The sequence below is a fragment of the Rhineura floridana genome, chromosome 9 (assembly GCF_030035675.1).
Source record: "Rhineura floridana isolate rRhiFlo1 chromosome 9, rRhiFlo1.hap2, whole genome shotgun sequence".
Lineage (NCBI taxonomy): Eukaryota > Metazoa > Chordata > Lepidosauria > Squamata > Rhineuridae > Rhineura > Rhineura floridana.
In genome coordinates this window covers 28,073,479-28,195,374 of record NC_084488.1, presented here as the reverse complement: position 1 = coordinate 28,195,374, position 121,896 = coordinate 28,073,479, and the positions used below count along the sequence as shown (strand labels likewise).

The window sequence follows — 121,896 nt, the reverse complement described above, 5'->3', positions numbered from 1 at the left end:
ATGATTTCTGAAGTGGGATGTTCCTGACCATTTGATTTGTCCCCAGAAAAAAAAGGTCACTATTAATCAAGTAGTAGAGAAAATATTATGTTCCAAGGAATGGGGCACTGCCTGATTCATTGGGCAGTAAGTGTGAGAGTTGAGTGTGCCAGGTTATTAAGATGTCAATTCAAACAAGAAAAGTCATGTCTTTTTATCAGTCTATACAATAATAATAAGGAAAAAAACTTTTCTTTGGATAAGAAGGTTTCAGGATATGTTAGCCCCATTATCTAATTTTCAGGGCCCAAAACATTGGTTCTGCATAAATATCTATCAAGAATGCATTTTCCTATGGCTGCTCTTATGGAAGTTGCTTGTTTTCCAGAATAAGCAAGGCTTCTCCATGCAACAATGATATGATAGGGAATGTGGTTTGGTATAGATTGGTAAAAGGTGAAATTTCTTAAGACAATATTATGGAAAAGTGGCTCACATTTCTCTCATTTGTTAACTCTGATTATGGGGACACCTGACTCTGGTTTCCAGAGTTCTGTTTTGGAGGGGATTCAGTCTCATAGTTAACTCTATCTGTATCCATTACTATGGGTGTATTTGTTAATGTGAGTTCCACCCTAGAGGGATCTTTGGGGAATGGCCTGGTTCACACATCACAGGAAGCTAAATTATGACTTATCAGGTCCATGAGAATGTGCAAACTCCCAGACAGGAGTTTGCACTCACTTTGTTCATCCATGGTCATTTTAGCTTAGTGTGGCATGGCAGCTAAGCCAAGGTTTGACTTAGTATGTCATTCAAATACAGGTTTGTGGTTAAGCTTTTTCTTCCTTAACCACAATCTGTAGCCAAAAGTTTAACCATGATCCTGCATTTGGATGACACACTATGCCAAACCTTGGCATAGGTGCTGTGCCATGATGACCTAAAAGAATTAGGGAGAAGCAAAGTGGCTACAATCTGCTCCCCGGGAGGAGCCACTGTGTCTGTGCTAAGCCATTATTTGTCTTTGCCTGATATACAAACAAGGCCACTGACTCTGTATTTTATTGTTGTTGTTACAAAGTATTGCCTTTTCTGGAAAAAAAGTTTACTTAAAAAAAGAGGAAGGAAGGAGGACCCTGGGAAAGCAATTTTGGGCACTCCAACATTAGATCCCACTGAATCCACAGACTCATACACATATCCTCTGCCACATGCTTGGGCCCCATCCTATGCCCCAGGAACCCCACAGTTACTTCCCAAACGCAATAATAAAGATGGCAGTAAACCCAGACAGAAGCCACCATTAGCGGATTGAGCACTTCCCCAGCATCACAAGGCTTCCCTTCATCATCTATTTATTTAAGAATTGTATACCCCTATGTTCACCATAAGTCTCAAAGTGGTTTACAGAAAAAATAAAAACATATGATATAGAAAATTGAAAACACAGATTAAAACATCAGAGTACAACATTAGAACAACATTCATGGCACAGAGGCCTCCTGTAATAAATCCAGACCTTGGAAAAGTTACTTTTTAAAACTACAACTCCCATCAGCCCCAGCCAGCATGGCCACTGGACTGGGCTGATGGGAGTTGTAGTTCAAAAATGTAACTTTTCCAAGCTCTGGTATCTGCCATATCTCCACACGAATGCTGCTCCACAGAACAGGGACAGCCACACTAAAAGTCCTGCCCTGTGAGGTGGGCTTATGATATCTTTGGAACTTGAAGGAGAAGCTTTACCGCAGACCACAGTGGCCTACTGACTATATAAGGGACAGAGCTTGGAAAAGTTACTTTTTTGAACTACAACTCCCATCAGCCCAATCCAATGGCCATGCTGGCTGGGGCTGATGGAAGTTGTAGCTTAAAAAAGTAACTTTTTCAAGCTCTGAATAAATCCTATGTAACCTGGAGTCTAAAACTTAGCAGAGACGGTCCCTGCTTGATTTCATCATGTTCTGCTCCTGAGGATGAAACTCTGGTAAATGCTGGTAAGGTCAGCATCTCCACTCATCACTCATCACACTACAGTAACAAGATGAATGAGGCTTCAAGGCATACAAGAAGACTCATCAGTTGTTCTTGCTGGTGCTGATGAAACATTTGTCCTGCCCAGCACCTCAGTCTTTGTCTGAGGTCTGTGTCCAATCTACCTCACGGACAACTCTCCCGTTGTTTCAGCAGTTGTCCCGGCTCCTGGCTCCACTCCTAGCTGTTCTAGCAGGACAGCTCTCCTGTCCTGCTTACAAGCCCATGTACCTCCCAGCTTCTGTGTTGGTAAGAACAGGACAAACTGGCAAATGGGTTTATCTTTCTTTCTCAATAAATAAGCAGAACTCCTGTATCTGGGTTTGGAAAGTTGTTTGCCTTTTTAATTTTTGGTGCATTTGGTATGATGCATATGGATATCTAGCCCATTTGAGGAGAAAATCCTGTTTAATTGCAGGAGGCTGAATTGGAATAGTTCAGGTTCCTTTTGCATAACCCTATAATATTATGATTCCAGCATTCCTAAACATCACTTTAAAACCGCTGATATATCAAGCACAGCGTAAATAGATTTTATTTCTTTAAAAATGTTTCTTGTACTGTACTGTAAATTTGGTCTTAGGGAAATTACATAGTATCTGTAGCTGCACAAATGTCTAAAGAATGTTTGTTTTTTACTATCATGTAAAGCATTTCACTGGCCTTTTGAAACATTCTTGAACAAATGAAGAGAAGGTAACTTTTTTGCTGCTGTTGTATCAAGATAAAAAATTCTACTGAATAATCAATATGTCTGCTATAAAAGAAATTATATAATGCTCTTATTTCCTACAGTTAAATATCATTCTAATTAAGATTTCATCACTGATACATTGATTAGCTGCTTTAATTGCTTACATTACTCATGAACATGATTATTAGCAGGGTGACTAGAGCAACACTTAAAAATTAAATGTAGGAACTAATTCTGGGCAGAGAAGAGTTTCTTTTCTTTTCATTTTGAAGAAGCACTTTGGGGAAAACTTTTAAGAACTGTGAATTATACCTTTCCGACTAGATCTGTGAACATGAGAACCAGAAACAAATTAGCTGTGTTCAGACAGATGTATCTTCCATCTTTAGAATTAATGTGTGGAGAATGGAGTTGGACCATATCTTCTGCCCCTGACAACACGCCCCATGCCAGCCGCACCCCCGCAACATCTGCACATTCAGTGTGGACATTTTGAAAGGGATGGCTATGGGTGAGCAATTGCTCACAAGTAATGGCCTGCAGACGTTCACTGTCAACAGAGAGATGGGAGGGGGAGAGGTCTGCAGGGGCATGACAATGGGAGTGGGACCAGGAGGTTTAGCCCTACTGCACCCTTCTTGTGTTAGCTCTTCCCATGTTAGAGGGTGTATGAACAGGAGTCTTAAATAAACATGGGAAAGAATACAATGTGTAAGATCAAAAGATAGCATTTTTACAATTGTAGGGAGGGAGAATGCAACCTCTTTGCAAGCTCCCTCTGGAGTCCTGATGGAGACTGCATGGAAGTGTCCCACTTATTTCAGTGTTTTCTGTCATAACTGCCCTCACGTACACTCCATTCAACATCTGAGACCCTGCCGCAACCAGACACTGTTGCCAAATAAAGCTCAGTGGGTATGTACCAGGAGCAAGGCTTCCCATTAATGACTCCTACCTAGTGGCTTCGCCAGAGAGGCCTACCAGATCCCAACACTAGTTGGCTCTTCCAAAAAGCTTGTAGGTGATATGGCTTGGTTCTTTTAAGCTTCACTGATATGTAACTGTAATGCTTTTGATCTATTGCAAACTCGTTATATGCTGCTGCTGAGTGATTCTATTTTTAATATTACATTTACCTTTGCTGTGTTATATCTTGTAATCTTAAATTTTGTATTTAGTGTTGGATGTTTTATTCATTTCATTATATTAGCAGGTTTGAGGTTTATTTTGATGAAGGAAAGTGGGATATAAATGATTAAAATTCCATCAAGCTGCAGCAGAGAGAGAGAGATGGGAAACAGGGTCACTTCAGTGGCTCTGCTGAGAGACCAGTTGCCTTTGGCTCCTTCTCTCCTTCAACTGTCACCTAAAGGCAGTGGTCCCATTAGGCTGCAGCAGACAGAGAAATGAGGAAATAGGGCCACTTCAATCAGATCTGTTGAGAAACCAATTCGTTTTGGCTTGTCCTCTCCCTGACCTGTTCCCATCCCAGCTGGATGTTATAAAAACTTGGTACTTTTATGAACTGATGCCCAAGTTTGCTTATTTCCTCCTCCCTTCCCATTCCCTTTTCCTTTTTTGTCCTGCCTTTTAGATTGTAAGCCTGAGGGCAAGAGCTGTCTTGTTTTTTATTGACATGTAAGCTGCTCTGGAAGCGTTTTGGCTGGAGAGTGGGGTAAAAATATTTTAAATAAATAGTGAAATGAATGTACAAATAACTAAATAATTTAGAGTATTATCATACCTGGGTCTGCGACTACAAACCACACAAAAACTAGTAAAAGTTATCCAGCCTGATGAAGAGGTCTAGAGAACTCAAATGTTTGCTCACTATTTTGAAACTTTTAAATTAGTAATGGTAATGCCTTGCTGTGGGTTTTGGAACTACAAAATCAGGAGCAGAATAGCATGCACAAATTACTTTGCCAAAAGCATGGAACATGTATTGCCAGAAGGATTATTCTCATTATTCCCAATGGAGATCTTCAACAGGCTGGAACATCAATAAACAAGGTTGTCATTTAGGATAAGTGGAGGGGGGAATCTCCCCCTGCTATATTTCAGACTACACATGATTTTTTCAGCAGGATAATCTCTCTCTCTGATTGTTCTTCAGCTGAATCTTTAATATGACCAAGAGCCAGCATTCAAACCTTGGTGTGAATCCTACCCAACCCTCACACCACTGAAATCTAAAATAAGTCCTGGCAATAAGACCATAGTACAATAGTGTGTGGGGAAAAATCTGCAAACTAAACAGAGGAAAGACCTGGATATCTATATAAGAAAAGAAAGTAAATAAATTTGAAGTATGGGATTAAGTCCATAACTCACATATTCTAGTATAGCCCTATTTTTAACAGGGCTACTTTGGATTCTAAACTATAATCACACCAGACATCATCTTGACTAGCATTGATTTAATGCACTTTTAAGCTTCAGGAGAACTCTGGATTTTTAACCAACTTTTAAAAAAGTTGTTGAAGACTGCATTTTGGCCCCTTTTGTGGCTCATCATCCAAACAACGTGGATTCTGACATATGTTTTGTCCTTGGTGCTGTGAAAAATGTTAAATCAAGATGCAAACTCCACCACCTGACAGTTGCATTCTGACAAAACATTTTACATATTTCTCCATAGAAGAAAAGCATTGTGTCATCATTTTAAAAATGGCATCCTCTCTGTGAAGTTCCAAGACAAATCTATATTGGGCAAACAGGTTTTCATGCCTGTCACTCGCAGGGATTCTGTTTCTTCTCTTATTTTTCTATTGCCACAAACAACAAATTTCTATTGCATCTGAAATTCAGCTCTGGCAGGCTGTTATTGAAGTTGTTTAACTTTCAATATTTTACATAACAGTAAGCGGCTGGGGGTGTGGGGCTTGAGACTGCCTAAGTAGCTAAGATAACTCTCCTATGCACAGACAACAAAGTTATTCAGGTATAGGAAACCATGTGAGACTTGCCTCTAGTTCTTCACCGTGATTTGTTGTTTTTGTTGTTATGTGCCTTCAAGTCAATCATGACTTATGGCGACCCTATGAATCAGTGACCTCCAGCAGCATCTGTCATGAACCACCTGGTTCAGATCTTGTAAGTTCAGGTCTGTGGCTTCCTTTATGCAATCAATCCATCTCTTGTTTGGCCTTCCTCTTTTTCTACTCCCTTCTGTTTTCCCCAGCGTTATTGTCTTTTCTAATAAATCATGTCTTTTCATTATATATCCAAAGTATGATAACCTCAGTTTCATCATTTTAGCATCTAGTGATAGTTCTGGTTTAATTTGTTCTAACACCCAATTATTTGTCTTTTTCGCAGTCCATGGTATCCGGAAAGCTCTCTTCCAGCACCACATTTCAAATGAGTTGATTTTTCTCTTATCCACTTTTTTCACTGTCCAGTTTTCACATCCATACAGAGATTAGGAATGCCATGGTCTGAACAATCCTGACTTTAGTGTTCAGTGATACATTTTTGCATTTGAGGACCTTTTCTAGTTATCTCATAGCTACCCTCTCCAGTCCTAGCCTTCTTCTTACCCCAAAGTAATTCCTGTTTAGCTCCATCCTATGCATGATTGGTAGAACTGTGGACTAAGGATGGAAAGATCTGTCAATTTTGCTTCTCATTTGTCCAATCTTAAATTCAGTTCTCCACATTTCTGCAGCAATTTGTATAAAAACCAAAAGTCCTCATGAAAATTCTTCAGCATTTTGGTGTGAATTTCTTCTACAAACCATGTCTTAAATGTAGATTTGACTAATATAGACTTTTTTTGCAAGCAATTTCTTCTAATATAAAGCATTTTTGTGCTCTTTTCACTAATATATTCATTTTTATTCACATTTCCCCCCAATACATACATTTTATAAACATTATTTGCTTGGAGAACTCCACTGCAAAATTTGAATAAGTGTGAATTTTGAAGGATAGCTGTGTTTTGTTCTCATATTGTTTTGGAAAATGTGAATTTGATAGATTCTGCTTTAGATGGGAACTGAATCTAATTTATCCCCCATCCTTACTTAACATTTCATAAATAAAGCTACATTTCTTTTGTTCCTGTCCTTCATAAACTTTGCACAGAAGTCCAAACTTCAGGAGTAGTTTAGACAAATTGAAGCACTTTTTAAAACCTAGCAAGTTTCAGGAGAGGAACAGAGCATTAGGTAACAGTTTAATGAATATATTGTTATGAGCATGGGGGTTGGGAGGGATGATTCCTGTGGGTCACCGTTCCAGCCTCTGATTTGGAATCCTGTGCCTTGGAATGAGGAACTCTCTGCTGGTCAAATGAGTCTTTTGTTAACCAAATAGCTTGGCCAGGTAAGATAATGGGCTGATCAGTTGCCTAGCAATGGTGAATGTGCTTGCAGTTTTAGTGTGTCTAAAGAATGGCTGGGGCTGCAGGCAGGCAGAGAGGCTGGCACTCTGCATCATGGCTATAGGATGTCCCTGCACCCAGATGGAAAAGCTGGTTATTAGACTGCTGATGTATTGAACCTCTCCATCCTTGAGCTCAGGTTGGAATGTGTGTAAATAAACAAACCATATTTCATAAATACACCGCAGCCTCTGCTGACCTTCTTCCCAAAGGAAACCAAACCTGGATGAGCTCACGGACCCCTTAAATCTCACCGCTTGGAGATTGGGGGAGGCGCGCAACATTATAATTATAGGGGCATAATTATTTGGATTAATGCAGAATCCAACAATGTGACCTTGTGCATCCATGTCTAACTGCAAGGGTGTAGAACATTTGCAGAATAAGAACACAAATGTAGGGTGTAGAAGTAACTGCAATAAACCCTAAGTAACTATTTACACATTTTTATTCCCCCTTTCCTATATCTCCCCATCCTCCATGAGGGCTAGAAAACTTTACAGAAAGCAGGGGGGGCAGAGAGAACCATTGTGTGTAGAGGAAGGAATGAGGCATGAAAACACAAATACTGGTTGCAGAATAACTTGGTTCAGAAAGATCCCTCCTTTCTTCCATTCTCCGGCACTGGCAAAGCAGATTCAAGGAAATTCGCCTGCCATCTTTCCTGAGAGGAGGCTTTTCTTGGTTTGGTTCCCCCCCCCATGAGTTTTGCTTGAGGGAGACAGGAAACATCCCCCCAACTTCTCACACGGGGCGGGTTACTAACCAACCCTCACCAATAAACCCCAAGTTCTTGACAACTGGCTATACACTTCCACTAAGGGCTTATCCAAACGGAGCGGGATAATCCACGGTTTCCATATTCGGTTTGTCATCTGATAGTCCTCACTTTGCCTTTTAGTTCGCTCTTTCCCAATTTAAAAAAATGCTTTTTTGCACCCGCACACGCAGCGGTAAGACCCCTACATTCTTTTCGCTTTTTCCAAACTCCGCCTCTAGAACCTCCCCCTATCAACCAGTTGGTCAGCAAAAAAATTACGTATGCTCCTCTCCCCCTTTGCAACGAAGCACAATATGGCTGTAAAGGAGTTCTCGCCTCTGAAGGAAAGGCTGCTGGTCGGTTTCACGCCTATCTTGTTTGTATTCTCCCTTTCCTTCCCTCAGAGAATGAAATTGACAAAGCTTTCCAGAGCAGGCTTGAAACCGACCAGAAGCCCTTTTCTTGTTTGCATTTGCGATATTACACTTAAACGAATATATGTTTTTCTGCCTTTATTGATATCTAAGGAGATACACACACTGGCAATTGCACTTATTTCTCCAAAAAAGCGAGAAATGTGTCACCCCCCCTCCTTCTCCCTTTCCTTCCCACAGAGAATGAAAGGACCAGAAGCCCTTTCCTTGTTTGCATTTGCGATATTACACTTAAAGGAATGTATGTTTTTCTGATTTGAAGCAAAACCCCCAGCAAGTACAATGAACTTGACAAAGCTTTCAGGAGGCAGGCTGAAACCGACCCCTCCCCTTTCTCGCTTGCTGTGCATTGCAGATCTCACCCAGAGCGGCCGCCCAGTTTGCAGGCTGGCAAAAAATAAAATGCATCTGCGCAGTAGCTGCAGATCCCCTCCCAACACCCCACCATTGCGATGATTGGTTCAATTTTCCCGGGCTTATTCTCGCACATGAGCAAAAGTGCAGATATGTGATTGGCTGGAATGAGGAGAAGGGGCAAGGGGAAACGCCCCAAAACCACCCATCAGCTGTAAAGTCTGCGGTATTGCATCCTAACTCCTGAAGGCACAGAGGATGATTCCGGATTTTAAACAGCAAATCGCATTTTTGCCGGTATTGCAAGGAGCGGATTTAACCTGCGAAAATGCATAACAGTGCAAGATGTCATTTGGACGACTGAAAAATAATGAACACACATAGCGGGCGTGTCACACATTTTGCAGTCGTCTGGATGAGCCCTAAGTCGAGCCAGGCCCTCTTCCGATAACAACCGCTCCTTCACCACTCTCTATGCAACAGCAGCCACTCTCACAACGCGCCAATTTTGTCTTTCCTCTTCTAACAAGAAGAGAGCTCCACCCCTCGTCCGGATTGATTCGTGGGCCCGATAATTTATGAAGGAGGCTGAGGCGCTGATTGGTCAGTCACGCCTTGACGGGTCCCCTTCCAAACCCGCTGCTACCTGTTCAACGAGAGGCTTCTCGCGTTCTCCTGAAGTGTTGCTGCTACTACAGCAGCAGCTGGAGGGCAGATGGGGATGGCGGCGCTGCTGCTTGCTGCTAGCTGCATTTGCGGAATAAAGACGGAAGTCCGCAGACAGGCACGCCACCGGCAAATAGAGCGAGAGCCCGTAACTCGCATGGAGTCGTGGCTGGGTCCCTGCTTCCCTTTGCTTCTATGGAGCCCCCGCAGCGGGGCGAGGCTCCTGCTGCTGCTCTTAACGGTGCGCTTGGCGAGCAGGTAAGTAGTGAAGGGCTCTACAAGGGCCCACTGCTGTGGCTTTCAGGCGCAGTTTATTTGCTTGATCCTGAGTTGAACTGCACTTATTGCATTTTGCAAATCTGGTAAGCGAAGGAAGCTCTCTCCTTTCCCGCCTTTCTCTCTTAGGGTCCGATGCTTTGGATGGCATGATCACTACTCTCCTTCTTTTCCTTTACTAAGCTGATTTAGGATCGATTGTGGGGGGTGCGGGGCAGCGGCAACTTGCCATCAAGACCAACATTGGCTGTTCCCGCTTATTATTGAGTGTGCCTCTTGTCTTGACGCGTTGAAAAGGAGAACCTCTCTGTGAAACAGCTTGAACGGCTTGATCCCGTCTAGGTTGACTCGGAAGAAAGCCCCCAGGGAGTTCAGTGAGGCGTATTCCTTGAAAGTAGAAGGACTTGGGGTTGTTGGAAGCTGTGCACCCCGATCCTAAGAGTGTCTATTTTGAAGTAAGCCACCCCAAGGAAGCCTGCCTAGGGTGGCGGACTTGAGCTGTTAAGACTCGGCGACATTTCCCGTTGAAGCCTCCCCCCCCCCCAAAAAAAGTAAGAAAGTTTTTGTCTTTTGGCATGGGGAGCATCCACAGGTTGAACGGCTAACGGATCAATCCCCTGTAGGGATCCTTTTAAGTAACCCCCACAATCTGCGATGCTAAGCATGCTTAAGGTTCTTCTGAGTAAGGGTGCTTAGGATGGTGCTGAATGGGAATTACTTTCGGGTAAAAATGCATGGCGGATCGCCGCTGAAACCCTAAGCACACTCACCTGGAAATAAGTGCCATTTAAAGCAGGGTCCTGTGCTTCTCAGTAAGCATGCCTGGAATTGAGGAGTAAGGCTGCATGCGCGTTGGGCAGTGTGTCACGTTGAATCTTATGGAACTTCCTTCTGAATAAACCTGTTTAATATTTGGCTGTGATCTTGAAGCTCTTGAAAGGAAGTTACACAGGGATCAGGTGGACTTGCTTCCAAGTAACTATGTTGTGGGCGGGAGAAATCGGGGAGTTTTCTGCAGTAAAGGATCTACTGGATTTAGTACTGAAGAGAGACTGCTTTTGTCTACCACTCTCAGATGTGCAATTAGGAATGGAAGTTTTATACTTCTGTAATATTGAGTCATTGAAAATTCTGCACTCCACGTCAGCACTTCTGGTTTAGAAGCAACTGGTTTTCTATGTGCACAAATTACCTTCAAAACTACAGAAAATGCTCTAAAAAAGTATTTCACTTGCAGAGTCCACTGCTGTGCAAAATCTTTGTTGTAGTAATGGGTTGGAAAACTAAGATTCCACCCTTAACTCTTGTCATTATTTAGCTTGGGTGTAAATTTTGAATAGGAATCATTGAAAAACTTGTGCCCTGTGAATACCCATGGAACACCTGGGGTGCTCTTTCAGAGATCTTTGAAGCCTGTTGGATTGGTAATGTAATAGGATTTCCAGGCTGACCCTAAATAAGCTGCTGTTCCGTTGATCAGTGCAAATATGCTGCTTGTAAGTGTCCATTAAAGATTTAAGAAGAAGGAAACCAGATCAATTGTCCCTTTTCAATGCCTTTAATAATTAATAGGTCATGGGCATTGTGCCAACAGTTTATATTTTTCATAAAGATATTAAATTGCAGTGCAAGTTGACAATGAAGTATTGTATTGTCTTTTTAAATTATGTAGACCAAATTGCAGTCCTGGGAGAAGGGAGGAGGATATAGCAGAAGTATAATATCCAGGATGGTTTAAAGAAAGGTTAAAATGTGTGTGAATTCCTCCTTCCTGAGCTATTGTTTATTTATCTGTGTGAAGCGTGCTGATCTGAAGTGTTTCTCAGCTTCAGGAGCCTGCTGTAGGAGTTCAGCTAGAAACATCACTGATTATCCTTTTTAAAAACAAAAAACACATGCTATAGTCCAAGTTCTCTCAAAGGGTGGGGTAAGAGGAGCTTCAGCAGATTACTGGAACATTTCAAAGGCATTGATGAAAATACCAACATAGCTAGTACTACTTGTAAATGAATCCTAATGAACTTGTTTCTCTGGTAGGGGGGAGAAGAATCTGTATGTGCTCATTTAGCTAGTTGACAGACTTTGAGGAAAAGGCAGGGAATGGGGAGGGAAAGTAGGTTAGAAATGAAGAGGAGAGGGAAATTAGCTGTTACTACACTATTTAGTAAAGATTAAAGATGACAAAGGTTAGAGGAATATTTTGTAATTGCACTAGGAATGTTGCAGTTTAGGTGCAATTGTCTTTAAATTTCAAAACAATTAAAAGGGGGGAATTGATTATAATTTTTATTCTGGGTATTACTTCCTCAGCTGAATGTTCAGTATGAACAGCAGCATCTGCATCAACTGGTTTTTCTTAAAGACATCTCTTCCCCACCCACCCCTGCCCAAGATAATGGATAAATAGTCATAACTTAAGTGGGAGCTTTTCCAGGCTAGGCACATGGCTTTGCCTCCTAGAATTTTTAAAGCGCTAGTACATTTGTTAACTGGGCAGCAACTCTAGGGGACATAGGTCAGCCATCATCAAGCTGGTGCCCTCCAGAAGTTTTGGACTACAACCAGGGCTGGATTAAGCTGAGGAGGGCCCCTAGGCTGATTGGTGTTTGGGGGGCCCTTCTCCCTACCTTTCTGCTTTTTTTGCGGCTGCGTGCACTGTGCTCGCAGGTTTGCCATCAGTCAAGATGGCGGCTGAGGTTTCCCTAAGGGGCTGAAGCCTCTGCCGCCATCTTGGTTGATGGCAGCAATACGCGCATGTAGCACGCATGCGTGCCATCAACCAAAATGGCGACAGAGGCTTCAGCCCCTTAGGGAAACCTCGGCCGCTATCTTGACTGATGACAAACTGCAAAAAACAGTGGAGAAAAAGGTAAGTGAAGTGGGGGGATGGCAGGCGGTTCAGAAGTTCTTGTCCCATGATAATTTTTTTTAGCTTATGCACGGGCCCCCAAGAGCTCCGGGCCCCTAGGCTTCAGCCTACTAAGCCTAACAGATAATCCGGCCCTGACTACAACTCCTATCAGCCCCAGGCACCTTGGTTATCCTAGTGGGGGCTGATGTGAGCTGTAGTCCAAAACACATGGAGGGCATCAGGCCAGGAAAGGCCAATGTAGAGAGCCACTGTTTTCAACGTCCTTTTATCAGCTGAAAAGGTTTAGAGTGGATTTTATTTTATCAACCATGGCAGAGACAGTTTTCTCCCTGAAGCTATACTTCAGATATACAGAGGTGTATCAAGAAGTGCACTAGGTATCTTCATATTAAAAAGTCAAGGAAAAGAAATCTCCAATAATTCTGGACTCACAATGGATAATTAAGAGGATGTATACTGGAGAATCTCTGTTAAACTTTCAAAAAAAATGTAGAACAATATATGTGCATGCAACCAGTGCTACAGTATGAATTTTGATCAACAAAATCCTTCATACTGATGTTTATTATTTTTAGGGAGGAGCTGACACAGTTTATTTCCCTCCCATTGGAATCAGTTGGAAGGAAACTTGAAAAAAAACATGGGGGGTAGAGAGAAATGTCTGCCACACACTCCTTCTGCTCTGTTGGTACAAGCCCCACTTGTTTATTTAATTTATATTGCACCCCTCCATCCAGAAGGAGCCCAGGCTGGCAAACAAAAACACTAAAACATCTTTAAAACAAAACATTCTTTAAAAACATCTTTAAAAATAAATCTTTAAAACTTTTTTTTACAAAACTAAAAGCAATTCCAACATAGATGCATACTGGGATAAGGCATCTCCTTAAAAGGCTTGTTGAAAGAGGATATGGTGGTTTGTCTGCCTTCAGCTCTCCTCCTTTCAGTACTGCTGTTTAAAGTGCTCAAAGAACAGTATTGCCACTTTCAGGGAACCCCTTTCTCATTAATATATGCTGAGGATCCACCATGCATCTCTTTTGGAACCGCTCTGCTAGGAATGAATGAATCTATCTCAGTCTGTCCCATCTTGTTTCTGTACTTGAATATCTTAAAGTACTTTCCACTCAATTTCTGTGCAGAGGTTTTGGAATATTTCCAGGAAAATCCTAAAAAGTCATAAATATTGAGGGGGGGGGGAATTAGGCAGTGGGGGTTGGTGGCTCCATGTCAGTGCGACAGTGGAATCTGCTCCATGTTTTAGTCTGAACTTTCAAGGAACTGTCCATGGTCTAAGTTTGAACTAAAACCTGGAGGAGATTCAGCTGCCCCACTGACATGGAGCCACCAGCTGCCACTGAATTTAGGAGTACTTACAAGGGGTATTGAGGGCTTGATCTCTTGCTCTTTTTCTTCCTTTAATACATTGTAAAGAAGCTTCAAAAGAACAGGACCTCTGATGCACTGGATACAAACACTTTTACAAATGGTGTAGGTGACAGTCACATTGTGGTTATACATACAAAGGCCATTATGTGTACAAAAAGATTACTGACCCCATGCTATACCCCCAAACAGCTTTTTGGTGTCAAAGAAAGGAGAGAGGGAGAGCAAGCCCTCAGTTCACCTCATAAGTACAATGGTCAAAGCAGTCTTCAGAAGTCTATAACTCTGAGGACTAAACTACAGATCTAGGATGCCCCTTTTGGCTTGGATCAAAATTCTCTCTGATATTCTTAGGTTGTGCATTGAAAAACATTTTATGACATAATTCACAGTGCACAGCCAGTTTACATAGAGGCCCAGTCAACTGGGCTTCATAGTTATCGATTGTAAACACCAGAACATTCGGAAAGCTAGCCTGAAGCTGTTTATTGCCAGGGGAATAGGCAGTTTGCTACAGCTGCCACCATTTGGAACACTATTTTCCAGTGCTACTGATCCTTCTCATTGAGGAACCCTAGATAAGTCTCCAAGGAGCCCCAAAGTTCCCTGGAACATGATTTGATACCCTGCTTTTGATAATTCAGCAGAGAACATCTGTAGAAAAATACTTATTTTTCAGTATCAAGTGAAACATTTTACATCAGTGCACAATTGATTTATAACTTTAGGAGTTAGTAGGATGGTAGGATAATACTGTTTAGTAATATGAACTGTTTTTTGTAACTTTTATAATGCTATTTTTGTTTTCAACCTGCATGTATCCTTATACTTTCTGAAAGAAGAACCTAGGTTTTAGAAATAAATTCTTTGTATAAAAGCATCAAGCAAAATATTGGGACCATGATGACATGAAGAATGAAAGTGATACCTGACTCCCAGGTGTCCTTCATTCTGAATCATGTCCTGCATTTGCTGATGCCTTGAGGCTATGCGGCATTACAGGATGATAGACCTGAGGTGTGAATTGAGGAGGGTCTGTCTCCACCAGAAGAAAACAGAGTCATGTATGGCCTGATGTCTGGCTCTTCAGGGCTGCATTTATATGGGTAAGAGAGACAAAAATAAGGCCCCAAGTGATCCAAAAGCCTTTGCATTTGTGGCATACACATTTAGTGGAACTCTTGATGCTCTTCAGTGAGGCCAGACTTGGAGTTCTAGATAGCCCCAGAGGCATTTTGTCCCAGATGCAACTTTCTTATACCAGTCACACTTAACCTTAGTCACATTCAAGACTGCACTTAGACTTTGTCCTCCTCTGTACTGATGGTGGCACCATCCTGTTTTAAGAGCGATGGTCTGCCGTGAGACAAACAGCTGCCATTGTTCTTGCCACAGTGTGGGCTCAGACATTGCCATGGAATCAGTAGTCATGCTCCTCTTCTGTCGAGACTAAATAGGTCAGTTCCATGTTTATGTTAAATTGTGTCAGTGCAGACGCAAATGAATGGTCTTGTATAAGATGGCAAAGCCAGTGAGATTCTCAAAGAGCTAGGTGGAAGGGGAAGCAAAGCAAGCTCGTCACTGAGCCAAGATTTTTTATTGTGTGTGTGCGTGTGCACATGCGCACATATTTTTAGGAACCAGTGATTGCTGGGTGCCTGTATTTTTGCACTCCTGGTCTTGTGTGAGTCCCAGTTCAGGCAATATTTCTCTCAGTCAGGTATAGTTCAGCAGATCTTGATATAAATAAAACAGACTGGATTTTTCTTGCCAAACCATGAAATTTTCTATCCATTTTGTTCAGTTAGGACCACAACTTCAATGGCCTAGACCAGCAGGGGGGAACTGTTATTTTTCCACCCAAGGGTCAGATTTCCTTGCAGGTAATTGGGAGGGGGTGCCTATGCTGGGAGTAGGTGGGGCCAGAGCCAAAACTGGGCAGGGACATTCTCTTTTATCTCTGCTCCCCTCCCCAATATGGGTTGTCAGGGGAGGGCCAGATTGCTCTAGCAAGAGGTCTGAACTAATTGCTTGCAGAGGGCTTTCAAAATTAGTCCGAGGGCTGCAGTTTGCCATAGACCAAAAGTCCCTGCAATACAACTTCCTGTGGAAAGCAGCACCATAGAATCCAATCGCCTTGAATTTCCTCCACATCACCAGAAGAGTCTGACTATACATTTAAGTATCTAGAAGCCAAAGCTTGGCTTCTTCCTGAATGAGCAGTAGATATTTTTTCTGCACCAGCCATACACTTGGCTTCTTTAATGGAAATATTGAATAAAAATAGTGTACTGTACACTTGATCAAAGATCTTTAAATGAATGAGGGCCTTCTCCTAACTCCAGGAAACCTGTCACTATGCTGTGTGAGCAACAATCTTCCATGAAAAGGATGAGAGAAGATGAATTTCAAGCAGCAGATGTTAGCCACATCACTTAATGCATTATTGGAAGGCACACAAATAATTATGGTAATGAAAAGCTTAGAAAAAAGTGGAATAGGTTGCAATGAAAGCAAATAAATCACTAAAAATGTTTAATAAAATGCCTTTAACACAGACCTTTGTATATTTTAGAGGGGTGTAATATTTCCCAGCATTTTGCTCAGTATCCATATATGACAGTTGTTCACATCCTCTGACAATGACTTTAGATGTTAAACTCCCAAATGGAAAGAACTATAGGAAGTGGTGTGAAATTATGCTATACATAGTTGTGCCATACCTAGTGAGTCTCGGACTGAGAGTCCACCCCAAAGAAATCCTACTTGTCCTATAATGTGACCAGATGCAGCTGAAATACCTGTACTGTCACTGGAATGGCAAATGGGTGGGAAATGGATCAAATTTCCAATCTGCCAGTGTGTTGTGAGTGGGGGAGAGATGCTGTGCTTTTATAGTTCATTCTAGAACCTGCTTCCCACACTGGTCAACTCCTGAACACTGCATGTTGTCTCCATACTCAGGGCTGACCCTACCATTAGGCAAAGTGATGTTATTATTTCAGGTAGCAGATGCTGGGGCAACTATTCCTCCTTAGTCCCCCACAGCATGGGGCACTGTTGCTGGAATGTCCCTGTCTTGGAAAGATTGCAGTTGGCATACCAGCCTAAGCTCCTTAGAAAGCACTCCATGCAACTCGGGATATCTGCACCTCAAGCAACAAAGCTGGCCCAAGTAGTACTCCCAAGCGGTTAATCTGAGCTTTCAGAGGCAATGCAACCTTTTTCAAAATGGTTTGAATCCACCTTCCCCTAATATGGAACTATCCCTCCAGAGTGCCTCCATTTTATCAGGGGTAAAGCAGCTAAAATAGCTAAGAGGGCTCAAAAGCATGATTTGAAAAGAAAAGTTTTACCTGCTGTCCTAGACATATGCAGTGAGGGAGCCATGAAGTTGACAGGGAATTTCTCTTTGAAAGAAAGATTGAGGGGAAAGATTAGAATTCCCTGTTATGGAGAAATACCTGAGAAGCTGAGAAGGAAACAAGAAGCTTCACCAACACTACCAAGGGGCAGAGCAATCCAATTTGTAGGAAGCCGGCAGAAGAGGAGCCGGTGGGAAGGTCCACGGCATTCAGTTGCCGTTCGAGAGCCTCTGGGCCGGCTGAATGCGGGCTTAGCCTGGAGCTGCATGCAAACATTGGACAGTAAAAGCCGGCTCTCATGAATTACCAGGGGGTAAGCACTCTCCATTGACTTGTAATTATTTTCTTAGACCGACCTTTTTCTCAGAGTAACTTTGGCCCAGATCAGGACCTGCAGGAGCTCTCTAAACACAAGAGGATGTGGTCTAAGGCCCCTCCTTCAAAATGCCCCCGGAACGCCCCTTTTTCGGGCCTTCTCTTCTACCAGTCTGGGCTTCCCTGGAAGACCCCCGGCTAAGCCAACAGGATCCCAGCTCCACCATGGCTGAGCTTGGATGAGGGGCTTCTGCCAGCTCAGCCGTGGGTCCACCATATCCAGTTCTCCTCAACCCAGTGTAAATAGCAGTTGGATTGCGCCTTACTCTTATTAGCATGAAGCTTATGCATTTTCCAGAGTCTTGTTTGTATTAATTTTACCTCACTGTCATTAGAAGGATAAATCCTAAAGACCACCATATTTCTTGTGCTGCACTTAAGCCCTGATATATAATATGCTGATACTTCATACTGAATTATCTATTATAGCATATACTCTTATTGATTACATGTTAAATATTGATACTTAACAGTCATTCTTTGATCAGTTTCTGAAGTCATTTTCTAGAAAAAGCTATACTTGTATCTTATTTTTAACAGATTAATGTTTATACTACTCTAAAATCAGATCATTTAAAAAAAAATCTAGGAACTAGCAGATTGATGGATATTTAGAGAAAATTAAATGTTTCAACTGATTGCCACCTTAGAGGTTCAATTCAGATACGATACCAAATTAGTAGGATGTCAAATTGAGAAATCATCATTTGCCAACAAGCCATAATGAGAAAGTCTGGTTTGTAGTGGGTTTGCAAAATATGACTTGTGCTAAATGACCAGATGGAAGATGAAAGCAGAGCAACTGTTCTGCGTTTCCACTGTAGGAATTTGCTGAATGATGGGGTAAGTTTTACATTAAGTCCCACTGTGTTCAGGGAGCTTTACTTCCAAGTAACTGTGCATGATCTTACTGCCTCTCTCCCCAGATATAAGGGTTTTTTGTTTTTGTCTTTCTATTTTTTAAAGGTTGCAATATCTTTTCACAGAGTTTTATAAGTGCATAATTGTGATAACTCTGTCAGACAAAAAGTTTCACTATCAAGTTAAACTTACTAGAATGAATTCCTGACATGCTTATTTTCTATGTTCAGGGAGTTCTCTCTCTCCCTTTAAAATGGGAAAGCATTCAGACATGTGATTTCTTCCTACCTGTTGCAATCTTAAATATCTTGGTCAGCAAAGATTTATTTAATTCACTAACAGGCAAACAAACCTTGCAGTTTAAGAAGGTACCTATAGCCAACAGATATTTCTATCAAACTTGAGAAAGCAGGGAAATTGAGCTGCTATAGTGAATACACCAGGGGAGCAGGAGACTTGACCTCCTATCTCAGATATTGTACTGCCCTGCAAATTTGTCAAAATGCAAATACCATTTGGGTTGGTCTTCCATAGTCCAATCCACTTCCTGTGTAGCTTGGAAGAATTTGGTAACATGTGCCTCTCAGCATATGGTGAGTGGTGGCAACACCTGCCATCTCCGATGGAGAATTACATTTTTGTATGTTTGTCTGTGTTCTTCTTACTTTGCTTCTTTCCTGTGTTACAAATGTTTCTGCAGAGAATCTAACCTAGAAAATTGTATTTCTCTCATTATTCATCCTAGAAATCTGTGTCAAATATATATTTTATTAATTTCAAAGCCTTTTTAATAGTCAATATCATATGATGGTGAAGATAGCCCTTTGTGTTTCAAACTAGAGGTTATGTTCTATTTCTATTTTGGGTGCATTAACAGTTGAATCTGAAACTGCAGTTTGATGTAAAATCAGACTGATTACAATATGTTGCTACTTCAGCAATGACTCTAGCTGTTGGAAAAAACAAACTTGGCCTGCCCACGATGCATGTTTTCAGCCTGCTATGCTTAAACCACTCCACTTAAGGAAGGGTGGGCATGGTCAATTAAAAACATAGAGCTCACCTAGAAATTTGCTACAATATATTTCACCTCCCACTGTTTTATATTGTGCAAACTGAGACACTCCACATGTCCATTGGAGACTATTGTGCAGATTAGTCAGTGCCATTATTCCACAATTGTTTTTGGAGGTTTTTTTAATGTAAATTTTGCAAAATTTACTGTACTTCACATATTCACAGAAACAGAAGCAAAAGAAAATGATTTCCTATAGGAAGCTACACTGAAATTGCAAAGTAAATCAAACATATTTAAAGTGACTATCTGAACTATATCAACTGTCTTAATGTTGCTTCCTCCCTGCTAAAACAAGATCAGCACAGCACATGTCATGTTTCTCTTATGTAGGCTGATTGCAGGTGTTGCCACTGCTCACCATAAGCTCAGAGGCACATGTTACCAAATTCTTCCAAGCTACACAGGAAGTAGATTGGACTGTGAAAGACCAACCCAAATTGTGTTTGCATTTTGACAAATGTGTAGGGCAGTACGATATCTGAGAGAGGAGGTCAGGTCTCCTGCTCCCCTGGTGCATTCACTATAGCTGCCCAATTCCCCTGCTTTTTAAAGTTTGATAGATATATGTTGGCTGTAGGTATGTACTTAAATTGCAAGTTTTTTGGCTATTAGTGAATTTCGCTGCATTTTAATCTGGGAGGTAAGAAAGGGAATTAGACAGGGGGAGTGTGTCCCTGTTGGTTCTCCTGGATCTCTCGGCGGCCTTTGATACCATCGACCATGGTATCCTTCTGGATCGCCTATCCAGGATGGGGCTTCAGGGTACTGTTTTATGTTGGCTCCACTCCTTCCTGGAGGGTCGAACCCCTTAGGTAATACTTGGAGACTCCTGCTCAGCCCCTGGCCTTTGACCTGCGGGGTTCCACAGGGTTCTATTTTGTCTCCTTTGTTATTTAACATCTATATGAAGCCGCTGGGTGAGGTCATCCGGAGGTTTGGAGTTCGTTACCATCAATATGCAGATGACACCCAGCTTTACTTCTCCTTTCCTCCTGATGCCAAGGAAGCCGTTTGACCCCTGAACCAGTGCCTGTCCTCAGTGATGGATTGGATGAAGGTGAACAAGTTGAAATTAAATCCAGACAAGACAGAAATGCTCTTTGTCAGTCATGGGGCCAAACTAGAAACGTGGAATGTACCTGTGTTAGACGGGGTTACACTCCTCCTGAAGACTCAAGTCCACAGCTTGGGTGTGCTTCTGGACTCGGCTTTGAACCTGGAAGCTCAGGTTTCTGCTGTGTCCAGGAGTGCTTTTGCCCAGTTAAGACTGGTTCGCCAGCTGCGCCCGTTTTTAGAGATGTCTGATCTGACGAAGGTAACTCACGCCCTAGTTACATCCCGGCTTGACTACTGCAACGCACTCTACGTGGGGCTGCCTTTGAAGACAGTTTGGAAGCTTAAATTGGTTCAACGTGCAGCAGTAAGAATGCTGACAGGGGCTGACATTTGTGCCCATACAACCCCCCTGTTGCAACAGCTCCACTGGTTGCCAATTTGCTTCCGGACTCAATTCAAGGTGCTGGTGTTGTCCTTTAAAGCCCTTCAGGGCTTGGGCCCTGTCTATCTGTCCGATCAGTTGTCTTCTTATGAACCCCCCCATTCTCTCAGGTCCTCCGATAATTCGCTCCTTAGGATACCCTCAACCTCACAAGTTCGTCTTTCAGGAACCAGAGATAGGGCGTTCTCTGTTATCACCCCTAGACTCTGGAATTCCCTGCCAATAGAGGTCCGGTCGGCCTCCTCGCTTCCAGCATTCCGTCGCCAGGTCAAGACGTTCCTTTTCCGTCTTGCATTTAACCTGGACTGAGGAATAGGAAATCTCTTGACCATGAGAGATTATGGAGTAATTATGTGTTTATTGTATTGTATACAGTTTTTACTATTTTAATCTTATCTTATAAGTTTGTATCTATGGTGTATGTCTTGCTTTTATAAGGTATTCTCGGTCTATGTTCTTTTATTATAGAGTTGTCCGCCGCTCTGAGCTTTCCAGGAAGATAGAGCGGCATAGAAATGTTTTAAATAAATAAATAAATAAAATAAAACTGACCATGGGGAAAGAGGAGAAGCGGGAGGGAGGGCTGAAGTGGGCAGGGGAGGAGGAAGCAGGAAGGGAGAGGACAGGGGAAGGATGGAGGGGAGGGGAAAGGCAGGTCTGATCATTTGCATGCTTATTGAGTTCAATGGGATTTACTGCCGTGCAATCATGCTTAGAATAGGGAAAACTGACAGTGGAGGAGGAGGAAGGGAAGGGACAAAGCAAGGGGAGGGGAGGGGCAAAAGGGAGGGGATAGGAGTGAGGAGGAGAGCAGGTTTAATCTTCATGTTTTTTGGGTTCACTGGGATTTACTCCTGTACAATCATTCTTAGGAAAGATGATATTGGCCTGGGGGAGGGGCAGGGAGGGGGAGGAGGGGGAAAGGGGAGGAAGGGGAGGAGTAGAGGAGGAGATTGCATGGGCGGGCACTGGGCAGAGGGAAAGCTCCTTTCCTTTCTAAAGCAAAAACATTGTGAACAGTATTGGTATTTTTCAGGGTTTCCCCCACCTTTTTATTCTACAGTAGGCACATGGAGTCTCCCACCCTATTTAAACCAAAGCTGTCCCTGGCCATAACCCCACCAGGCCTTGATTTCACTTTAGGCAGTCATGGTTTCCCCCAAAGACTCCTGGAATGTGTAGTTTATTAAGGGTGCTGAGAGTTGCTAGGAGAGGCCCTATTCCACTCACAGAGCTACAATGCCCAGTAGAGGGGCAGACTTAAATTCCTCTGGCCGCTGGGGCTCTGTCAGGGGAATAGGAGTTTCCTAGCAAGTCTCAGCACCTTCACAAACTACACTTCCCAGGATTTTTTGGAAGAAGCCATGATTATCTAAAGTGAAATAATGGTCTGGCGTGGGTATGGCCACCTGATTAGCTAAGCCAAGCAGCTGTGAGTCTGGCTTTTAGAACACTGATGGTTAGTTGTTACTGAGCATGCCCGACGTAATAATAGATTTCAACATTAAATTTCTTATATTAATTAAAAATCAGCCAGGCCTTTTTTTAACTTTTAAACTGCAGAAGATGAAGGTCAGAGTATGGGACAAGGTCAGTAATAGGATTACAGGCACTCTGTGAACATGACTGAGTTTTAATTAATTTCAACAAATTATGAGACCACTGACAGAAAAAACAGGGGTCTGGATTTTCCCCCTCTTGTTTTACACTTTGAACTCTCGGTTCTCTCTGAGTGTTTTGTGTATTGTCATGAAACCTTAGAGGGTTGTTCAGCAAGCGTTTCTGAGTTCCTGACTAAGTTTTGTAAGGTTTTGTTTTGAAATGAGCTTATGGGAAGGATCATAATGGCATGGGGGATATTTTCAATTTAACATTGCAGAATGCGAAAAATCCATGCTGGCTATAGTATACAGCCACTCTCATGGGTGTATAATTTGGCATATTATGCCAATTCAGGTGATTGTCTAGTGTGATTCTCAGCATGAAATATTGCCCAAGGGATCTCTAGCTATCTTCACAAAAGTACAGTTCCTTGGGCAGAGGGGAAATGTGTTTAAACTGCTCTAATCTTTAGTGGAGATGGACCCAGAGATCTGGAGTAATTCTATACATATTGACTCAAAGGATCACATGCTGAGGTCTATAAATTTCCCTCATTGCCCATGTCCCAACCTCAAGACCATTAAATGCAGGTGTGAGAAATGTTTCACCCTTCAGATGTTGCTGAACTACAACTACCATCATCCCTGAAACCTGCAAGACTGGCCCCCTTCTTGTGAATGCATAGGATTGAGGGTTCTTACTTTCTCCCCTTTACCCATATCCATTCATTGTCCTTATATGTTAGATGTTAGCTCACTAAGCTTGCAGTTTTCCAACGGCAGTTGTCTAAATAGCCATATTTAATGAAGAGACCCCCAAACAAGGATTCTTGGGTCTTGGGAGTTATCAGGAAAATGAATGGGGAGTCAGACAGTGGAATATTCTTATAATATGCTGTTTATTCGTGTCTAACACACTACAGCTATTAAATGCACTCTAGGCGGCCTTGCCCATTGTATCAGAATTATAACTCAGAAATATATATTGGAAGCAGGTACATTGCAGTATAAAATCAATATATAAAGTATAGAAACCTTAAACTTTAAAGTATAAAACTTTCAAGGTACAGCAGCTATTAGGCTACACTGTTGCAAAAGACTGAGTCCAAGCTCAAATTCTCATTAAGACAGAGTTACAAAATAGTTGGAAATACATACAATAATACTTCTCACCGTCAGATGACATGGGTGGATAGGATACCGGCTTCTTGCTTTGACCAGTCTCCAGACAGACTGGTATAGTACCCCAATTGGCATGATTTTTTATGTTTTCTTATCAGAAATTGTGCTTTCTGGTAAATCTGGTTTCTCCATCTAGTTTCTTAATCTAGTGTCTCAACCTGGTTGCTGGGTATGGTGTTCTCAATCACTTTTCAGATATCTAAAGGGATCCTGAATTCTTTATCCAGAATCCCTTGAAAGGCATAACTATTATCTGCCTTATAAGGAATTCCGTTGACTGCCTGGACTGTGTGTTGTCATATGTTTACAGAACAATGTGTGAGTACTGGCTGCCTGCCTAGAAATGGGGGGGGGGAGCAGAGGAAAAATGTCTCCTTTTACTATGTCTGTATTATGCTAAGAAAGGAGAGCCTCAGACTTTAACATCCCATATATAAGGACTAATATATACATTTGTAGGACTTTTAGAGATGAACTTTACATTAAACGAGGTCAGCCCATAATATCCCTGTTCCTTGGTCATGCTGCAGTGGTCGTGATAGTAGGAATAAAAAGCCCTGGTGTGTGCCTAAAAGGGTACTGTGATCAATATACTATTGGTGTTGCCACAGAAATTGCACCATGAGTTAAAAGCAAATTTGAGAGTACTTCATGTAGAACATTTTGAGGGAGCCCAAATAGTTTGTTGGTAAACTTCATCAGTGGGGGTTCAAATATCCATGTGTAGTATACCCATTTGGAATAGAGGTGGAAAATTGTTATGCTTAAGGTGCTATTACATCAAAAATAACTAAAAATGCTATCATTTAAAATAAGTTTTTCTTGGTTTATAATAGGAAATTGATTTCCTTTTCATTCTGAAAGTTCAGTGGAGCTGAAAGCATGCAAACGTCTAAGCTTAACAGAAGGCGTTCTAATAAAAGACAATCAACTGAACTTCTTTTATTAACTGGGACCACTCTTCATAAAAATGTCCCAGCTCTGGTCTAAACTTATTGTGTGCTTTGCTCTTATAATTATCTCCCAAATATTTTACTCTTTGAAATTTATTGTGTGCCAGCTAAACTAAGAGAAATAACATATCTAGTCATTGTGTCTCCTCCCCCCCCGCCCCCCCCCCCGTTTAGGTAGCTCACCAATAGAATAAGTTTGGAATTTTTGAAAGCTGCTTCTGATGGGATAGTTTGAATTCTGTGAGCATTTCTGATGTGCTGGAAATAATTTCACTGTAAACACAGGAACCCTTCTTTCAAGTGAGGAGCGTGCTGGGAGTTTAGTTAATTATACAGAGCTTCTCATGTGGAGAAGAAAATGTTTTATGTCATTTTGAGATGTGCTTCACAGCTGTAGTGATTCATAAGAGACTTGATCTCCATGGCACCTGTTGTATCCATCAAGCTACCACAAGTTTGATGGCAAACTGCTAAAAAGGAAGGGAAAAAATGAGCAACAAAAATGGGAGAAAAATGAGTGTAACCTCAGGCTTGGGATTAAGATATTGGTCTCATAGGGCCCTTTATCTAATGGGGGCCTAGATCTTCCCACAAAGGGACTGAAAGATTGTATATCTCGGGTAAATGAACACTCTGTTTACTCATTCAAAAGAAACATAAGGTAGGGTGCAGGCCAGGGGTGCATGTGCCAGTCCCAGGGTCCCTGTGTGTGTTGGTGCTGCCCCATTTTTCCTGACCTTCCATGCACAGTGATTCTAACAGCATTCAGTTCCAGGTGATTCAAGTCCTTCCTTTGATCCTCCCCCCACCAAATCAGGGATCCAGATTGTGCAAAGGTAACATGCTTGGGGTTGTTGGGGAATTCAGACAGCATGCACCGCTATGCCCTCACATATTCTTCTTCATGACTGAACAGGGCTTATGAGTTCAATGGTGCCTGTGATTATGCATTACACAGGTCATTTACATTGTCCACTCCTGGGGCCTGATATTGATTTACTTGCAAAAATATTTATATACCGTCCTCTCACATAGCATCACGGTGATGTAAAGCAAAATTTTTAAAAAATTACAAGCAGTACATAACAATCATTAAAAAGACTCGTTAGTGTCCATTCAAGAAAGTTTTAAGCAACTGCATAGCCTGTTTGGCATTAAAAAAAGTCTTCAAGAGACGACTGACAATCAAAGGCAAGGATGCCTGCTGAATCCTGCTGGAAAGGTGTTCCACAGCATGGGACTGGTAATACTAAATGCCTGACTTCTGTCTGAAGCCAGTTGGGACTCTGTAACACAGGGGACAACTAACAGTGCTCCTTCAGATAATCAAATGATCAGGCTGGAATATAAAGGCACAGGCTGACCTTAAGGTATCCTGGACTCTTGTGTTGATACACAAAGTTGTTCAAGGCTTTGTAGATCAACAAAAGAGCCTCGGAGGCGGCCCAGTAGCATGTGAGCAGCCAGTCTAAATGTTTTAGCAAAGGTGTCACATACTAGCGCCCATCTGTCCCATCAGGAGTCTAGTTGCTGCATTCTGTGCCAGGCTCAGGGGCAGCCCTACATAGGACACATAGTCTCAAGGTTACTAGTGCATGTACTGCAGTGGCCAAGTTATCCTGATCCAGATATGGTCATAGCTGGCATACTGGAGGAAGGCTGGTAAAAGGCACTCTGAGCCACCAAGGTCACTTGGGCCTCTAATGGCAAAGATTTATCGCTCCTTTAGAATGAGTGCAACCTCACCCAGAACAGGCAACTGGCCTATCTTCTGGAAACAGGAGCCATGGCACCTACCCCACAGAGCCTCTGTCTTCCGAGGATTCAAACTCGGTTTATTGCCCCTCATCCAGATCACCACTGCATTAAGGCACCAGTCTGGGGTTTAAAAAATCTCTCCCAATTCGGATGTTGTAGAGAAATACAGCTGTGTGTCATCAGTGTGTTGATGGCACAGTGCTCTAAAATTCCTAATTAGTTTCACATAGATGTTAAATAACACTGGGGACAAAATAATGCCCTGCAGAATCCCATAATGTAGGTGTTTCTGGTCTTCCCCATGCAGAAGATGTTACTGTGGAAAATCAGTGCCTGAACCAGGGCATATTGTGCAGTTTGAGTGCTTCCATATAGGTGTTTATTGTGGAATCAGTGCTCCTTAGGCATGCACTTTTTTTTCTTTTCACTATCCATGTAACATCAAAATGGTAGCCTGTATTTCTCACCCTACCTCTGTTTAATATGGATTTTCTATTTCTGGGGAAAATCTGATAAATGTAAACATAAAAACCAGTTGCTGACAATCCATTTGCTATTATCTCAATCACCCATTGTAACTACAAACAAAGGCTGTACATACGCTGCTATTTTCATGACACCTGAAATGCTTCATAGTGCTAATTGGGTAGAAGCAGGTGAAAGACGGTGAGGGAGGGTTCCCCAGGGACAGAAGAGGTTTAAATTAATAGTGTTGTATTAGTTGTTAATTGCAGTAAATCAGTGAGAGGGCATGATTAAGTTTAGACATTCCCATCTGGCTTAAATCTGCAGATTTCGCTGTGGGAACATCTACACTGCTAACTTTAAACCCATTCAAAATCATCAGTGGGAAAGGGGGGTAGTTTAGGAGGGTTGCCACCTCTCCCTTTTCCAACCAGCTTGGGAACTGGAAAATGTCTCTTGGGGGTCTGAATCCAAACACTCAAAATGTTGCAGCAATAGCAAAGAAAAGGAGAAAGATAACTTAGGCAGTGTTTTGTTTTTGCTTTCCCACCCAGTCCTGACTTAACCCTGGTGGGGTTTGGCCTCATGCTGCTCAGCTTCAGTGCGGAGTCTGCAGGAATTTATTTAACAAAATGTATATATTGCTTGATTGTAGAAAACCTCTAAGCAGTTTACAAAAAAACTTAAAATTATCAATAAATATAGTTAAAAACAAGTAATTAAAACATTGTAAAACCATTCAAACAGCAATAGACTAAAAACATGAAAACACATCATCATGCTGGGGGAAGAAGGGAATGGATTTGTTAGGGCAGTCCTCCGCTCCCCCAAGGCTTGTGCTCAGGTGGGTCCACCTAAAATAAAGCCTAGACTATGGTCAGAGAGATAAAGATGAATAATGCTAGTAACAAGCCCTGGGTGAATCAAGAGACAGCAGAGGAAGAGGAGACACAGCAAAGCAAAGTGGCAAACATCGCCAAGTCCCCAGGCATATTTGTCCAAGGCCAGTTGCAAGAAAAAGCCCCTGTAGCATCAGACCAAGAGGGCATCTAATCCGGTGACCTGTTTCCAACAGTGGTCAGGCAGATGCCCCTGGGCCACTTATAAGCAGGCCATGGAGGCAATTGCAGACCCATGTTTTTGATCCCAAGTGCCTAATATTCAGAAGGTGTATTGCCCCGGACCTAGACCCTCTGTTTAGCAATACCAGCTTATAATTATTGATTGATTTTCTATGAATTTAATTCTTTTGAAAAGCATCATTTTCAACAAGCCTCTTGGTATTATTAGGCTATTAATACCAATGGTAATTTTACTCACTGTTTTTTACCTCAATATTTGTTATTTTATATATTTTTGTTGTTATTTTATATTTTTAATTGTTTTTGTGCTTGAAATTGTAAGCTGCCTTGAGTGTCTCTGAAAACTAGGTGGGGATGTATCTTTTTAAAAAAAAACTAATTGCCCCTTACAATACTATCCTTGCCCCAAAGAAAAAATACCAGCACCTTCCTCCCCACAGCTGATCAGTACACTGTAAGAATGTTGACACTTCAGAATTTAACTTGGAAGCTTTGGCGAATATTTCAGCACAGATTTGGAGATGCATAGAGCACAAAATGATCCCCAACACTGTCACCCTGTTGTCTTAATTTCATATCTGTTCCCATGACTTCCAGCACAGTACAGGAAGGTAGAGAGTTTCGCCTAATTGCCTAAGTCAGAAGTAGCCAATGTGGTGTCTGTCCAGATGTTGGACTCCAGTTCCCATCAGCCCCAACCAACATGGCCAACTAACAGGGGTGATGGGAGCAGGAGTCCATAAACATCTGGAGGGTGCCGTGTTGGCTACCCCTAGCCTAAGCAGTTTTGCTAGACTTACCAACACATTTTGCTTTCCTTAAAATTCCTTGACTATTTCTCCTGAGCAGGAACCTTCAAAACTGCCCTGCAGTTTCACTTTAGATAAAGTTCTGCAGTAACACTAATTCCAGGTCTTGTTGATTTTGCCCACTGCCTAAGGAATGTCTTCACTTATTTATTTATTTGATTTATATCCCACCCTTACTCCTAGTAGGAGCTCAGGGAGGCAAACAAAAGTGCTAAGAATACTCTACAACATCATAAAACAGACTTTAAAATATATTAAAACAAAACATCCTGGGCCCAAGCTGTATAGGGCTTTGTACACCAAAACTAGAACCTTGCACTTAGCCCGATAGCTAATAGGTAGTCAGTGCAATTCTTTCAGCAGCGGGGTAACATGTTAGCAATACCCTGCCCCAGTGAGCAGTCTCATTGCCGCATTTTGCACCAGCTGCAGCTTCCGGACCAACCTCAAGGGCAGCCCCACATAGAGCGCATTACAGCAGTCCAGCCTGGAGGTTACCACTGTATGGAAAACAGTGTCAGGCTATCCCAGTCCAGAAATGGCTGCAGCTGTCTTACCAGCTGAAGCTGATAAAAGGCACTCCTAGCCACGGAGGTCACCTGGGCCTCTAGCAACAAAGATGGATCCAGGGGCACCCCAGACTACAGACCTGCTCTTTCAGAGGGCGTACAACCCCATCCAAAGCAGGCAACTGACCTATTATCTGAACTTGGGAACCATCAACCCATAGCTCCTCCATCTTGCTAGGATTCAGTCAGTTTATTGGCCCTCATCCAGCCCATCACCAAGTCCAGTTAGCGGTCCAGGGCTTGCATGGCCTCTCCCGAATCAGATGTTACAGAGAAGTAGAACTGGGTATCATCAGCGTACTGCTGATACCTCGCCCCAAATCTCCTGGTGACTGCCCCTAAGGGATTCACCATAACTTCTAACAGGGAAACAAGTGCTGGTGAGAGGCAGTGGTGCCATCAGGGCAAGACACTGGGCAGATGTCCAGGACCCCACACAAATTAAGTAGGGGGAACACCAAACAAAGCAGGGCTGGCTTATTATGCTTTGAAGTAATGCATATTACAGTCTAAAAAGGGTACCTCCCTCCTAAAGACCAAAGTCTGAAATTGCCTAACTTCAACTGCTGTTGAGAGGCGGATAACATCCATCACACAACTTGCTTGACTAGCAACCTGCATTAATGCTTTTTGTGGGTTACAGATAGTGATGTGCAAATACCTGCCCAACTGAGAAATTTTACTAGTTTGATCAAAACTTTCCCCCCTTTCCTCAAATGTGTCTTCTAAGCAGGAAGTAACAAATCAGCTTTCACATTTCACTACAGTAGGGCCCCACTCATACGGCGGGTTATGTTCCGGACCACAGCCAAAAAGCGGAACTCATTTAACAGAATGGTGCGCAATGCCTAAAAACCACTGTAAAATTGGAACAATTGCCATATGAGTGGGGCTTTAGTCTAATTGCATCTAATTGAGACTGCCGCATTAGCAAAGCGCTGTAAAGCGAAAAGCGCCATAAAGTGGGGCCTTACTGTAAAGGCAAGATGCAATGGCAACTTGACCTTCAGATTTGTGGGTTGTCATCTTTAGCTCTTGGGGAGAACACTAAACATTGCAACTACTTCAGCCTTCCTAGGCCATGGGGATATTAATTTTGTACCAATACGGATTGTAATTACACTCGTATGGAGTAGAATAACAATTCTGGAATGTAGCAAGCAAAACCTCTTACAGGGAAGGCATTCCATTGACTGTATGAAACATCCCACACTGGAATAAGTAATTCCAGCAAGTAATGTAGATAATTTGTCTTGGTATTAAAAAGGAAGAACCATGGCTTGTCATTAAAAGCCCCAGTGGGGAGCTGCATTTTCTTTTTAATGTAATGGTAGGACTTTGGATTGACTAGAAGAGTTCTACTGAAATAGCATGCCTAGATAGCATCAAAATGTTTTGTTTTATAAAAACACCAAAGCAGTTGTGTGAGATGAAATACATAAAAGCATTTTATGGTGCTAGGGGAAGGACATTTACATTCACAATTTCCTCCTATCTTCAGATTTACAATAGCACTCCTATTGAGTGTCTCCTAATGCCATTGCTGCAGGAGAAGGCAGCTGAAAGCTACGTAGCTGGAAGTTATTACATCTATGGGCCTGTCTCAGTTAATATCTGGCCCTACACACACAGCAAGTCATAACCTCCATCTGGTGTTTCCTGTGGAATAGAATGAGAGTGATCTTAAGGTGGGAACCCATTCCCTTGTTGTGGACAGGTTAACCATAGATCTGGTCAATTTTGGACTCAATGTGATAACCATAGTGGTATAGGTTCTATTAGAATGGTCTGTCTCAGGACACCAGACAGATTCAATTATTTTTCAGATGGCTGTGAGAAATTACCTGTTGATATGACTGGTGTTCCTACTGATACTCTTGTCAGTCTCTGGAATGTGGAAATGACTCATGGTTGACACAATTGCCCCTAAGCATCCCACTGAATAGAGCTTGTGCAGCTGGGAGCAATGAAACAAAAGGGATGATGGTTAGAAGAACAATGGAGACAGTAAATAGGGTGAATCCAATCAAACACAGGCAAGAGATCCCACTTTAATCATAGGGTTATCCAAAATGACCTGTTTATTGAGAAATCATTTCATGAAGGCTGCATACAAACAACATTTTATTCTAGAATCAATGAAGACTGAGTTTTTTTTTCTATCTAGTCATCACATAAGCTAAACCTATTGCATATTTGTTACCCCTGCTTCTTGACAAACTGGTTTCATTCTGAAAATAAAAGCTTATTGCACATTGATTCTGCATTACCCAGCAGTGTGTCCATCTGAATACAGATGTAGGCAATTCCAGCAATGGGAAGTATATCTACCCCTGCCCAGTGATCTTGTGGGAGAGTGTATACCAGGACCACAAGGGGAGGGTTTTCAAGCCGCATCAACCCCTGTGGATAGCAGGATCTACAATCATTCTAGACTGAAGATGTGTAGTAATTTAGAGATATTTCCTTACAAGAAACATTGGGATGGGAGTTTAGAGATGATCCCTGAAGAATGGGGTGAGAGAGTGAAGCCTGGCTCACTGGAGGAGCTTGAGGAGAAAACACAGTGTTGTTGTAACTACTCCTTAATAAAACTCCTTGTTAACTGTTGGCTCTGTATATTGAACCCAAACATATCACATGGTGTCAGAAGTGGAGGCTACAAGGCTTCTGAAACAGTGTGTAGCTTTCTTCTGCTTTGCTGTAGGAAAGAAGGACCCCACCCAGAGGCCTGAGGCCTGAGGCCTGGTCTAAATTTAACAGCAGAAGAACCACTAGCTTCCTCCGCACAAAGGTCATTATTGAACTTTTACAACCTCCATCAAGCCTGAAAATGTCTGGGAATATTGCAGAACACTGGAGAAAATCCAAGCAAAGATTTGAACTCTATCTGGCAGCCACAGGGGCTGAAGGGAAACCTGAAACACTAAAATCATCAATACTGTCACATGTGGTGGGGGAGGAAGCATTGCAGATTAACTTCCAGTTTGCAGAGGGAGAAAACATGAAGTTCAGTGTAGTAATGGCAAAATTTGAGGAGTACTGTGTACCCAGAAAGAATGAAACCTTTGAAAGTTATAGATTCTTTACGAGCATACAGAAAATGGATGAAAGTGTAGAGCAGTATGCTACAGAGCTAAACACCCTTAGCAAGACCTGTGCTTTTGGGGCCCTAACAAACAGGATTGTTTGTGGCATTAGGGAGATTTTTATTTATTTATTTATTTAAAATATTTCTATCCCGCCCTTCTGCCCTATAATAGGGCACTCAGGGCGGCTTACAAAAATAATATCAAACACATACATAATAAAATTGTAAACAATAAAATCACAAAAACATTAAAATAAATTAAAATACAGAATGCAATAAGGGCAAGGCTGTTGCATGATGAAGATCTCACACTAGAAAAAACTCTCAAAATATGTAGAGCAGCAGAGGTAGTGAAAGCCCAAGCAGAAGAACTGAGGCCAGCTGAACAGAGTGTCTGTGTACTAAGCAAGCAGCAACAGGGACAGCAGAAGCCAGATTAGAGAGAGCAGCAGCCACCTAACAAAGCTCCTGGGAAAGGACACAGGGGCTTGAGCCAAGCTTGCAGAAACTGGCAGGCAGCATGGTCAGAAACTGTGTGCTGCATTTGGGAAGGTCTGTTACAACTGTGGCAAGCACAACCACTTCGCAAAATGTTGCAGGTCACAAGTACTGAAATCTCAAGTGCATGCTGTTGAGCAATGCAGGAGGAGCACTTTTTGTGGATGTAGTGGAATTGGATAGAGAGAAGGGGAAGGAGTGATATCTGCCAGTGGAAGTACAATAGGGCCCCATTTTTCGGTGGCCTGCTTTTCGGTGTTCCACTAATACAGCAGCTTTCAATTAGAATAAGGCCCCACTCATACGGCACTTGTTCCGCTTTTATGGCATTGTTCGGGTTTTGGGTGCCATTTTATTGACAGAGTTCTGCTTTTCGGTGGGTTTTGCTTTCAGGCGGGGGTCTGGAACGTAACTCACCATATGAGTGGGGCCCTACTGTACAAGGAACAATGGTGTCCTTTAAGCTTCATACAGGTGCTCAGGCTAATGTGCTGCCTGAAGAGGATTATGAAAGACTCCAAGTCAGACAAAAAATACATCCAACAAGTATTAAACTATCTGGGTATTCTGGAATGAAGGGACACTGTATTGCCAGCATCAGATACAAAGACCAAGTGTACAACCTGCCATTTATTATAGTTCCTAAACAGGTGACTCTGTTGAGCCTCAGCTATCCCAGAAGGAACAGGGAGGGGGGAGGCATGGGTTTTAAGTGCCTCCGCTGCCAGAAGACACAGAAGATTTGGAAGTTGTTGAGTCTGAGCAGGACCTTGGGGCAGGGGTTGAGTCTGATCTCCAGCCAGTTCCCACGAAAGGCGCGATCTCTGAGGAACAGAGTGCGCCGCCCCCAGCTCCTGCAGAGGACCTGTCAGGGGAAGTTCCAGAGGCAGTGCCAACTCTTCCCTTGCCCAGCTGTTCCCAGGATGCTACCAGCATGGTGCAGCCCCCTGACCTCAAGCCCGTTGCTCAGGAGCAGGTGTCTTCTGATGAGCCGTTGGAAACACGCCCCCCTTCACCTTGCTCCCGCCGCCGCAAGAAACGGACAGGGCAGAGACAGGACTTGTGAAGGAGTAAGAGGTTATGATCGAAAATGTTCCCTACTTAAGCTTGCCGCTTACAGTGGGGAGTTGCTGAGTCAACTTCCTTCATATGCCGCAGAGCATGTCTAGAGTGTAGTTAGGGATTCTAGTGAGTTAGCACAGGGTTTTCTATGAAGCGCCATGGTGCCGGCTGAGGACTTACGGCCTGGCAATTACCAAGGAATCTCCAGCCCTGCCTGCACCCCGACCGACACTGCTGTCTCAGTGAAGAGCTGACATGGGGTGCCACAGACACTGAGCCTCTGCCACGACCCCTTCCGTCCCAAGGTGCCCTCCTGTTGCCCATTTGCATCACCCTATTCTCGGGTGAGAGTTTCTCAGCCAAGGCTATGATTGACAGCAGAGCATCTTCTTGTTTCATGGACCGAGAGTTGGCGTTACACCATGCTATACCCACCAGAGAACTGAATCAGCCTTTGGCAGTAGAAACTATAGATGGCCGGCCTCTGAAGTCTGGAAGAGTAACCCGTGTGACTGAGGCTTTGGAAGTGATGGTCCCTGGACATCGGGAAGACCTGTCATTCTATGTAGCATCCTTGCCACGTTTCCCAGTGGTGCTGGGAATGCCTTGGTTGGTTAGGCAGAACCCCACCATCTTTTGGGATGAAGTGGTGGTGGTTTTTACCTCCAAGTACTGCCATCAACACTGCCAGCCTGAGGAGAAGTAGGAGGTGTTGGCTGGGGCACCTTCCCCAAGGGAGATAACTTTGCCCGCCAAGTATGGGAGCTTTCGGGATGTCTTCGACAAAAAGGAGGTGGAACAACTCCCTCCTCACTGGCCCTATGATTGTGCCATTGACTTGATGCCTGGGGCGCGCATCCCTGCCGGGCAGATCTACTCTCTATCTGAACCAGAGTTGGCAGTGCTAAGGGAGTTTCTGGATTCCAATTTGAAAAAGGGCTTCATTCGCCCTTCGCAGTCCCCAGCCAGCGCACCCCTGCTGTTTGTTAAGAAGAAAGGGGGGAGCTCTGTCTGTGTAATGATTACCGAGCCCTCAGCCAGATTACAATCCCCAATAGTTACCTGTTGCCACTCATCAGGGAAATGCTGGAGTGGTTGTGTTCCGCCAAAATTTACACGAAACTGGACCTGTGAGGAGCTTACAATTTGGTGCGGATTAAGGAGGGGGATGAGTGGAAGACTGCATTCAAGACCCGCTACGGTCAGTTTGAGTATTTAGTAATGCCATTCGGATTGTTGGGAGCTCCAGGAGTCTTCCAGAATTTCATGAATGACATCTTCCGGGACTTTGTGGACCGCTTTATGATCGTGTATATGGATGATATCTTGATATACTCGGATACTCCAGAAGAACATGACTCACATATGCGCGCAGTGCTGCAGAAGTTATGGGAATACCGCCTTTACGTGAAGTTGGAAAAGTGTGGGTTTGACCTGACCACTTTGGACTTTCTGGGGTATCGGGTCTCTCCAGCAGGAGTAGAAATGTACCCAGAAAAGGTTTGTTGTGTACTCACGTGGCAACCCCCCAAGACCAAGAAGGATTTGCAACGCTTCTTGGGGTTTGCCAATTATTACCATCAGTTCATAGCCAGTTACTCCAAGCAAACTGCGTCGCTCACGGATTGCCTGAGGGGCTCAGGACCTTTCTGATGGACAGAAGCCACCCAGGAGGCTTTTGAGAGCCGGAAGCGAAGGTTTGCTACTGAACCCATTCTACAACATGCAGATCCGGCACTCCCTTTTGTGGTAGAGACAGATGCATCAGACGTAGCGATCGGAGGCGTCCTTTTGCAGCCTGCCCAGAAAGGGGGAGGACTGAAACCTTGTGCCTACTTTTCCAGAAAATTAACCAACTCTGAACAAAACTACACTGTGTGGGAAAAGGAGCTGCTAGCCATTAGAGATGTCTCTGAAGCCTGGAGACACCATCTGGAAGGGGAGCAGCATGAAATTGAGGTACGCACGGACCATCGTAATCTAGAGAGTCTTCACACCGCCTGCAAACTTAATCAAAGGCAAGTGCACTGGGCTCAGTTCTTCTCACGGTTCCATTTCAAAATCCATTATATCTCCCAAGCGCAGAATAAGTGGGCTGACGCCCTCTCAAGGAAACCTGAATATCTGGGGGAGTCCACCCCAAGACCATTACAGTACATTATTCCTCTCGAGAGGGGAGTGGTAGGGGCCTGCCAAGACTCTTGGGAAGCTGAAGTGCGTGAGGTGCAACAACAGGACCCTTGCGTGCAGGGGCAGCGGGTCGAAGAGGGTGTGCAGCCCAAGGCAGATCAGAAGAAGCTTACATGGAAGGATGGCATACTGCACCATCAGGAAGCTATTTATGTGTCCCCTAGAGAACTGAGAGCGAGAGTACTGCGTCAGTGCCATGATACCCCCACGGCAGGCCACTTTGGGGTCTTTAAGACCATTCAAGCTGTCACCCGGGAGTTCTGGTTGCCCAAGGTGAAGAAGGACGTAGAGCATTATGTTCGCTCTTGCCCCACTTGCATGAGGGCCAAACATGCCACGGGGAAGCTGTCAGGGCTGTTGGAACACCTTCCTACTCCCACAGGACCCTGGTGAATGATTACTATGGACTTTATCACAGACCTTCTCTCTTCGCCGGGAAAAACCACAGTTTTGGTGGTAGTAGATGCCTTCTCGAAAATGGCTCACTTCATCCCATGCTCAGGGCTCCCAAATGCTCAAGACGCCGCCAAGTTGTATGTGCAAAACGTGTATCGGCTGCACAGACTGCCAGACAGCCTGGTTTCCGATCGGGGCACACAATTTACTGTGTGTTTTTGGCAAGCATTGTGGAAGTTGCTGCAAAGTGAATTAAGATTGTTGTCTGCTCATCATCCCCAAACAGATGGGCAGACCGAAAGGGTAAACGCAATTTTGGAACAATATTTACGTTGTTACATGGGGTACCAGCAGGACAATTGGATGTTCTACCTGCCGTTAGCACAGTTTGCCTATAATAATGCTGTACATTCACACACGCAACAGATTCCTTTTGTCGCCAACTTTGGATACCACCCCCGAGCATTCCCTGCCCCAAAGGACAACCTCTCTGTTCCAGCTGCTGAGGATTTCCTGCAAGAACTTCACGCTATGCAACAGCTACTCCAGGAACAACTGGAACGGGCCAAGGCGGATTACAAATGCGCAGTTGACCAGCATCAGCAAGAGGGAGACCTTACTCAAGCGGGAGACAAGGTGTGGGTCTCTACATGTTATTTACCTATGCCTGGCTGGTGTCGTAAGCTGCAGGATCGACATGTAGGGCCCTTTGAGGTGGAGGCGCAGATCAACCCCGTGGCTTACAGACTAAAATTGCCTTCCACTTTTAAGATGCACCTGGTCTTTCATCGGGTGTTATTGACCAAGGACGCTCCTCCTGACCCTCACTGCCTGCGGGTCGAGCCTGCACCGCCGTTGTTGGTAGAGGGGGAGGAGGAATATGAGGTAGAACAGATTTTGGATTTGAGAAAACGCCGCAGGTGCCTTCAGTACCTGATTCATTGGAAGGGTTACGATCCCTCAGAACATTCCTGGGAAACAGAGGAGAATGTGCATGCTCCAACTTTGGTGAGAGAATTCCATGAGGCTTATCCTGCAAAACCCAGACCTCAGGGGTGGGAAGGGTTAATGCATGGAGGGGGGATGATGTTGAGCCACAGCTATCCCAGAAGGAACAGGGAGGGGGGAGGCATGAGTTTCAAGCGCCTCCGCTGCCAGAAGATGCAGAAGATTTGGAAGTTGTTGAGTCTGAGCAGGACCTTGGGGCAAGGGGTGAGTCTGATCTCCAGCCAGTTCCCACGAAAGGCACGATCTCTGAGGAACAGAGCGCGCTGCCCCCAGCTCCTGCAGAGGAACTGTCAGGGGAAGTTCCAGAGGCAGTGCCAACTCTTCCCTTGCCCAGCCGTTCCCAGGATGCTACCAGCATGGTGCAGCCCCCTGACCTCAAGCCCGTTGCTCAGGAGCAGGTGTCTTCTGATGAGCCATTGGAAACACACACCCCTTCACCTTGCTCCCGCCGCCGCAAGAAACGGACAGGGCAGAGACAGGACTTGTGAAGGAGTCAGAGGTTACAATCGAAAATGTTCCCTACTTAAGCTTGCCGCTTACAGTGGGGAGTTGCTGAGTCAACTTCCTTCATACACCACAGAGCATGTCTAGAGTGTAGTTAGGGATTCTAGTGAGTTAGCACAGGGTTTTCTATGAAGCGCCATGCCTTTGATGTATCCATTACTCTAATAAAATTAGATTTACTTGCACCCTCGTCTCAGCCTCGTCCTTCCGGCTCTGGACGGGACAGACTCCAATTCTGGGTTTGGCAGCATGTGAGAAGCTTCATCTGATTAAACGGGTACTGGCCATGCAAGCCAATGGGGAACAGGAATATGAGACATTGATTTTGAGATATCACAATATATTTGAAGGACTTGACTGTTTACCAGGTGAACATACAATCCAAATAAATAAATCCGTTTCCCCAGTTATCCATCCGTGCAGAAAAGTGCCTTTTGCACTTTGTGACAAACTCAGAGAGGAACTATCAAGGAAGGAAGCTTTATAGGTCATTGAGAAGATTGAGGAACCCACAGAATGGGCGAGCTCTCCGGTTATTATAGAGAAACCTAATGGCAAGTTATGGGTTTGTCTTGATCCCAGAAGCCTTAACAAAGCTATTAAGAGGGAGCATTTCAAACTTCCCACTAGGGAGGAAATCATGGCATAATTTGCAAATGCTTGCTTTTTCAGCAAACTTGATGCCTCCTCTGGCTTTTGGCAGTTAAAATTCACAGAGGACAGTTCTAAGCTTTGCACATTCAATACCCCCTTTGTGAGGTATTGCTTTCTGCGGCTCCCATTTGGTGTGGCTTCAGGACCCTAAGTGTACCATAGAACCATACACACAATATAGGAGCACATCGATGGAGTTGACACGTCAATGGATGATATCATTGTGTGGGGTTCTACCAAAGCTGAACATGATCTGCGGCTTCGGAAGATCTTAGATGCAACAAGAGTAGCAAATCTGAAATTAAATAAAGAAAAATGTGTATTTGGGGTCACTGAACTGACATTTTTGGGAGGTGTGATCTCTACAGAGGGAATAAAACCTGACAAGAGAAAGGTTGATCCTATTGAAATGATGAAAAATAAAGTGTCTAGCATCCACAAAATGCAAGAAAAAGAGGTAAAAAACCAGAATGCTGAAAAGATGTTTATACTTATGTTCAAAAGTACTAATAAAAATATATGCCAAAATTTTTTAAAAATAGCAAAAGCTTAGGAAATGCTCTGTAGAAGCTCAAAGCCCAACGCGTTTCAGCTTGTGCAACCAAGCCTTCATCAGGGGCTAGAACAAAAAAGAATTTTTTTATATATATACAAACACACACAGTCACTTCCAATAACTGATAGAAAATTACCACAATTTTTAGTGGAAACAGAATGATGATGCCATATGCCTCCTGAAAAAAAAGTATACTTGAAGATTGGCCGCAGGACCACAATAGCTGTGATCCAAGCCTATGGAAGTACTAGAACTGCAGGCATGACCTCTCAGTGATAGATGGGCTGATTTTTCAAAGGCAGCAAGGTAGTGATTCCAAGGACCCTGCAGCATGAAATGTTCAAAAAGATCCATGAAGGTCATCTTGGAATTGAAAAATGTAAGAGGGCACAGGATGTGATGCATTGGCCACGGATCAATCAGGATATTGCTAACACAGTAGCAAACTGTTTCACTTATTTAAAGTTCCAGCCATCCCAGCAGAACCTCTGCATCTGTACTCTGTTCCACAGAGATCATATGAGAAGGTAGACACTGATCTCTTTATTTGGAATTCATGAGCATACTTGATAGTTACTAATTATTACTCCCTGTATCCAGAGATCTGCAATCTGAATGGTACAAGCAGCACATCAGTAATAGCCACCCTGAAGGCAGTGTTTGCAAGGCATGGAATCCCATGTGAACTTTTTAGTGACAATGCACCCTAGTTTTCCAGTTCAGAGTTTAAGCAGTTTGCAAAGGATTGGGACTTCTGTAACAGTACATCCAGTCCCCATTACCCCCAATTCAATGGCCTTGTGGAAAAGTCTGTCCAAACAGTTAAAAACCTGATGAAAAAGGCAGCTGACAGTAGAGGAGATTTATATAAGGTATTATTGGCTTACCACAGTACACCATTGGACTATGGCTGGTCTCCAGCATAGTTACTCATGTGAAGAAGGATATGCTCTACACTACCCATAACTGAGGAATTACTTATGGAGTTCGAAAACTACTTATAGAAGTTCAAAAAAATAAAGCTCTGAAGCAATAACAAAAAGTATTTTGACAAAAGAGCAAAGGAGCTCCCTGGACTGAAACCAGGTGACAAAGTGTGCTTGAGAAATTACAGCTCCAGTCTCAGGGATCAGAGGGGCACAGTCCAACAGCTAGTGCATCCAAGATTATATTTAGTTCAGACAGCTCAAGGAGAGACTTTTTGACATAATCGTCGGGATCTCCAAGCACTCCCAAAGAGTGATCCAGATGCTCCAGCAGGTGGAAATGGGACACACTCTACACTCTTGTCTGTTCACAGGGGCAGAAAGAAAAGCAAGTTGTTCCCCAGAATGACATTATGGAAGATAAGGTAAAGGAATATGAGATGCCTCGGCAGTCAGAAAAGAAGATGAAAACTCCACAGACGCTTATAGAAACTTGTTGAGAAGCCTGGGATAAAGCAGGGAAGTGAGTGGTGAAGACTCACTCTAGAGGAGCCTTTCCCAACTAGTGGGCCACCAGATGTTGGACCACAATTCCCATCTTTCCTGACCATTGGCAGTGCTGGCTGAGGCTAATGGGAGTTGTGGTCCAACAACATGTGGTGGCCCACTAGTTGGGAAAGGCTGCTCTAGAGTGATGTGCTAATAACCTCTCCTCTACAGAACTTAGTTCTTGTTTGTCTGTTGGTGTTTGTTACTTTGGTTGCAAAAAGGGAAAATGTAGTGACTGTAGTAATTTGGAGCCTCGCTGACTGGAGGAGCTTGAGGAGAAAACACGGTGTTGTTGTAATGACCACTTAATAAACCTACCTTGTTAACTGTTGGCTCTATATATTGAATTCAAACATATTACAGAAGGCAACATGTTGAGGACAAGCACTAACAACTCTGTAATAGCTACGTTTTTGTGCTACAAAAGGCTATGTGTGTACACAGCCAAAGTTTGCATAGAGATAATGTAGTGTCCACAGTTGATTGAGGTTTCATTCTGATTTGTTTATGCAGAGGTTCCAATTACATTGTGTGAAGTGATCATTATTCCACATTTCCCAGTGCATTTCCCCGCTTTAATTGTACAACCTAAATTTGTCAGTATGTGATTGAATTAGGTGTGGGATCTGTTGGCTAGTGCCAGTTCGAAAACATTCCATCAACCTAGTAGGCTGGTATTGATTCAAGTTTGTTCTTTGCCCATTAGCTGCTGCTTTTACCGACCCATTCTTTCCGTCACAAAAATACTGATGTTAATATCTGTATTTTGAAAAGAAACATTGAGAAAATTATCGTTCCTAATATTAATATTTTAGAAGTGGATTTAAAAAAAAAATAGCTGCAGAAAATCACTACATAAAAAATCAATCTGCAATGATAAAGCAAATTAATGGAAAATTCAGTACCAGATCTGAATTGGGCAGAATTTTAGCACATCCCTAGATTTAATCCCACCTGCAAAATAGCACAGCCTAGATGTGGCCATACTTAGATTATTTATATACGGCATTTTCCACAAACACATTGGGTTGTATCCAACTAAGTTCTACTCAGAGTGGAACCACTGAAATTAATGGACCTAAGTTAGGCTGCAATCCAATACAATTACCTGGGAGTAAGTCCCAGTGAACCAATGGAGCTTACTTCTGAGTAGACATATATTGGATTCCAGCCGTAATCATGTCCACTAACTTCAATGAGTCTACTCTGAGTAGGACTGGTATTGGATTCAACCCACTGTGCTCAGAGTTGTTCACTGAAGACAATTTCAGTATGATAGCACAATAGCCATGATGTGGGTGAGAGCAAGTTCCCAAACTGTGATCTGTGAACCACCAGTGGTCCACAAGCCTCATTCAGGTGGCCTGTGGCATATCTGGATTTGCGGTAGAAGATGGGAGACAACTTCCATCAATTGAATATTCTTATAGATTTTTAATTGTTTTTATTTCTTTTACTTTCATTGTATTACAGTTTGAATTTTATAATAGCTACAGCAGGAAGAAAAATAATTAAGTGGTTCACCAAGACCTTCAGCGATTTTGAAGTGGTCTGTGTGGGAAAAGTCTGGGAACTGCTGGGCTGTTGTCCACTTTAGGACCTACTCTGTGGTAGTAATGGATGGGGGAAAAACCTATTCCTCTATCACTATTGTGTCATCCAGTGATGTTTTTCAAGTTTTTACATCTGGTCTCCCCAGAGAGAATTGAAAGAGATTATAAGGTCTTGTTCTAATTGATTTATTAGAGAAATGAGACCAACTATGTGTATGCTTGACCCTAGCACCTCTTTGCTTCAGCTGTGTTGTGACCATAGATCATTGGATAGGGCCCTATTACACATGTGCATTCAGAGGCACTGAAAGGAGAAAATTTCTCTCCCTTTCTTCCAGCAGCTTCATAACCATGCAAAACTTGCCTTTTGTTGGAATGCAGCCTAAAATCAGTACCTCATGTTTAAAATGGAAAAGGGGCCTTTTTGGTTGTGGTACCTTCTCTGTAGAGCTCCCTCTCTAGCAAGGCCTATTTGTTCAGCAATTCTGGGACATTTAGACATGTAAAATAAAGTATTGTTTTTATTTAGGAGAGCTTCTTTTTTTTTTTTTTGCCTGGGAGTTCCGAGTAGTTTTATTCTGATTTAATGTAATTTCTGAATGTTTGATTTCTTCAGAACCTTCTTCTGTTTCATGGCTTTCTTATTAAATATCTATTTCATTCTTGTTGCTAGCCGCCTTAAGAACCCACAGTGGGTTGATGTGGCAGGGTGTTCATTTTTTGTATAAATGAATCAAATCCAACTTCATTGGCTTGGTATGAGCAGTGACACATCTAGGTTATTTTAGAACTTGGACTTAGTGGCCTTATGAGGGAGAGGCCTTTAGTCATTGTATTACTTCAGTTGCAAAGTGCACAGTTTTTCTCTTCTCCCCACACCATTTCATGCTTTACAACTGCTTCATTCCCAGTTCAAACAGAACAAAAGGGAAAGAAAAAACAGTTTGCCAACCTTGATTAAAAACAAACAAACAAACATACTCTTGAGCACATTTAATTTCACATTTTAAACTCACTTCTTGGTGATATGATTTAGGGTTATGAAGTCTGCTCTTGCTGCCCTGATGCTAAATACATTTCCTTGGGAATAAGCACCGTTCTGTTGTAGAAAAAGATAATCTATATTTGAAGTAAAAATAATAAAATGAACATTTATAACCATATATGTGCCTGACCAGCTGCCCTCTGACTATGAAGTGTTTGTAAAAATCAGAAGAAGGAAAGGATGCTGCGGTGACCAGCATTTGCTGCATGCTCTTGCTGGCTCAGGTGCTGATGCTGAGACTATTTGCCTCTGTCCACATCTTATGCCACTCTCTAGGTGGTCAGCTGGGGGAGGGGGCGGACTCCATCTCTAAGATCCAGCCCTAGCTGCACCACTGCTTGTGAGGATGCTTCAGATTAGGCTTGAAAGGCATGTTCGTAGTGCCATGGAAATGATAAAATAATTATAGTAATACATTCAGTGCCTTATACTACACTGATTGCTGTCCAATTAAATGTTTGATCAGACAAGGACATCAACATGCTGCCCTGGGTCTTGTGAATCATAAATTCCCGTTATGTGAAAAAAATAAAATGTCATCTCAGCCATACAATTTGTTTATTGAAACTGGGAGGTCATGTTTTGCTGTAGCCTTTTAAAATTCATGGTCATTAACTTCATTTGCGCACTCACATTTACAGTGCTTGGGTTTCCCAAGTTTGGTGCCGAAGCTCACATATATTGTGGATGGACAATTACAAAAGACCATTGGTGTGTATTTTGTGCAATCCATTGCATAATCTGACAGGTGTTAATTACAATTTAAAACCCAGTTAATCAGTCTGCCTTATACTGAAAATAGAACAAAGATCTCCCATATTCATGGTTAAGGATGAATTTGCTGCCTGCTAGTGAAGATACTTGGTCATTAGTCATTTTGTTCTTGGGGACTTATTAGTCATAGTACTTCTTCCAATTAGTTGGAAATCATAATTAGGACAGTATCACCCTTGCCTAATAAAACGTTACACACAAGTATGAGATATTGTCTGTTTTTATCATAGGACTCTGGCTGGAAGTGGATGTTATATTAAACACAAGGCTGGTGCCAAAAAACCCAGCAGCTCCATGCCTTGTTTTTCATTTTCTCCTGTAAAGTCTAGCGATACTCAACATTTTGCATGATGTCATCAGGCTGTGAATTCTGAGAGCAGCAAGTGTGGTGTGTATTTGTGGGGGATAAAAATCATATCCTGATGACATCACATCAAGTGTTGAGTGGCCCTAGACACAGGGGAAAGAGAGGAACAGGAGACACAGGATATTATTTCCATTGTCTTATGCGAAGGCATGAGCTGTGGCCTATACCGTGGGAGGAGGGGAGGAGCGAGGCAGTTAACCTAGTCCTTCCTCCTTTTTTATTCCTTTGCTGTCTCCACTAACAAGCCCTTTGACCCTTGGAACTTAATTACTGGCCTAGTCAACTCTCTGTACTGGCTAGTATATTAAGGAAATTACACGTGGGGTGAACAGCAAGGCATCATAAAATGTTAAACCAAAAATAAATTTAGCTTTTACTAAGCATTTTTGTTAGTCAGCAATTGACAAAATATTTTAAAGGAAAGAACCCTGATTTTAAAACAGTTTGAACAATTAAGCAAAAAATGCCAATGAAAATAACAGAGGAAAATACATCCGGCTAAATATAATCTAGGTTATTTCTCTGCCCGAGCTAATATTTAGCAGCAAGCTATTTCCAGCTCTCTCAGGTACAGTATTAGATTTCTTTACTCCTGGAGTCTGGATCTACAGCAGCCTTCCGGGCTCTTCCTTTCCCCCCCGCCATCTGCACTCCAATATGAACTCTGTTGTTGTTGTTGTTGTTATTGTTGTTATTATTAATTACATTTATACCCCGCCTTTTTTATGAAACCCAAGGCAGCTTACATATGGTTCCCAGGCGGTCTCCCATCTGAGCACTGACCAAAACTGACCCAACCCTGCTTAGCTTCAGCAAAGAGCTGGTCTTATGTGCCTTTAGACCATAGCTTGGGAACCATATACATTAATATATACATTATTTCTATTTCCTCCCCCAACCTTTTGACCAATCAGAAGAGTTCTGTTTGTGTTTTCCTTTCCCATATTTTGTTTGGTTTCTCTACCCCATCCCTTTCCTACCATCCATTCCTTAAATTTTATTTTCCTATTAAGTCTCAGATTCTTGGGCTGAACTTTTGACCCTTCTGTGTGTGATAGATTCTAACTAAAAGCAACCATTTTACAATCAAAACCAAAGCAAAATGGCTGAACTGTTAGATTCCTTCACAGCTTCTGTTTGTGATAGTGTCTAATTCCAATGCCAGACATTACTGAACTGGTCTGTATCAAAGTATAATTCAAAAGCCTATGGAGTATCTTTTCTTCTTTCTTCCGTCATTTTTTTTTTTAGTATACAGGTTCTTTGCAACATACCTAACTTCATCTGTATCCCTAGCATGGAATTAATGCCACGTAAAAGTCCAACTTCAGTCACCAAATTTAATTTATAACAGCCCCTTTAAAAATGAGCATTCCTGACAATGTCATCTGAGAGCAAATCATGATAAAGATATCCCAGAGGGCAATGTGTGGTGAATATTCTGCTTAGGGGCAAAACAACTGCAGGTGTGAATTTATTTTGGCAGAATTACAAGTCAGAAACTTCTTGATTTTATGCCATGAATTTTTAAACTTGTAATTATTTTAAATACCTGTGACAACATATTCAACATATTTGGATAAGGGGAAATTTTTGTTCACGCAGACATGGAGATTTTCACAATGAATACATATCATTAATTAAAAACCCAGATTTGGATAATGGAATTACTACTGCTTGGGTTGGGTACTTGATCTAGCCCAGTGGTTCCCAAACTTTTATCCCCATGGGCCACTTGAACACTGCTGATGGTTTTGGTGGACCGCTTAATGATTTTTCTCCCTATTGTAGCAATGGTAATGCACTGTGCTATATGCCATATGATTTTTAATTGTATTTTATTGATTCTTTTATTTCCTACATTGTATTTTATTATAATTTGCATTCCATAGAACTCACATTGTAATGCAATAGAAGAATAGAAGAAGCAATAAAAATATGATTAAAAACCAATATAAATATCTAAAGTGGACATACGGCAGACCACCTGAATGAAAGTGACAGATGACAGTTTTGGAACCCCTGATCTAGCCAGGTTTCTAACTGGTTTCTACTAGTTTCTAACTGCAGCTTGGGTGTCTAACTTAGGGCCAGCGTCACACAGTAAGCAAGGTAAGCATGGCAGGAGGGTGCAACGCTTGAGGGGCACCAGAGGCACCCCTAAGCCCGGAAATTTTTTAAATGCCCAGAAAAATTAATAATAAATTACTATAAAATGTATATTTAAAATCTGCTACAATTTTATAGTTTTCTATTGGCTGCCGGTACACCACTCAGACCCTCAAAAGTTGCTATGGGTATCGGAATTACTTTATGTCTGGCAACACTGAGCTAAGGCAGTAGCTGCTGCTCTGATTCGGAGGTGGTGCAGGGGGGGGGAGTGCTGACCGGTTCTCTCTTCCCCACCCCAGGCCTGAGGAGAGGGAGATGGGCCAGCTGAGTGCAAGGGAGGTGCCGTCTTGGGGGGAGACTGAGGGCAGCAGAGAGATTTCATGAGGAGGTGGTCTTCGTGGTGTCAGTTGTAGGTTTGCTGGAGGAAAGTCAAAGCCAAGACAACCATGGATTTTGTGTGCAGGCAGGCAGGCAGCTCTTTCATGGGGGCCCATCAGGGGCTCCTCCTCATGCAAGCCTTCCCTGCCTCTGCTGCCCCAGGCCCCTTGCCCTGCCCAGTGCTGGCACTTGCTTTGCAAAGGAAGTCACATTTAGCTCAGTGCAGGGCTTTCTCTCTTCAAAGGCCATCGAGGCACTCCCCTCCCCCTCCGACGGGCCAGCAGGTGCCAAGGCTCACTCCACATTGCTACCAACCCTGCAGTGACTTCCACTTCAGGAGTCTTGGCCAACTTTCACTTCCTTTGTGGTGAGAAACCCAAGTGGGACTGAAGCCAGAAGGGCCCCCGGAGGCCTTGTGCAAAAAGGAGGGGGCAGGCCTTTCCAGGCAAGCCCCCATGGCCAGAGAGAGGGGACTGCGGGAGATCCTTCTGGAGTACCCTATATTGTTCTTCCCTCAAGGGCTCTGCTCCCAAAGGATCGTCACAAAGGAATGCAATCCTCTCCACACTTACTCTGGAGTAAGGCCCATTGAACTCAGTTGGCATCCCTGTTTGGCCTGGGAGGTGCCTGTTGCTGGAGTGAGGCGGACTCACCACTGCTGTTTTCCTCATCTTGTTGTTGCAGGTCCCACACATTCATCCAAAGAGCTATGTATCTTTTTGCTAAATAAAGGCAATACAAAAAGGTTGTTTTCTTTTTACTTTATTTTACTATTCACACAAAACATTTTCCTACTCCAGAATGATTTTCTTATTTCTCCTTATTTGCCTTGTTACACTTTTTATAACATTTGAATTGAAAAATGAACAAAAAAGATTATAAAAGGTAAGGGCGCCAGTTTATAATTTGCAGGGGGGCACCAAACATGCCAGCGCCAGCCCTGGTCTAATTCATGTGCAAAAACTGAACATGTGGAATTATTTTTTAACATGACTGGAGGATAAGACCATTGCATAGATTTATTAGAATAAATAGATGAGGATTAGGGTGCAAAACCTTCTTATATATTCTTCTCCTACCCTCAGTATTGTTTGCTTCATTGACTTCAGATCAGTTATTTGTTTGTTACTTTTCCATAACTGATTAGCATGCCTTGAATTATTCTAAGAGGGAAAGAGCATATTTGAAAAACTTTTGAATAACTAACTGAACGTAATAGGACACTAAGTTAAAAGGAAACAAAACAAAACATTATTTTATGAAGTACATAATTGCGTTCTAGAAAATGCTGCCATTGGATAAAAGCCCTGTTCATGTCACCAACTGGGCTTAGTGAAGTGTGGGGATGGGTCCTAACCTTGCCCTTTCTACGTTCATTAGCTTGTCTGACAAAGCAAGATTCCTATCCAGTGATGCTGACAAAGGCTATGCACATACAGCTTGTACGTGTGTAGGGCTTTTCAGATGAGCCAATGTATGTGTGCGGACAAGACCTGTCACTGTGATCCTTGCCCTCTGTGTATTCATTGCACCTAGTTGGCTGCATGAAAAGAAATGGTTTTGCTTCCCAGCTTACAAGAAACAGCAAAAAATGGACATGTGAGTGACACATGCTTCTCCAAGTGGTGATATTTAAGAAGTGAATGGCATTCTACTTCTGACTAAATGTGCAGAGCATAATCTTGCTATTACAAACATACTCTTTCATCAGAAAAACAAATTTAAAACATGGAAGCACCCTCAGTCAAAACACTGGCATCTCCTGGATTATGTAATTGTCTGTGCCAGAGATTGTCGTGATGTACTCCTCATTAGGGCCATGACAAGTGCTGATGACTGCTGGACAGATCACCGATTAATTCAATCCACTAAGGTCATTAATATTGTTCCTCAACGTAGGTTCCAAGGAAGAAAACCAAGGCGTAAAATGAACATCCATGCCCTTCACGATCCTTTTAAGCGAGCCTGCTTTCAAACAACTCTCAAGAAACATCTACCAACGGAACTCCCTGAAAATGTCGAGGAACACTGGATTAAACTGAAGACATCCATTATTGCAGCATGTGAACAAACTATTGGATACCAAACTAAGAAACATCAGGATTGGTTTGATGAGAATGATAGTGAGATTGAACATATCATCGACAAGAAAAGGAAAGCTTTCCAGAAATAGCAGAAAGACATTAACTGTGCTGCTATGAAAGTGCAAAGGCTGAGGTCCAAAGAAGAACTAGAAAACTTAAGAACACCTGGTGGATAAAGAAAGCTCAAGATATCCAGAACTTTGCAGATGCTCATGATGCATGGGGCTTTTTTAATGCCACAAAGGCCATCTATGGACCAACAAATTACAGTACAAATACCTTATGTTCAATGGATGGTAGCAAACTTCTTAAGGATAAAAAGTCTATTGCACTATGCTGGAAAGAGCATTACCATGACCTCCTTAATCGTAACTCTGTTGTGGCTGATGAGATCTTCTTGCAAATTCCACAACAACAAACTAGAGATGAGCTTGCAGTATCCCCTAATTTGGATGAAGTCAGTAAAGCCATTAATCAAATGAAGAACAACAAAGCTAGTGGACCTGATGGGATTCCTGCTGAAGTCTTTAAAGAAGGTGGGTCTGAACTTACACAACAACTTCATAAACTCATCGAAAAAATCTGGATGAGGGAGGAGATCCCGTAAGACTTTAAGGATGCCATAATTATCACCCTTTTTAAGAAGGGTGATAGAACAGATTGTGGAAACTATCAAGGCATCTCTCTTCTTGCTACCGCAGGTAAAATCCTTGCAAGGATCCTCGCAAATCACCTCCTGCCGATCTCAGAGGATGTCCTCCCCAAATCTCAAAATGGTTTCCGCCCTTCCAGGGGGACAGTGGACATGATCTTTACTGCACGACAGCTTCAAGAAAACTGCCGGGAGCAGAATCAACCTTTATATATGGTGTTTATTGATCTGACTAAGGCCTTTGACACTGTGAATCGAACCGCTCTCTGAACCATCCTTCTGAAAGCTAGATGCCCTGATAAATTTGTGAATATTTTGCGACTCCTTCATGACAACATGACAGCAACAATTTTGGACAACAATGGCTTTCAGAGCGATCCATTCAGAGTCGGATCAGGCGTAAAACAGGGATGAGTCACTGCTCCTACCTTATTTGCTAACTTCATTGCTATGATTCTACACCTTATTGAGGGGAACTTCCTACTGGTGTGGAAATCATATATCGAACAAATGGAAAGCTTTTTAATCTCAGTAGGCTGAAAGCAAAACATAAGGTAATGTCAACTTCTGTCATAGAACTTCAATATGCCGATGATAATATAGTCTCTGCACATTCAGAGAAAGATCTTCAAACTATCCTAAATGTCTTCGGAGAAGCATATGGAACGCTTGGACTCTCACTTAATATTAAAAAAACCAACAGGTCATCAACAGATACAAACTAGTCCGTCTGTAGCACCATCAATCCAGCTTAATGGTGTGATGTTGGAGAACGTTGATCACTTCCACTATCTTGGCAGCCATCTCTCTGTAAAAGCTGACATTAGTGCTAAAATTTAACATCGTCTGAGCTCTGTGAGTGCTGCATTCTCCCGAATGAAGCGTAGAGTGTTCAAGGAACGCAATATTCTCAGGAAGACCAAAATGCTTATTTACAAAACCATTGTACTACCAACCTTACTGTATGCCTGTGAAACATGGACCATTTATAAATGCCACTCCCAACTTCTTGAAAGATTCCACCAATGCTGCCTCCGGAAAATTCTGCAAATTACTTGGGAAGACAGATGGACTAATGTTAGCATATTGGAAGAAGCAAAGACTACCAGTGTTCAAACAATGACCCCTCAATGTTAACTTCGCTGGACCGGCCATGTTGTTTGAATGCCTAATCACTGTCTTCCAAAGCAGCTACTTTACTCCCAACTTAAGGATGGAAAATGGAACATCAAAAGAGATTTAAAGATGTTCTTAAAGCGAATCTAAAAATGTAACATGAACATTGACAACTGGGAAGTCTTGGCCCATGAACGTCCCAAATGGAGGTCGGCTATTATCAAATGTGCTGTGGACTTTGAAGAAGCACAAATACAGGGTGAACCGGACAAATGATCTAAGTGGAAGGCACATCAAGCAAATCCTCATCGTGACCATCTTCCATCTGAAAACCTATGTCCTTACTGTGGGAGGCTGTGTGGATCCAGAATTGGCCTCCACAGTCACTTACGAACCCACTGTTAAAGACCTTATCTTGGAAGACAATCTTACTCGGCCACGAGTCATCGGCAATGAAAAAGGTGGAGATTCATCCCCAAATCTTCCAGCTTGGTTCTCTCAACTTCATCCTGTCCTCCCTCAAAACCACAAATGACTTTCCTTTATTGTTCTGTCTTAAACAGACTATACATTCTTCAGCTGGGAGAAAGGAGGGGGGAATCAGCTGAGTCATTCCTCGTCCACTCCAGATTGATAACCATCTGTAAATCCAGGCAAAGGCCAAACTGTTTTCCTATACTGTTGATCCCATTAATGCTTGATCTTTTATGGTCAGAGTTACTGATCTGGAAGGGACTCCTGAAAGGTGATTTAGTCTAAACCCTAATCCCATTAAAATATAATGGGTAATGGCTGTAGCAGCTAAATGTTATCTCCATTTATGTGTAAGGTTTGTGGAGTATCAGAAAATATAGATGCTGGCAGTGGAGCCCAGGATCTTTATTTTCTGCACCTCTGTGGTAGTTTGCAGCAGGAGGCCTGATCTATGCTGTGCTGCTCTGTCACAATTGAAAATATCCATAGGATGGGACAGCAGGTATGAACCTGGCATGGATCAGGTGACACAAGGAGCAAATGAGGTCCCATCTGGCTCTATATAGCTGACTCCTCAGTCTGACTAATGTGTCTCAGGTGCAGACTAAACTGCTTTCAGATATCCACCTCTAAAATATAAATAAACCGAAAAATCTGCCTCTAAAATATCAATAAACAGGAAATATTGATAAAGGTATTGTTCTTTCATTTATCAATATTTCCTTTAAAATTTTTATTTATATCAATTTTGATTTGTAAGGGGAAAAACAGATCAGTAAAAGCAGCAGCTAACAGACAAAGAAAGAAACTTGAATTGATACCAGTTTTATAGGTCGACAGAATGCTTTTGAACCAGCACTGTTCAATGGATCCCATCCCAGGTATAGTGGCTGCATATCTTGGATTATCAAATGCTGGACACAAACAGCTGGGTGTGGTTACTAGAGGTGTGCAGAAGATTAGTATGAATCCTGAATTCATATGAAGGTGAGGTCCTCTGGAGCAATTTGGGGCTTCTGCAAAGCAAGGTGGGATTTCTTCAAGGCAAGCACAAGTTGAAGTAGGCACACTTGCATGCTTTGAGGCCTTGGCAATCCAGATGTTTAAAAAGCTGCAGACAAGTGTCTGAGAAACAATGTCTCTAAGCTTAACCATTGGAGGGGGGCAGCAGTAACTTTGAAAAATTGAAGTGTAGATCTTTAGCATAAGGGAAGCACCAGGATCAGGAGGGGGCAAGAGATCCATCTCCATGACTTACAGATTTAATTTGTAATTAAAGGGAATGATTTTACCAGCACTGCTTCCTGCAGTCCTTTAACTGGAGGTGCTAGGGATTGAATTTAGAGCCTCTTGCATACAAAGTATGTGCTCTGTCACCAAGCTATAGCTCCAGACCACCAAGGGGGTGTAGTGGCAGCACTGCATGTGTATTCTCCCCTACAGTAAAGATTCTCCTGTTGAGAATCCCCCCACTCACCTATTCCCAGAACAGGAATGTTCAGGTAAGAAATGCCTGGGCTTTTTTGGCCATTTAAAATGGGGCATCTGTTTCTACTGGAGTTGAAGTATAAATTGGCATTCAGTGAAGTTTCCTGGAGGGATAGAAGTGTGCAGCGGACAATGAAGCTCTGTTTCTAAATGACTTGCCAGAGGATTAGCCCTCAGTCCCAGTAAAACAGAGTGGTGGTTATAGTGATGAGATTTACTAATGTGCATTTGTCATCAGTTCAATCATGCTCGTTATAAGATTCTTTCAAAGGAACAGCAAAGAGAATCTAAAAATCCTTGTGGGTGATTCAAAATCCCCTGGGTGAACCTGCATCCAGAGTGCCCTGCTTTCTTTCAAGATGTGGCACAGGTAGCCTCCTTATTTCAACTTCATAGACATTATTATTATTGGCATGCAGTCTACACAGCAGTCATATTCTGAAGTTGCACTTTCCAGACAATAATTGCCCCTTATTATTCCATTACAAAGAGTTTTGCCTTGGCAAGTTGTTGTTGTTGTTGTTGTTGTTAGTCACTTCCCAGCATTCCAGAAATGGAACTGCAAACAGGGAATGATAGAAGTTACCATGGACAGAGAGCAGACTTAGGCTGCAGTCCTAACCCCGCTTACCGACTGCACACATCCAAGTAAGTAAATGAATGACAAGCATCTACTTATGTAAGTAGATGCTTATCATTCATTTCTGTGGGGATGGGTAGATCACTGAGGCAATAGCATTGATAGCAGGGATGTAGAGTCGGTATACCAAACCTTCGACTCTGACTCCTCTATTTTTCTACTGTCCGACTCTGACTCCGACTCCACCCAAAATTGCTGCCGACTCCACAGCACTGGAAAGCACTGTAAATGCCTTTTTAAATTGGAAGCTCTCGTAGGAGCATTTTTATTGCTGCCTGAATATGTGCTGATCTTGGCATCACAGCATTTATCTTCATCTGGGTCCTGTGTCATACACTGACACACAAAATGTTTTCCATCTTGAGTTATGGTGAAATGCTCAACTACAGCTGACTTCATGGGAAGCTTCTTTGACATTTTGAATTTATATTTTAAAAAAATTGTCAATCAAAATTTATTTTGAAGCCAGAGTCGGAGTTGGTACATTTCTGACTCCACCCAAAATTGCTTCAGACTCCACAACTCCGACTCCGACTCCACAGCCCTGGTTGATAGGTAGAAGAAAAATTGCTACTCTACCTCCCCACCATCCCATTAATGACTGAGGTCATTGCTTCTGTTGGTGGAGTATGGGTGATGATCAGGACTGCTTTTCCTTTGGGGAAGAGTGTGTAGGATGAGTGGGGTTAGGAGAAGGTCTGGAAATCTTCATTCTACCCTCATCAAATATTTTAACTAGTAGCAATAGTGGTCTTCGTTACAACAATATAATCATAATAAATGTAAAGTATTTAAAGCAGCACATGTAGTGAAATGTGTCTTTAGGTTAGATGCACAGCAAAGAAAGAGTTAACTTTCTCTAGATGGTATTACACACCCTAGGGGGAGCTAAACTGATTTAGTTACTGGAATTAGTCAGTGTTGTGTGTGCTGGGTGAGGCCTAGGACAGAACAAGCTCAGATGTTTTACTGTTTAAGAATTATTAAATAAAGAAACTCTATTTTATCCTCGGTCTCATCCTGATCAATATAACATGGTGTCAGAAGTTAAGAAATCCCCATAGTGTCTCCAGAGTAGCAGAACCCCTGGGACAACTGGAAAAAACAAAACAAAGGAAAGCAATGGCAAAGTTTTCCCCACCAGAGGCCTTAGATCTCACCAGGCCTGCAGCATGGCCAGATTGGAAGCAGAGGTTTTCCAGATACCGCATTGCTACAAAACTGAATGAAGAGAAGGAAGAAATTCAGATATGCTCCTTGATTTATGCCATGGGCCAGCAAGCAGAACAGATATTTAAATCATTTGCGTTTGCTGCTGCAGAGGATCAGGATGACTATCTCCTAGCCCTTGAGAAATTTGATGAATATTTTGTGCCAAAGAAAAATCTCATTCATGAGAGGGCATGCTTTCACCAGAGACATCAGAAACCAAGGGAATCTGCAGAGGCCTACATAAGATGGCTGCACGAGAAAGCTGATGAATGTGCTTTTGGGAACACCAGGAGTGAAATACTCGGAGACCAATTGGTAGTGGGAATTTTGGATAAAGACCTGTACCAGAAGCTGCAGATGGAATCCAGTCTCACTTTGGGGATGGCTGTGGAGATGATAAGAAACTCAGAGCTTATAAAAGGCCAGATCCAAGACCAGGGTGCTTTAAAAGGGCTGCAAGAAATAGCCAAGAAACCTCTGCAGAAATGGAAACCCCAAACTCCAAAATACCAGAAACAAATATACAGCCAAACATCTAATGCTCAAATAAAAGCCCCTAGATGCACAAGATGTGGGAAAGGGCATACACAAAGAGCAATCTGTCTGCAAAGGCTGCAGAATGCCACAAATATAAGAAGATAGGTCATTTTACCGTTGTGTGCCTCACTAGAATGGCGAGTGAAACTGTGGAACAGCAGAAAAGTCACAAACAATTTTTTCTGGGTCCAGCCACATTGGTGGAAAATTCCACAGATCCTTGGATCCTACAAATCAGTGGGCTCTCAATAAAGTTTAAAGTAGACACTGTTGCAGATGTCAGCATAATTTCTGAGTCTGTTTACAAGTCTTTTTCTAACCCTCCTAGTCTCCAGCAAACAACAGCAGTTTTAACTGGTCTTGGAGGACAGAATCTAAATTTCATGGGATGCTTCATAGCAAGAACCTGCTATAGAGACAATGACTATGACTTTAAGGTCTATGTGAGCTGTGCAAAGACTAATAGCCTGCTAAGCCGAGATGTTGCAACTATGATGGGGTTGGTGCAACATTTAGATGACCTTTCCACAGAAATTCCTGACACAGTTGGAACTTTGAAGACACCACCAGTACAGATAAGGCTCAAAGAAGAGGCTGTACCTTATGCTATTCACACTGCCAAAACAGTATCAGTTCTGTTGCTACCCAAAATAAAGGCAGAACTGGATAGAATGGTTCGCTGTGGAGTCATAGAACCTATCACAGAACCTACTGATTGGTGCATGCCAGTGGTTCCAGTACCAAAAAAGGAGGGAACAGTATGCATATGTGTGGATCTAAAACAACTAAATAAAGCTGTCAAGTGGGAAAAGTACATTTTTCCTACTATGGATGATATCCTTCCACACTTAGTTGGTGCCCGCGTATTTTCATTGCTTAATGCTGCAAGTGGATTCTGGCAGATCCGTCTAGTTGCCAACACTGCTAAATTGACTACATTCATCACTCCGTTTGGGAGATACTTCAAGAAATTGCCATTTGGAATTTCAAGTGCACCTGAGCTGTTTCAGAGAGGTGTTGGACTTGTTACAACACTTGGAAGGCATTTTAGTGTTCATGGACGATGTGTTGGTTTATGGTGCCACAATGGCAGAACATGATGAAAGATTGGCCAAAGTCTTAGCAACAGCAAAGGCAGCAGTGTTAAGAAACAGGAAGTGCATCTTATGCCAGAAAGACCATACATATCTTAGACACTGCATAAATTAGCATGGTGTGAGTCCAGATCCTAAGAAAATACTCCTTCAACGCATTCAAGCAGCTACCAGCACTTACTCAGACTTTTCAGTGGTGCTGAAATCTGTCAGAACTGGTTGGACATTGTACATTTCTGGAGTGTCAACTAACTTTAAACCTTTCTTTGCAGAAAAGGGAAACGTTACAGAGTTGGAAGGAACAGTCCTATTTGGTGATAGAATTGTCATTCCTGATACAATGCGACAGGAAATGTTGGGAAAACTCCATGAAGGTCATCAAGGAAGCACTAAGTGCAGAGAACGTGCAAGAATGACTGCTTGGTGGCCACGAATAAGGCAAGACCTCAAGGCAATAATAGCAAACTGAGTTTTGCCAGACAAATAAACCTTCACAACAGAAGGAACTACTCATTACCACTCCATGGCCAGATAGGCCATGGAAGACAGTGGGAGCAGACAACTGTGAGTTACGAGGACAAAAGTACTTAGTCGCAATAGAGTATTTCTCCAGATACATAGAGATTGTATACATGCCTGAATCAACAAGCTCTACTGTTATCAGTTGTCTGAAGAATATCTTTGCCAGATGGGGATGCCCAAATGAACCAGTAACAGATAACGGACTGCAATTTGCAGGGAAAGAGTTTATTTTGTTCGTAAAGAAATATGACTTTTGTCACATTACAGCCAATGTCACAAGCCAATGGGGAAGCAGAGAGAACAGTACAAACAGCAAAGTGAATCTTATGTCAGGAAGATCCCTTCCTAGCACTGCTAAGCTGCAGAGCACCACCTATCAATGCAATGAGGTGCAGTCCTGCACAACTGATAATGGGAAGACAAGTAAGTACACCAATTCCAATCTTAGAAGCAAATTTGTATCCTAAGTGGCCTGATTTGGGAAAAGTCTGTCACAGACAACATGGCTAAAAGAAACTACAAATATTACTACCAGGCCCGCCCTTAGCATGTGCGGGGCCCAGGGCAAAAACATAGTTGGGGACCCCCCATGAGCACCACTTTTGCGGTTCCATCCAGGGGTTGTCAGTACCAGATCCAGGGTTTTCTTTGTATCCTTGGGTCTGCCTGTCTGTCTCACACACACACCTTATATTTTATTCACACACCCAGACCCTTCCAGTACCGTTGTAACTTGCAATAAAAATGATTAATAACTGGAGAGCAAGTAGGGGGTGAGGTATTAAACACACGCATTTGCTTCCTAGAGGGGCAATGCAAAAATCCTCTAGTTCCTCTGTCTGTTTCTCTGGCAGTTTCGCCTTCTTCTAGCTGAGAGGGATCCTTTCAGTTATGGGGGGGCGGGCAGGTAAAGAAGTATCTTCCAGCTTCTGCAGTTCTGATCTGATTTTATCCCCCCCCTGCATGCCAGGAAGCCAGGTTGTTACATTCGGTCTTTTCTTTGTTTTATTTTAGCCCTCCCCTTCAACCTGGGATTCTCAAAATGTAAGAAATTTACACCTCGCTTGCACTCTCTTCACCCCCCACACACACACTCCAGGAGCTCCTAATCACTCCCCATCGATTTCGCTAACTCTTTTCATCCCGCTGAAGACACATCTTAAAACACTCTTGCTTAGAATGTGTCCTTTACTTTATACACACTAATAAAATGATTTTCCCCCTTTCCCCCTCCCTGCTCTCTGCTCTCCTCACAGTCAAAAGGGAAGGGCAGGGGAGAGGGGGGAAATCGTTCGGGTAACCTGGCTTATTCCCACTAGGATCCCGAACCCAGGCAGCTTTCCCCCATGCATTTAGATCCTGAAAGCCTCAGTGACTTTCAAGCCAATGCTGCAGATCCAGTGAAGTTAAAAATAAAATAATAAAAATGGAGGCGAGAGGAGGTGGAGGAGAGGGGGCAGGGGTGCCCAGCCCTCCGCTGCCAGGGCCTCCAGCTCGGTCTCACTCAGAACCCGCTGGCCCCAGCCCGCCTCCTGCTCTTCCTCCTCTGGTGCAGAGGGGGATGGCCGTGCTTTGGGGGTAACAGGCCGAGAGGGAGCTTTTCTGGGACCGGCAGGCATCAGCTGAAAGGTGGCCTCCTTGGCCAAGAGTGACATGTGGTGGCAGCGGCAGCTTTGTAGTCCTGCTTGCGGCTGTGCTCCGGGGAAGGCGAGAAGCAGCTCTTGAGGACTCTGTGACTTGGGCTCCACCTGGAAGCCTCGCACCAGGCGGGGGACGGGCCAGTCCTCGGGCAGCTCCCGGCTGAGATACCGGATCTGCTCCATCACCTGGCGGGTCAGGTTGCACTCGGGGGCCCGCACAGTTCCATCAGCCTCTGGAGTTTGTGCAGGCAGATCTCCTTCACCTGGCGCTGCAGCAGCCTTTCCACCTCCTGCTCCTCCGACAGCTCAGCCTCCACCTGCCTGGCGGCAAGTCGGGTAATCACCCTCTCATTCTATCTAGGCAGATCACCAAGCTTGGGGCACCCAAAGTGTGGGGCCCGGGACAACTGCCCTGCTTCCCGGTGCCTAGGGGCGGTACTGATTGCTACAACAGACGTTATGGAGTGAAGACACTTCCAAAATTACAACCTGGTTCACAAGTAAGACTGAAACTGGATGACCAGAAAGGATGGTCTGAACCAGCAACAGTCCAGAGCCAAAGTCAAACTCCAAGATCTTATGTTGTCACTACCAACAATGGAACATTCCGAAAGAACAGGAGACATCCACAGTTGGTTCCAAAACCACAACCAATTTCACAACAAAGTGAGAATTCAGAGGCAGAAATACCAGAAGAGCAGAATTTATTGCCAGAACAATCTCAGAAGACTGAGAAGAAAGAACTGACAAATTCTTGTGAGCAAGCATCACCTGCCAAAGACAGCCTATCTCTTGAGAGTCCGAAGAGAGTGACATCCAGAGGAAGAGTAATTCAAAAACCAGAATGTTATAAAGACTAAATGTTATCCTACAGAATGTTTGCTGATAGAAAAACACAGGCAAAATAAGTTAAAACTCAAAGAAAGGGAAATGTAATGAACTGTGTCTTTAGGTTAGATGCACAGCAAAGAAAGAGTTAACTTTCTCTAGAGGGTATTACACACCCTGGGGGGAGCTACACCGATTTAGTTACTGGAGTTAGATAGTCATTGTTTTGTGTGCTGGGTGAGGCCTAGCACAGAACAAGCTCAGATGTTTTACTGTTTAAGAATTATTAAATAAAGAAGCTCTATTTTATCCTCGGTCTCATCCTGATCAATATAACGCCACACACACTATTCTCAGTAATCTGTGTGATCTCCTTATTATACTTTACTGTGCTGTCCTTTTATGTGTCTACTCAGAAGAAAGCCCCATTGAGTTCCATTGGACTTCCAAGTCAGTATGTACAGGATTGTAGCCATATTATTATTGCCCCATTATTATACAAGGTTTCTGAGATTAAAAGACAGGCGTTTCTCTAAGGCAAGCTGGTACTATCATGATGCTGTATAATGTGGCATCACTCATGTAGAAGGAGCCCAAGCTATTTTCATACTTTCAACTCATCTGTTCATTCCTCTGTCTCAGATTCTTTTTTTAAAAAAGTTTTATCAATTTAGAAAACTCTCTGAACAAATTTGTTTGCGTTAGTTTAGTAGCATTGCTTGCCGTGTAACATTTTATTCACACCCATCTGCAGCTACTTCCAACTGTCTTATTTTGCCCATTTACAGAATGGGATGTGAGGGAATGGGAAATATCATAGTAGGAAATAGGAAGGGAAAGTTGGAGGGATACCAGGAGTGGGAGGAGGCCGAGAAGAGGGGTGAGAACAGATTGGAAAGATGTTGTTGTAGTGCTAAATAGAAATTTCATTAAACAAATGCAATTTGTTATTGTGTTAAACAGAAAGAACAAACACACTGGAAATTAAATAAATGCGTGGGGATGACTTTGCAGAGTATTTCTATTCCTTTTCTTTGCATAAATGTGCACTGTTTAGGTTAGGTTGCTGGCTCTCTGTGGAGAGTGACAGATAAATAGATCCTTTAAAAAGATGCAGTAGATTAATTTATTCTGTGGAAGTGCAGTTCTACCCAAACAAAACCCGAATAATGTGTTAGCTATACAATAAAAGATAACTCTCAGAGTTAAGATGTATCAGTAATGCTATTCCTATCATAAAGCCAAGCACCCTGATCCAGCCAACTGTTCCAGATATAGGCACTTGCACAGAACTGCATCCTGCATGTAGATCCTCTATTGAGTAGAATGTTGATGACTCTCTTATTCTGAGTTGGAAGGGATCTTGAAGGATATCTAGTCCAACCCTCTACTCAATGCAGGATGCAATTACAGCAGCCCTGATCCCTTCATGGATCATTCATCAATTTCAGTGGAGGAAATAGCTCCATGTGAGCATTCAGTCCTTTGTGTATGCAGATCTCTTTCCTCCACTGGAATAGGTTGCCCCATGTTTGTAAAAGACTCATGAATGCATCCAAGCACACACACATAGATTTCTAGATTGGATAGTACTCTGCTAAAACTAAGACGAAGCAATAACATATTCATAAAACATTAGGGATGTTTTCTGCTCCTCTGAAATAACTGTACTTAATATAGGTTTATAATTATCTATCCAGTCTATTCTGCACATTAATTAATGCTCACCATTCTCTGCCTATCAAGATATGCTCATCACTGCTATGGTTACTATTTTCAATACTGGTGCACTTGTCTGACTTAAAGCCTCCAGCAATTACTTGAAAATTTGTTGGAATGAGTAATGGAGATTGCAAACTTTAGCACTGGAGAAATATTTAAAGTCCACACTCATTTGATTCAAATAGAGAGAAAATTACTTCTAGGCATTTTTTGACCTTTGAAGGGATCATCTGAATGAATTTGCAGACACACTCAAGCTGTTATCATTTTTTTCCCCTTACATGTATTTGGAAAGCAGCAATTTATACTTTATCCAACTGAAGGGTAAGTAGTAAATGGATATGCAGTTGTTTTTACTCTAGCTCCGTCCCTTCTTCCATCTCAATGAGTGTGCAGATAATAATGCAACAGGATTATATTGAATCTAGCAGTAATGTATTTGTGGACAAATAATTTATTAGCTAACCATCCTCAGTTGGATAGAAAGTAACAATGTCCAAGATCCAAAGAGCTACCTTCAAGCAAATGCATGCCAACAGGGTTTTTTTGGGGATTGTGTTGTCTTAACGCTAGACCAACCCCCATATTATATAACAAACTACTTTTGAAAGTAATCTCAGTTTCAAAAACAAGGTTACCATCAGGGCTGTGGAGTCGGAGTCGGAAGCAATTTTGGGTGGAGTCGGAGTCGGTAGAAATGTACCGACTCCAACTCCGGCTTCAAAATAAATTTTGATTGACAAATTTTTTAAAATATAAATTCAAAATGTCAAAGAAGCTTCCCATGAAGTCAGCTGTAGTTGAGCATTTCACCATAACTCAAGATGGAAAACATTTTATGTGTCAGTGTATGACACAGGACCCAGATGAAGACAAATGCTGTGATGCCAAGATCAGTGCATATTCAGGCAGCGATAAAAATGCTCCTATGAGAGCTTCCAATTTAAAAAGACATTTACAGCCCTTTCCAGGGCTGTGGAGTTGGAAGCAATTTTGGGTGGAGTCGGAGTCAGACAGAAAAATAGAGGAGTCGGAGTCGAAGGTTTGGCGTACCGACTCCACAGCCCTGGTTACCATTTGGAATAGGAATGCTTTTTAAAAAAATGCAAGTCCCTGGCCCTGTTAGACATGTGGAACTATGTTGCATGGTTCTTTGGGTGCTGACCTATGAGTCCATTAAAAGGATTCCTTGGAAGTGAGAACTAGGTAACAAAGGTGACCTAAGCATGCAGCTCGGGTAACTGTGTGCCTTCCATATGGAAGGCTCTGGCTTGATAACAATAGTCACTGCCAGCCTGGAGAGTCACTTAGATGATGATTTGGATCTCTGAGGAAAGAACAGAGATATTCCTTCTAACACGATAGAACAGCCTGGGACAATTTGAGCAAAGTGCTTTGAATGCTGCAACTTTAAATGGGAAGCAGGAAGGCTCAGGAATGTAGTACAAGAAAAAATGTGGTCAAATAAAAGAAACAGGAAAAATTATGTGTAGGATTTCATTATGTGAAAAAAAGTGTCTGCTGCCTGTTGTGCTACTTTGGTATAGGAACACCTGGGATAACTTAATAGCTAACTCAGTAGTTTGGAAAGAGCCACTGGAATAACTTTTCAACCTTTGCAATAAAAAACAACTTTCAACTGTTGATTCTTCTTTTTTAAAAATAAAGTACATTAATACTACCATTACCTTCTTAGTTTTTGCTATAATCAAAATGAGTTAGTAACATTAGATATACGTTATCTTCATTTTTGTTATCTTACTGCTATCTTTTTTCATTTTATGTCAGTGTATGCATTTTATATTTAAAGCTGTAAAAAAAGTATAAATATTCAAAAATTGGGGTATTTTTTAAAACAACTGTATGCCTCTGTATAGCAGATGCTACCTTTTTTCTAGGATGGGCAGCATATTATATCTTTCTATGCATTGGGGAGTATAAAAATGAGAATGTACCTGTATAAAAACTGATACCTGTATTTGTTTGTTTTCCTCTTTCCTCCCCGTCCCTTTTTGTTGTTGTATTACATCTATTAGAATATACCACTATTTTAAATTGTAAATCATCTTGGTTGAATTGGCAGAGAAACAGATCATAAATGATAGTAGGGATGTGCATCAGATTCACATGAATCCTGAGCTTAATTGGGATGCCTTGGAGGGATTTAGGGCTTGTCTAAGGGAAAGTGGGATCTGTACAGCATGGTATGAGTCAAAGTGAGGGGCCCTGAAGTGCTTAATGGCATCTTAATGATCCAAATGTCAGAAACAAAATGACTCTAAGAATACCATATATGGAATAACACCAGGAATGGAGTGATGGGGGAAGAGAAAATTCCATTATGACAGACAGGTCAATATTGTAATTGGAGTGAATCCCTTTTACTTCTTCCCATTCAGAAGTCAACCTGGATCTTTTTGTTGACAGTTTACCAGTTTTCTTACCCAGGGCACCTCTCTTTTGCCTGCAGTTTTCAGATTAATTGCTCACAACTTTAAGTGATTCATTTTTTTACCCCAAAACTGTAATGGCTGTTCTCAGGAAAACAATTTCAGCTGTCCTTCTGAAATTTGGGGAGGTTCATGTCCTCAGAGGGAGTGACCTTGCCTATAAATTTCATCCAATTTTATCCCAAAATAAACCAAACATTATCAAAAAATCAATTTTTAAGCCCCCTGGGCGTATTTGCCTGTAAATTGGCAGGTTGTAACTACTCTTGTATCTACAGGCTTGTGTGCCTGAAAAATTCATCCACTTCTGTCAAAAGAAGAAAGTTATAGCTGTTTTATTTCTCAGTATTGAACAGACAAAGGTGTGGGGACAAACCCCAAGCCCAATTGGGCAAGCTCCAAGAATCTCAGACAGAGATTGACTCTTCCAAAGTACCAAATTTGACTCTGAATTAAATCTTGTGATTGGTGCAGACCCCTAATAAATAGACCTTGTCACCTCATACTCCATGTGGTTGATTGATCTGTTGTATGACAACTTCCTCCCATGTCTGTGTGTCTGTGTGCGTGCATATGTTTTAGGATTCACTTTGTGGTTAGATAGACCTAACTAAAGTGAGAAAGAGAATGAAGCATTGCACATCCAAATATTGGGGATCTAGATGACTCTAACATGCTGCAAAAATATTTATTCAGTACCAAAATAGTTACTTTCTGTTGATGAAGCAGTTGAGATATGGAGATGTTTGCCATTCAGTATTTTTTCATAACTCTAGGAAGTTTTAAAATGAAGGAAAGCATGCATGAATAGACACCATAGAAATTAACATTGGGGCTATTACAGAGTTCAGGTGCTATTCCTCTCTAGTTGTGTTTCTGTCATTAACCACACACACAGTGTTTAATTATATGACTTGACTGAGATCTATCTCACTGCAGCTTCACAGCAGTAAAATGCATCTTGTAATTGTGTAGGAAAGTTAAGATAGTTGCCCTAGAAATGAGCGTTAAGTGTGTTTTGCTTCCTTGTTAACCTAATTACTGGCATTATAATACCTTTTCATTTTTATTTTGTGCAACACCAATGGTTGAATAATATTTCTTTCTGCACAGTGTTTAGTTTCATTATTTTTCTTCTCCCAACCTTTCATTGAACTACCATTAGCACGGATAAAACAGATGATGAGGATGACGAAGACCTAACAGTGAACAAAACATGGGTGCTTGCCCCAAAGATCCATGAAGGAGATGTCACTCATATACTGAACTCCTTACTCCAAGGCTATGATAATAAACTTCGACCAGATATTGGAGGTTAGTGGTATTCAATTTTCAGTGAAAAAAAATTAAAGTATGCATTTTGGCAATACCTGGTTTTGTGCTTGTCCTGGTAGCAACCCAGATTAGGCCTCTAATTCTGTTCTATTTCTTGCAAAATGAGTACCTCTTTAACATGGTACATGAAAAATAGAACTTTAATATGCTATTTTTATTGTACACTAATTCAGATGTTAGAGACCTAGTGACTATTACCTAGTACCATCAAAGAACTAGAGACCTAATTCCTATTGCCAACTTGGGCTAGCCTTGCCACAGTGACCCATGCAGTCTGCATGAGTTACCCTTGAAGAATTTGACTGCCAGATTTGTTGAGTAGCATAACTACATCACAGCTTGTCCTGAAGACTTGCATATATGTTTCTGAGCCCAAATCTAGCTGTTAACTGTTAAGTTCTTATTTAATATAAGGCATAGTTACTTATGTAGGCCCAGAACATGGAAATGGAAATGGACTGCTTTCAAGTCGATCCCGACTTATGGCGACCCTGTGAATAGGGTTTTCGTGGTAAGTGGTATTCAGAGGTGGTTTACCATTGCCTCCCTCTGAGGCTGAGAGGCAGTGACTGGCAAGAGGCTGCTTATTGATGAACAGGCTAACATACAACTGCATAGGAAAATGAAAGGAATTGCAAGAAGAAGCTAAAGGACAGGGTACAAATGTGCTTGAATTTCATAAAATTTGAATTTGACACCAGCTTTCCCAATTATTCTCTCTCTCTTTTTGTCCTCATGGATCTTTTTTTTCTAGTATTTTTCTGCAGCTGAAGCAGATTTTCTTTTTAAAAAATCACCTCAAAATTGATATTAATATTGATATTTCCTTCAAAATAGCAATATTTTAAAAATATTGATATTTTTATGAAAAAACTGAATAGGTAATTATAGTAAATACCAGGCATTAATCCCTTTCAAAGTGGTCCCAGAAGTAAGTCCGACGGAGCGAGAATTGAACCAGCACCAAAATGTGGATACCAACCCTAGGATCTTTGTCCCAACCCATAATAAATGAAGACAGTGTTTAGCTCGATTGTTGCCCATTACTATATTAATATTGACAGATAAAGCCTTAAAGAACTTGGAGGTCGAAATACTTAAATGCTTGTGTTAAGATCAGTAGAGAGAGAACTTCTCACAATTCTACTGCCTGGGGAAGTACATGGTGCAGCAGTATAGGAAAGGCTTTCTCAATGGTGGACACACACACACACACCCCCGGAGGTGCATCTGGTGCCAACTTTCCTTGGGTTTTGGTGCTAGTAAGATACACATTTTTGCTCAGGCTTTTGGAGGAAGTTAGGTTATTGTAGCCTATTTGAGTGTATCACCTGCTTGCAGTAGGGACTGTATTTAGGAAGGCTGTGTGTTTTTAAAAATGTTTTTATGGTAACATGTTTGGTGTTGACCTGCATTACTTAGATTGGTGTTTTGTTGTAAGCCACCCTGGGATGAGTATAACGGAGGGCAGGTTTACAAATTGAAGGAAATAGATAAAAACAATGATGGCTGGGGGGCCCTGGACTTGGTGGGCCTGCTAGGAGGTCCCAGGGGCATGGCTGAGTTGCTCTGATTTTCTCCCTATCCTCCTCCCTTGCAAAGATACTGTGGATGTCTAAGCAATGCAGTTGTACAAACACTTAGCACTTAACTACACTGAAAAGTGGCATGCTTTGGTTTGGACAGGGTCCCTGGTGTCTCAGTTGTTTCTCTGCTGACAGAAAAGTTCTGTGTTCCCCATCTGTTCTAGTTCTCTCTCTATCCTCCTCCTCTGCAAAGAAACAAAAGGCACTTAAACATTTCACTTTTATCAATGCTTAGCACCGAAGTGGTTCAGAAGGGGTCCCTGCTGTCACAATTTCAATGTCAGTGACTGTCAATGCCAATGACTAATGCATTAATCAGTCTCTTATGTATATTGGCAGGACCCTCCGTGGCGCAGAGTGGTAAGCGGCGGTAACGCAGCTGAAGCTTTGCTCACGGCCGGAGTTCAATTCCAATGGAAGGAGGAAGTTGGATCTCCAGTAAAAGGGGTCAAGGTCCACTCAGCCTTCCATCCATCCGTGGTTGGTAAAATGAGTACCCAGCATATGCTGGGGGGTAAAGAAAGGCCGGGGAAGGAACTGGCAATCCCACCCCATATATACGGTCTGCCTAGTAAACGTCGCAAGACGTCACCCTAAGAGTCGGAAACGACTCGCACTAGTAAGTGCGGGGACACCTTTACCGTTTACTTATATTGGCAGAAGGAACAGGAACTACTACTCCTATAGCAGTCATATTCTTGGAGATCCGCATTGCCACATCCTTCATGCCTGGTGTTGGTCTCATGGCTCCTCTGACCACCTGTATGGGCAGTGCTTAAGGAACTTCTCTGTACTCTAGGGGAGTGGGCACAGGGTCTCCTGCGTATAACTCTTGCCTTATAAGTAGATATGGTCTTCTCAAGATCTCATAGCCTATGCTAAGTCATCTCTTATTGGCCACTCCTGGCATTTCCTCTGTAATGTCAAACCAGGAATCTGTTGCACTCACAGCCACTAGCCCACACTTTGTCACTCCAGGCAGATGCTCTGGCATGGCTCCCAACTAAGGAGCCATTCGTACCTCATGGGCTCTGATACACACATCAGTTCTCACATATTCATGGTCATGAACATATATCTGTCCTGGGACTTCATTTGCATCTGCCACATATGCTATGGTGGTATATCAGTATCCTATCAACCAGTAACCATCTGTCATTTCAAAGGCTATAAATTCACCATCTACAGGTTCTTTTTCACTGACTTCATGAAAATCAGCCAGAAAGCCTTCTCTCTCAGCAATGTCTGTGCCATGGTTAAAGTTTGTGTCTTTTCAAGACTTCTCTTGAGGTACAGGGGTCTACTCTTCCTGTTTCCCAACACTCTCTGGTTGAGGTTACTTGAGCTTTATGGTTGTTCTAAAGTTCTCTCAACACTTTAGATCAAATTTTAAGAACTCTGATATTTCTGCAGTTTATCAGACTTCCTCTTCAGGGTGCTATTCTGCTGGCTTATCTGTCCTTCATGGTCACCACCTGAAATCAGCAAGACTGGCCCCCTTCTTGAGAATGCACAGGATCAAGGGACCTTGCTTTCCCCCCTTATCCGTATCTATTCAGAGTCCTTATATGTTAAACATTAGCTCACCTAAGCTTGTAGGTGTCTAATAGCAGTTGTTTGAGTAGGTGGAAGTAATGGTTTGAGACCCCACCCAAGGATTATTTGGTCTTGGGAGGTATCAGAAATATTTAATTAGGGAGTTGGATATCAGACAGCAAAATATTCTTATGATATGCTATTTATTCATGTCTTGCACACTACAACTGTTGAATGCACTCTAAATGGGTATCAGAAACAGAAAATCATACAAAATCAGTATAAAAGAAGTTGATGTATACACTCACTTAACCTCAAAGTGTAAGACCTTGAAGGTACAAACTTACTTAGGTTACAATTTATGAATGGACAGAGTCCAAACACAAAATCTTGCTATAGAACCAAAGACCCAAAATAGATGGAAATACATACAATGATGCATCTCACCCATCAGATGACATGGATGGCATACATCATATCTGCAGTGTCTTGCAAAAGTACTCAGACCCCTGACCAATGCTCTCATATTACTGAATTACAAATGGTACATTGTAATTTCTTTCTGTATGATATTTTATTTTGCAACACTGAAATTCAAAATCAATTATTGTAAGGTGACATTGGTTTTATGTTGGGAAATGTTTGTAAGAAACATAAAAAACTGAAACGTTGCTGGCATAAGTATTCAACCCCCCTTAATATTTGGTAGAGCCACCTTTTGCTGCAATAACAGCTTTAAGTCTTTAGGGGTAGGTATGTACCAGCTTTGCACACAGTGTCAGAGGGATTTTGGCCTATTCTTCTTGGCAGATTAGCTCCAGGTCATTCAGCTTGGTTGGACATCGCTTGTGGACTGCAATTTTCAAAGAGCACCACAGATTCTCAATAGGAATGAGATCAGGACTTTGACTAGACCACTGTAGGACATTCACCTTTTTGTTCTTGGGCTACTCCAGTGTTGTTTTGGCCTTGTGCTTAGGATAAGTGTCCTGCTGAAAAGTGAATTTCCTCCCAAGCGTCAGCTTATTAGTGGACTGAAACAGGTTCTCTTGCAGTATTTCCCTGTATTTTGCTCCATCCAATCCCTGCTGATGAGATGCATCCCCACAGCATGATGCTTCCACCACCATACTTCACTGTAAGGATGGTGTGTCTTGAGGCATGGGCAATGTTAGGTTTGCACTACGCTTAGTGCTTTGAGTTTTGGCCAAAAAGCTCTATCTTGGTCTCATCTGACCACAAAACATTTTCCCACATTGCAGTTGGGGCACTCTCATGCTTTCTGGCAAACTCCAGACATGCTTTCAGATGATACTTTTTGAGTAATGGTTTCTTTCTTGCCACCCTCCCATACAGGCCAGTGTTATGCAGAGCTCTTGATATGGTTGACTGTGCACCATTACTCCACTCCCAGCCACTGAACTCTGCAGCTCCTTCAAAGTGATTGTTGGCCTCTCCGTGGCTTCTCTCACAAGTCTCCTCCTTGTTCGAGCGCTGAGTTTTGAGGGGCGGCCTTTTCTTGGCAGTGCCTGGGTGGTGTGATTCAGCTTCCACTTCCTGATTATTGATCCAACTGTGCTGGATCAAACACTTGGATATTATTTTGAACCCTTTTCCTAATCTATGCATTTGTATTACATTATCTTTGACTTCTGTAGAATGCTTTTTAGTCTTCATTTTTCTTCAGATCCACAGCCTGACCAATTACCTTATAACAGTGGGGTTTTTATCCTGACAATGTGACATCAGCTTTAATGGTTCACAGGTGGAGGCCAATGGTAAGATAATTGTGTCCTCAATAGGGCAATTTCTTTCATCTGTGTAAACTGGGAGCTTCCACAGCACAGGAGTTGAAAACTTATGCAAGCAACATGTTTCAGTTTTTTATGGTTCTTACAAACATTACCGAACATAAAACCAATGTCACCTTACAATAATTGATTTTGAGTTTCAGTGTTTCAAAATAAAATATCATACAGAACAAGATTATAATGTACCATTTGTAATTCAGTAATATGAGAGCATTGGTCAGGGGTCTGATTACTTTTTCATGGCACTGTATGTCATGGCATAAGTTTTGGGGGGCTAAAGTCCCCTTTATCAGATGCATTATTCTTGATATCCCCCTGCAAGCTTATGGAATAATACAATTGCCAGCCTTTAATGTGCTACTTGACTGTTGCTTCATTTCTGCTGTAAGCCATGGTTATTTGGCTACCCCTCTGATTGAAACGATATTGGAATGATGTACGCAACAACACACAATGAACCTGTGACAGAGAGAAGGATTTTAAGTTAAATCTCCAGATCCTCTGGTGCGCTTGTTTTTAAAGGTGTAAAGACAAGGAGGTTCTTGCCAGTTGACTTACTGAGAAGGAAAATGTGCAGGCAATATTCTACCCAGTCAGCCTAAGGGGTTCAACTACTAGCACTCCTCCTCCTTATAAAGCACAGCCTTCTCTCGCAGACTTGAGCAGGGGAGACATAATTAGGAACTATGAGCCTCAGAAATAAATGGCATGAGCATCCATAGAGTACAAATGCCTTGCCTCTGTTTCTATTTAATAAGATAATTCCAGAACAAGTATTCTTTGTGTAAACAGTACATCTTATAATCACCACTGTAGAAGAGCCTGCTGGCTCCAGACCAAAGACCCATCTAATACGACATCCTGTTCTCACAGTAGCCAAACACACACACACAAACAGAGAGAGCATTTTTTTTAAACCTAAAGAAAAATAGAAATGCAAAACTCCATATTTCTCTGAAATCTAAACACACACATATTTATAACTGCAGTTCCAAACTTAGAAACAATACACAGGCACACAGAGCATTTTTAAACTGAAAGAAAAACAGGAATGTAAAATCTTCATGCTTCTCAAATCTAATCACACACACATTTATGGTATCTTAAAAAAAACACCCTGCAGTTCCGATAATATGCAAATACTGAAATTTACAACACACAGAGAAGCCACCCACCATTTTGGGCTCCTGCTGGGAGGAAGGGCAGGATACAAATTAAATAAATAAATAAATAAATAATTTTTCCTCCCCATTCACAAAAAATGCAACTGCAAATTAAATAAAAAATAGATGTTTATTATAGAAATATATATTATTATAGAAAGAGATACACACTTCCCCTACCATCACTCTCAACAAATATTAATCAAAAACAAGCTGCTCAAACTAGCAATTACACCCTTCTCCTGGCTAACTACAAAGAATGTGCTTTGAACTGTTTGGAGGTATGGCCCTCAAGGAAGTAGCTCTGAGCATGCTCAGAAGGCAGGTAGAACTGCACTTTAAAAAGTCCTGCTTCATCCTATACAGAGGCTGAAATGGCCCTCATCACAACAAGAGGGAGTAGGAACCTGTACAACTTCTGTTCACCATTTTTGGGATCCCCTGGGAAGCTTGTGAGACTTTGGGGGTGATTTGTGTATGTTGGACCCTGGGTGAGAGCCAGGAGCTTGAGAGATGTTGAGTGGAGAAGTGCAAGGCAATTGTTTTAATATTTATTTGTTAATTTGTATTGCATATGCTTTTGTATTGTGGCTTTATTGTATATATGTTTATAATATTTCTTGTTTTATCTTCTGTACACCACTTAGAGATTTTTATATATACTAAGCGGTATAGAAATGGCTTAAACAAATAAACAAACTGTGGCTGAAAAGCTGGCATTTGTACAAATACCCATGATTTTTCTGCCCAGAGACACCTGGGAGAGACCTCTTTACTATAGCTATACTTTTGGATTAACATTGGCTGAGTGGTGTAGAGATTGGCCAGAGAACAGTAGATTGACAGAAATTTTTGCAGAACTTTTCTTGAGTTCAAATAAAAGTATAAAATTTATGTGGGACAGGAAAGAGTGTGTGGCTTTGAGATATTTGGGTGGTTTTTTTAAAAAAAAATTGCTTGGGATTCTCTTTAGGAGGGCTGTGCTCTAGTGGACAGTCTCCACTGGTGCAGAGCATTAATTCTAATTTAAAGAAAAAGAATAAAGTGTACACATTTCTAATGAATGAAAACTGGTTGGGGAGTATGAGAGTTGTTATTCCTTCATTCCTCTCCATTCATACAGTGCCCAGCTCCCATTGTCTGCCAGTGCCTATGTTTTCATTAGTGGTCCCCTTGTCTACTATGAACATCTGAATGCTCTGAAGCCTTCATAGAATACCTGTGTCTCTGTCACACATATCTTCTCCTTGCTGGATTAGTTGGCAGAGGCAGAAATGGAACTTCTCTTGTACAGACTGACTATTCAGACTTAACTGAGAATTAGTTGATCTAGAAGTACGCCGTGCCAAAGACCAAGGTAAAGAGGTGTGTCTTCAGTATGTAATGAAAGCTAAACAACAAAGGTGCTAGATGCACCTCTGCAGGGAGGGATTTCCACAGCTTAGAGATGCCACAGAGAATCCTTCTCCTGGGCCGCCACTCCCCAAACTTCCAAGAATATATAAGTGTACGCCTGTATTATTATCACCATCCATCCATTCATCCATTCATACATCCATTCATACATCCATATATCCATCCATACATACATACCCTGCCTTTTGGCCCAAGGCCCTCAAGGCGGCTTACGAAGACCCAAATATCAAAATACAACATAAGAATACATCAATAAAACAATAAATCAATACAATAAAGCTGTAGGGCTCTCTGTTAGAGTAATCAGAACTTCTTAAAAAGCAGAGAACCCAACCTGACCCAGACGTGCCAGGGAAGACTGACGTGCATCCAGCTTGTGCATGGAGGCTTGTTTCAGACTCTTGTTACCGAGTCTGACCATGCGTGGTCCAACTCTGTTCCTCACAGTCATAGGATACTGTACCTGAAAAAGAATTAAAGTCTGTTTTCAAAAGGGGGAGCAGTTTTCTTTTGGCGCAAGCAGATGGACTCAAATGGCAACGGTCGCTCATCAGCTACTGAGTTTATCTGGGGATGCAATTTTTTGATTTCTACTGCTGATATTTACTACGTTTTGTTAGATTTGGGGTGGTTGGATTGTGAAATATGTATTATAGTTTTTAAAGTTTGTACATCAGGTGCCTCCTGAGCAGAAAGTGATACTCATAAATAAATAAACCTTCGGTAGGACTGGAAGATTGGGATGGGCCAGGTGAAACTGTGAAGTAGGGTGAAGATATTTTCTTTGAAGTAAAGTTTGAGAATACTCTGAAAGATAATAATTAAGTTCTGAGTGACTGTTTTTTCATATAAGTGATTGATTTTGTGCCAGGTGAGTGTATATTGATCAAGACTCTAGCTAAAGAGTTATTCATAAATCTGATTTGTGCTTTGGTCTGGATATGATTACGAGGGCTAAAGAAGGTAATCGCTTTCCCCAGCATATCTTCACTAGAAATATATTGAGAGGAAAGAATTGGTTTTGTGTTTTCAATATATTAAGTTGTAGGCTGCATAATTAGTGGTGCATTTGACTCGTTTTCTCATGTGTTACTTTTATGCATTAATCAAGATGTGCAGTATGAATTCTTGTAATTTGCTTCCTCTGCCTCCCTCAGCTTAAAAAAAAGTGTCTTTTTATCTGTTTTAATGTGATCCATGTTAATAAACAACATCGTATGCCATCTAAGGCTGCAACTCTATAGCACTTACCTGGGAATAAGACCCATTTAATTCAGTGAGACCATTACGTCTATGTGCATTGGATTTGAGTGTGAAAATAGATATTTTAGATGAGATGCACCACCAAAACATGATACTTATATTCTGAACATTTCTTCCTGACAAATTACAAATGTAATCTGATCGACATGATCTGTCCCCTCCCAAGTATGCAGAGCTGTAGGTGAGCAACTGTGTGGTTTCAGGAGAGGATCCTGATTTGGCATTGCATAGAGCATCCTCTTCCTTTCACCTCTTTCCCTGCTAATCTTCAGCAGGTTGCTGCTTTGCCAGCAAGACTTCAACATAGCTGGCACCGTAAGGCGCTTTTCCATGCTTGGCATATAGGCATTCAGCAACTGTATACCACTAATGTTCCATGTGGGAATACATACAAAGGTCCCTTATACTGTGAGACTATTGGTCCATCTAGTCTTTTATTGTCAATTCTGAGTGACAGCAGCTCTCCAGGGTCCCAGGTACAGGTCTTTCTCATCACCTCCTGTTCCATTTTAAACTGGGACTAATGAGGGATTGAACCTGGGACCTTATGCATACAGAGCTTGAGCTCTCCAACCGAGCTATGGTCCCTCCCATAGAATAGCCTGCTGTAGGCAACTGGATCCTGGCACAAGAAGGGCCTCCCAGTATTGAAAATGGCCACGGATGTTGCAGTAAACCCAGGATAATACACCAAACTGAAGGCCAATTACAAACTGTGTAGAATGCCTATCAAGCTGTGTGTCCACAGGTCGAGATCGATTAGGTAGACTAATGACATGGTCTTCTATTGTTTAGTAATGTAATTTTTGTGAATCAATATAGGAAGCACTGAATTTCACATGAAATGATGGTTATTGTTTTGTTTAGTGAGAACTACAGTAATTGAAACAGATGTCTACGTTAACAGCATTGGTCCGGTCGATCCAATTAATATGGTAAGTTTATGGTTATAATAAAACTTCCAAGGTAAGGTTTTTTTATATATCATCTTGCCAATGCCTCTCACTATATCAAGAGATAGGGTAACTTTGCACTTTTGAAAAGTGACTATTACTTTGAATATGATCGCTGAGACATCAGGTGTTCCATAAGAAAGTATTCTGTTATTGTGGAAAATCTAACTAAATTAGAGTAATAAAAGACAAAGACAAAATTTGAAAGAAAATAACGTTAACCTTATGCAAATGAGTCCTTTTTTATTTCTTATCCTCCTTACAATCTGGAAAAGCAGATCAAAACTAAATAAGACTCAAATGGAATATGATCCAAGTACATTTAAATGCCAATAAATAGTGTTAAGGAACTTATGTTGTTAAGATGGGCAAGATAGGAAAATTGCCTAGAACAAAAGCTCTAGTGAGGTGGCTTTTGACTTCCAGTCTGTCTGGGACTGAGACAGTCTTGGTCATAGCAGAAGAGGAAAAACTACTTCGGATTTTAAAACAAACCACCCTAATTCACCAGTCCTGGGCTTATCAGAATGTTGCTATCAATTGGATCACACATTTTTCCAAATTTTTCCTTTCCATTTTTTAAATCTGGTTTGCAATCATGAGGATTTTGTGTGCTCTGTTTATTAATTCAGTGTGGTTTTGTGTTTTTATATTTGCTTTGTTTATATTGTTGGAACTTTGTGTTATGAAGTATCATACAAATGTCAACAAGAAACAAATTTTTGCACTGCAGTTTTGGTTCACAAACATGTATATTCCAGGAAAAAAGCCATATAAAATGTGCATTTCAGGAGAAGAATGTGTACAAAATGTATCCTCCAGTGGAAAATGCATACAATTTAAATGTGAATTTTTCATGTGCTTTAAAAAAAATACAAAAACTCAGAAGAGACCTATGATTGAGCACCTGCAAAACTAACACAGAATGGAAATAGGTTGGCCGTCCATCTCTATCTGGTCACCCTGATGAATGACCTATGCTGGACAAGAGGAGTGCATTTCTGTTGGTTCTATTGGACCTCTTAGTGGCTTTCAATACTATTGACCATGGTGTACTTCTGGGCTACCTGTGGAAATGGGGATTAGCTTTGCAGTGTGTCAAGTCCTTCATTTACCGTAAGTTCCCAGAGATGTTGCTGAGGGATTATTATTGAGCCCCATAGCCATTGGCTTTTGGAGCTCCTCATCTCATTCCCTATGCTATTCAGCATCTACATGAAACCATGGAAGGAAGTTAACTGGAGATTTGGTATATAATATCATCAATATGATGATGGAACCCAACTTTTCCACATGCTTCCAGGAAGTCAGTGAAGGTCATGATCCAGTGTCTTAGGTCAGTTGTGAACTGTATGTGGACAAACAAGCTGAAATGAAGTTCTTCTGGTCACTAGGAAAGCCAATCCAAGGTTAGGCACACAACCTGTCCAGGATGCAGTTGTATCTCTGAGTAGTCATCCAGGAGAGCTTTTCCATGTGTTGAAGGTGCTGGCTGGATCTGCCCAGATAGAGGTGGTAGGGACTTTGGGCAGACGTGCTTGTTCTAGGGCTAGGCTCAGTGCCTGGTGTGAGTGATTAAGAATGTTGTTATTATTATTTTCCTTTCAGATAATCTACAACTGCACCACCTTCTAGTTTGTTTTGGTATGTTCACTGAAAACTGAAGGGGAGCTTGTTATGTGAGACAGGAAGACTGACATATTGTAATTCCTGTAATGGTTAGGAATGCTTGAAGAATTTGAACTCTCTTCAGGCATTCTATATTAATGTTAAATAAAAACACAAGGGGGCTGTGGAGATGAGCACACTAGCTTCACCTCTGTCATCATTCTGATTACCCTTCATGAGTTGAAGGGCAATCTTTTGAAATTGGGAGTTTCTGGTACTCATGGAGCCTCCCCATCCATGCATGTTACAACCCTTATAGTCTAGGGTTCTAAAATATGCAGGGAGCCTCCACGAGGAAAATCCCCATTTCAAAAGATCACACTCCAACTTGTATAGTAGACATAGAAGAGGGCTTTGATCTTCATGAATTCTGATACAAACTGATCTGAGACCCACATCTTCTGGACTAATATACTGATTCGAATGCAGCTATAGATTGAATTTTGCTTCTCTGAATGTTGCAATGCACTTTTTTAAAAAAAAAAATCAATGTATTTTAAAATGTATTTTGAGATAAAATACTTTCAAAGACATATTTAGATGGAAATTTTCATGCAGTCTTTTTTTAAAAAATGTAGATATGGAACAGATTTATACTGACATGGACCAAAAATAGACTAATTTGTCTATCCCTTGGCTGTGGGAGGAGAGCCTATGGATCATGTTGAATTCCTTTGACACTGCCAAATATTTAAGTGACCCTTTCAGATTTGACCGCTGCCCCATATATAAGTCCCCAAGGTTTAAATTTCTTACCTACATCCTTCACTTTTTGTCAAATTGTTTTTATATTGTTTTAAATTTTAAAATTGTGTTTTAAATTGTTTTTAAAATATGTGTTTTAAATTGTATATTTGTTTTAATGTTTTTGATTGCTGTAAACCGCCCAGAGAGCTTCGGCTATGGGGTGGTATACAAGTGCAATAAATAAATAAACAGACCTTCCCTGGAGCAGATATGTATTCTGCTAGCAGGCAACAATGTATTTATAACTATCCAGTGGCAAAATTTATTCTAGCTGTGAGAAAATTAAGAGTTAGACAACAATAACAGAATTGTGGGGTGACTGGATGTGCCCCAGTGGTATTATGGCTGTAGTACTTATATATTAAGTCATGTGGTGAGTCAGAGGAGAAGAAATTCTATTTGAAACTTATTGCTGTTGTTTCCTTATTGTATGTTGTTGAACTGTGTTTGTTGAAATATAATTTGTATTTTAATATGTATTCTGTATCGTTCTTTTTTATGTGATGAATTGTGGTAGCCTAAGGCTATAAAGAAGAAAGATTTGACCCCTAACTGTGAATTGCAACCATGGTGCAAAAAGCTGTGATTGTTGTAAGCCATCTTGAGAGGATACATTCAGAATGAAAAGTAGTTTAGAAATTTGAAAATAAATAAAGCAAAGAAATGCTGGAAGGAGAAAAACCCTGTGACAAACTGGATTATTTTTGTTCAGCATCTCCATCTTTTCTTTGCACCAGTGATCTATATGCAGCAAACTTTTATGAGTATTTATTGTTTGTTTTCATGTTTTGGGTTGCCTAATTATTCAGCAAGGTGATTATGTTAGTGTTCAAGGATTGATGCCAAACACCACAGTTCACAGCTTACATTTTCAAAACATTCAAAATAGATGATAATTTCTAGGTTAGAGTCATGTTTGTGTAAATATTTTGGTAACTTTGCATAACACTTATCCATAAGTGTGAATAGTTAGTGCTAAAAGATTAATTACTTCAAAAATTACCATAAGACCTTGAAAAAATAATTTTGAGTTTAGTTTCTGGATTTTTGCCCATTTGTACAACTGACATTTTACACATGCCACTTCAAAGCTTTACATTTGCCTTGCAAACTCTCTTTCACACCATTTCCCAGAACGATCAAAGTCAGAATTTTGTTGTGCAGTCATCATTACTTAATATATTTTCTCTCTTGAAGCTTGTATTTTATATTGTTGTTTCTCATTGTCTTCATTTCCACAGTATCATCCTTTATCATTATTTAGAACTCCTCACCTCCAGGCGCATCTCGTTTTCAGGATCTAAAGGGAAATATCGATGAAGACACAGCCCAGGGAAGGGGGAAAATTGGATAAGACCTGATAGTAGAGTTACCACCACATTTCATCTTTTTTTATTTAAGGTATTTCTATATTGCCTTTCATAAGTCTTGTCCCACAGCCTTGTCCCAGACTGGTTTATAATGTAATGTAAAAAAAACCAATGATAAAATACAATAAACCAGTTAAAGTGCCCTGAGGGAAGGCAGAAATGAGGAAGGCCAGGACAGGGAGCACTTACTATTCTGTGCCTGACAGAACCATCAACAGAGGTTCCAACTGCATCTGCTCAGATTAGACCTTCTGCCATGTTAGCCATGTTCATTCATTTTAACGGGTTTCTGCTGAGTATGACCAATGTTGGATGGACAACATTAGTCTATATTCGATATCCCAGATTGGTTTTAGTATTTTAAAATTGGGTGCCTTGGCAAAAAAGCAATATATAAATGCAGTGCAATCAATCAATACAGATAATAAACAAATAATATTATTAGTACCATACTCAATGAATCAATCCAACCTATAACGCCATCGAGGCCAATCTCCTCCTCAATGCAGGAATTCAAGTTAACACACCACCAGTTTTAGAGCAGAGGTACATAGACCAGTCTATTTCTAATCTGTGTCAATTTTGCATGTGTTCATACGTCTGTTTCAAAATTATTCTGGTTTTTTATAAAGTCCACACAGAAATTCAAAATTAAATAATTATTTAAATACTTTTTTATCACAAAATATGCATTTGGCAATGTATTTTATCTCAATGTATTCATTTCTAAACAAATTTGATCCCAAAATATACATATTTAAAATACATTTTGGTAACCTTTTTGAGATATGTAATCCAAAATGTGGAAATGGAAATGGACTGCCTTCAAATCGATTCTGACTTATGGCGACTCTATGAATAGGGTTTTCATGGTAAGCAGTATTCAGAGGGGGTTTACCATTGCCTTCCTCTGAGGCTGAGAGGCAGTGACGGGCCCAAGATCACCCAGTGAGCTTTATGGCTGTGTAGGGATTTAAACCCTGGTCTCCCAGGTCATAGTCCAGCACTCTAACCACTACACCACACTGGCTCTCCCAAACTGTAGAGAAGTGCAAAATCCTAAGGGTAATACATTCCTATCTTCATATTGGGCCAGATGGTGTGGATCCAAGTCAGTTTGCATTAGGATTCACAGAAACTGAATTTCTCAGATATCCTTGCTCTAAAATGCACATCCTTCTCCCCCACTAATAATCTCAGACAATGGTAAGAAAAGCAACATTCCTAAATTTTAAAAAATCCCTCAACCATTTTAGCTTATCATAAATGAGTGAGTCTCTGCATTGACCTCTTCATGCAACCAACATCTTTATGATTTACTGAAAACAAAAGGTGGAGTATCTAGAGCAGGGATATCCAACGTAGAGCTCTCCAGATATTGTGGACCACAACTCCCAGCCCCAGCCAGCATGTCCAGTGATCAGGTCCAGCAACAATCCAGAGGAGACTACATTGACTACCACTGGCCTAGAGTAACATCTGGGTTTCTGTTGCTCATGCCTCTTTATTTGCCCCATCTTTTGACCTTGTCTATGTGTTTACATGCATTATTCAAAAGCATGGCATGTGGCCATGCCTTTATCCCCATCCTGGTGTTACCTTTTTTTCTTTCAGCATCACATTATCTGTGTGGTTGTCTCTAAAGAAAGCCCAACACAAGAGCTCCTGCCTGTGAGTAGGTGCTCCATGTGATTGGGACACCTGGCTAGGGATAAGAGTTGTAGTCCAAAGCGTCTGGAAGGTACCAGAACTGGGGCAGGCTGCTCTACACACTTATGGACTATATTTGAATAGGACTTTAATGTTGTATCCTTTTTTAAAAACAGCAACACTATACGTTGCAAAGCTGAGTCTTTTGTGAACTCTGTTAATAAAATGACACATAACTGAAGCATCCTTATTCTGTAGGTGGCTGTGGTACAACTGAAGGTCACCATAATTTATGGCTAATGAGGTCTGCACATAATAATCACAACATGAGATACTTGTAGATCTCACTTACTTATCACTTCCTAAATTAGACATCTCTTTATAGAATTAACCTTAATTTTAACCTGGCATAGAACCATGATGAATTATTAGCAGCTATCGTGAATTGTTTGTTAGCTGCTCCAGAACTGACCCTGGGAGGAGGGTGTTGGCGTGGGATGTCCAGTGGACCCCCCCACCTGGAATTTTCTCATGCTATCTCTGCCCTCTTTGAATGCTCCAGACTAAGTGAGACTGGCAGTGCCTGACCTTGCTGCCTTGCTTTGCCACCCTCTAGAGCTGGTCTTACTTGGATAGAAATAAAATCTAGGGAGAAGGGAGGAATTTATTTAGAGACCCACTAAAACTCCAAAATCCATATTAGTTACACTTGGCAGAGGGGGGGGAGGGAAGCAGTCACTTATCTCTTGCTCTTTCTTGTGTTAAAATAATGAAGAGGTAGCCAAGTGGTGTATATTCTTGCTTATACATTATTAAAAATATTAGCAGCTTCACACTGGGTGCCTTAGCTTTCTGGTGCTTGCTGTGCTGGGAAGGGACGTCTTCCAATAGGCATTACAAAGTGAAGCTGTCCTTAATACTGTCTGCAGGGTACTGAAACTTTTTTTAAAATCCTCCACTGCTCTGTTTTAACAAAATATAAAATGCTGGGGGGGGGCTCTGCTCCCCTGCTTGCTTTGTTCGCCGTTAGCTCCACATGGGGACTCCCACCCCCCAGGACTCACCCACACGCACAGACCCCCAAACAGGTCATCCTCCCCCTGCCAATAGGTTGCTAAGCTTCCTGTTCTCTTGCCCCCCCAACGGGTCACTAGGCTTCCTTCCTCCCCAAATAGATTGCTTCCTCCTCTCCTCCCCTTTAGACCCTCTCCAATGAGGAGGAGGGAGGCAGCCAGCTCAGGTCAGTGACACAGGAACAATGGGGAGTGGCTGTGGCAGCGCCTCAGCAACTGTCCTTCTCTGCCACTGCTTCCCTCTTCCTTGCCTCCTGCCATGGAGGCTGTTGGGGGGGGGAGGCAGCAACAGCAGAACAAGATGGTTGATAAGGAGTTAGCCCGGTTTGTCCTGACTGTTCCCCAGTGGCTTACTCAGACTGCCTCGCTCCCCACCTTGCTTGCTTGCCTCATGCCTGCCTTGCTCCCCTGCTGGTCTGCTGTTCTCACTTGGCTCATGCATGCTGCGCACCTCCTGCCCCCCCCATGGAATGCTGTCGTCATGCTGTGTGATGGCATGACATCTTACACAAATATTATATGCATAGAAAATATCCAGAGCTCTTCAGCATTACGCTGGTAGCACTTAGCCAGGATTACTTCTTGCAAAGCCCATGGATGTAAAGTCGAGAAACATAGAGACATAGAATACCATAGAGGTTTAGCATCCAAAAAAGCAGAGAATACAGGAAAACAGAATGACAGCAACGTGGATGTTTTGTTGACATCATGGTTCAACTGGGGCAGGGGTAAAATCGTTCTGAATCACCCCAGTTTGCTTCATTGTTCAGCCCCAGCACAGAGTGGATCCACAACCCTAGTACACAGAGGCATTATGATACTGTACCAGCAGGGTGAATGGATGTATGTGAGAGGTAATAGGAGAGTGGACACAGAGAAAGTATTCTTTTTTTTACAAAGCAAGTCTTTGCTTGCTTTTATTCTAAAAATGTGGATACTGCCTGCTCTTCTCATCTGACATGACACACAATAATACAACATTAAAATACTGTTACTGATATTTTCTACCTGGCAACTTCAGAACTTATTCCAGGTCCTGCCAAGTCAGTAGTTGCATGCAGAGGATCTCCAAAGACTGACTAGAACCCCCCCCCCCAGCTCCTTCTCCCTGACTATATGCATGCACAAGCAGTGTGAAGAGCCATTGCAGGTTCATGTGAAGCTCTCCTGCCCCCTTTTAGCAGTTGATGAGTAACCTGAGCTACATTAATGGTACAGCGACACAGAAGACTGGCTGGGGATATGGGAGATGTTCACAGATCTTACATTCCTTGTAATGAGCCCTTACACTGGCCATGTGTGCATAATTAAGTGGGGCGAGGAAGAATGAGGAGGAAAGGGTTCACTTGAGCCCTGTGAGGATCCATGTACGGAAGCTTCTCCCATCCCCCACACATTGGATTGCACCCATAGTATATTTGGTATCCTTTCCCTATAAATTGAGCTGCTTTATATTATTTGTATTGCATAAACAGCATTATGGCATTTATCAGAATGAACATTAGAAGCGGATAACAATGTTTGTTTATTGTGAGCAACACAGTAATTTATTTAGATGAATGAATGACCTTTGTCATGAGATTAAAATGAAAAGAAACTCAATTACCAAACAGAAGAACCCCCCTCCCCGATGAAGTGACCAATTTGTAAAGTTTAATGGTCCATTAAAGAATAAAGAAAAATACTGGGAAGAAAAAACATGCTTTGGCCAATTTCCCCCCTACTGATAAACAGTGTGGTCTTTTTCATATGATGGATCTGAATGTTGTTAGGAGAACAGAATAAAAAGAATGAGGTTGTCTGGATGTCTTATTATAGTTTTTGTGGTAGATGAAAAACACTGTCTAGATAAGAAATCAAAAGAGGAAATGATTAGCCTTTCCACCTTAAGTATAATGAATTAGTCTTCACATCTGTAATCATGGTATGGCACACAAAGCATTGGTGCTAACATAGCTCCAGCTGTACCGTGTGCAAGGCAGGGCCAACCTGCTTCGCCTCCTGTCAGTTGCAGTCTCATTATAACTGACTAGTTCCACCAATTTCTGCTGCTAGGGTGTGAATATGTGCAACCATTTGCCAAGTGGCAGTTGATTGCTGTGTGCAAGTGAGCACTTAGGAAGCCACTGATGTATTCTGCTCTGCCACTCAGTAAAGAGAATTCCTGATTCCGAGATTTCTTTTTTTTTTTTTTTTTTTTTTCAATAATTTTTATTCAGATTTTCATAAAACATACAAGACAAAATCATAAAACATTCAAAGACAAAAAACAAAATCAAAAATAGTTAAACAAAAAGAAAAAAAGAAAAAAAAAAAACAAAAATAAAAAATAAAGAGTAAAATATTGACTTCCCATTTGTCAAAGATCAAATCAGTTATAAGTCTATAATATATAACAATCCTGTCTCTTAAGTCATATTATAAAATCACTTTCCTCCAGTAGTTATCTTACTTAATCATCAAATCTCATAAACATTACTTTATTCTTTCCACAAAAAGTCAAAGAGAGGTTTCAATTCTTTAAGAAATATATCTATCAATTTTTTTTTCCAGATAAGCATATCGATTAATCCATCTCATTACTAATTATGATAATCTTATTGTCATAACCATAGTCAAAATAAACATTTCAATTAATCCATCACATCAGAATCTGTTAGGTTCAGTAATTTCAGTAGCCATTGTTCTATTATCTCTAGTAATTCCATTTTCCATCTTCCATCTTCAGTAGTCTTGTTAAGTCCAGTAATTTCAATATCCAATCTTCCATTATCAGTATTCCATAATAATCTTGCTGTCAAAGCCATAGTCATATAGTAAGAGTCTGATGGGAATTACCTCTATCCCAAATATTTTCTTGCCATCCATTCTGAATAGGTTGCTGAAATACTGCTGTAAAATCATATCTCTGTTCTTTTTTTCAAAATACACTGGGTCATCTCTTAAAAGTTTTTCCATTGTCACATGGCTGCAGTTAAGTCCATAGATTTTCTCTATATTGGGCTCCATCACATCATTCCAGTCCAGAAGATAGTCCATGCCATTGATAACTTTATCTCTAGAATCTTCATTAATTTCTTCAGAGATAACATTGAGTTCCAAACAATAGATTTTATTTCTAAAGTCCATAGACTCCAAATCTTGTTCCTGTTCCACGTTTGTTCCAATCTCCGGGATCTCCTCTCTCACAGGGACCCCTATTCCAGTCTCCAGGGTCTCCTCTCTCACAGGGACCCCTGTTCCAATCTCCGGGGTCTCCTCTCTCACAGGGACCCCTTCCAGGGTCACCTCTCTCACAGGGACCCTTATATCTTTAATCTCCTGCTTCATTTTACTCAATTCAATTTTCATTATCTCAATCTCATCCATTATTTTCTGAAACATAGTTATTTCCAGATTCTCAGCCACTTTCTTAATTGCCATTTTAAAAGAAAAATATAGGAAAACCACTTCTTATTTCAGCAACAATTGGGTTAATACTCCAAACTTGGTGACATCACAGTATAAACAGAGCAGACAGCCTTATCTCTCCAATAGTTAAGTAAACAAAATGCAGTTCCCAGGATCGAAACAATTAATGGCAATCGTCAAGAAACAGATTCGTCAAAATAAAATAGACCAAAAAGAGAGTAGTCTCAAAACAGTATAATATTTTTCAAAATAAAAATCTGGAATAGAAATCCCTCTTCTGTGTATATCTTTAGAATGCAAATCCAGGACAGCTTTTTGCAACAAAAACAGAGATAAGCTATTAATTAGTGCGTAGCAGAGAGAAGTTACGGCTCCCCAGTGAGATGTCAAAAACCGATCAATCTGGCAAATCTCTTTTAAACAGCAACAATTTAAGTCAAGTAAAAGAAAAATATAGAAAGAAGGGTGCTTGCCTGTTAGTGCGTTCTCTCTTAGAAGATAAGATGAACGTTCGCTTTAACAGATAGAGCTTGCTGTTGAAAATCCGTCCCACCTTCGTCGGCTGGACCTCGTCCCATAAATTAATGAGATCTGGTCGTCCCAACAAAAATAGGCTTTGAGGTTAATCTCTTCGTTTCTCCCTACCCGGGAGAAGTTTAATCAGTCAAAAAAAAAAGAAAAAACTGACTGATATATCTGAATAAGCTTCTTTTGAGGCAGGAGCCCGTCTCAAAAGCAGGCACAGGCTAAGTCACCCTTCCCGGAAGTCCTGATTCCGAGATTTCTGATTCGGTGTAGTAAAGTTATCCTCATTATGTGTCAGGACAATGGAGGCAACTGGCTGACCATATCGTTACTGCGCATAGTAAATCATATCTTGATAAATGTTTGTCTGTATTTCCTCCTCGTCATGATACCATATAGTGGTGACCATTGCTGTTTTCTGTCGATGGTATTTTTCTTATCACCAGCAAACTTGTAAATATAAAAAAGAGATGTTCCTATCCCTGACAGATATGAAGGAACATGTTTTTTGCTGCACTCATATTTGGTCACCTAAAATATAAGTGTCCTTCCTTCTTAAAGCCTAGCACCCAGCAGACAAAAACACAGGGTTTTCTCCTCCCCCCGCCCTGCCTGGGTGTGTAAGCGAGAAATTCCTGCAGTCAGTTTTGGGTCAGACATTAGAGGGCTGCTGCTAGGGATGGCAAGATCTGTCAGTTTTGCTCACTCTCATTTTGCCATTCTTAAATTCAGTTCTGCAGCAATTTGCATTTTTTAAAAAAGAAATCATGAAAATCCAGCATTTTAGTGTGAATTTATCCCAATAAACACCTTGCCCTGTACTCTGACCTTCATCTTCTGCAGGTTAAAAGTTAAAAAAAATGTGTGGCTCATTTTTTAATTAATTTAAGAAATTTAACATTGAAGTCTACTATACAGTCAGGCATGCTCAGTAAGAACCAACTGTCAGTGTTCTAAAAGCCACTCACAGCTGTTTGGCTGAGCTAATAAGGTGTCCATACCCACGGCAGACATTTATTCCACTTTAGACAGTCATGGTTTCCCCCATGGGAAGTGTAGTTTGTGAAGAGTGCTGATAGTTGTTAGGAGACTACTATTCTCCTGACAGAGCTCCAGTGGCCAGAGTGATTTAACAGGCAGCCCCTCTTCTGGGGATTGTAGCTCTGTGAGGGGGATAGGGCCTCTACTAGCAACTCTCAGCACCCGTCACAAACTACACTTCCCAGGCTTCTTTGGGGGAAGCCATGCCTGTCTAAAGTGAAATGAAGGTCTGCTGTGGATGTGTCCAGGGACAGCTTTGGTTTAAATTTGGATGGGAGACTACGTGTGCCTGATGTAGAATAAAAAGGTGGAGGAAACGCTGAAAAACAATGATACTGTTCACAATGTTTTCCTTTTGGAAAGGAAAGGGACTTTCCCTCTACCCAATACTCACCCACTGACTCTTCCCTCCCCCTACCCTTCTTTCCCTTCCCCCTCCCTGCTGCTCTCCCAGATCAGTTTCACCTTTCCTAAGCCTGATTACACAGGAGTAAATCCCATTGAATTCAAAAAGCATGGAAACAATCAAACCTGCCCTCCCCTCCTCTTCCCTCTTATCCCTTCCCTTTTATCCCTTCCCACTTCCTTTGCCCCTCCTTCCCCTTCCAGTCCCCTTCCCCTCCTTCCTCACCTCTCTTGTCCTTTCACCCTCCTCCATGGTCAGTTACCTATTCTAAGCATGACTGCATGGGAGGAAATCCCATTGAACTCAGTAAGCATGCAAATGATCAGACCTGCCTTTCCCCTCCCCCTCTCTCCTCTCCTTCTCCTCCCCTCCTTCCCCTCTCCCTTTCTCCTCCCTTCTTCCTCCTTCCTCCTCCTCTGCCCTCTTCAGCCCTCCCTCCCCCTTCTCCTTCCCCATGGTCAGTTTCACCTATCCTAAGCATGATTGCAGGAGAATATATCCCATTGAATTGAGTAAGCATGCAAATGATCAATCCATTCTCAGCAAACTTGCACAGGATCCCATTTCTTGCCCCCAGATTAAAAAGCAGGGAAATTCACTAATAGGCAAAAACAAAAACCTTGCTGTTTAAGAACGTACCTATAGCCAACAGATATTTTTATACAACTTTAAAAAGCAGGGAAATTGGGCAGCTATAGTGAATGCACCTGGGGAGCAGGAGACCTGTCCTCCTATCTGAGATATTGTACTGCCCTACACATTTGTAAAAATGAAAACAATTTGGGTTGGTCTTTCACCCAAATTTGTAACATGAGCCTCTGAGCATATGGTGAGTGGGAGCAGCACCTGCCATCTCCAAAGATGGAGAATTACATTTGTTTGTACGTTGGTTTCTTTGTTGCTTCTTTCCTGCGTTCCTACTGTTTCTAAAGAGAATCTAACCTAGAAAATTATATTTCATTCATCATTCACTCTAGAAATCTGTGTCAAATGTATTTTTTATTTTATCAAAGCCTTTTATTGGTCGGTGTCATATAATGGTGAAGACAGCCTTTTGTGTTTCAAACTGGAGGTTATATTCTATTTCTATTTTGGGTGCATTAACAGTTGAATCTTAAACTACAGAGTTGATGTAAAATTAGACTGATTACATTATGTTGCCTTTCCTAAGCATGATTGCATGGGAGGAAATCCCATTGAACTCAGTAAGCATGCAAATGATCGATGAATAAGCAATAAATCTAGCCGTTTGAAAAACAAACTTTGCACAAGATGCATGTGTTCAGCCTGCTATGCTTAAACCACTCCACTTAAGGAAGGATAGGCACTGTCAATTAAAAAAGTTGAGCACACCTAGAAATTTGCTAGAATATATTTCACTTCCCACTGTTTTATCCTGTGCAAACTGACACCCCTCATGTCCACTGAAGACCATTCTGAAGTATAGTGAGTGCCATTATTCCACAGTTGTGTTCGAAGGATTTTTTTTAGTGTAAGTTATGCAGAATGTTGTTGTACTTCACATATTCACAGAAATGGAAGCAAAAGAGAATAATTTACCATAAGAAGCTTCACTAAAATTGCAAACATTTTAAAGTGACTATCTGAACTATATCAACTGACTTAATATTGTTGCTTCTGCCCTGCTAAAACAAGATCAGCACAGTACATCTCTTGTTTCTGTTATTTGGGCTGATTGCAAGTGTTGCCACCACTCACCATATGCTCAGAGGCAAATGTTACCAAAGTATTCCAAGCTACATAGGAAGTGGGTTGGACTGTGAAAGACCAACCCAAATTGTGTTTGCATTTTGACAAATTTGTAGGGCAGTCCAATATCTCAGAGAGGAGGTCAGGTCTCTTGCTCCCCTGGTGCATTCACTATAGCTGCCCAATTTCCCTGCTTTTTAAAGTTTGATAGAAATATGTCTTGGCTATAGGTACGTTCTCCAAAGATGGAGAATTATATTTTGTTATGTTTGTTGGTGTTCTTCTTACTTTGCTTCTTTCCTGTGTTACGAATGTTTCTACAGAGAATCTAACCTAGAAAATTATATTTCTCTCATTATTCATCCTAGAAATCTGTGTCAAATTTATTTTTATTAATTTCAAAATCTTTTTATTGGTCAGTGTCATATGATGGTGAAGACAGTCTTTTCTGTTTCAAACTGGAGGTTTATGTTCTATTTCTGTTTTGGGTGCATTAACAGTTAAATCTGAAACTGCAGTTTAATGTAAAATCAGACTGATTACAATATGTTGCTACTTAAGCAATGAATCTAGCTGCTGGAAAAAACAAACTTGGCCTGCCCAAGATGCAGGTGTTCAGCCTGCTATGCTTAAACCACTCCACTTAAGGAAAGTGGGCTTTGTCAATTAAAAACATGGAGTACGCCTAGGAATTTGCTAGAATTTCTTTCACCTCCCACTATTTTATGTTCTGCAAACTGAGACACTCCTCATGTCCATTGGAAGCTATTCTGCAAAATAGTCAGTGCCATTATTCCATAATTTTTTTTGAGTTTTTTAGTGTAAATTTTGCAAAGTGTTGCTGTACTTCACACATAGAAAAAATTGTTGACTATAGGTACAGTATGTCCTTAAACTGCAAGGGTTTTTTTGCCTGTTAGTGAATTTTTCTGTTTTTTATCTGGGCAGTAAGAAATGGGAATCCTGTGCAAGTTTGCTGAGAATGGATTGATCATTTGCATGCTTACTGAGTTCAATGAGAGGTGAGGGGGGAGGAAGGAGGGAAGAGGGGTGATGGAAGAGAGAGAGGGAGGGCAGGGGTGGGCAGTGTTAAGAGGGGGTGGGGGAGATGGAGGGCAGGTCAATTGCATGCTTATTGAGTTCAGTGGGATTTCCTCCCATGCAATCATGTTTAGGACAGGTGAAACTGACCATGGGGACAGAGGATAAGGGGGAAGGGGGAAGGGCTAGAGTGAAGAGGGGAGTAAGAAAGGAGGGGAGAGGAGGAGAGGAGGGGAGGGGAAAGGGAAGGAGAGAAGAAAGGGAGGGGAAAGGAGACAATAGGAGGGAGGGGGAGGGCAGGTTTAATCATTTACATGCTTATTGAGTTCTGTAGGATTTACTCTGTACAATCATGCTTAGGATATGTGAAACTGACATGGGAGAGGAGGAGGGGAGGAAAGTAGAGGAGAGAGGGAGGGGAGGAGATTGGGTGGGTGGGTGGGCAGGGGGTAAATCGTTTTCCTTTCCAAAAGGAAAACATTGTAAGAAATGTTATATTTCAGGGTTTTCCCCACCTTTTTATTCTACAGCAGACACAAGTAGTCACCCACCCAAATTTATACCAAAGGTGCCCCTGGCCACATCCACACCAGGCATTAATTCCACTTTGAACAGTCATGGCTTCCGTCAAAGAATTCTGGGAAATGTAGTTTGTAAAGGGTGCTGAGAATTGCTAGAAGACACCTTATTCCCCTGATATAGCCCTAATTCCTAGAATTCTTTGGGATGATGGGATGACAGTTAAACCACTCTGGCCATTGGAGCTCTGTCAGGAAATAGGATTCTCTTGATTAGCCAAGACAAACAGCTGTTAGTTGGGCTTTTAGAAGATTGACAGTTGGTTCTTACTGAGCGTGCTTGTGCTTATTATTAACTCCAATGTTAATTTGCTTCAATTAATTAAAATCAGCCATTTTTTAACTTTTAAACTGAAGAAGATGAAGGTCAGAGTATGGGGCAAAGTCAGTAATAGGTTTACTATGAACATGGTTGATTTTTAATTAATTGCAATAAATTATGAGACCACTGACAGAAAAAAGTCCAATATGGTCTAGATGTTTTACTCTTGTTTGGGACTTTAAAATGACAGTTCTCTCTGAGTGTTTTGTGTATCACCATGAAAATTTAGAAAGTTATTAAGCAAGCATTTCTGAGATCAGGACTATACGTTTTGTAAGATTTTGTTTTGAAATGAGCTTATGGGAATTTAACATTGCGGGATGCAAAAAATTCATGCTGGCTGTATTATACAGCCACTGTCATGGCTGTTAATATCAATATTTTAGATGTGGATTTTTAAAAAACAATATCCATTTCTGAAAATAGCCCTGGAAATCACTACATAAAAATAGTGAACAATAGTGAATAAGCAAATTAATGGAAAATTCAGTACCAAATCTGAATTGGCTGGAATTCTAGCACATCTCTACCAGAAACACCAAGAGATTTTGTGTGCTTATTGTGTGCTCATTGTGGGTGGCATCATGGTTAGAGTGCTAGACTAGGATTTGGGAGACCAGGGTTGAAATCCCCACTCAGCCATGAAGCTCACTGGGTGACCTTGGGCCAGCTATCATCTCTCAGCCTAACCTACCTCACAGGATTGTTGTGATGATAAAAATGTGGGTGAAGGAGAACCAGGTATGCCACTTTGAGCTCCTTGGAGGAAAGGTGGGATACAAATTTAAATTAAATTAATAAATAATGGCATTTTGCTAGTTCTTATCATTCCAGTGTTTAGTCAGTCATTTTTACTATGTAATACAACAAAGCCAGTTGTCAAACCTGTTTTTTACAAGTGGGATGTGCAACCAAATGTTGCAATGTTCTTGTTCAGTGTCCTTCTCCAGGATACTCCATTCCATTCCCCTCACCTCTTGGTTTTTTATTTCCCCCCCCCCATGATCGGTCAGCATCCTGTGGCCACTAAATATAGACAGACATTATTGGGCTCTTTGGGGGCCTCCCCCTCTTAGGAAAAACGCTAACTTTGTACTTCTGCAGACTTTGAGGCTCCCCCAAACCTGCTGACACCTCGCTCCTAAAATGGGGTGTGACAATAAAATCAATTGTATTCATGGTCAGGCAGGTAGTAAACCTATTTGAATCGAAGCTCAGGAACTGGGCTAAGGTATAAAAGTCACAGCCAGACTGCTCCGTTAAATCTAAATGACTAATGCTCCTACTTTGATCTCCTGCTGTATTAAAAACTATTAATTTGGCCTTTTGAAAGGGGAACAGTGACACCGTGTCACACCACAGGAATTTATCAGTTTACATACATAGAATGCAGGTAGGGAAGAGTGAAAATTTTGATTCAGTTCACATTTCAGGCAGAATTTATCAAATTTGCACTTTCCAAAACAATATGAGAACCAAAACACAGCAATCCTTTGAAATTTTCATTTATTAGAATTTTGGGATGCATTTCATCAACTAAACAATATTTACAAAAATTTATTATTATTATTATTATTATTATTATTATTATATTACATTTGTATACCACCCCATAGCCGAATCTCTCTGGGCGGTTTACAACAATTAAAAACATTAAAAACAAATATACAAATTTAAAAACACTTAAAAAAAAACAATTTAAAAACAATTTAAAAATGTATTAGGGGAAAGTGTGCATAAAAATTAATATACGAATGAGAATAACAGGCAAAAAGGCATGATATGATGAGAAATGGCTTGCACAGATGTGTACCTTTGTCAACACTGCCGACAAAAATGTGTTTATTTGGAGAAATTCACACTAAAATGGTGGAAAAAATTTATGAGGATTTTTTTTTAAAAAAAATGCAGATTGCTGCAGAAATGTAGAGAACTGAATTTAACATTGGAAAAATGAGAAACAGAGAAGCAAAACTGACACATCTTTCCATCCCTAAATGAAGACACGGTTATTGGAGTGAGATGCCTGAGGTTAGACTCTAGATCTGTAATTGAATTAAGCTGAACATAAATTAAATGTCAAAAATTTTTTTAAAACCCTCAAAACTTAAAATCTCAAAAATAAAAATAAAAACATCAAAAAATATAAAACATCAGAGTTCATGATGCCAAGACCTCCCAAGATAAAACAGTCTTAATCAGGTGTTAGAAAGTTAGCAGGGACAGTGCCTGTCTGGCTTCTAGTGGGAAGGAGTTCCATAGTGTTAGGCCCACAACACTGAAGGCACCATTCCTCATTGACACAAGTCTTGCTTCAGGCCCATGGACCAGAAACAACCTATGTTTGCAAATATATGCATCGTACAGGCTGCAGCTCCTTAAGAGTACAATTGATGGTAAGCCTCTGTTTGCCCCTCTCTAATGGGTGAAATGGTACTAAGGATTTTGCACATAATTACAGGAGGTAGTTGATGCTGAGTCCTGGTCCTACATTTCATTTCTTGTTATTGCACTGCATGTGTGGCAGTGAAGCCTCATCATGAATGGTGCATGCATCAGCCTGAGAGGAAGGAGCCAGAGATGGAGCAGCATATAAGAGTGACAGAGACTTGAGTTCTGGTCAGGCATTCATTTCCCTCCCCCAAACACAATTAGAATTGCTTGAGGAACACAATGGTGGCACATGCATTGACCCCCACCCTGTTAATTGCATTTCTGTTGCTCAGCTCCACCCAGTGGTGGCTGGTGGCTCCATGTCAGTGGGGCAGTGGAATCTGCTCTGTATTTTAGTCCGAACTTTCAAGGAGCTGTCCAAGGTCACTGGCTCCACCCTCTCCATGCTCAGCTGTCTTGTTGTGCAGCCCTATAGCTCTGCTCTGCTCTGCTCATGGAGGCTGATCACACAGCATTATAAATCATGCGGGGAGACTGTCTGAGTAGAGGAGGCTTCCTTCTGCAGAAGTAACTCCTCCAGTGTTTGAAGGGTGATGGAGCCAAGCAATGGGAGCACAATGGATTGGGGGTGCAATGAGCATACTACTACTGTCTCCCTCATGTCATGCTTGCTGCATAGCAGAGTGAACACCTGAACAACCAAATGCTATGCATCTTTACTCAGGAGGGATAGACAAATTGATCAATGTGGGTTCCTTTCAGTTTCTCATTTTCCCCATTTTAAATTTATTTTTTCACATTTCCATAACAATTTGTATTTCAAAAAAAAAGTTATGAAAATTTGTCACCAGGTTAGTGTGGATTTCTCTTAAAACACACATTTTTGTATGCAGTTTTGACTAAAAATACATATTTATGCAAGCAACTTTCCATAATATAATGCAGTTTGGCATGTTATTTTTACTATGCATTTAATGCGCATTTCCCCCTTTGTATATGCATTGTTGTACACACTGGTTGAAGAACTGCATAAACAAATTTTGGAAAAGTGTGAATTTCAAAGGATAATTGTGTTTTGGTTTGTATACTGGGTTCAATAGTGCAAATTAGGTAGCTTCTTATTAAAATGCAAACAATATTGAATTTGTCCCCCATCCCTACTCAGAAGTAAGAACTGCTAGATTCACTGGCACTTACTGCCAAGTAATTATGCATAGGATTGTCCACTTCACATCTTCTCGGATGGAGCAAAGGAGGAGGAGCTGCCACTGTACTGTTCAGGAGTTGTGGCCTTCTTTGTAGAGAAACCATATTTGTCATTTGGTCCAGCAGTTGCTGCTTTCAGGGTAAACACTGCCAGAGCTAGACCAAACAAAAAAAGGCCTTTTTGCAAAAGAAAGCCACAATTTCTAATACTAGACTCAATGGAGGGAGGCCCTTTGTGACAGCTTCTCTTTTCTCCTCTGGGATGCCATGCAAGGAAACCAAAGTAGGTACACATTATGCAGTTTTTAAAAAAATACTTAAGCTATCCACTTTTATTTTGAAGGAAAAGCATCACCCTTGATCCAGATTGCACTCCCGTAGTGGTTTGTTGCACCAAAATCATTCACTCACTCTCTCACATACACACTTCAGCTGCTTTTTCTTTTCAAATTTAAAGTGGACAACCTAAGCATACTTTAAAAAAAAAACCTGTTTAATGTAATGAATAGTTTAGCCCTGTAACTGGCATCCAATGCCTAGGTACGTGATAGCAGTAGTGGTCAGTGGGTGGTGGTGCTTACCTGACCTCTCATCGCGGTACCAAACCCGCCACTACCTTGCCCCTCCCAGTAAGCCACTGTGATGCCGGTAATGGAAGGTCAGGTGAGGGCAGCTGCCCTGCCCCACCAACCACTATTGCATAGGTGTAAGATCTACTGGATTTAGTGGGACTTTCTTTTGGATACTGTGGTGGGAGAAGTGATGAGAGAAATTATTCCATAATCCACTGATTATGTAGCCTGGGGGAGAGCATGTGCCTTGGAATTTGTCAGCTATTGGTCTCTTCTAAGTATTCTTACATGTCACAGTCATTTTTAGCTCCTTCTATCATATTTGAATATTTAATTAGCCAATCCAGCATACACACACAAAACTAGACACAATCAACCAGGAATCCATCCTTTTGTCCAGCTTCCACTCATTACAACAGAAGTTTGTTTGTACCGATCTGCAGGATAGTACCAAAAATGATTAATTATATTCATGTGTTATCTCACATTAGCCCGAAAGGCTCAATTTTCATATCACAAAAGTGGCATTCTTGTCATTGGAAAATGTATTTGAAAATTGTTACGTTTTCAGAAAAGAAGTATTTTCCAACCATTCCTTTTAGTGAGTGTCATTAGTAACTTTTTTGGAAACATTTGGCTGCTTTGCACCTTTGTTGAGTTGATAGATATCTAGAGATATGCCTGTCACAGCATCAGCATAGAACAGACCCTGGTGTCATGGACAGGCAAATGCTGGGCCCACAGCGGACCCACCACGACACCAACATCTCACCTCTTTAAAAAAAATAAATAAATAAATTAGGGCCTGGTACTGAGAAAAGCAGCACTGGTCTAGAGTGCCGCACCTAATGCCATCTTCAATACCCCCAGTGTCTTTGGGTCCTATACCAACTGAAGTACATGTTCAATTTTGCCAGCTTTTTTGACTACTGCCTGAGTCACTCTGATGGTGCATAGTTTAGAACATAACATTAAATCCCAGACAGATTTCAGTGTGGTTTTCCATGCACTATTCAATTTGATGTCTTATGCTAAAATTATCATCTCTCTTTTTTCTAGGAGTATACCATAGATATCATTTTTGCCCAGACTTGGTATGACAGTCGCTTGAAATTTAATAGCACCATGAAAGTACTTATGTTGAATAGCAATATGGTTGGAAAAATCTGGATTCCAGACACTTTCTTCCGAAACTCAAGGAAATCAGATGCCCATTGGATCACAACTCCGAATCGCTTGCTTCGTATTTGGAGTGATGGACGAGTGTTATATACCTTAAGGTAGAGTTATTTTCCAACCAATGGGAGTTTTCTATTCACCATTACTTCCAGTTAATTTTACATATACAACAGCTCTTAACAGACTTGGTTTCCTTACGAAATACTACTACAAAGAAATATACATAGGACTACACTCTAAGTAAATAAACATTGCTTTTTTTTTAAATAATTTTTATTCAAATTTTTCAAAAGACAAACAAAACAAAGTCAAAAAACATAACAATACAACAAAAAAAATAAAATAGTTGACTTCCGATTTGTCGCAGATCAGCTATAAGTATATAATATACATCAAACCTGTCCCTTAATGTATACATACAGGATCACTTTTCTCCATAGGCTGTCTTAGTTAATCGTCAAATCCCAATATCATTTTATTTTGATCTTTCAACAAAAAGTCTAAGAGAGGCTTCCATTCCTTAAGAAATGTATCTGTCGATTTTTCTCTAAGTAGACATGTCAATTTATCCATTTCTACTAAGTCCATTAATTTCAATAGCCATTCTTCCGTTGTTGGTGTTGATTCCATTTTCCACTTTTGTGCATATAATAATCTTGCTGCCGTAATCATATATAATATTATTCTTCCATATTTCTTTTCTATTTGTTTATCCATAAAACCCAATAAAAAAAATTCTGGTTTTGACTGAATATTTATCTTTAGAATTTTTTGCATCATCCTACCTATCTGTGCCCAAAATGATTTTGCCTTTTTACACAGCCACCACATATGATAAAATGATCCTTCTTGTTGTTTACATTTCCAACAAACATTAGAAACATTACTATACATTTTTGACAACTTTTCTGGAGTCATGTACCAACGGTACATCATTTTATAGAAATTTTCTTTAAGATTATAGCATAGTGTAAATCTCAAGCCTTTTTTCCACATATTTTCCCATTGATCCATTTGTATGTTATAACCAAAATTTTTTGCCCACTTTACCATACACTCTTTTACTTGTTCTTCCTCCATATCCATTTTCAGTAAGAGTTTATACATTTTCGCAATTATATTTTCATCATTTGTACACAATCCTATTTCAAAATCAGATTTACTTATTTCAAACCCATACATTTTCTTGTCCATTTTATATCTTTCTAACAATTGTAAATAGGCAAACCATTGAGAACTATATCCTTCCTTTGTCAGTTGTTCTCTCTCTTTCATTATATATTCTCCATGTACATTTTCTAATAGTTCTTGATAAGTTAACCATTTCTCTTTTCCAGCCATTTCTCTTCTGTAAAACGCTTCTTGACTTGAGACACATAATGGTATTTTCGAATAAAACCTTGGTTTATATCTATTCCATATTTTCAACAGAGGACGTCTTATAAAATGATTATTAAAGTCTACATTTACTTTTACTTTGTCATACCATAGATATCCATGCCATCCCCACTTCAAATTATGGCCCTCCAAATCCAATAGTCTTTTATTCCTCAATAAGATCCATTCCTTTATCCAGACTAGACAGCAGGCAGCAAAATAAAGTCTCAGATTTGGTAATCCCAGTCCTCCTCTTTCTTTGGCGTCTTGTAGTAGTTTAAATTTAACTCTTGGTTTTTTTCCTTGCCATACAAATTTAGAGATATCTTTTTGCCATTGTTTAAAAGGTAAATCAGAGGATATTACAGGTATTGTTTGAAACAAAAACATCATTCTCGGTAATACATTCATTTTTATCACAGATATTCTACCCATTAATGACAATTGTAGTTTATCCCATCTTAGCAAATCTTTCTTAATCTCTGTCCATAATTTTTCATAATTATTATGAAACAACTTTGAATTTTTATTTGTCATAATGATATCTAAATATTTCAACTTTTTCTCTATTGTAAAATCTGTCTTGTCCATTAACTCGTTCTGTTCCCTTAAAGTTAAATTTTTCACCAACATCTTTGTTTTTTGATTGTTGATCTTAAATCCTGCTAACGGTCCAAATTCTTTTAATTTGTCCATCAATACATTAATTCCTTCCAAAGGGTTTTCTAGTACAATTATCAAATCATCAGCAAATGCTCTCAATTTATATTCTTCTTTTTTTATTTTTAATCCCGAAATCCTTTTATCTTGCCTTATATCTCTAAGCAGCACTTCTAAGACCAGAATAAATAAAAGGGGAGATAATGGACATCCCTGTCTTGTACCCTTTTGTATTTCACATGACTCCGTTAAATCTCCGTTAACAATTATCTGAGCCTTCTGAGATGTATAAATCGATCTAATCCATTTTATGAAATTGTCTCCAAAATCCATTTGCTCCAAAACCTGAAACATAAATTTCCAATTCAAATTATCAAATGCTTTTTCAGCATCTAAAAAAATCAAAGCTGCTTGTTTATCATTTCGTTGTTCTAAATATTCCAACACATTCAAGACATTCCTGACGTTGTCACGTAATTGTCTTTTAGGTAAAAACCCTGATTGATCTTCCTGGATAAATTGTTGCAATATTATTTTCATTCTTTCTGCCAAGATCATTGTAAAAATTTTATAGTCATTATTCAATAGAGATATTGGCCGATAATTTTTTGTTTTAGTTAAATCTTGCTCCTCTTTAGGTATTAATGTTATGTTAGCATTTTTCCAACTATCCGGTATCTTTCCCTCTTGCAGAATAGAATTCATTGTAGACTGTAAAGGTAGCAAGAGTTCTTCCTCCAAACATTTATAGTACATTGCAGATAACCCATCTGGTCCTGGCACCTTTCCTAATTTAATTTTGTTTATAGCTTCAGATATCTCTCTTGACGTGATAGGGCCATTAATAGCTTGTCTCTGAAAGTCTGTAATTTTAGGCAAATTCTGTTTAGATATATACTCTTCTATTTTTTCAGATGGAATTTCCTGACACTTGTACAATGTTGAATAATATTGATGAAAAATCTTTTTGATTTTTACATTATCTGTCAGCGTCTCATCTCCTTGTATCTTTAAAATAATATTTTTTTGACGTTCTTTTCTTAATTTATATGCTAACCATTTCCCTGGTTTATTTGCAAATTCAAAAGTCCTTTGTTTAGCAAAATTTAGTTTCCTTTCAATTTCTCTAACTGTCAGCATTGATACTTGATTCTGTAACATTTTAATTTGATTTACAATAGAAACTTTAGTTGGATTCTTTTTCAATTCTTCCTCTTTTTGTTTTATTCCTTCCAAAATTAATTGCATTTTCTGTTGTTTCTTTTTTTTAATTCAGAGTTACATTTAATAAAATATCCCCTCATAAATGCCTTACTTGTATCCCAGACAATATTTTCATTTGTTCCTTTATGTAAATTATGTTCAAAAAACTCTTTTAATTTCTTCTTACATTCTTGTACTACTTTGTCATTCTGTAATAAAGATTCATTTAGTCTCCATCTAAATCCAAGATTTTTTTTTTTTAAAGTTAATATCACAGGATTGTGGTCCGAAAAAGTTTTTGGTAATATATCCATTTTAAAAATATCTTTCGCTAGGATTTTAGACATCCAAATCATATCAATCCTCGAGAATGTTTTATATCTTTCTGAAAAATAAGTAAATTCCTTTGCGTTATCATTTATATAACTCCAGGTATCCACCAATTCTAGATTTTCCATCAATTCAAAGCAAATCTTCGGTAATTTACCCTGTGTCTCTTTAATATTTTTTTCAGAAAGTCTATCAATTTTTGGTGAGATTACCCCATTCCAATCACCCATGACGCACCAATGATCATATGAAAACTCTGACAATTTTTCCATAAGTCCTGTGTAAAACCTTGTTTTATCTTCATTGGGGGCATAAATACCCACTATCAAAATGTTTGTACCCTGTAGAGTAATTTCAACCCCCACAAATCTACCACTATCATCCAGTAATACCAATTTAGGAAGCAATTGTGAGTTAATGTAAAGAACAACTCCATTTTTTTTTTTTGGTCCAGCTGAAATAAATTCTTCACCCAAATTTTTACAAATCAAATATTTGGAATCTTTCTTCTTAATATGAGTTTCTTGTAAACAAATTATATCCAATTTTAATTTTTTCAAATAATGAAACACTTTCTTTCTCTTCTGCGCCGTGTTGGCTCCATTTATATTCCAAGTTAGATATTTGTAATCCATCTTTAAGCGTGTATTTTAAAATGTGCCTGATGCTCCTTTTAATCCATCATCTTCCTTCCCCTCCTCTGCATGTTCTTGTTGACTTTGTTTCCCAGGAATTATATCCATATCTTTGAGTTTATCTTCTTCCATGTCTTTTGAAGCTTTTCTCAAGAAGTCCCTTGCTTTTTGAACAGTATTCAATCTATATTTCTGTTGTCTGAATGTAAAAATCACTCCTTCTGGAACATCCCATCTAAATTGAATTTTGCATTGCTTAAGTTTTTCTGTAAAGAAAGCATATTCTTTTCTCTTACGTAAAAGTCTAATAGGAATTTCTTTCATCACCAGTATTTCCTTACCATCAATTTTAAAGGTATTGTTAAAGTGTTGTTGTAATACCATATCTCTGGTCGTCTTCTTTATAAAGTGAACAAGCACATCTCTTGGAATTTTTTTCATTGTTGCATATCTGGAATTAATTCTATAAACTTTGTCTATTTCAAATTTCATCCGATCTTCATTCAAATCCAGAAATTTTACTAAAGCATTAACAATTTTATCTCTGATGTCTTCACCTGTTTCCTCAGGGATTGCACGGAATCTCAAACAATGTTCTTTATTTTTTAATTCAGTCACAGCCATATAGTCTAAGTTTTTTTCTAATTCCAGATTTAATATATCTGTTCTATTCTCCAAGATTTGTACCTTTTCTTTAGTATTTTTTGCATCCTCCTTTATTTGCCCAATTGTCCCTTTAATCTCATCCACTTGTGTTTTAATATAGTCTTTTATATCTATCAATTCAGTTTTCATTTCCTGTTTTATATCACTAATCCCTTCCATTATTTTTTGAAACATATCTGGGGGTATAGCCCCTTCCTGTGGATCAATTGAACCTCTTCGCTCCTGGGCCTTAGCTGCTTTTTTAGTTGTCATTCTCGAAAGAAGCCTTTAATTTCTGATATTAACCACTGTTCCAAAACCTAGAGGCAGTCTATTTCTTTTTTTTTTTCCTCCACCAACAAAAGAGTTAATATTCCAGGCCTGTTATTATAGTCTGGCCAGCACAGCACAGTTCTTATCTACGTCCAGGAATGCAAAACAATTCTGGTTCACAACACCAAGCGATTAGTAACATATACGAACAGCAGATTCGTCCAAAAAGAAATAGTCCAAGGAGAAAAATAGTCCAAAATATATTTCCATCAAATAATAATTACCTCTCATCCGTTTTTAAACTTTAAAACTCCAAATTCAGGCCAGCTTTTTGTCGTAAAAAAAAAATATGTTGTTTACATTTTCTTTCTTCCTTAATTATATTTAAAAGAGAAAAAGTATGACTCACCCAGATTTCTCAGTTGCTGATTCGTAAACAAATCCCTTTTATTGTAGTAATTTAAGCCAAATGATAAGATTTAGACAGAAGTAGGCTCGCTGGTTAAGAACGTTTTTTTTAAGAAGAAAAAAAAACGCTTCGCTTTTTTCCAGTACAGCTTGCTGGAAGTCCTGACTCCATCTTCAGCCGATCGGCATGCCTTCTTATCTCAGGGATTTCCTGATCAATTCCAGCAGCCGACAGCTCAACGAAGTCCTGTGGAAAATCTGATCGGTTCTCCTATACCTTGGAGAACATTTAAGCCAGTCAAAGTTTCCTCTTGGCTGGCTTTTAAACTGAAAAAAGCTTCCTCTGAGGCAGAGATCTCTCAGAGACAGTCACCAGCTGAGCACTCACTTCTGGGAAGTCTCAAGTAAATAAACATTGCTAAGCAAAATAACCTATCTAGAATTCTGAAAGAACTGCAGCAGAAAACCATTTCCATAGCCACCTGCATCCATTCTACAGAAGTTAACATCCCAAGTCCACACATGCTGACCAACTGAGTTCAGTGATGTACTCTCAGGAAAATGAGTACATGATATATTCTTAGGGCTGCTTCACATATCACATTTTCTGATAATGTGGTGTTTATTCTGACACTCATGTGAGAAAAGGTAATGTGTGAAGCAGCCCAAAGACTAAACCATGATTATAATGCACATTTTCTGGGCAGTATGTCTTATTGAATTCAGTAGGACTTACCTTGCACTCTCTCATGTCAATGGCAGAAGCAAGTGTGTGCTCTAATTTGGATATGTCAACAGGAACTTTGCAGCTCTTACTCTTTGGAGCTCCCAGATCATTAATGGTATTGTATCCTATCTTCATTTCACCTCTCATTTTGCAAATTATTTTCTTTAATTCTCTCTCTCTCTCTCTCTCTCTCTCTCTCTCTCTCTCTCTCTCTCTCACACACACACACACACACACACACACACACACACCACTGTCTAATCCAATGCTTTAACTTAACATACATGCACATGTTGTCATTTATCTTAAAATTATAATACCATCCAGATGACCTTTCTTCCTTCTCTGTTGTTGGCACCAGTTACTCTGCCATTTTATTCAACACCATATTTTTTTTAGAAGGGGCTTAATCTTCTCTAGCACCATATAGTTGTTATATAAATAAATCAAAAATAATATCCTTTTATCAAAGTCTGGAGACTCGTGTGCAGAGTCTGCACAGGGAGGGCAGTTCTTCCTTCTGTTTGCTTTCTTTCCTGCCTTCAAGAAGCTCAGAGCAGTGTTATGTCAGGATTCTCTCATTTCTCCTCACAACAGTGGAAGTATTGCCTGAGGAATACAGACTGTCTCAAGGTCACCCAATGAGATTTATAGCCGAGTAGGGGGTTGAATTTAGATCTCCATAGTCCAGCACATTATCCACTACATCATATTCAATTTGGGGATCACAGAGGCCCTCTTCAGGCATTATGATTTAAAGTTAGGTAAACATATGAGGGGGCAGTGGGGAGGACTGCCTCCACTCTCATCCCACCCCTGACACCGTTCCCATCAGCCAACTCATGGAAGGTGACTGCAGTGGGGACCCTTTTATATCTGTGGAAGCTCCCTACGCATCTTAGAACCCTGAAAAATCAGGGTTCTAAAATGTGCAGGGAGCCTCCATAAGCTCTCAGCTTCAAACAGTCACATGCTAAAGGATATCTGATTGGCTATTATGAGAACAGGATGTTGGACTAGATGGGCCATTGGCCTGATCCAGCAGGTTCGTGTGTGTGTGTGTGTGTGTGTGTGTGAGAGAGAGAGAGAGAGAGAGAGAGAGAGAGAGAGAGTACACTCATCCCAACAGCTCCCCTCATGTATTCATCTTATTTAACTCTTAATAATAATGCTACTATTAATTTTAGACTGGCCAGGAGCAGATACATCTAGGCATATGCTCAATCGCTCCCTTTCTTGCACATCCACAGAGGTATGGATGTTTTCCCTTTCTCACAAACATGCCACTCCCCCCTCTCATTTATAAGCAGAACTTGGCTAGGATCTTTGAAGAGGAGGAGGCTGCCACAAATAGGATAAAGGGGCACTGCTCCTTGTGTGTGTGGCTGCTTCTGCCTCCCCAAGAAATCTCAGTGTGAGTTTGACTTAGCTTGGAGAGAGAAGGAAAGGACAAGAACCCGGGGGGAACCTGTGGCCCTTCTGACAGATGTTCAGCCCCAGCCAGTGTGGCTGATGGCCGCAGATGTTGGCACTGTAGACCAACAACATCTGAAAGCCCACAAGTTCCCCACCTTTGGGTTTGAGAGTCTTCAGTGCTGATCTACAAAATAGTGCATGAATGCGGCTTCAGTGTATAAGCTGGTAAACTGAGTTAAAAAAAAAAAAAGCATGTAGCCAGTAGTTTTCACTTGCATATTTGTGCATAGGGGGAAAAGATTGGATTGGATTTGCCCTGACAACAAAGCAAAGTTCAGATGTTAGTGACTGAAGTAACAATAAAAGGATCTGACAATACTTGAGTCTCTTTGGCTCCCCAAGAGTCTCTAGTGTCCTTCCATTCTCTATGATACTCTTTCCATGGAGGGCCAAAGGGAGGAGCGGAGAGCTGGCAATTCTCAACTTGCTTAGTTTGTTATCAGGCTGATAATTTGCTTATTTTGCTTCTCTAAGGTCAGCCAGTTGCGGTATCTATGCTGCTAAACTGGAGGGGGGTCACTCTTAGAGATTAAACTTTGCAAAATATGGATTGGGAGTTTGGGAGAAATAAGGATAGTTGTTGCATGAGCCGCTACCAATAAATACAGTGGTGCAGTTAGGCAGTTTTAGATCCTGAATGTAATGGTCTTAGTGGGGGGGGGGACACCTAGCCTTGGAGACCAGCATTTTATATACAAGTGGAACATCATGACCAGCACCCACAACCAATCCAGATTCAGTAGCATTTTAAATTCTTTGGCCATTGGCCTGTTGCATATTCACACGGTTGGACGTCATGACCTACTGGTGTCATTTTCACACTCACACAGTGACCATGTATGTGCAGAGAGTGCAAGCTCCATGGAGCAATAGAGTGAGCCCTCGGTGAGGAAGAAACCCCTTCTCCATTCAGGGCTTTTATCTAAGCTGCCTAGCTTGCAAGCGCCTTTTGGAGGTTATACCCTGCAGTCAGGTAAATGAACACATCCGCTTCCTGGTAAAAGGTGGGCAGTGGTGACAGTGGCTCTGTGACAGGAGACAATCCCATAACCAGCTGCTGGTCCCAATCCCAGCTGCTTGGTTACCAATAGCAGGAGACACCCTGTAACTTCTCTGCTGTATGATGGCTTCCTTTTTTACTATGAAGCACAGAAATGCTGCAATCTGATCATGATGAAAAAGAGCCACCCAGCAAAGTTATTCAGAGGCATACCATTGCCTCTATAACTTGAACTAACATTTTATCTATCATGACTAATATTTATTGGTAGACCTAACCTCCTCCAGGAGTGCATCTCTACCCATTTGTAAGCTGTGAAAGTCTTCAAGTTAATTATGCACTGTGCATTCAGTCACAATGTAGTAAAGTAGTCCTGCCGCATGGGAAAACCGCTTCTGGAACTGAGGGAACAATCAAATCCAGTGTGTGACATCTCTTGAGAGGTGGGGAAGTGCTGCCACTGAAGGGAAACAATGGTGATGTCTTAATTAAAGTAACAAGTTGCTTCCTTGTACCGTGAAACGTTATTCTTTCCTAACACTTTTCTCCCCCTTCTAACCAGGTTGACAATTAATGCTGAATGTTATCTTCAGCTTCATAATTTTCCCATGGATGAGCATTCCTGTCCACTGGAGTTTTCAAGCTGTAGGTGGTAAAACATTTCATAATTTCCCTCATTTTAAATGGAAACACCATTGATTAACAGGCTGTTTAGAAGGGTTCCATTGTGTATTATTTTAGGTTGGAAGAGGCATGACCATTTTGTTTTCTCGTACCACTTCTTTCCAGTTTAGGTGAAGCAATTTACATATGAGCAGATGACATTGTGTCTCACTCCATCTTCAAGGACTGAAACCTATTATACAGAGTCCCTACAAATAAAAAGATCCAAGGCTTTTGTATACACATAGACCATAATCCATGCTAAGGATGTTTGTTAGGGACAACGTCTAAAGTGGAAGAAACAGAAAAAAGTATTATGCATGGATCCAGGATTTTCAGGAGATGCCAGGGATTGAACCTGCAACCTTTTGTATGCAAAGCACATGCTCTACCACTGAGCTACAGCCCTTCCTCCTTCATAGCTGTTCCTACTACAAATTTCTAGCTTCAGTGGCTTTTAAAATTACACCCAGTGTTAAAAATTGTAATAAGCTTATAAAATTAATTTGCTCACGACATAACACTGTCATAGGCAGAATAAAAAACACCAAGTACATCTAAACAATTTATTTCTAGATGTTAAACTTAATAGGGGATGAAATGTAATATCTGTGTACGTCTTTAAAATGTGATTTATTGCTAATTTTTTAAATTTAGTCCTTTAAATGGAAAATGCTTTCAGAATCTGTTCCTTCCAAGGACTTGTTCTGGGGTAGAATTTTATCAATGCACAAGTGCATGCTGATCAACCGCTGCCACAGAAATTTGATGTGTTTGTTGTATATATGGTTGCATCAAGATACTTATTATTTGGTGGTTTACTAGTACACAGGAGTGCATGGGCACATTAGTAAAATGCTGCAGAGAAATCATGCTGATGAAATTACAGACAGTCCCATCAAAATGGCTTTTGGCAGTGTTTGATCAATGCTGGGCAGTATTTTAAGGGAGGGGTGTAAAAGAACTGAAAGACTGTGGCAAACTCTTCACACTCCAGTCCCAGAATTATTATTGTTATTTTTAAAATTCTCATACTTAAATCAGAATGCAGGAGAGTGGAATGAAGAGAGCGGCTGCAATGAAGAGAGCGGAAACAAGAGGAATGATAAAAGACCAGAATGGGAGACTTCCTTTCTTCCTAATATTTGCTGATTCACAAACTACATTTTTAGGCAGAGTAGTGGAGGGCCAATCTCCAATCCATTTGTTCCTGGTCCACATGCCTAACAGGATCAACATGATGGGGGATAGTGGCTACAATTGTGTCCAACTCATTATCTTAGCCCAAAATCATTACTGTGCTCAAAAAAAAAAAATTGTGCATGGGCAGTTGAAAATTTACAGCATTCATGATCAGTCTGCAAAGATAGTGAACATGCAACCTATAGGGAATTCAGGTGCCAAGTACAATTTTCATAAAATTCTCACCCATTCCTACAGCAGCATGGTCCCCAACTACTGGAAATCATATGCAGCAGCCCCTTTGGCTTCTGAAATATCAGCAGGCATTGCTTGTACCACTTCCAAGTATATCTTCATAGCGCTGAGGATGGAATCATGGTATGTACATGGCCCTCAAATCTACTGCAAGAGGAAGTTATCTTCTTAATTAAGGGCTGCCATATCACTTCCATCACTTTTAGCAATAACTTTGGGAAGCATCCTTATTTATCTCCACTTCACATTCAAACAAGGCCATTTCTTCATCAATGAATTGGATAATTCTCTAAAAGTATCTTTGTAGTTATATATGGAATGCCAAAGCATTGTGCATCAGTATTACTTCAGTCTTCATTGTTACAGAGCACTTGATTTTTGGTACAGATTTTGTGCTGCTATCTTCTAGATGGATACCCAAGGAATGAAATTGTATACAAATGGAAAAAATCCTCTGTTGAAGTGGCAGATCCCAAATACTGGAGACTGTATCAATTTGCATTTGTAGGTTTACGAAATACAACAGATATCTCTCACACACAGTCCGGTAAGAAAATGCCTACATTTATTTAAACTATATGATATACTTCTGGACTGATACCGTGAAGTGTTCTTTGTCACAGGCTCCCTCCTTGCAATATCCTCAGAGTAATGCTTCAGTTCATTCTTACAGCAGAGTGTGGAAGTGAATCCCCCTTTGTCTTTTCTTTAGACAAGGTAGGCTCTGCTCATCATGGGGGGGAGGGGAGATATGAAGGAGGACCTTCCCTCCTGCCCTTGGATCCCCAGAGTCCAATTCAACCATTGCAGAGTATCTGTCCCTTAGCGCTGTCTCTGGAGTCTTCTAGCTGTATGTTGCCAGCATTCCTCCACCTCCTCCATGGTTCTCTTTGATGCTTATGAGGCAGTAGCAAGAACCTGAAAGTGGCCCATCTGTGTTTATTTGTGGTTGGTTTGACAGGGAGGAAGAATCCAAGTCATCCTTTTACAGTGTTTCATATTTTACAAGAGAAATGCAATTATTGTTGGTTTCTTTGTTAAAAACCAAACAGTTGAACATTTAGTACTTTATTTTTAATAACTTGCAGTTTTATTGAATTTTTCATGACAGATAATATGGAAAACAATAAACAGAACATCCTCCTTCCTACAAATAATACAGAACGTGCTATAATTACAATTTCCCTCCCCATTCCACCTGCCCACTTTGACCTTCTGAGGCAATTAGAGCAAACATAGGGGTTGTATTCCACTAAGACATACTCAGAGTAGACCCATTGAAATTAATGAACCTGTTGGTTATCTCCATTAACTTCAATAGGTCTATTCTGAGTATGACTAATGTTGAATACCGCTCATAGTTCTGGATTTATTTGGCTTCTCCCAGTTCACAGGCTCAGTTTCCAAATATCTATTGGCCACTGATCGTCCATAAAACAATGAAGTTATTTGATCAGGGAACACTTCCCCAGCAGCAAACTTTCAATGCATAATAATATGTTATTTTGGTGGGCGAGGCAAAAAGAAAAACATAACAAGGGACCATATGCATGGTATAATAGACTGGATTTCTTTTCTTTTTCTTGCAGGAGATTATGTTGTCATGACTATCTTCTTTGTTCTGAGCAGACGTATGGGATATTTTACCATTCAGACCTACATTCCTTGCATATTGACCGTTGTTTTGTCCTGGGTTTCATTCTGGATTAATAAAGATGCAGTGCCTGCAAGGACATCATTAGGTAGTCGCATTCTTCCAAACCACATCTACTTGTATGCTCCTGTATGAGTTGGCATACCCTCACAAAAAAATAAAAATAAATTGAAAAATCTCTCAGTGGCCTGGAAAATTTTGGACTCTGCATACCTCTTCTCCATGCAGCATGAAAATGGCAGCAGTATGGGAGATATCAGTGGGAATATGGATCCACCTTCTGGAGGTCTTCAACAAGACATACAGGGCTTGTTGAGGCAGCCTGAAAGATTTCATACTGGTTGACAGACACAGAGCCAGGCTTTTACTGTCTTTGCTTACATTTGGTTAAATGTGTTGGTGCCAGTGGGTGCCACCATATTTTCCTCCTCCAACAAAGCCTCTGGAACAACACTACATCATGATGGTAGTATCATTCCAAGTTAGGTGTTGTGCAGCAGCATGCGATCCACTGGCTTACTGACAGCAGGACCACGGCAGCCACAAACTACATTTAACCAAAAAAGAAAAAAATTGGCTACTTTCTCAGGAAGCCCCTCTAACACCCCCACACACAAATGTTCACACAATTTCTTTCCTCTCTTTCACCCCACCACCCATTTTTGAAGAAAAAGTTACAAATCTGAACTTTTGGCTCAGCTATAGTTTAATAAAACTAAAACAGCTAGGTTGGTGGGGACTAGAGAGAGGGCATTTTCAGTGGCGGCCCCCACTCTCTGGAACTCCCTCCTGTACGATCTTCGGCATGCCCCTTCCCTGAATGTATTCCACAAAGCCTTGAAGACCTGGCTTTTCAGACAGGCCTTTGGGACTTCCGGGGAGGGTTACTTTTCAGGACTAACTGCCTATTACTCTGAACTGTTATCATTCCTATTTATAGTTTCCTTGTTATATTGTATTTTATGTTTATTTTATTGTGCTGCATTTACTGCAACTGATTTGTACGTCGCCTAGAGTGGCCATTGGCCAGATAGGCGACACATAAATTAAATTATTATTATTATTATTATTAATCACACAAAGGCTTCCCCATACAAGTGAGCATCCGCGTGGCCTCATTTTAAAACAGAAACCACACTGATCATATAAATAAGGTAAATGATGGATCCGGTGGTGAGGATGTACCAAATTCTGTCTTTTATCTACTGCTTTCCTCCCATTTGCGCTTCCTGCTGGATTAAGGGGTGTATTCAAGGTAGTGCTAAGCAGATCATTCCATCAGTGTATGGATTTTTACTTGTGCAACTGAAAATCTCCCTCCCATGAGCCCCCTAAATCTGTTCTGGGGTTTTCTCCAACCCTCCAGAGCAGATTTGGGGATGGTGCAGGGTGTGCACAGATGGGGGGGAGAGGGGAGAAATCCCATTGTGCTCCCCCTTGTGCTAGTTCAACTTTTTAGGTGAATTCTGCTCTAATTCATTGCACATAATAGTGATTTTAATAGATTGAAAAGGTTGCTGTATTGTTTTTTCTTTTAGTTATATATATGTACACAATATTTTTCTTCTTTGTTATTGTATTTTTTTTAAAAATTACTGGCAAATAAATAAAATTAAACCTTTTTTAAAAAAGTTGCTATATCCAGATAACAATTCATGTGAACAAGGCCATCAGTCTTTTATGCTGTTTGACAAACCAGCTGAGGGGGAAAGATATTCCTCTTAAAAATAAACATGCTAACCCCTTTGCTGTGATAAGTGTCTGTATTTAGTCCTATCTATATATTGCTTTTCAGCCACAAGCCCTCTAAGCGCTTTATAGTAAAAGCTCACATCTTTTAAAAAAAATCTGTAAAAGAAAGTACAAAACAACAAATGCAAAGAGTGACCCAAAACCTAAGCAGCAACTTTTTCATGAACAAAACAATCAGAAGATTTAGTGGGACAAGCATGTGTTAAGAGATATATGTGACCGTAAAACATACATCATTGCACATAATTTTTAAAGCTTTTTTTTTTTTTAAAGTTTTTAAAGTTGTTTTGTTTTAATATATTTTAAGGTCTGTTTTTATGATGTTATGTGTTTTTAGCGCTTTTTTTTTTGCCACCCTGGGCTCCTGCTGGGAGGAAGGGCGGGAAATAAATAAATAAACAAACAAATAAATAAAATACAGTACTGATTGATCATTCTGAAAAGTATTGAGAGTTTAAATTTGTGTGTGTGCGTAAACCTATGCCTGCAGTGAATAGGCTTTAATTTGCTTGCTTGCTTGCTTGCTTCTGTTTCTATCATGTTTTTCAGCCAGCAGGTTCCCAAAGTAACTGGCAAAAATAATCCAATTAAAATACCATAAATGCATAATTAAAACCATAATCAGATCCACGTTTCCAAGACTTTGCATCATTATAGAGCCAAATTGTTATAGTCATTGGTATCTAGTTCATGTTTAAGTGTTTCGCTTGTACATTTAGGAATGATCCATAGTTTAATCATCTCTAGAATTTTTAGATAATCCTGCACATAGCTACTTAGAAGTCCATTGTGTGCTTAAGAACATAACAAATGCCTTGCTGGGTTCTGGCAATGACCAGCCAGATGCCTATGGGAAGCCCACAGAGGTGGAGTCATCCAGGGTCTCAGGAGGTCTTAAACTCCTTATGTTTTTGGGAGCAGGGTCTCTAATGTCCTATGAGCTAATCAGCATGAAAAAGGAGTGTGTTAGCCACTCAGAAAAGTCTTCTACCTTGATTCCCATTTCCTCCTGATTGGAGCCAATCAGAGTGAAAGGAGTTCCTATCAGTTCCTACTTCAAAAAGCCAAGTTGCAGAGAGTGAGAATTCTGTAATTGCAGAAGAAAAGACAGTGAAGCCTGATTATAGCATCCCATCTACATCATCTGGTAAAAGCAGGAGATAAACTTGTAAGACACTGCATTCAGTAATTCAAGCAATATCTCTGACAATGAGAAAGGACAGTCAAATGGTGATAGTGATAGAGAAGCAGAAAGCAGTATTCAAGCCTGGCCAGATTATTCTATAAGAAAGTTGTATAATCTTAGAAGGTGCGTAGCTGTTAGTGGGTATGGCTGTGACTTTTATGAAAGGACCCTGCACTTCTGAATTTGCCACTACATGCCTGGGAGCCTGCAAGCAGGACCTGAGTGGAACAGAACTCTCCTCACTCGTGCTGCCCTGCAATGGTATTCAGAGGCATCCTGTCTCCAACAGTGGAGGCAGAACACAGCCATTATGATGACTACTAACTATTGATAGTCTTATCCTCTCAATGGGGTTTATTCCCAGGTGAGCGGGTAGAGAATTACAATCTAAATATTGTTGCAAGTTCTTCTGGTAAAACCATTTCTCTCTGTGTGTGTTTTCTTCAAACAGGGATCACCACTGTGTTGACCATGACCACGCTGAGTACAATTGCGAGGAAGTCTCTTCCCAAGGTTTCCTACGTAACAGCAATGGACCTTTTTGTCTCTGTATGTTTTATTTTTGTGTTTGCTGCCTTGATGGAGTATGGCACCTTGCATTATTTCACCAGCAACAAAAAAGGAGCCAGAGAGAAAGACAAGAAATCAAAACACAAGTCATCAGTAAGTGTAAATATCTGAAGAATTCTAAAGTTTTATTCCCCTGGCCAAAAGATTGATTTTGAAGGACATGTCTCAGGAGTAAGGTGGAAGAGATGGAATTTTAGCAACCAGCACTGTTCTGTGGTTTCACTTTTACATATAGGATGTTTAGAAATGCTTAACTAATGGTGTCATAGATAAAATTGCCTAAACCTTGAGTGGAGCTCCTTTGGCTGTATAATGCTAAAAGGTATCAAGGCCAGAGTGTTTGTACAAACAAACAAACTTTGCAGCATTAGTCCCCATAGCAGTGACAGCACCATCTACTGGATATATATTTTGTTTCTTACATTAGGAAAACACCTCCATCTGTTCGTGAAATTCTGTTTGCAGCAGCAACAACCCAAAAATATTTACAAATCTACAGTTTGCTTAATGCCACTACCTAGTAGTGGGGGAGGCTGCTATAGAATGGGTCTGTCTCTCTTTATGACTTTAAAGTAAATGCCCAAAGAAGAGGTGTTCTGCAGTGAATTCTTTGTTTGACAAAGAACAGCACTCACCTCTCTATTTCTGGCTCCAAGTTGATTATTAGCCCATTGGATGGTCATAAAGGACTGTGCTTTTAGGCCATCCCTATTCATGTTTGCCCATTTCCCACCCTGGAAAAACTGCTGGGGGAGGAACTCAGGGCAAGTACAGCACAGCAATACTGATATTCACTGTGGTGTCAATGCGCGGGCTGGTTTGGCCCTTGCACTGGTGCAAGTGGATGAGTTGTTCTTTCAGGCTTTGGCCAGACCTGCCTGATTTATATTGTGAGCTACCATAGGGTTGCTCATAAAGGGTTTGCCAACTTTTGATATATTAAAAGCAAATCTGGTTCCTGAATGAGACTAGGTAGAGCCCTTTGCATAGGGGGTACAAACTAGAGCACATGGTGTAGCCAGCAGTTTTGGCCAGTCTAAGATCAGAACCAAGTGGCAATTTTGGAGAATGTCTTCTATTCCTTGCTAAGAAGGTAGTGACAGATTATTGTCAGTATTTGGCCCATGAACATGATGCTGGGTACCTTTTGGGTGGAAGGGTGGGATATAAAATAAAGAAATAAATATCCTGCCCTCCCTCCTGTCGCAGTTTTCTCTGTTGTATTGTTCCCTCCCATGCTTGGAGGGGCCATCCATTTAGTTGCCCTGGGCCCATTTGGGAGGAAGCGTGTGATAGAAAATTAACAAATAAATAGTCAACCATCTTTCCATCAAGCTGCTTGTCTTTCCTTCAAGTCTACAGTCAGTGTCCACTTAAATAACAAAAACATTTCCTGAATTAGCAAAGGTTACCTGATTTGCTCCTATACTGACATGTTAGGGAAAAGGCACTCGTTCAGGCGTGCTGGTCCCAAGTTGTTTAGGGCCTTGTATGCCAAAACCTCAACTTTCTCCAAAAGCTTATTGGCAGCCATTGTATCTCATTTAGGAGTGGTGTAATCTGTACACAACTGGAGACCCCATAGAATAGCCTAACTGCTGTATTTGTGTTACAGTGGGGAATGCTCTTGTTTAGCTGTGCCCTGTTCAAGGATACTCCATCCCTTGCCACCTCCCCTTTGTGTTTTTTGCTTCCACCAACTCCCTCCCAAAGATCAGTCAGCCAGCATTCTGTGGCCACTGAGCTTGCTCGGTCTTCACTACACTGTTTTTTGGGGGCCCCTCTGGTATTTTCCCCGTAAATATTTAATTCTGAAAACCTTTGGGTTCCCCCAGCTTGCTGATACCTCCCTCTTGTGAGCCAATGATGCTGTTTTGGCTGTATAAGTATCCGCACATGGAAAGAAATGAGATTATTGCTATTAGTATAGAGTATATGATAATTCAACTGAAACGATAACATGCATACAATGAAACAATAGCAGCAATACAATTTTCTTGAATGTTTAATTGTTTAAGGCCTACAGAAATTGTACAGGTGCAGTTAAAGGATATGGTCATATCTTTGATGCCGCATCTTTTCTGCAATACTTACTATTTGATTAAGGGAATCTTTCTACTGACAAGATACAACTTGTCCTGTCCTATGTTACCAAGAATGCTGAAAAAGTAGCTTGCACTAAAACACCTATTTAACATTTGATCATATAATTTCAGCACCTTTTACTGAAACTTTGAGTAGCTTCATTGGTTGCTGGCTGTTGGATCATTTTAGTTCGATTCCTGGGATGCTATCAAGCTCTGAAGAAGACCTTCATTCTGAGACAAAGCACAATCTTTGGATAGTTAGCATTTCATGTATTGGCCAAAGTAGGCCTTTGGGTCTAATCACATTGCAACTCAAGGGATCAGGCTCCATATAAGTGGAACTCTAAACCTTACCTTTATATTACCATACAATCCCATGTATATCACCCTGAGTTCCATGATGGAAGAATGGTGGGATGTTAATGTACTTAATAGTATGAAGAATGGTGGGATGTTAATGTACTTAAGTAAATTCATTTATGACAGCCTCCTATCATTCTAGTATTTGGTGTTTCATCATGTGTATTTGATAGGGAGTGTAAGCACATGCCTGTCTAGCCCCAAAGTACTAATCCTAGGCCTGTTCAGACCTAATAAAACTGGGCTGAATCTTGTGTCTTAAAACATTTTGTGTGAGCAAGGCCCTTGATCATCTCCCATCTTTGATCTTTGCACCCCACTTCATTCTCTACTAAATATTTTAGGCATGCATAAAGTTCCTTCTTGAACACTTGGAATTATGAACTATAGTGCTATTGATCATTACAGAAACAACACACATTAGGCTCCTTTTGGGAGGAAGGGCAGGATAGAAATTTAAATAAGGAAGACAAACAAACATGCTTCTCTTTTGCAGGCTGGGTAGACAGCACAACTGAAACTGAAAAGAAGAGCAAAGGAAAGTCCAAGGGGTGGAGTCCAGCTGTAGCCCATAATACAAAGTTCTTATATTTAACTCTTCAAGTGGCATGTTACTATTCAGTCTCTTTTTTTTCCAGAATCACTTAAGTAATTATAGGATGATTGTGATCATGAAAAATCCACCCTCATTCAGGGAAAGTCTTGAGCAAACAGATTTTGGGGGGCTGTTCCAGATGAGGCTATTGTTGTACACTTTCCCTGCCTTATTCACTGAATTTTTCAGAGGGTCCTATTATTAAATTGCTCCTGTTCTTAAAACAAGTGATCATTGACTGCCTTAGAATCATCCATTGACCCTTGCTCCATTAGTGGTAGTGTCTTCATTGAAGAGTGGGAGGGTGGGAACGTGGGAGCAGAGATGCAGGAGAATGGCAAATGGTAATGGAGAGTGGGGTTGGAACAGTGGCAGCTGGTGGCTACATGTCAGTGGGGGCAGTGGAACCCACCCCAGGTTTTAGTCCAAACTTCCAAGGAGCTGTCCAAGGTGCTGAACCTATTATGGGAGCAGGCCTCAGCACCTTGGACAGCTCCTTGAAAGTTTGGACTAAAACCTAGAACAGATTCCACCGCCCCAATGACATGGAACCACCAGCTGCCACTGGATTGGGGAAAGGACTGGAACTGTTCATCTCCCCAATTCTTCTCCCTCCATAACACTTTACAGATTTTTAACTAGTTCCTTAAGGCAAAACCTTAGACTATTATCATTGTCTTTAGAATCCTCCTGTACTTCCTGTCCGTCCTGGATCAACGTTAATTCCAATTAACAATATCCGCCACCTTCAAGAACATGATGACAATTATGGATATGAGTGCCTTGAAGGTAAAGATTGCACCAGCTTCTTCTGTTGCTTTGATGACTGCCGCACGGGATCATGGAGAGAAGGACGAATACACATCCGTGTGGCCAAAATTGACTCCTACTCTCGGATCTTCTTTCCCACGGCCTTTGCCCTGTTCAACCTTGTCTACTGGATTGGTTATCTTTACCTATAAATCCCAGATATGTGACAGTCTTGAAAAAGCGATACCTGACACTCTTAAATACATCAAAGTAAATAAGATTAAAAGGTTAAAGGCCGTCATATATTTTTCTTTTGTTTTTATGTTTGACATTTCAAGATGCAAAAATATTCAAAATGTTTACTATAACTTTTATATATTTTGACCATTTACAAAGCTAAAAACAATTCACATTTGAAAAAAAGATGTTTATATGTTTTCCCTCATTTTTAAACTATTTTTTATAAAGATCAGTGGTTTAAAAGATAGACCAGGAAGTTCTTTCTAATTTGTTAAAGAAGACAATAATTGTTAAAAGTGGATAATTTTGTTGCTGCTCTTACACCAAAGCTGACAAAGCCTTAAGATACTAGAAACTGAGACTACTCTAGGTTTAAACCTATTTAAATCCATTGACAAATCACTTTAAGGTGATGAAGTCAGTTTAAACAAGTTCATCTGGCTCAGACCAGTTTTTAGATAGGCCTGAAAGAAGTCACTGAAGACCAAACTGCATATGAGTCAGTGGGGGTGATCCATGATCGAATTACATGAGGTAGTTTTATTTAACGTTTATATTTTTTTAACTTTTTGAAACTCCCTGCTTATTGACATCAAGCAGGGCCCTTCAATGTATTCCTTTTTGACACCTACTTAAACCTTTTTGTTCAGGCAAGCCTTTTCAGATACAGAGATTTTGATCTGTTCTATTTTTTTTAGCTTTTAGCTGCTTTAAATTGCTTTAAATATGTTTCTAGTTACTTGTTTTCAACTGTTTTATTAATAATTTTAATGTTTTTTGTAAACCACTTAGAGGTCTTTACATTCAAGCAGTTTATCTTTACATTCAAGCAGCAGGATACCTGAAAGACCATCTTATCCCTTATATACCCAGTCGATCACTGCGCTCTGCAGGTGAGGGCCTCCTGCAGATACCATCTTATCAGGAGGTCCATTCCGTACAACATAGGAAATGGACCTTTAGTGTGGTGGCACCTACCCTGTGGAATTCCCTCCCCTTAAATATTAGACAGGCGCCATCTCTGTTATCTTTTTGGCGCCTATTGAAGACCTTCCTCTTTCAACAAGCATTTTAAGTTGAGACCTTATCCTGGTCTGCGACTGTGTCGGAATTGCTTTTTAATATATTTTTAAACCTTTTTTTAAACAATATGTTTGTAACCTTTTTTTAAAGATGTCTTGAAAGCTTTTAAAAAAATGTTTTAAAAGATGTTTTATTTTAATGTATTTTAAAGTCTGTTTTTATGATGTTTTAAAGTGTTTTTAGTACTTTTGTTTGCCGCCCTGGGCTCCTGCTGGGAGGAAAGGTGAGATATAAATCAAATAATAAATAAATAATAAATATATAAAATGTATAAAAGAAAATACAGAACAATTTAAAAGCAGCCATAGGAGCTGATGTTATTGGGATTGGGGTTGTGGCACTTGGTGGTAAGGGGGGATAACTTTCCGCAATGGACATCCGCTCTCCAAGACTGTTATTAGATGCAGGGACGGGATGAGAGAGAAGGATCTGTACTGAACATGTCTTTTTGCTTCATCAGGGATATTTGGAGCTTTGTGGTTTGTGAAGGGGTTCCATTTGGTAAATGGGTGGGAGGTTTAAAGAAAAAAAGACATCAGGAAATTCAGTCATGGATCTCCCACATGTAGTTTGGCCTTGACTTGAAATTGCTAATTGAGCAACCCTCTCATATTTTTTTGAGTTATCCGGTCTTGCCTAATATTGTTTCACGTGGAAATATGTGACACCCTCATTTGAGTGATGAGAGCAGCATGCAACCAGCATGTTCTATAAAGTGATGATAATTCTGAGCACTCCCTGTCTTATATGTCACATTTGTTAAGTGTTTTCCATTTTTGTTTAAAAAAAAGAAAGCTGTTTTCCTGTCACCACCATTGAGAGATCCCCAGCCACCCCTGTCAGAATGCAACATCCCAGAGAAGATCCCCCTGTTCGGACCTGCACTTTAAGTGTTATGGTTGCCACCTCTGTTTAGTCATTTCACATGAGAACGAAGAAAGGGGAAGCAGCAGAACAAGAATAATGTCTCAAAAGGTGCCCTTAAAAAAGTTTTATTTAAGGTCTGATGAATCTTATACATACACATCTTGTGTGAGTTCATTGACCTTTAGGGGCAACTGAGCTGTTCAATCAAGACTACTCAAGCCGTTCTGTATGCTATCTGCTACCTGCTACATCATCAGGGACAGTAATTGAGGAGATCACATGGGGTGAGCCATAGAAAAGTTACTTCCCATTAGTATGGTCCCTCCCAGAGGGCTGGGTAGCATTAGTGTGATACCTTATGCCGTTGTTAACTCCTCCGAGTTCCAGTCATGACATGGAAAGGAAACATGCAGAAGTGGTAAATACATTAGGAAATGTAAGAACCATGACATTTGTATAGACCAGATATATGATGTATTCCCAGGTCACATTCGGATCTTACATTTAAAGCACTATTATACTACTGTAACAATCATGGGTTCCCCCAAAGCATCCTGGGAACTGTGGTTTGTTAAGGGTGCTATAAGTTGTCAGGAGACCCCTATTCCGCTCACAGAGCTACAATCCTCAGAGCAGTTTAACAATCAATCCCTCTTCCCAGGCAACTCTGAGAATTATAGCTCTGTGAGCGGGATAGGGGTCTCCTAACAACTCTCAGCATGTTGAGCAAACTACAGTTCCCAGGATTCTTGGGGGGAAGCCAAGATGGTTAAAGTGGTATGATACTGCTTTAAATGTAAAGTGCAGATGTGGTCCCATTCCTATGAAGAATGTCATATAATAGTGGAATACTGTTGGACGCCACTAGAAAACCCCTCATAAAAATGTATAGTTGAAGATCCTTTTAAATTCTATGGTAGAGCAGAATAGAGATCACTTTCAAGTCATGGCTATGAGACTGAGCTATAATCCAGAAACTCCCCTATTTCAAATTTACTGCACTGTAGCTATTTAACAGGACAATCCTGTACAAGTTTACTCAGAAGTAGGCTCCATTAAGTTCAATGGGGGTTACTCCCAGGTAAGTGGCTATAATATGATTGCAACCTAAATGGTCTGAAACAAGTCACTATCTCTCAGAATCACTGAGATAATGTCTCTGTTTTCAGCAGTAAGAGGGAAGGCATGTTACAAATACTCTCACTATATTATTATGCTAAGTACCATCAGGGAACCACCTCAGGAACATGATTTTGGGTGTAAAGAAAGGATAGCAAATAGTTAATTTATTTTTAATGCAGTTTTACTCCCAGGAAGAGCCACTTATGGGAGACACCATTTGCAGTTTCGCCTCAGGCAGCAAAGCATCCAAGGCCAGCCCTGTTGAGGTATATTCTGCCTCAGAATGCAGAAAGAGATTTCTCTTACATCACATTGAGGGCCCCAGTTTGAGCTGAGATATGGGCTACAAATTTAAAGATAAAAGAACCCCCTTTTAATAACTACTAAGGGTAAGAATGCAATAGGATGTAGCACAGAAAGACATGTAGCTTGTCACTCCCTGTTGTGTTGTGCTTGACCAGTTGCACTGGGCTAACCATTTTATGATAACCACCTACCACCAGATTCATTACGCTTTAAACCCAGTTTTTGGTGTTTTAGAACAGTTCTTTCTGGGAAAGCAACATGATCACACAAAGGACTTCTTGTCAGTCTCTCTGAGCCTTACAGTTATCCTTTGGGATTGGCCTGTGCACCACCACTTGTCTCTGGACACTTAAGAGAGGTGAGTCAGGCTAGCAAGGAAGCTTCTCAACAACAATGGGTCCCAGAAGGTCCCAGTGATATTCCTTGATCCTACAAAGGCTCTCAGATTAGACTTGCTCACTAATCCAAGCGTTTGGAGAGCTCTATTTCTGCTTCTGGCTACAGACCCACTGGTGCCTTTTTGCCATTAAGTCTTTTAGAATAAGGAGTGCCCTGCTGGATCAGGCTAAAGGCCTATGGAGTCCAGCATCCTGTTCTCACAGTGGCCAATCAGATGCCTCTGAAAAGTCCTCAAGCAGGTTCTGAGTGCAACAGCACTCTCTTCATTTGTGATTCCCGGCAACAGGGATTCAGAAGTATACTGCCTCCAACAGTGGCAGTAGAACATAGCCATCATGGCTAGTAGCCATTGATAGCCTTATCCTCCAAGAACTGGACTTGGAGGACTTGGAGGATTTGGCTCTTTTTAAAGCCAGCAAAATTAGTGGTCATCATCACTGCATCTTGTGGGAGTGAGTTCCATAGTTTTAACTATGCACTAGATTGACAAATGGTCTGCCTTAAAGCACATTTAAAGCACCCTCCCCAAGAATCCAGTGAATGGCCATAACGCAGCACCCTAAACAAACTACAGCCCCCAAGATCCTTTGGGGGGAGATGTGCTTTAAATGTATGGTGTGTATGCAGCCTCAGTATAAGGCACCTTCCTATGTCTCTACAAACACACACAGGATTGTAGCCTAAGGTTGCAAATCTAGGTGCACACACAGCCGGACCCTATGCATGTTTACACTGGAGTAAAGCCCACTGCATTCCAATGCCATTTAATGCCATCTGAAGTGTACTACATGGGATTGTTGCTGCAACAGCAGCGCTTTTCCGAGAGGTATGCAAGTCCTGTTGAAAGCATTGTGGCTTTCTTATTTCCAAGTAAACACATGCCTTCTGGCCATTTTTCTTGCCTCTTTTCATCTCTCCTTACCTTGTTGTGCCATTAGCTTGGCTAGAACTGGATCTGATGACAGAATACCAGGTGTGTTTCATGTAGGTATGCTGCGTCCACCACAGCTGCCTATATCCTGACAACAAATCATATCATACAGAGTCTAAGTGTGACAGTTGTAACCATTTGTGATGTACCTAAATATGGAACATAAAATGACCTACCAGTGATAATGTAGATAAAAATCAAATGGCCTTTAGCATATTCACTGAAGTGACACAACCTACCGCACAAACGGACTTCTTGTGAATGAGAAGCACTTACTGGCACAACACTTCATGGCGTTATCTGTGCAAGCATTTTGTTCGCTATAGAAAAAAACCCAGTGAATGCATCTGAGGAAGCTATTGTTGGCCATGGCCCAACGGCAAATGCCCACGGTGGGTTTTGAGATGTACGCTTCCCCTTCACATTTTATGTCTGCTGTGCAAACACTGGTGGAACAGAGGTGTAGCTGGGATGCCCTAAATGGTATTTTAAAGGGAATCTGGCAAACCTCCATGGAATGTTTGGCTGGAAAATAACAGTTAAAATGTGCAGGAAAATAGTCCAAGTGTATCTCTTTGCTTCTGGCGTCATTCAATAACTTCTTGGTTCAGTGTTTTGTAATAAAACGGTCTGATGTGCTAATGTTTTGTGACTAGTCCATTATCTGTCTGAAGTGACTGAAAAAAATATTGGTGTTCAAAATTCTGTAGCTGTATATAGACAGAGAATTGTCTGGTTTTTCTTATTCTGCCTGGTGGAGGGTTCTGTGAACTCATTGTCTTCAATATTCTTTAACCTACAGATGCTGATCTAATAAAAGATACCACTTTACCTCTTCTGATTTGCAATCTGAATTATAATCCACTTTGTAGGGGTAGCGGTGGTGGCAAAGCCTCTGGCAGTAAATTTCAGGGAAGGCAGATTTTTTTTCTGACTCATTGGGTTAGCTGCTCATATGCTAGAGAGAGAGAAAGCAGGCAGAAGCATTCAAAAGGTGTAGGAAAGGAGTAGATGGACCCCTAAGTAACAGGGAGCAGGCCTATAGGATGGGGGCATAAGAAGGACTGAGGAGGGAGTTGTCCATATGCATGAAAGCAAAGGGAATGCCCATAGGTCAGTGGTAGAGCACATGCTTTGCTTGCAAAAGGAGCCTGGTTCAAGCCCCAGCATCCCCAGGTAGGACTGGGAGAGACTCCTGTCTGAAACCCTGGACATCCATTGCCAGTAAGTGCAGATCATACTGAGCTAGTTACTCCAATGGTCTGACTTGGTGTAAGGCGTCTCCCCATGTTCCCAATGCCAGCAAAGTCAGAAAGGAGAAGTGAGCAGGACCAAGACTAGGAGACGGCAGCAAGCAGAAAGGCTGCAGTTCACAACGGATTTGAAATAATCAACCAGATCTTCAGCTCCTTCAGCACCAGTTTTAATACAATACATCCTTAAGAATCTTCATAGGAGGCATTCATAGCACATAGACCCAGCTATTCAAATAAGCACTAGCAGCACCTCTGCTGTATAATACTGTTATGACAATGATCTTGAACTGGCTTGAGAAGGACAAAAAGGAAAGCCAGTGTATTCAAGTGGAAGTCTTTAAAGTTCTGTTTGATTTGCTTATTTTATTAAAAACCTTTTTTAAAA

General features: G+C 41.0%; 2 protein-coding genes across 5 annotated transcripts; both read left to right on the top strand.

The window, feature by feature from the left end:
* Positions 1-9,317: 9,317 nt before the first annotated feature.
* On the top strand, positions 9,318-118,028 carry GABRG1 (gamma-aminobutyric acid type A receptor subunit gamma1). Of its 4 annotated transcripts, none has more exons than XM_061583980.1 (9): positions 9,318-9,569; positions 64,729-64,877; positions 74,541-74,608; positions 95,400-95,620; positions 104,816-104,898; positions 106,763-106,900; positions 107,943-108,095; positions 111,397-111,608; positions 115,241-118,028. In XM_061583980.1, the coding sequence occupies exons 1-9, from the start codon at positions 9,361-9,363 to the stop codon at positions 115,517-115,519; spliced, it is 1,512 nt and encodes a 503-aa protein (XP_061439964.1). In that variant the 5' UTR covers positions 9,318-9,360; the 3' UTR covers positions 115,520-118,028. The 4 variants fall into 4 exon arrangements, with proteins under 4 accessions (XP_061439964.1, XP_061439966.1, XP_061439965.1 ...); XM_061583982.1 differs by lacking the exon at positions 9,318-9,569 and adding an exon at positions 78,306-78,442 and having other exon boundaries at positions 64,855-64,877; XM_061583981.1 differs by lacking the exon at positions 9,318-9,569 and adding an exon at positions 78,283-78,442 and having other exon boundaries at positions 64,856-64,877.
* Positions 36,760-38,995, top strand: LOC133364295 (uncharacterized). Its single transcript, XM_061584662.1, has 3 exons — positions 36,760-37,126; positions 37,430-37,733; positions 38,863-38,995. Exons 1-3 carry the CDS (start codon positions 36,760-36,762, stop codon positions 38,993-38,995), a joined length of 804 nt encoding a protein of 267 aa, XP_061440646.1.
* Positions 118,029-121,896: the final 3,868 nt, after the last annotated feature.

Excerpts from the sequence above, each read along its gene's own strand:
- GABRG1 (XM_061583980.1), top strand. The coding sequence starts at position 9,361 with ATGGGGATGGCGGCGCTGCTGCTTGCTGCTAGCTGCATTTGCGGAATA. Across the intron at positions 104,899-106,762 it reads TCCACTGGAGTTTTCAAGCT|ATGGATACCCAAGGAATGAA; the intron begins GTAGGTGGTAAA and ends GCTATCTTCTAG. Across the intron at positions 111,609-115,240 it reads AATCAAAACACAAGTCATCA|AATCCTCCTGTACTTCCTGT; the intron begins GTAAGTGTAAAT and ends CATTGTCTTTAG.
- LOC133364295 (XM_061584662.1), top strand. The coding sequence starts at position 36,760 with ATGGCTCACTTCATCCCATGCTCAGGGCTCCCAAATGCTCAAGACGCC. Across the intron at positions 37,127-37,429 it reads TCCTTTTGTCGCCAACTTTG|AATTGCCTTCCACTTTTAAG; the intron begins GATACCACCCCC and ends CTTACAGACTAA. Across the intron at positions 37,734-38,862 it reads GCAAAACCCAGACCTCAGGG|CAAACTTGATGCCTCCTCTG; the intron begins GTGGGAAGGGTT and ends TTGCTTTTTCAG.